Below are 127,477 nucleotides of genomic sequence, written 5' to 3'. Positions count from 1 at the left end.
GGGATACTTGTTTGGGGGTAATCCCCAACCACCTACCGACGATCCGACCTTCACCAAATAGCGTACAGGGAATGCTACTGTGAAGGGTTGGCTCATTAACTCTATGGAACCCAATTTGATTGGGTATTTTCTTTGACTAGCGACGACAAAGGAAGTGTAGGACGCAGTTGCTCGCACATATTATGACTATTCCGATATATCTCAAGTTTATGATCTTAGCTGCAAGGCCTCTCGCATTAGGCAAGACGAACAACCGGTGGAGACATACTATAGTGATCTTCAATCTTTGTGGCAAGAGATTGATTATCGTCGACCCAAGCCGATGAAGTACGGTACTGATATTGAAATTTATAATAAAATTGTTCAAACGGATCGTGTGTACACTTTTCTTGCAAGATTGGATGAGATGTTTGATAAAATTCGTAGTGATATCCTACGAACTGAGCCTTTTCCTTCCGTCGAACAAACCTTTGCCTATGTTCGCTGGGAAGGAATGCAACATACTGTTATGAATATTAGAGGATAGCTACCATGTGGGACAACCACGGTGGCTCGACCTGCAGCACGAGCCACTACTCTACCTTGTCCCCACACCCCCAAGAAGCCACATGCATTGAGCCCAGGACTGCAACCCCAGGCTATTACCCCGAGCCCAACACAATGCTTACCATGGGTCACCGCCCTCCTTGTCCTAAACCACATGTCCCGGCTTGTGGTTGTACTTACTATGGTAGTGAGAAGCATGGCCGCGATAATTGCTTCCAGTTGCATGGTTATCTTAACTGGTAGGAACCATTAAAGCTTCATAAACAACGGGAACGAGACGTGCAAGCCAAGCTTGGGCAAGCCAATCTCACCACCTCCGTGTCCCAACTATCTTCAATATCTCAGGATGATCCTCCTCTTATTTCGAGTTCTTCCGACATGTCTCTAGAGTCCTCAGGTAACTGTGGTTATGCTTTTAATATGAATAGTGATGATACTCCACCCGGATGGATCATTGACTCCAGTGCCACAAACCATATGACTTATGATCCCACTTATTTAGCTTGTGATACCGTTTCATTTTGACGTAATATTACTAATGCTAATGGAGTCACCTCACCGATAACTGGCGATGACACCATGCTCCTCACGCTTACTCTCTTTTTGCCTCATACATTACTTGTACCTTCACTAAAGCATAAATTGATGTCTCATCACCAAGCAACTGAACAATTGAACTGTTGTGTGCTAATGTATCCAAAGTTTTATCTTATACAAGATATTCTCACGAATAAGATAATTAGTCGTGGTACTAAGATGGGGTATCTATATTTTGTGGATGATGTCAGTACAGGGCGGGTCAATCTCATCCAATGAGACATTGATCACAAGTGGCGTCAAATATGGTTAGGGCATCACCGTTTGGGTCATCCATCGTTCAGTTTTTTGCAACATATGTTTCCAGATTTATTTGTTGGTTGTTTGGTTTCAGACTTTAAATGTGACACTTGCATACTTACCAAAAGTCACCGTGTTTCTTATCCGCAAAATTCTAATAAAAGTGTTATTCATTTTGGTCTCATTCATTCGGATGTTTGGGGATCATCTCTAATTACTACTTCATCTGGTATTTAGTGGTGTGTAACTTTCATAGATGATTTCACACATACGACATGGTTATATATTTTTAAGCATAAAATTGATGTATTTTTTACTTTTAAGACCTTCCACACCATGGTTCAGACATAGTTTTCTATTAAAATCTGGATTTTGAGTTTTGATAATGGTAGTGAATATGTTAATAATGATTTTTCACATTATTTAACTAATCACAGAATTCTTCACGAAACTACATATCTTCATACTCCTCAACAGAATAGGGTGGCTGAGCGTAAAAATCGTCATCTCTTAGAAATAGCTCGCTCACTCTTGATTGGGGCACATGTTCCTCACTCCTATTGGGATGTTGCTCTTCAGATTGCCACTTATCTTATCAACCGCCTGCCATCCAAAGTCCTGGATTTTCTTACCCCCTTACAAGTTCTTGTTACATTTGTGCATCTACCATCGGTTTTGGTACTCCCACCTCGAGTTTACGGATGTGTTTCATTTGTTCATCTTCATAAAAATTAATAGACGAAACTTGACCCGTGTCCTCTCCATTGTATTTTTATGGGGTACGGACTTCATCAGAAAGGGTACCATTGCTACCATTATTCTTCACATCGAATGTATGTTACTATGGATGTTACTTTTTTATGAGTCCGAGATGTAATACCCTTCGGCTTTTTCCAATCCTCCTCCTCAGGGGGAGACACGACATGACAAGAAGGTTTGGACCATGGATGCTACTATTGATCTTCCACTATCATTAGCCGAACCTATAATGGTTGCGCTACCAGGCCAGCCAACAGCAACTATAGTGCTGCCCACAGAACCAACAGCAGGCACGGCAGTGTCGTTCTTACCCACGATAATAGTGCTGCCATTTGTCAATTTTGAGACTTCTACTGATACTCATCCCTCCTCATTTCCAAATATAGTACCACCAGATGACCATACTCCTGAGAATATTCCTGAGGTAAGCTTTACTATCATTGTTGATATATATGTTGTTCCAAACCATCAATTACATTTTAGGCACAATCGAGGAAAGCCACCCAATCGATATTCACCGGAAACAACGAAAGGCTTTAAATGTCTCATTGCCAACTATGTGTCATCACAAAAATTATCAGAACCCGATAAAGCTTTTGTACAATAATTATCCAATGATGGCACACTAAGTTCATTGAAGGAAGCTTTATTTGACAATCGATAGACCAAGGCAATGAAGGAAGAAATGGCTGCACTTCAGAAAAATCAAACATGGGATTTAGTTCCACTACCCTGAGGAAAGAAAAGAGTTGGATGTCGATGGGTGTACACCATAAAGTACAAAGCTGATGGGTCCGTTGAACGATACAAAGCACGATTGGTGGCCAAGGGATACACTCAGATGATTTGCCCTAGTAGCAAAGATTAATACGGTAATCTTAAAGAAGAAATGTATATGGATATTCCACCTAGTTATGCATCGGTTTTACAACTCGAAGTAGTGTGCAAGTTGAATAAAGCGTTGTATGTGTTAAAACAATCACCTCGAGCATGGTTTGGTAGGTTTCAGACATCTATGATTAAATATGGGTTCAGGCAGAGCAATTTCGATCATACACTTTTCTTGAAACTTCGAATGGGGAAATTGATGACACTTATTATTTATGTGGATGATATGATTGTTACGGCTAATGACAAAGAGGAAATCTCAAGGCTAAAAGATTGCCTAACAACCGAGTTCAAGATGAAAGACAGTAAGTGTTGTTAGTCAGTTTATGCATTCTCCGAGTAATACACATATGGGTGCCGTTGAATGCATGTTATGATACCTAAAGTCCTCCCCGGGTAGAGGCATCATGTTTTCCAAGAATGATCATTGCCGGATATAAGGTTACACCGATACAGATTGGGCAGGAAACATTACTGATCAACGGTCCACATATGGTTACTTTACATTTGTGGGAGGAAATTTAGTGACTTGGCGGAGTAAGAAACAGAAAGTGGTTGCTTTATCAAGTGAAGAGGCGGAATATAAGGGTATGGCACAAGGAGTATTGAACTATTATGGCTTTGGATGTTACTTGCTGAGCTCAAGTATCCTTCAAATTCAGCCTCAGATTTGTTTTGTGATAATAAAGCAGCTAATGATATCTCACACAACCCAATCCAACATGATCGCACGAAACATGTGGAAGTTGACAAACACTTCATTAAGGAGAAGTTGGATGGGAATATTATTCAATTCCCGTTCGTAAAGTCAGAGGATCAATTAGTGGATATCTTAACTAAAATTGTTGCAAGTCAAGCACTCTACAACTCTCTTGTCAAGTTGGGCATGAACGACATGTATGCACCAACTTGAGTGGGAGTGTTGGAGAGTTGACCTATTGTAATTAGTTTAGTTACCTATTTGGGTCCTTGTAATCAGATTGTAATTAGGAAAGATGTTATTTGATTTTTCTTTCCTTGTAAATCAATCTTGTACATTATATATTTTCCTCATTGGTAAGAAGAATGATATCAGAAAATTAAACCCCAAAATAAGCCCTAATTAGCAAATTCTACGTGGTTTTGGTTGAACCAACCAGCGTGATATCTGACATATTTGAATTTGTTAATTTATAGAACCAACCTTAATATAAAAAAAAAAAAAAAAGGGACATGATTAATAGTTAATTTATATTCATAGTTTAGCAACATATATATAAGCAAATTATGGTTACAATTAAAATCTTCAGAGCAGTACAATTAACCTGAGGTTTTTAAAGATCATGCTAGCTAGGGTTTGCGTTTAGTAGCTTACTTGTCTTAACAATAAAGTAAAAAATCTTTGGATTACAATTAAGTCTATATTTATTCATATTTAATATTTTGATTTGTTGTTGGTCATATATATGCAATCAAGGAATTAACATATACATATGCGCTATCGTTCATGCAGAAACAAAAAGATAAAAAAACCTTATGTTCTAATCACAGGCTCACAGCCAGTGGCGAAGCCAGGAATTGACGGGGGGAGGGGCGAAGTTAAAAGAGTGCAAGGTTCAAAACGATAGCAATAACCAAATCATTTTCTATAATAATGTCTTCCATAATTTATCAATACAAACAAATTACAATTGTTGCCGACGAGGTTTCATATCATGAAAACGTCTCATAATAGGCTCATTATCAATAAAAGTAAATACATCTCTCTCAATATAACAAGCATGCTATCACTCAACCATTGATCTCTCATTTTGTTACGCAATGGTGTTTTCACAATCTTCATAGGATTCATATTTATACGCAAAAATCAATAATCAATAACTATATTAGTGTGTTACTCTATGATTCTATATTAATAAACTAAAATTTCGTATTAATTAAACAATTAGGGTTAGGGATAATATAAATTAGAAAGTTAAAAAATTTACCCAAAATTGAGAGAGAAGTGAAAAACCAACCAATAGGTTAGCTGCTAGAGGCTGGCGGCTGGCTGGCTTGGCTTGAAGGAGAAATAAGGGACAATGGAACGGGACGGAAGGCACTAAAACTGAAACTATTGCTGGGATTTTGGGGGGGGGGGGACGGTTGTTCTGATTGGTTTTTAAAAAGGAGTTTTGTTTTAAAAAAGTGTTGGCTGCTTTAAAGGCACGGGACAATGTTCCCTTTAAGTTTTTTTTTTATTTTTTAACCTATCAAATGAAACGGCGCGTTTTAGTAAGGAGCTTGTTTTTTTTTTAAATGAAACGATGTCGTTTCATTTAAGGGATTTGAAAACAAAAACATAAGCTGCTGCACAGCAGCAGAAACTCAAACAGAAACCCAGATAGGAACTGATATGCAGTGTAGGTGTAGCCATTAATTCCGACAAGACCAGAGGGGCGGAACCACCCTCCTGGGCTTAATTTCTGGCGAGGGGAGGGGCGGACGCCCCTCCCAGTCCCTCTGTAGCTTCGCCACTGCTCACAGCCACATATATATATCCGTTGTGTACAATATCTATGGACGGAATGAAGGACGCACAAGCCAAGTAAGACTGCCCCTTTTATTTCTTTTTATGGAAATGCTAACGTACCCATAAAGCAATCATTATTTACACTCTGTTTATATATATACATGTGTGTGTGTGTGTGTGTGTGTGTGTGTGGCATTCACCTACGCGTAGGCTATAAGATTGTATACATTGATCGAAGACAACCAGTTAATCATTGGAGGTTGAAACAGATCAGACACCTACGCGTAGGCTATAAGATTGTATACATTGATCGAAAACAACCAGTTAATCATTGGAGGTTGAAACAGATCAGATTATCTGAGAAGAGAATGCTCGAAAGATATATGTATTCTTCTCAATGAGAGGTATTTATATGTATACAAGCCTAACGTAAATAGAAAGAAAAAATTAATTACACAGGATTACGTGTGATTACATGGGATTGATATCAATCAAGGATCCTACCTAAAACACAAAGTCAACACTCCCCTCAAGTTATGTCACATATGCCCCAACTTGTGTAAGAAACCTGAAAACTTATGACTCGAAAAAGCCTTTGTGAGAATATCTGCCAACTGATCTTCCGTTCTGATTGTCAGTAACTCGATTATTTTTCCTTCCGATTTTTCTTTGATGAAGAATTGATCAACTTCAACATGCTTTATTCTATCATGTTGTACTGGATTATGTGTAATATCACGGGCAGCTTTATTATCACAAAATAATTTCATGGGAGGATCATGATTTATACCCAAATCACTTAACAAAAGCTTAAGCCACAAAAATTCATAAATCCCCAATGCCATACCTCTATATTCAGCTTTTGCACTAGAATGAGCAACCACATTCTGTTTTTTACTCCTCCACGTAACCAAGTTACCCCCTATGAATGTAAAGTAACCTAATGTTGAGTGCCTATCGCCAACCAAACCTGTCCAATCTGCATCAATATAACCTTCAACTCTAAGATGGTTATTCCTTTTAAACAAAATTCCTTAGGTAGGACTTTCCTTCAAATATCGCAAAATCCTCATTATTGCATTCATATGTTGCTATTCAGGGTCATGCATATATTGACTTACTACACTCAAGGCATAAGCAAGGTCTGGTCTTGTGTGTGCCGAATACATTAAATGACCTACTAACTTTTGGTATCTCCCTTTGTCAATTGGTACTTGATTAGGATCAACACTGAGTTTTAATCCTTCCTCTAATGGTGTAGCTACTGGCTGATAAGCTGACATGCCTGTTTCGTGCAGTAAATCAATAATATACTACCTCTAAGACAAGAAAATTCAAGAACTGCTTCTTGATACCTATATCCGTGGAAAATATTTCAAGTATCCAAGGTCCTTCATCTCAAATTCTGTAGACAGGTAACTTTGCAAGGCCACACGCTCTTCCGGATCATTCCCTATCACCACCATATCATTTACGTACACAATTAGTGCAGTAAGCTTCCCATTTTGTCTTTTCAAGAATAGAGTATGATCAGAATTACTTTGTCTGTAACCAAATGCTTTCATAGATTTTGTGAATCTTATAAACCATGTTCAAGGGGACTGCTTCAAACCATACAAGGATTTCTTCAATATGCACACCTTTCTCTTGTATTTATCTAAAGCATTACATTCTGGCAGAAGATCCATATAAATCTCTTTTGTCAAATCTCCATGCAAGAATGTGTTCTTCACATCGAATTGTTGTAACGGCTAATTAAGGTTTGCCGCCAACGACAACAAAACACGGACTGTGTTGATCTTGGCTATTGGGGCAAATGTATTTGTATAGTCGATTCCATACTTTTGAGTGTACCCTTTCACTACTAGTCTTGCCTTGAAGCGGTCCACCATCCCATCAACTTTGTACTTCACAGTGTAGACCCATTTACATCCCACATGTTTCTTGCCAGCTGGCAAGTCTGTGATCTCCCAAGTAGCATTCTTCTTCAAAGACTTCAATTCTTCATTCATTACAGTTTGCCAACGTGGTTCAGTTAAAGCCTCTTACACATTGTTAAGAATAGATACAATAGATAATTGATGCACAAATGACTTATTTGATTCTGACATGTGACCGGTAGACACATAATTGCTTAATAGATACAACACATTAGACTCGAGGTTGGGTTTATTAACTGGATATCTATTTTTGCACTTAAGGTCAGCTTCGTAAGTAATTTTAGGAATACCTCGATTAACACGATCAGGAAGACGACGTTGTGGTGCATCCGAGATCGAAGATGATTGATTATGGTTATTGGGGCTCAAGGGTGGTGAGACTGATTGTGAAATGGTTGGCGACACTAAGTTGTATGGCGGTGCTGATAGTGAGTTGTCTGGTGTTCGCTTATCTCTTTCAAGGTTTTCAACATTGTTTTCTTGCAAATGATCACCACTTGTCTCCAAGATATTACCACTTAACTCCAAGTCATTCACAACATTATTTTCTTGTGAATGATCACCACTTCTCTCCAAGATATCACCACTTAAAGATCACCACTTCTCTCCAAAATATCACCACTTAAATGCATATCATTCACAATATCTGTATTCGGAATAATATAATCAAGAGTTTGAACTTTTATCTGATTCTCCTCCTGAAGTGAAGACTCTGGATTAGTAAAGTACATATCATTCTCATGAAATGCAACATTCATAGTGACAAACAATTTTTTTGTCGGAGGGTGATAACATCGATATCCTTTTTTATTTGAAGCATACCCTGCAAACACACATCATAAGGCTCGAGGTTTGAGCTTGCTCCTCTACTATTTGTGGATATAAACGAATGCCACACAGCCAAACAAGTGAGGTGGAAGATTGGGGACTACAGGGGCATCAATATGCGAGGACAGAGCTTGAAATGGTGTTTGAAAGTTAACTGATTGAGATGGAACACGATTAATGAGATATGCTGCTGAGGTGAGAGTTTTTCCCTAATAAGATAAGGAAAGACGCGCCTCAAGTAAGGAAGCACGAACAACCTTCAGAAGCTGACGATTCTTGCGTTCTGCAACTCTATTTTGTTATGAAGTAGACAAACATGCAGTTTGATGAGCAATACCATGATGATCAAGAAAGGCACGAAGTTCAGAGTTCACATACTCACCGTCATTTTCACTCCTAAGAACCTATATTTGTGACTTATACTGTACTTGCACCATTTTGTGAAATCGCTGAAACAAAGAAGGAACTTCATTTTTGGACTTCATCAAACAAACCCAAGTCATACGTATGCAATCATCAATAAAGTAATAAACCAATGAGCACCACCAAATATAGCAGTTTTAAAGGGTCCCAAACATCAAAATGGATTACCATAAACAGAGCTAAACTTTTATTCAAACTCGATGGAAACGAAGTATGATGACTTTTAGCCAGTTCACAGACACCACATTTAAAGTTAGAAACATCATGCTTAACAAATAGGCTAGGAAACAACCTTTGTAAATACCTGAAAGAAGCATGTCCAAGGTGGCGAAGCCACAACCAAACCCCCGAATCTTTATTCCTCTCCTCACGAGACCCTTCCATAACAAGAGCTTGAGTCAAAATCCGGGTACTGTTAAATGCCAACTCTAAGTAGTAGAGCTTTCCCTTTTTAATACCATAACCAATCGTCTTGCGAGTCCGAATGTCTTTAAAGACACAAAAGGAAGGCCAAAAAATCACAAGACAATGATGGGCGAACAAATTATAATCAAGGGTAGGGACAACAAGTACAGTATCAAGATTAAGGGTATCAGAAAGGGAGACAGTGCCTTCCCCAATAATAAGGGCAACATTACTATTGGCAACACTTACAAAAGTTTTGGTGGACGGTTTTAAGGTCTGTATCTGTCTAGAATCACAAGTCATATGTTCAGTAGCACCAAAATCAATTATCCATGCATTATTCGTAGCAGATGCAAAAACCTGTAAATCTTTACCATCGTTACCCATATCAGTAAGCAAAGCAGACAATTTCTCGGCCATAAGTTCATAATTGACCTTAGCTCCGACAATCGAGGTCATAACGTGAGTGCGTGAGTGATGAAGCCTAAACTCCAAGCAAACTGAGCTAAGCAAATAATCAGTATAGGCCTAACAAAGTAGCCCAACGACAAAACAAAAAGGCCAAGTGAAAAACAAAGCTGATTGTTTTTTTTTTCCTTTTTTTCCTTTTTTCCCTTTTTCTTCTTTTTTTTTTTTTTTTTTCCTTTTTACATTTTTATAAAACAAAACACAATTAAAAAAGAGATAGTAACTTTGAAGCAGCAACAGGGGCTGGTCTGGATTGCTAATTGCAGGGTGATATCACATCCTAAACTCGACTTTGCCGTAGCACGATATTGTCCATTCTAAACTTACCATTACCTCACGGTTTTATTTCTGGGAACTCCAACGAGAACTTTCCAGTCGGCCACCCAGCATAGGATTGCTCTCGTCCGAACTTGCTTAACTTCGGAGTTCCGATGGAATCCGAAATCAGTAAATTCCCAAAATGCCTCGTGCTATAGGGAATGGAGCATGTACATATAAGGCACATCACCCCCTCTCCGTTAGTCAATGTGGGATGTTATAGGTGAGCTGAGACGAGTTCGCAGATTTGGCTCTCCGGCGTGATGCAGACGACTCAGAGATGCGGGTATGGTTTGATCAGGTGTGGCCGTTTGCAGTGGTAGGTTAGCAGTCGAGGTGATTCGAGATCCTGGTCTGCTATGAGATCATGTAATTTGGTATTCAGCCTGCAAGTCAGGCAGCCAGAGTGAATGGAGATCGGGGTTCGCAAGAAACGGAATGGAGCGAACAAAACGAGACGAACATAATGGAATGGGTTTAGCCCAGCAACTATGGGGTCGCTTGCTGGTCGGACGACGCGCAACACAATTTGTGGCGCGATTAGCGGTCGGACAACGCGCTGCACAACTAACGGCACGGCTAGTAATTCTAGTGCTGGGTTATGCACACAGCAAAGCGATTTTTCTAATTTTTTTTCTAAACCTGGCTCAGATGCCAAAAAGAGAATGCTTGAAAAATATATGTAATTCTTCTCAACGATAGACATTTATATGTATACAACCCTAACGTAAATAGAAAGGAAAAACTAATTACATAGGATTACGTGTGATTACATGTGATTACATGGGATTGATATCAATCAAGGATCCTACCTAAAATACAAAGTCAACAATCTAGACTATGGAGTAGGAATATATTCCAATTCCATGACAGCAACATTCATCATATATACTTCTGCAGCAAGGTGCTGCAAATGCAGTATGTTTTTGCATGTCAATGTCACATCGAAGTATATGTACGAAGTACAGTTCCAAATGTTTTGTATGACAGAAGAAACATACAGTTTTGGGCAACAGAATTAAGAGGAATAAGATGCAATTGCAAGATGAGAAACCCTAATTTCTCTTGTATATCAGCTAGTAGCTAGGCGCAAATTCTTTTGGTTTTTGTCATCTCGTGCGCGCGCGCATATATATATATATATATACATATACATATATATATATAGGAATTGCTTAAGGGGAGGGATCCTCATTTTTTCAAAAAAATGGGGACACGCTCCCCACCGTTGGATTTGAATTAAATGAAATCATGTGGTTGAGATTCTATGGTCTGTGTTTTAATCTCAACCACACAATTTCATTAAAGTCAATCTAACGGTGGGAAGCGTGTCCCCATTTTTTTTGAAAAAATGGGGATCCCTCCCCTTAAGCTCCATGTATATATATATATATATATATTCAGTTTAATAATTAGATTCCATTTATATTAATCAATAATATATTGTAGGAGATGACTACCTGCTTTCCTTCGTTTACAAAATAACAAGTAATGCTAGGTAGATTAAATTTATAAATTAAATTTACAACTAAATGATGTATCACCAATAAGAAATAAGCACGTTAATTAATATTTAAGTAATAATTCAATCATTAACTTTCATATCATTTAATTTACAAAATTTAATCTCTCTAGCATTACATCTAAAATGTTCATGCAATTGCAAAGCTGTCTGTCTCCATTTAGTGAGTAGTAACAAGTAGAATTTTGAAGTATAGTCCTTTTCAGAAGCAAGCACACAACCGTTTGACTTACCATTTGAAATTTTTGAAGAAGACATGGTGATGAGAACATCCTTGTAGCATTCTCCACCCGATGGGACTCATCATGAACTACCTCTGTTCCAAAATATGTAGCATCACTGCTACTTCACTTTTCAAAAGCACTCCCATCAGCTCCTTTTTCCTTTGATTGATGAACCTAGAAACTATTGACGAAGAGTACGTATAAACACTAACTATTATATTTTGCACTCAGTCTCTAATTTGTCGAAGGATTCTATCTGGAATTAAGTCTCATAAGTGATGGGAACATCACAGCACCTCCTTGAATTTGGGTCTCAACCAGAGCCAATTAAGCAAAACTTGGATCTCATGGATTATAGAATAAGCTAACCCTAGATTAGATAATTAAGATGGTTCTTGTTATGGTCCAACTTCAAGACAATATGACATCAACCGTCTCTAATTGGGCCTCTTCTGTATTAAGGTGGACACTGCGCTGCCTCAGATCAGTATGACCTTTTTGAGAGAAGTAATTGCCCATCTTGTCATGTAATAGATTAGTTGGGCCTAACCACATTACAACTTCACAACAAATGAAGGCTGAACTTTGATATGAAATAAGATGAGAACCTTACCGTATCCATTTTAGGGGAATACTTTTTGTAGAAACATTTGTTCAAAAGCACTTCTAGTCGAAGAACATCAAAAGTTTTATTCGAGTACCTCCTACAATTCAAAAGTACTTTCAAACAGTCGAGTCAAACTAAACATAACATTAAAGTAATTGGTTGTATAGATGATAAATCAAATAAATGAGAGATTCATCATCATCTCTTATTGAGCTCAAATTCAACGCGTCTTAAAACCTAAAGTTAGTAGGGAGGATTCCACCCCAACAGCCAAGTAGAAGAAGAAAGAAACACTTCCCATACAAGCCATTTAATGTACAGTGAGAAGATTCAAGTTAAATTCAAAACCAACCATGTTTAGTTAATCATCACATAATTAGGAATAGTAACATGGACATGTGCGTATGTGATAGTCAATGTGTTAATGAGATAAATTATATACACTAGAATTTGATTTGTTTATAGGTACTTCATGTGCATTAAACAAATAAAAGAGACACTTTCCGACATGTAGAAAACCAAGGCCTAGTTGGTGTCAAGGAAAACGAATATGAGTTAAAAATTAAAATTATTTTATATGTGTACGCATTTAAAAATTAACAAAATGAAATATGATTTATATTGAGCAATTTTATTTTTAATTCTACCGAAGTATTTTATTATGAAACTCTCATAAAATGAGAAAATTCATCATAATGTTGGATCATAATATATAAATAATGGATCCAACACAAACTTTTCTCAAGTCGAGTATATTAGTTTCACAAGGATGTTTCCAAAAAAGGACTTCGTGTGGGGTTGAGACTTGAGAGTTTAAATAATTTACCTACAAAAAGGACTTCCTCTGGAATTTGCAATTAAGATATGTTTATGCTACCTAACTAATTGCTTCCAAATATATGGATTTTTAATGTTGGATCACAATCTATAAAATGTCATCCATTGCGTCATTTGGAGGCATAGTGCCAAAGAAATCCACATTTTTACAATAAGTTCTAGAACCTCAATTATTACAAACTTCTGATGTCCATAGTTTTACAATAAGTTAGAACCTCAAATATTAAAAACTTCTGAAATCCATATTTTTACATTAAGTTCTAGAACCTCAGATATTAAAATTTTCTGAATTTTTTTTTAAAACTCTTCATCACCTCATGTTTTCAGCAAAATTTTTGTGGCAGCATCATAGAATCTTGTGTCAAAAATATGAAGTGACAAAGAGTTCATAGAGAGTCTCACTTTAAGAGAGTCTCCTTAACATTTTTCTTTCGAATATAAAGGATTATAATCGTAGTCTTATACTCACTTATTAAATATGAAAATACAAAGAAAAATGCTCAAGAGATCCTCGCAAAAGTGAGACTCTCCATAGACTCTCAAAAATGAGACCCTTCTTAGACTCTCTGCCACTTCATCCTTTTGACACAATCCACGTACCAACATTATCAAATATTGTACAAAAAATATGAGGTGGCGAATAGCACTTTAAGAGAGTTTTCTTATCATTTCTCAAACACAAATTGCATACTCATTTCCATGAAAATAAAACTTATTTTTGCTCACCACCCTATTTATTACCACATAATGAGTTTAAACTTGAGATTTGTGTCCATAAACTATACAAATTTCAAAATTTAAACTCATATAACGGTAATAAATAGGCTGATGAACATCACTACCATGTGAGGGTGGTGAACAAAAATATTCTCTTATTTCCGCAATGTGCGTAGGAACAAGGACAAAAATACATGTAATATCTCATATTTCAAAGTTTCATTCAAAACTTATAGGTTTCTAATTATATTTGTTTTACTGCAGAGATGGCGAATACAAGAAGGTGGAGATCGAATCGGATGCCTAGTCGCTAATCCGAATGATCAATTGGGAGATTGATGTCGATGCTACTATGAAAGGTTTTCTCTTTGATACTGAATCGTTGGCTACGCAAATAGGAGAAGTAAAGTTTGGGTTTGTGCGCGGGGTGGCAAATTGGCAATGTTGCTGCCCACGTAGTTGCCTCGTTTGTTACCTTGTATGGTGGTTCATTCATTTGGAACGAGATTGGTCCGAAATTTTTCTTTAATATTCTTGTCGTAGATGTAAACATTGCAATTAGATTATAATTGTCCATCTTTTCAAAGAAAAAAAAATTATATTTTCTATCGACAGTTAATTTTATTGAATTACTTGTCAATATAACTACTATCAATGTCTTCATACTTTTATCAGAACTTAAGAATAACGACATTGAATTATCTGTCGATATAACTACTATCAATATCTTCTATATTCTACCATTACTCAATGTTGATGTATGATCATGCTCATATATTATCCATATATAAAATGATTGTACAACTTGCAGAGATACAAAGTCGTTGAAGGCGCACTAATCTCTATACAATGTCAACAATGAGATTTGGCAGGGTCCACCGATCATATATCATACAAATTTAAATACAAAGATTAGGGCTTGGAACCCCACCACCACAAACACAGAAAGAGTTGGCCATCAACATCACTGTCGGTCAAAACTCCCATGCTCCAAAGGCCCCACACAAAAACATGTCATTCCGTACGTCATTGCCTAATAGCTCGTTTGGAAATGTACTACTTTTGTTCCTCAGTTGAAGTTACGAACATTTTTTAGTCAGACATACTTTTAATTGTCAAATAATCGCTCTAAGAGACAGACCCAAACAAACCTTAACTATTTTGCCCGACAATCTCAATGGACTTAAAGCTTGCGGACCCGAGATCCTTATACGGGCCGGGGGAAACACCGCCATCTTGACCCATGAACCTCTTCCCTGCTCCTCCTCTCTTCCTCCTCCAAGCCCTAAACCTCCAAACCCCCACCACCCCAATAAATATCAAAAGTGCCACACAAACCACCCCAATCCCAACTCCCACACCCACATTTATTTTCTTCCTTCCTGCACCCTCCCGCACCTTAAAATAACCCATCTTACTCTCATCCCCAACGCCCACCAAACTCTGGATCGGGTAATCAATCAAGTAACAAAACCCGGACCCGTTGTTGTACACCGCGCCCCAACAGCTACAGTTGCTTTCACAGGTTCGTTCGCATTCCCCATAAGACGACATCGTTTTATACCCCATCAACTCCTTGTACGGCAGCTCCACGCCGCTCCTCCTTAAAACCCAGAAGCTATTAATTTCCCCCCATCCGGAACCGCAGAAGTCGCCGCTCTGAACCGGAAAACACTCGCCGGACCGGAACTCCGTCTGGTTATCCAAACACGAACACGAACTGTTCCCGGCCTCGCACAAACCGAACGAACCGCATGGACTGGGAAGCTCGCACGTGGTGTCAATCGCCTGGAAATCCAAAGCCCAGTTCGAACCGCCCCAGTAATACGCCTTGAGGTTTCCGTCCGGTTCCAAACGGACTTTACGGAGGCCGTTGATTAGCCTCGGATAGGTCATGAACGGTTGGATGTCGACCGGAGCTGGGTTCCCGGTTTGGTACATTCCAATGAACCCGTCCGGCTCTACTCGGGCGTAAATGGGTCCTTTTCCTTCGACGACTTGGGCCTTGACTTCCATGGCTTTGTGTTTCCAGTACATTTGGTCTGCGTTTGAACCTGGTTTGAACTTCGCGTACAGACCCATGAAATCGTTGCCCAATTGCATCGAATATAGGCCGTTGGATGAGACAAGCTTCATGGTCGATGTGAAATTCTGGTTCTCGACGAGGGTATTTGTGGGAACGTCAAAACTCTGCCATAGAACGTTGTCCTGAGGTGTTTGGATTTGGACGTTGGAGGTGTCGAGGATTGCAACCCGATCGCCGGTTTCGGTGTGAGTTGACCAGAATACTCTCGACTGGGAATCTAAGAGGACGAGGCTGCCGTTGAAGAGGAGGGTGGTGCGGTCGGACCAGCGGGCGAGTTGGGTCGGGTTGGCGAGCCAAAACGGGTCGGAGGAAGGCACGTGGAGGAGAGCCAGAGCTAGTTGGGTTTTGTTGACTCGGAGGAAACCCAGTGAGAAGTTGCCGGTTGGGTCCGTGAGCAGAGGTTGGAAGGTTTGGATTGAAGGGTCCGGAGCGGCTTTGAAGCCTCTGGGAAGCTCCGCTTGGGCGGCGGCGACGTAAGGTGGCGATGTGACGTAGAGTAATACAGTGAGTGTTATTAGAAGAAGCTGAGCTGAGCTCAGACGAGTCACTGATTTGGTAAACGTTTCCATAGTGGAAATGAATATCAGAGAGAGAGAGGGAGAGGGAGAGAGAGAGTGATGACTACAGAACAAAAGCAGCCATGGGAGGGAAACAAAAGGGCAGCCGCAGCTCATATCTAACAATATTCTTCAGCAGCAGCTCATATATAACAATGTTCTAAGAATTAACAATTTTTTAATGAATTGTTAAAAGAGGTAGTGGTAGCTAAGGGATCAGGATCCTCTCCTGAGCTAAGGATGAGGATTCTGACCAATGAGCGTGGGTCGTTGGATGACAATCTAACGGTTATAATTATTATAACTTTAAAGGGATCTCTTTATTTGTAATAGTTGGATTGTCATCCAACGACCCACATTCATTGATCAGAATCCTCATCCTTAGCTCAGGAAAGGATCCTGATCCGTAGCTAAGGAGGTTTACAAAAAGCAACATGTGGATTACTACTGAAAGCAAATAAATACTTACAAAATAAGTGCTTCCATATTTGACCGTTTGCAACTTGCAAATATTGTTTGGAATTGCAAATCTTCAACGCAAATTCTGCTTTGGTTCTTAAAGTTTGTTTGTTTAAAATGGATGAGCAGCAGGGGGAGACAGAGACTTGTAGATTTAATTCAGGACATTTAATATCGTAGTATTTCATTTTTTTATTACAAGTAGTATTCTACATCAAGCGAGGGAGAAAGTTTATGTTAACGCATAGATCCATTAAAATTTAAAATAATGTATAGTTGTTTAGACTTAATGGATGGGCTTTGAGTTAGCCCACAAAAAGATGAGAAGACTAAGATCGAGCTACAAGCCAGCCCAGGAAATCTGGCATACAAAAGCGCTATCCTAACAACAAAAGACGACCGCTTCTGGTCCTAGGTCGTCTATGAAGAAGAAAAGACAAGCGCAGAACCTAAAGCTTTTTCTGACTGCTCAGGCCAATGACAGACCTGACAAATTTCTAGCAATGAGCTCTAAGGACAAGTCTGTTCAGACGTCAACTCCTAACCACGCATTAGCCATCAACTAGAAAAGAAGTCTTTGAAGTGACATAAATGGTGGCAAGCCTAGCGCTTGGGTAAGGTACTTTCCAACCACTCATGGACGAGCGTTGCGTTTGAGACGCGTCGACCCGGGAAATCATGCAAGTAGACCTGTCTAAATGTCACTTCCTCCCCCATGTCGAACGAACAATGGAAAAGTAGCTTATAAACCGCGCTTACGTATTCAACCCATTTATTGGTAGGACAATGAGAGAACTAAAGGCCCATGACTTTTAGAGCTTACTAAGGACTTATATAAAAGGGCCGAGTACCCTTTTAAAGGAGATCAAATTCAGAAGAGTAGAATGCATTACATTGTATTGAGAACTATTATAATCCACATCAAATATACTACAATGGACGTAATCCATTTTTAAAGGTGAACCGCTTAAATTCCGTCTTCCATAATCTAGTTTTATATCTCGAACCCACCAAGGGTTGATTGTACTAGTCTTGTGTTGACCTCCAAATTTTAAATTTGACAATTTGAACTCAAAAAACAGTAGATTGAAGAGAAAAACCTTGGTCATCAAGCCCTTCCACCACTTCACTTCTAGTATTTCTTTATATATACCTTAATAGTGGGCAACAATTAGAATGTTAATAATTAGTCAACTATTTTGGTGTTAATTAGTGAAAACGACATATTGTTTTTTCCATGTTTGGTTCTTCGCTATTCCGATACAACTGTTTTATGACTTGGGTGCGTGTTGGAGATAACCATTCCAAAATAGGAGAAAGTTGGCATTTACAAGAAAATCGTTGAGATTCTAGAAATGTTTGTTGAGGTTGGCTACTTGCTATCGGCAGCACTTTGAATAAGCTATACATATGCATATGAAGGCAGCCTAATATATATATATGCCATCCTCATCCAATGCCAACATCACTAAATTAAAATCAAACCAAAGATCGAACTTATTCAAGTGAGATCTATCTACAAAATTTAGTCAACCACCTTTTACATTTATTCCATTTCAACGTTTTCATATTTCATGTACGAAATGCTAGGTCACATAACAAGCTGAATGACAAGTTCTATCAAGTATAAGCTTTCGGATCAATCATGTCAAGAATTGGATTCTTTTCCATTATAACCAAAAAGGATACACATATAAATGTGTGTATTTTAGGTTCTTGAATGTTTCTCCATTTTTTACAAATGGTGGTGTTAGTGAGTTTAATTGTTAGTTGTTTTGGGGGATGGAGATCAATGGAGATTGAACTTGCACCATGGGGCATAAACATAATTGATTTCCGCCACTATAATAAAGCGTCATTTGCTTAGGTTTTTTAATGTTCAATGTCAAAAAAAATTCATGTTATATTTTAGAATTTTCAGTCTTTTTTTATTTTTTAGAAACATAGCGCTTGTGGGTTAAATTGTTAAAGGTTAAAGAAGAGGGAAATGTGTGGGGAACAAACCCGCACTAAGGTGCGTAAACATTATTATTTTTTGCCACTACTTTAATCGTTAGATCTAAATCATTATATCTTTGACCAAATTTAACGATTAAAACCTCTAAACTAAAACTATAGAATGCTCTGAAGTATACCAGAAAATCTATTTCCTTCATAAGATGTCAATGAATTTGATCCATCTAATAAAGGTGCGCATCTAGAAGATATCTTCGTCGGGTGGGCGCTGGGTTGACATTTACAAAAGCGCAATGAATCAAGGGTTGACTTATATGCAAAAAGAAGTGGGTAAACTTCAATCTCGATCCAATACTATCAACATTACCATTAATAGCCAGTTGCTTGTTGTTTGACCTAAACATGCAGAATACATATTGATTCAACCGACAAAAAGATACCCTAGCATGCATATCTCTCCAATTCAAGATATGCCTGGATCATTCTCTCTCTATTCCAGTATTTCGATCACTCGTTCGACATTTTACCCTACGAATATTTACGCCATTTTCCTCCTCTCTCTACTCTGATCTGCATTTCTTTCTTAAGATCTTGACCTTTACACGTCTCAGCCGTTTCTCAAAGAATCAAAGCCTTGCTTTTCTAGAGAGCTTGCTAGCTAGAACTTGACTTTTGCCCATATATGATATATCTATTAGTTATCTCTGTCCCCCTCATCACACAGACACGGATGGAGGTAGTGGCCTCACGTTTTCGCTATTTAAATGAGTTTTTGTGGAAATAATATTTAAATGATACTTAAAGAATAATTGGTTCAGATTATGAAAAATATTATGATGTGGATTCAAACGAGTGATTAATGTCTTATCAATTTATTCATTGATTAGCGCTCGAGAGGTGTTGTACTGTATATATATATATATATATATATATATATATATATATATATATATATATATATATATATATATATGTACACAGAGAGCTTAAGGGGAGGGATCCCCATTTTTTGAAAAAAATGGGGATTAGGTGTGGGGCCCACTTCACATCAAATTTCAACGATCCGAACCGTCTATTTTGTTAGTCTCGATTCATAGATCATCCTTGCAAAAATTCAATTCAATCATAAACCATTTGCCTATTTAATTATCAATATCAAATTTCATATTTTCTTATATAACAAAGTATTCGTTCATTTCCTTGAACCCAATTAGATGTCTTAAACATTTCCAATTTAGCTAATATTTTGCAAGGATGATCTATGAATCGAGAATAACAAAATAGACGGTTCGGATCGTTGAAATTAGATGTGAAGTGGGCCCCACACCTAATCCCCATTTTTTTCAAAAAATGGGGATCCCTCCCCTTAAGCTCTCTGTATATGTACATATAGGCAATCGTATATATGTATATCTCTGTATATAAACATATGAACAAATTAGGTCAAAGATGAAAACGTACAAAGATAGAAGGTCAAATCGGATAAATGATTCATGTGGTCATAAGGTATTCAGAAGATAATTCATGTGCTAAAAAAACTTGAATTTAAACCCATGTGGTGTACTCCGTTAGCAAATTTAGTCCAAAAGTAATTTGTCTGTTAATTATATGTTAATACATGGGTAAAATTGTACTTTGACATTTTTACTGGGACTGGGGTTTAACTACTATCTGAATTTTCAATTTTTGATCGGTTAGAATTCTATTAGAGTTGGCAGGCAACATGAATGGATTCTTGCTGTGTGGCTTTGAAAAACACCCATTTGAGAAGACCAAGTGGTTTCTGCAATGGTGGTTCTGGGTTTTGGGGGGAGAGGGTTAGAGGGAGTTTCAATAACATGCTTTGGGCTAATTAGTTGAGAACTGACAAGAGGAAGGTGATACCAGGAGCTGTCCTTGTTGTTCTTACCTCAAAAGATGTCGAGGCTGTCGTAAGTTAATCATTTCTTACGTTTGATTGCCCATTTGATAATTTTTTAGATGAATAAGTAATTTGTATGATCACTGCCATTTGTGTATGTTAATATTTGTTATTTTTTGTTAACTTTATATGTATGATGAATTATGAAAAATGTTTTCTTAATCATGGGTTCGGTCTCAGACTCTGCAAATGCCATCGTTACCTAGGCGGAGAGTAGACCCGAAAAATGTAGCTTCGATTATATTAAGACGAGGAAGAAGAAGGTGCACATGTTAAAGTACAATTTTACCCATATATTAACAGATAGTTAACGAAAAAATCACTTTTGGACTAAATTTGCTAACAAAGTACACCACAGGGGTTTAAATCCGAGTTTTTTTTAGTACATGGATTATCTTCCGAATACCTTATGATCATAGGATTATTTACCCAATTTGGCCAAAATATAATAAAGTATTTACTTGTGTCGATTGGAGAAAACGAATATTATATTGGAAAAACCAATTAAGATTTTATTCTGCATGTCTCAGATTTTTTTTTGGTAAGAAGAAGACAAGAACATTGATAATTTAGAGTTTCAAACATATATATCATTGGCCTAATAGATCATGATGTTTAGAAGTTTCTGTGAAGCAGCTGTATGTAGAGGTGGGCAAACGGGTACAGGAACCGCAGGTCGGGGCGGGTAATAGAGGTTCGGGGCGGGTACGGGCAGATTCCTAATTTTGTAAAACAGAAACGGGGCGGGGCCGGGCGGGGCGGGTCGTCGACATTTTCAGTTCGGGCCGGTTCCAAAAGTATAGAGAAACGGGTACCTGGACCGGCCCGTTTGTAATTAGAATGGACGGACGAGATTGAAGATCATCTCTCTGCCCAATCTTAACCGTTCGTTTTAGGTTTCCTCCTTTCGAATTCGACTCTGTCTCTGTCACTCTAATCTCTCACTCGAGTCTCTCACTCTCTCTCGCCGTCCGTCTGTGAATCGTCCCCTCCCCTCCACCACCCCGACATCACGACGGTCCTGGCAACCACCACGACAGCCCAGCAACTTCGACGGCATCCCAGACTTACAGAACCCAGTCACCCCACTGCACCACCCATCTTCTCGATTTGTCACCTCTCTCAATCAACCTCTGTGTATATAATTGATCTGTATTTCGAGTTCTTTGGTTTATTTCGGGTTTTAAATTCCTAAATATTATGTGGGTCGAGTTTGATTTAGTTGTTTTTCTGCATTTCGAGTTCTCTGATTCTGAATCACTTGTTGTGTTTTTAGGTCAATTTTATGTGATTAGTGCCAACATTTTTTAAGGATCTGAATCTGGTACTCAGTCTCCGTCTCACAGGTAAAAACTAAAAACCAAACCCCCATTTTCTTCTCTGCTTTATCAAATTTTGTTTTAAAATCAATTGAATCTTGGCATTACTTCATATGTTTTTTAAGCATTACCTCATCTTGCCCTTTGGGTGTGAGATAGGATGCGTGAGTCTATCTATGTAGTAAGTGACCAATCTGCAACATTCATAAATTACACTATGTTATACTAGACATTGGCAGGGTTTCCTTTGTCCCTGGTTATTTGTAGGAAGGTGCTTTCCATAATCATAACATGCATTTACTCTAAGGTTGCAGGAAGGTCCTTATATTATTCATGAGCACTAGTCACGACTCTTCTTTATGGTTTTACCCTAAGGTTGCTTGACAGTGATGCTTTTATTTCCTTGGATGAATAACAGCGAAGGCTTCTTCGTATAGTGCATTTGTTAATTGCTAGCCAATTCATCAAATAGCAAATTATTTATAGTTCATTTTAGTTTCCCTCCAGATTGTATGGCTTGAACTTGAAAAATTGCTATGTTTTTTTAGAAGCTTACAATTTACTGTGTTATCTTGCGTAAGATTTACAACCAGAATGTTGTAAAGTGTCTCTGTCAAGTTGGTATTAGTGTAAAACTACCTCAGATGCTGAATATTATGCTTCATTGATAAGGGAATATTACACCGTTAAACGATCTGCACACAGGGCCTTCAGGCTTGGTTTAATATAGAAGCCTGGCCTTGAGCATCATCTGCATTCTTCATAATCTCTTAATTATGTGTATATTAACTATAATAATAATAATAAGCTTAATACTTATTAGCACCCTAGCCATGTCCCCATCTTCTAGGATACCCTCCTTCATCCAACTTCTGGATCATTCATGTTATATACATATAGGATACCCGTGCTGTTTTCTCACCTCAAGCAACTCAGGATTTAATTTATTGCAGAAATCTGTTTATAGTTGCTGGATGTGTTGCATGAGTTCATTGCATAGGTGTTGACCCAACTACCATTGCAACAAATTTTGTTAGCATCCTTTTGTTTCTGTCATGCATAGCATCTTGCTTAGGCTTTTATCTTTATTCTACTGAGTAGAATCTTGCATAGCATTTCATTTTCGTAGCTGACAGTGACCACTCTCTGGAATAGCATTTCAATGATTCAATTTCAATGAGGATAATATGATGTTGGACGTTAAAACTGTCATGTTTATATTCTATTTTTGTGTACAGATTCAATGAGGATTGTTGTTGGAACTTGGGCGTTGGATGTGGTTTTGGATGTTAATTTGAAATTTATTGCGGATGTCATGTTTATGTTGTTTTGGATTATTTGATTCTTGGAATTTGGATGTCTTGGACTTTCGAATATTTTGTATGTTGATTTGATTTTTAGATGTTGGACAATGTAATATTGTTATTTTGGATGTATTGTTAATTTATGAACTTGGATGTTGGACTTTGTATTTAGATTGGATGTGAATAATGGTGAATTTGTACAAAATCTGCATAAATGCAGTATGTGACTCTGTGCAGTTGCAATCTGTGCAAATCTGTGTAGTGCAGTTTGCAATCTGTACAAATTTGATTATTATTATTTTTTTCAAAAAAAAAGGGGACTCGTGGACCCGGCCCGAACCGGCTCGTTTCAACCGGGCCGGGTAAGGTCTGGTTCCTATATTAGAAAATGCAATCCCCGGCCCGGCCCGTGCCCAACCCTAGCTGTATGTATATTATCCAATGTATCTCGACCAAGGTATAAAATATCGATGATATCGGAAATATCGGTAGTTCAAAAACACGGAAATATCGGGATATTATTGATATCGATAAAAATTGAATAAAAACCACGGAAATCGTAAGAAAAACTTGGAAATTTTTATTGAAACTTTGCAGGATGTTTATTTAGTCAATTATATATTAGTTTATCACAAAAAATTGGAAGTAAATGCATTGCATGATGGATTTAACTGATTTAAGTTGATTATATAGCGAGCTGGCAAACATTGTGAGTGTAGAAAATATGTAATAATTAATGAAAGAAGTTTAAACACACCATAATCATTTATATATAATGAATTAGTACAATATTTTACATTTTATACATTACATGGTAAGATACATGAATTAGGACATAGTTGCCCATATGTATTGGATTAATAAACTAATTTTAATTTTTGTTGTTAACGCAAGAAGCAAGTTAAGGAAGCAGACAGATAAATAAAAAAGAGATTGGGAATATTCGTCAAACGAGACACACAAACCTAAAGGCGCATTCATTTCATAAAATTGTCATCTTCCAAAACGCACGAAAACAGGTCCCCCACTCCCCACCCTCCTCCTCCCTCCGCGTTACCCACCCCCTTCTCTCCACACACCCCCACAGCTCATACAATTTGGGCTCTGGGTTTTCCGATTACCCACCAAATCTTCCCAAAATTACTTTAAAACCTCCGATTGTAAGCGATCGATAGGAAGATTCGGACTGGTGGGTTGTAATCGTTCGATGAAGAGAGCATCATCGGGGGACTATTCGATGGCGGTGGCGAGTTCGGCGGATGTGAAGATGAAGAGGATTAAGATGGAAGAAGAGGAGGAGATGGTGGTTGACTGCGTTGACCAGGATGAGCTGAAAGGGGCAGGGTTTTCGAATCTGGACGACAATCTGATCTTCGAGGTGTTCAAGCACGTGGACTCACGGATGTTGGGGATGGCATCGTGCGTGAGCAAGCAGTGGCACACGACGGTGGAGGACGAGCAGCTCTAGGAGCTGATATGCACCAGGCACTGGGCCAACATTGGCTGCGGCAACCAGCAACTGAGATCTGTGGTCCTCGCGCTCGGCGGATTCCGGCGGCTCAACTCCCTCTCCATCTGGCCGTTCAATAAGCCCTCATCCGCCTCTTCCAGCTCTACTCCTTCTTTTTCCTCATCGGGCGCGTCCTTCTCGCGATAATATCTCAATATTATCGGTAATATCGTGATATTATCAATAATATCGCGATATTTGGTCTATATTTGGTCTATATTTCAGTGGATACGTGTGAAAATATCGGTGTATCACAAAAATGATATTATCGGTGAAATATCGCTGATAATATCAAAATTTCAGACATTGATCTCGGCAAGGCCAACAGCTGCTGCACTGAATGTATATGCAACTTTTTTTTTTCTTTTTTTTTTGTTGAAGTAAACGATAGTGTATTTCATTCATCTCAATGGGAACAGTACATCAAAGGGTTTCACAAAAGGGGAGCAATCCACAACTAATATATCAATGAAAATACTATGGGGATGCTCCACCCATTCAACACACTAATTGATTGAGAGGTCGGGACGAGCTAGTCTATGTGTCGTGCCATTGGTTTGACGACGAATGTGGGTGATAGGAACTTCAGTGACTTCCAGAGCCATCGACTTGATGTCTTCGATTAGTTGTCCAAGAGGTGACAGGTCAACCGAAGGCTGCCGTAAAGCTTCGACAATCTGAAGTGAATCTAACTCATAAAGGATATTGGAGAAACCCCTTTCGAAAGCCCAAATCAAGCCAATTCTCACCGCCATAGCTTTGGATTGAAGGGGGGAATAAACCTCAAGGAAGCTTCCACACTTAGCAGCCAAGAAGCCTCATGTTTCATTCCTCACAATTAAGTCGTAGCCCCCTGAACATTTCTCTTGGTTCCAAGAGGCATCAATGTTAAGTTTAAGACGTTCTGAAGAGGAGCAACACCATTTTGTCGGAGTTTGCATGGGAAGGCTAAAGGTCAGTTTTTCATTGGCCAATACAAATGCTAGCCACCACTGAGTTGCTCGGGTCACAATGACGTCCGAAGGATCACAATTGGAATTCCAGAGCTTCTCATTTCTAGCTCCCCATATCGCCCATCATATCATCATAAAGGATTCGAACGGGCCAGGTTTGAGCAGCTCCGCAATGTTCATGACCTAAGAGATGAAGGATGAAGGGGAGGAGTTTCGAAGCAGACAGCCAAAGTGGGACGATAACCAAGCACATTTAGCAAAGGGGCATTCCTTCAGCAAGTGAAATATTGTTTCCTCGGGGTGGTTGCACATCACGCATGGCAAATCAGTCGTGATATGGCGCTTGGACAGATTCACTTTGGTGGGGATGATGTCGTTACAGAGGCGCCACATGCAAATTCTAACCTTATGAAGGACATTTGCATGCCAGATCTTGGACCAAAAATCTCTCGAGCTAGGTGATAGGCACTCCTTACCGAAAATCTATCATCATTCTCATAGTGCCATGTTAGCAAATCAGTGGAAGTGCAGATACTCAGAGGAATGGTCCGGATGGCATTGGTTTCTGACTCAGAGAACAGGGAAGAAACCAGATCGAGTTTCCACGAATTAGAAGTGGGATCAATCAGGTCACTTACCAATCGAATAGACGAATTAACCGGCTTGGGAGTGAAAATTCGAAATCGACCTGGCAATGGGATCCATGGAACCTCCCAAATTTTTAATGAGGTACCGCTGCCCACTTGCCACCTGGATCCCAGGGATAGAATGTTCCGAGCTGCACAAATACTCTTCCAGAAGTATAAGGCATCAGTCGTCACCTCAACCTCAAGAAAGGTGTCGTTGAGAAAATACTTGGCCTTAAGAACCCTCGACACCAGCGAGTTGGGATTTGCGAGAATTCTCCATCCTTGTTTGGCTAGAAGGCTGAGGTTGAAAGCATACAAGTTCTGCAATCCCAAGCCATCGTCAAATTTCGAGATGCAAAGCTTTTCCCAAGAAAGCCAGTGAGTTCTTTTCCCTCCCTCAATATCATTCCACTAGAAGGAAGCAATTAGTTTGTTTAAGTCATCGCAGTAGTACTTAGGCAGAATATAGCAGTTCATAGTGTATAGAGGGATGGCAAGAGCAACAGACTTGATGAGAAGTTTTTTACCAATAGCAATTAGAATTTTTCCTTTCCAGCTTTGGAGTTTCTTCCAAAGTCGTTCTTTAATGTATGCAAAGCACTAACTTTTATTCCTTCCAACAAATGTCGACATACCCAGGTACTTAGAGTGCCGGTCGACCACCTGAACGCCCAACAAGGCAGTCATCTTGCATTGCATAGAGCTTTTGATATTGCGACTGAAGCTAACCTCACTCTTCTGAAGATTGACTTTTTAGCTCGAAGCACGTTCATAGGACGAGAGGATCTCATTAATCTGATGGCATTCTGACTCAGTGGCCCTGCAAAATAGCAGGCTATCATCTGCGAACAGTAAGTGGTTCACACTTGGGACGCTGGAACTAATCGTAACCCCCTGAATTTTTCCTTCCGCCTCCCTTTTGGAAATAAGGCCAGATAGACCTTCCACACACAGCAAGAATGGGTTGGGAGAGATGGGGTCCTCCTGTCGAATTCCACGGGAGGGGTGGAGATAGCCTCTTGGGATCCCGTTGACAATAAAGGAGAACGAGACTGAGCACACTAATTCCATCACCAGGTTGGTCCATTTCAGTGAAAAACCCATGCGAGTTCAGATACACCGAAGGTAATCCCACTCAATCATGTCGTAAGCCTTGCTAATGTCCAACTTTAGGGATAAAAAACCCTTATTTCCCCGACGGCGCTTAGTGAGAGAGTGGGAGATCTCCGAAGCCAGCAGAGAATTACCCGATATCGATCTGCCTGGAACGAATGCGCTCTGAGCAGGTGATATGATCACTTGCTCATCTGATCACTGCTTGTCCAGATAAAGATAGGTATGGTTGTCCGGAGTTAATAATATAGAATTGACGAGTTGGAGGTCAATATATGAACAGTCAGAACATGATCGGGATGAGCTTCAGTCGATCGAGCTCAGTTAGATTAAATAGTTATATGAAATGATCACACTGTAACGTGATATTATTAATCTATTTGTTGTAATAATAGTGTGTATAGTAATGCATCATTCATAATTCACGGACTTGTTGATGTAATATTTAAGGGGCTGCTTTCTTAAGCAGCAAGCAATATAATCTATGAAAAATATACAATACAATTCGTTTCGACTATTTTTTATGTCTGTTCGATTCTATATCTACATTTTCTTATTGTAGAAGGTGTATTTTTTTATCTCTACGCCACTGCAAATATTTCACAGAACCCGTGAATGTTGCCGTTTATGCATAAATACATATAGCCAGCATGGTCACGGTTTCACTGTGTTCTTTCAATTCTGTGTCTCATTCGGACTCGATCGATCGGTATTTTATTATTAATGAGAGAAGAGTCACCAATTGGTATATGAAGCTAATCCTTTATCAAACTACCTGCTTAGTCAAAGCCTGGAAATTTAACATGATAAATTAGGAGTGGAAAGTTTATTAAGCCACCAAATAGATACGATGCTAATTGCTTAAAAGACCAGAAAGTTTGTAGACAATACCCAGGCACCTAGTTGACTACCAAATGACGGATTGAGATCCTATTCGGATCTCACACTAAACTCCTGAGTAACGGGATTGAGCAATTCGGGCTGTTTAGGTCTATTCCACAGACAAAATTTCTCTCCAACGCTTTGATATCTCTCTCTTTCAATGGTCCGAATTGCTTGATTAGGAGGCTCCGGAGTGTCTGATCAATCACAATCTCCAAATAAATTAGTGACTTAATTTCAAAAATTAATTAAACTCCTTGCTTGTAAAGAATCATTTCTCCTTAATCCAAAGCCAAGAACTGTACCCAACTTTAGACAAATAAAAGCCCAAGATGAAATATAATTGGATTAAAGAACAGAAAACTACAAGATGATCGAGAGTTCCCTAGCTCCTTTCTTTTCTTTTCAATTTCCTACCCACACAAACTGCAAATTGTACTGGGCCTTTTATATTTAAAATCCGTAATGCGTTGGGCCCAAAACAGTTACAAACTTTTTTGTAAAAAAACAAAATAGGAAATGTTGAGAGTGGGATTTGAACCCACGCCCTTTCGGACCAGAACCTTAATCTGGCGCCTTAGACCAACTCGGCCATCTCAACTTTGTTGTTAAACGTCAAAAACAATACCAAAATAAACGCCAATTATCTCTTAGGCAAATCATCCTAATAAAAATGGTGGATGTATTTTATTTACAATACCAAAATTTTATTCGCGATTTTTTTTTCGAAAATCTGGAAATAAATGTTTTTCTTCAAACTCTAGTGTTGTACGTAGACATCATCCAAATATCAAAGCATTTGTTTTGAAGTTAAATCTCAATATAATCTCTCTTTGTACCAATTCGATGTATGGTAATTGGTATATGTAGCTTTCACTGACCTTAAAGAAAAAAAGGAGATTAGACGTGGGTGTTATCATATTAATTACAGTAACTGAGTTCAAATCCCACATTTTAGAAATCACCTGGGAAAATAAAAAATTATCTCCTCATAATGAAATTACGAAAATGAGATTCACTTCAAATTTCACTTCCCACATTATAGCTAATGTCTTAACCTTCAAGCAAATGGTTGATTGCTTTTACAAATATGATCTTCATCCTAAACTCATTACGTTTTAAGTTCAAAATCTTCTTCTTTCTTATTTTAATATAATTTAGATTAATAATACGACAAAAGATAAAATAAAAAAAATAAAAAACTTGGCCATCAATTCAAAAACAGTATACATGTCGGGCTAGGGCATCTTTCTTGTTTTTGTGTCAAATTGTAGGGCATGGTCTAGCATATACATTTCCCAATTTGATAAGGACCTGGCTTCTCTATCCTTCCACTTCTCATACATTTTCATCTTTTTTTTATTTTGTGCGGTCACGGTTAAGCCACGTTAATATTTTATATTAATTTTTTTATAGAGATAATAAGATTAAAAAATAATAATAATATAAAATATTGACGTGACTTAATCGTAACCACACAAATAGAAGGGAATGAGAGTATATGAAGTGGGAGGGCAGAGATGCCAGGTACATTTGATAAAGGCTCACCACCAATCATCTTAAAAGTGGATCTGATGATGACAAGGATATGACACCGACCATATCTTCAATCATCGTGGGAAGTTGTTGGATTCATATCATCGGACCAGATCCTTTCCACTATAGTCAGATGATTTTCAATGTTTTCAATTTTTTGTGATAAAATTTTCAAATCATTATATGACATTCATAGTTTACCTAATTTGTCAATTGAATCCCTTTCGTAGCAAGGAGATCCCTCTTAGTAAAAGGGAGAGAAGCATATCTAGGTAGCTAGTCAAAAAGTTAATTTGTCTAAACTAATTAGAACGAGACTGAGAGGCTGATTGAAAGTGAAATTTAAAAATAGGACAACTTAGGAACTGATCAAAGAATCCAGTCCCCCCAATAATTTGTTGAAATTTTGTTAACTTAAATAATTTATAAGTGCAAAAGGTTTAGAAAAGTGATCATATTTTAACAGATTATTGCCTAGATTTTTGAATTATGTCACGCTGAAGACAAAGTGATAAAGATATATACAGATTAACAGTTCCAGCATTAATTTTTGTTCTTTAGTTTTGATCTCACAATTTAAATTTGAGGTATTCATTAATTTACCCCCTGAACTTGTAAAGATTGGCCAATTTTTCCCCTTAACTCTCATAATTAGCCAATTTCCCCCTCAACTCTCATAATTAGTCAATTTACACCATACTGTCAATTTTTCAATTTGAACCCTACTGTCATTTTCCGTTAAGTAGGTTTCCCTACACCTTACCAGAGGTAGACGAGGCCGAGGGAGGAGGCAACAGGGTGTGGGCAGCTGTAATCAACAAAAGCAGCATATCCAATGGACTGGGCTACAAACAACGGAGGAGGGAGGTGTTGGCGGCAGTCACGGGCTCGGCTTGGAGAAAAAGGAAGAAGAAGAGAATGTTCGAAGAAAAGGAAGAAGATAGAAGGTGTAGGGAAAATGACTTTTTTGCCCTTTAAAGGTAGTCATGCAGATACTTATTTAACGGAAGAATAGATGGAAAATTTAAAAAATTAGGATTTTTATCACAAATAGTTCCTGAAATTGACACATCCCATCAAGATAGTTCCTGAAATTGAAAATCAATCAATGTAATTCCAGAAATTGAATGCTGTAAATCAATGTGATCATTCTATCACAATTCTGTCAAAAATTCATTTAAGTGTTGATGTGTCAAGTAATTAGGTTCCACAAGTTTAATTAAATATTATTATATAAATTAAAAATATTTAAATAATAAAAAATAATTTTTATTTCTATATAATTATAAACTTAAAAAAAAACAAAACAAAAGAAGATGACTGTTTATCTTCTTCCCCACCCCATCCGAGCAACACCCAGCCCCTACCCCATCTCTCCGTTATCGTATCCAACATCGGCTTCCACAAACGACGCGACGATCTCTGAGAGCCATAATCCACCATCATACCCAAATTCTCCTACTCCACAAACCTCCTCGGACTCCTCACTGGACTCCTCCCTGGCGACGACGAAGAGCTCCACATAGGGCTTGGGCAAAACTGGCCGCTCATGCTTGAAGAATAAGCCGCAGGAGACTGAGGGGCAGACGGAGACTGCTTCCTGCAGCTCTTTGCTGCTGCAGAAGTGAGCTTTCTGGCTATGGAAGCCAGGAGAAATATCACTCCGCAATGCAGAGTAGGGGAGGAGGAAGTAGACTACTGTTTTAATTTAGTTGTATGCTGCAGATGGGGTGGGGGTGGGGGGTGGGTGTTGCTCGGAGGGGGTGAGGAGAATAAACAGTAACCTTCTTTTTTTTTTTTTTAAGTTCATAATTATATAGAAATAAAAAATTATTTTTATTATTTAAATATTTTTAATTTATATAATAATATTTAATTAGATTTATAGGATCCAATTACTTGACACATCAATACTTAACAGAATTTTTTACGGAATGACTACATTGATTTGTGACATTCAATTTCAGGGACCACATTGATCGATTTTCAATTTCAATAAATATTTGTGATAAAAACCCAAAAAATTAACAATTGAGTGTAAATTGATTAATTATGAGAGTTGAGGGGGGAAATTGACCAAAATTAAAGTTGAAGGGGAAGATTGACTAATTATGAGAGTTGAAAGGAGAAATTGATCAAAATTAACATTGAGGAAGAAAATTGGCCAATCTTTACAAGTTTAGAGGGTAAATTGATGAATTCCTCTTTAAATTTTTGTAAACATCTTGAGATGCGGACTGGTCAATAATCTATATAATATGTGAATAGGTATTGAGACCAACTCACATGTCTGGGTATACCGACATGTGGCTAGTAGCGGGTCCTAAAAATACTATTGGAAAGTCAGTAAGAATAGTGCACGTAGGGTAAATTTTTTTGACCGAATAACATGCAAATTGATATTTTATTTTTTGGACCGAATAACATGCAAATTGGTATTTCATCAAGTTTTAGTAGACATGAGGTTAATTGCCAAGCCATATTGCATGCATGTGAATAAAGGCCAACAACTTCCTAGCGAGCATATCGACTGATGTTAATAATTTTTTAGCAAGCATCATGACAGATGTCTGCATATGTTGAGTGAGCCTATTGACATATATATGCCATAACAACACATACAAAGGCACGAGGCTAACAACTACCCTATCTAATGCCCACAGAGGCAATTCGTTGAGCGGTTATCAAGGACATGCATGTGGACAAAATTTCTCTCTCTCAGGTTTCTTCGCTCAGATATCCAGATGCAGGTAAACGGCGGGACTGGAGACGCAGGGTAGGAGGTAGAGGAGGGTTTCAGGGAAATTTTCAACTTTACGATGTGTTATGAACCCATCAACATTTAACCAAATCTCAAATTGAACTTTGGTATGAGAGGCAGGAGAAGGGCTTCACTGAAATTATATTAATTTTCAGTTTCACAGACTATTGTAATTAGTTTATCTCTCTAGTAATAAAAGTCACCATCTTCAATCTCTCTGTATTTGGATCTGAACAATTAAAGTTTGGATTTTTATATACAAAAGTGGTTAAATTCCACTGTATCTTCACAAGTACGTGTGACTAAGTAAAATATCTGACTCGAAGAGAAATAGAAGTGTGAGAGATGAAGGGAGGCTTGTCAAGGTTTTTAACATTTTCTCTCCATGTCAGCTTTTTCTTATAGCTCTTATGGATAGAAAATGAAAGGAAAGGGTATGAATCATGATATTTAAACAGATGAATGAAGGGCATCATTTACAATGAGACACAAGGAAACGCAAAGATTGCTCGAGTTATGATGAAACATAAAGATTTAACGCGCCGGAGTGAAAAACGAAGAAATTTAATTAAAAATTGCAAACATTATATAGACTCTATCAATTTAAAAAATAATGAGAAAAAACACTCAGTTTGACTCATCTACAAGGAATGTGTTATAAATATATCCTCAAATATTAGAAAGGACACTTAATCACGTACGTGTTTGGAGTTTGTAGAAATTGGGACAAAGTTCATAAGTTGGGTAGCAAATTGTCAAATGGAAAAAAGCTGCGTAGGGCTGCAGGTCAAGGAAGGCAGTCCAGAAGTTGACTTGGTTGACGATTTTTGTCTTTGTGGGAGAAATATGCTATCTCTTTCTTTCTGTGCATCTAAAGAGAAAGCAGAAGCATCAGCAATGACCATAACAATGACAAACACGTAGTAAACAACGAAATGCTTTCTCACACACTATGCCACATTGTGGTTTGATGCTTAGTACCTGTAATGTCTATTTTATATTTGTTTTGTTCAGTTGTATGAATATTAAAATGTTACTGTCTTTAATTCTACATCATATTGTACGCATGTCAACAAATGTCAACAAATGTCAACAAATGTCAACAAATGTCAACAACTTTCGAGCGAGCATATTGACTAATGTCAATAGTTTTTGAGCGAGCATCGTGACAGATGCCTACATATGCTGAGTAAGCCTATTGACATATGTCCATAGCAACACATACAAAAGGCATGAGGCTAGCAGCTACCCTACCCCAGGCTCCGAGAGGTAATTCGTTGAGCAGTTAGAGGACAACTTTCAAGGACATGTGGACAAAAATTTACACTTGTCTTTATCTCCCTCTCTCTGGTTTCCTCCTTCAGATATCCGGATGCAGGTAAAACCGTAAAGGGCGGGGCTGGAGACGCAGGTAGGAGATAGAGGAGGGGTTCCTGGAAATTTTCAATTTCCCGATATGAGATCAACCCATCAACATTTAACCAAATCTCAAATGGAACTTTGGTATGAGAGGCAGGAGGAGGGCTTCACTGAAATTTTATTAATTTTCAGTTTCGCAGACTAAAGTAATTAGTTTCTCTCTCTAATTGTTACTACATTTAATAAAAGTCACCATCTTCAATCTTTGTGTATTTGAATCTGAACAATTAAAGTTTGGATTTTTATATACAAAGTTGTGAAATTCCATTGGATTTCCACAAGCACATGTGACTCTGTAAAAAATCTGACTCGAAGATAAATATAAGTGTGAGAGATATGAAGGGAGGCTTGTCAATGTTGTAACATTTCTCTCCATGTTAGCTTTCTCTTATAGCTCTTGTAGACAGAAAAATGAAAGTAAAAAAACTGCTCTGCAACGAGACACAAGGAAACGCAAAGATTTGACGAATGACGAGTTATGAAGAAACAATGAGATGTAATGCGTCAGGGTGAAACGTAGAGATTTAACTGGAGACATTGTGAACATCATAAATTCTATCAATTTCTAAAATATGATGAACGTCTTATAATTAAGGAGTTGAATATGTCCTCCAATGTTAGAAAGGATAGTAAATCACGTACGTGTTTGGAGAGTTTGTAGAAATTTGGGACAAAGTTAATAAGTTAGGTTGCAAATTTTCAAATGGAAAACAGCTTGTCGGGCATGCGTACATGTCAGGGACGGCAGTCCAAAAGTTGACTTGGTTGACGATTTTTGTCTTTGTGGAAAGCCATGCGGTTCTCTTTCTTTCTGTGCATCTAAAGAGAAAGCACAGAAGCATCAGCAATGACCACAACAATGACGAACACGTAGTAAACACGAAATTCTTTATCTCACACACTATCCCACACTGTGGTTTACCTGTACTGTGTATATTATATTTGTTTTGTTCAGGCGGTATAAATCTGAAAATGTTACTGCTTTCGGTTTTAAGCTAAATCTTCCGTTAGTTCTATATACTCCAAGTTTTCTATTTGGTTCAACAATTATCTTTTATAAGTACTTTATATATAAAAAACGAAAAAACACTTACATAAAACAGGTGTATATAATCTCATTACAAATGCGAATTTAAAAAGTACGTAATACAATATCTGAAAGAAAAAAAATCAAGAGAACTAATGAAATTTACTTTTGAAATTATAGAAATCATGAATTAGTAAAGTGGGATTTAGAGGACAGAAGAAAAGGGATATCAACTCATCACGGATTGTAATATGCGAGCCATATATTTTTTTTGTTTTGTACACGTTAGTAAACTCATTCTTGATTGAAGTAATATTTTAGAAAACACATGAGAAGTGAAGAATCAGAATAATTTCGTACCGTTCCAAATAAATAAACTTGTCAAAAATTAATTAGAAAAAAAATAGTTAATCACATTCTCAATCCCTCTCTTCCATATTTCTTATATCTTGTGTTCATAATTTCCTTGTTCCAAGCGAGTCCGGCATTAATTACGATTATTATAACTTACCCTTTCTCTAGTTTCCTTGCATTTGTCTTTTTAAAGAAACCAATTGACGATGAAGCCACGACAATCTACTCTTTCAAGACTCGAAAAAATTTACGGAAGTATTTGAACATTTGAACATAAGCCTCCCGTATGAAGAAGAATTACCATAACATGAAAATTCCTAAATTTTATTTCTTGTCATAAACAAACAAAGGGAAGAAAGTGGGTAGACCCCACAAACTGTACTGCTTGTAACTGCTTGCTTGGTCTTCCATGTGACTGAAACCCTTGCTTAGTTTTATTCATCTTATTTATACACTGCTTTGCTTCTCCTTCCCTTTTTTCTCAGAACACACACACTCACCACCCAAAAGCCAAAAGCCAAATAGAGAAGAGAAACCATGAAGCAGATGAAGAATAACCAAAACTTTATCATATTTTCTCTCTTTGTTTTTCTTCTTCTCTCCAACTCATCATCTGCACGTGCTCGTCTTCTGCAACAAAACAAAGCTTCACTAACTGGAGCCGATGATCTTGTAAATGTAAGATAATAAATAAATATATATATAATATATATATCCCTCCCTCCCCCGTTTTAATTTATCTATGATTTTTATGCGTTTTCGTTAGTTAATTATTATATTTTGATGTTCATCTTTGATTAATTGTTTGTTGGGTTCGTGGTAATTTTCTTTTTAATTTTCCACAGTTGATGGGAGCAGAAGAATGTGATGAAAATGATGAAGAGTGTCTGCAGAGAAGGATGATTGCTGAAGCTCACTTGGATTATATTTACACCCAAAACCATAAGCCATAGACTTTAGATTTTCGCATAAAAGTTGTGTAAGAAATAAGATGGATTTTCGCATAAAAGTTGTGTATAAGAAATAATTGTTTATTTTTTTTGTGTAAGAAAATATGGGCTGGATGTACTTTTAAAATGACTGAAAGTGTTTTTAGAGAAAATTGTTTTAGGTTCCAAAAGCACTTCACTTGAAGTGCTTTCTGCAAGAAACATCAGTTATCTGCTTCTTCCAGGAAGCATTTTAAGTGTTTTTTCATGATTCACGTGCATTTTTACTAAATATTGGTTCTAAAAATATTTTCACCAAAAGCACTTTCAGTTATTGTAAAAGCACATCCAAACAAGCTTTATAGTATCAATGTTGCCATTTACTATTTCTTCCTTCATTATTGTAATAATTTTTGCGTCAATAAGTGATTTCTGTGCTCTATTTTTTTCATATACACTTTTTTTATATATATATTTTAAGCATAGAAGATGAAAACAGAAGTACGAAAATGTTAACGAAAGATCATAATTCGAAGTAGAAACCATTTTGGGAGCAAAATCCTGGCCATTGAAATTTTTTTATAATTAATTTAGGAACATATTCTCATAAAAAGGAGGAATTCATGAAGTTAAATAATTGAGCAAAGAATAATACTGAATTATTGAGAGAGAGAGAGAGAATCATTCAAAGTATGATGAGGGATGTTAGAAAGTGCATGTGGAATAAGAAAAACGTTTTCATCATTCATGCATGTGGTGGCACTTGTAGGCTCCACACACGAGCCATGTCACCACCGTAACAAAATTTCTTGCAGAACTAGTCGGCATGAAAGAGATTGATGTACGAAACATAACGTGATACATGACGCTAACTTCTTATGCGGTGATATCTACACCCGTTTTTACTTTTTATAGTTATTATAATTTTTTATCGTCAGATCAAATAAATTAAAGATTATTAAAGGTTAAAAATTAACAAAAAGTACTTGGATAATACCACCCTAACTTGTTTTCTAACACCCAAGACCATTTGTGATCAAAACTCCTTGGGTATCACCAAGAACATAACCCTTTACAATTAAGCCTCGTTTGTTTGTTGTCTAGGATTGATCAAAACTACTTGGGTATGGACATGAACCTAACCCTTTTACGGGTGCAATTATGCCTTGTTTGCTGTCTAGAATTGAATTGTAAAGGATCACTTTATATTCAAGGTATTCTTGAGATAAGAGAATAATAATTTTTTATTTTGAGAGAAATTAGAACGGGATTAGACATGAAAAAAAATCCAATCCCTTCTAATCAACCAACTTTGAGGAGCATTGGAATAGATAAACTTTTTTAACGAATATTCCATCTTCTACCTTCAAGTTAGATACAATTTTTTTCATTACTTCTTTCGAGATATCTTCAATATAGTAGTTTATCCATTCCAATTCAACCCAAGACGAGTCAAAAGCAAACACAACACAAAAGCCAAAAAAATGGCACACTAAATTATATGATGAAAAGATGCTATCCTACAAAGTTTGGGAAGGTAAAGTAACATTTATCCATTATCTTTCCACAAACATCGAAAGTAGACAGTATTCAACTCCAAATGCTATAAACTACACCCACAAAAAAAGGGTAAAAATTGAAAACATAAATTTTAAAAACATTGCTCCACTAATGGTACCATGATACAGAGGCATCCCTCAAGGGCCACAAACACATGCCGATTGTGAAGCTGGAATGGTTTCGTTCGGAGAATCGGAAGTGTTTTCGTTGTTGCACTAAGACCGGACGACGACTATGGTATCAAGCGCAAATCGCTTCACAGAAGTCAAAAACAAGAACAAATATAGCAAAACATCAAGCACATAAGAGAAATCATTGAGATGGAAACTATGGAAACTATCTGGCAAAGGGATGCATTTCTTTTCCTCGAAAACTTTGAATTAAACAAGAAGAAAATTGTAGAGGAGGAGCTAGTTGAAAGCTCTCACCACTATTTTGTGGCGCACGAAAAATAGGCATCGAAGATTCACATCTAAAAAACACATTAATCTAAAACCTGGAATTCCCTCAAAAGTTCAGAATGCATGGAGTTTTGTCTCTTCAGCTTCGAACGCTAAATTTCCGGTTCCTGCCAAAAAGTAAGAGGTAACATCTTAACATCTAAAATCGATAGTTTATGGTAGAAGACTAATAAAAGAAGGCCCAAAACATTGACAACTATTTTGCCCATACTTAACAAACAAGAGCTTACCAATTTAACATGGCCCGGCAATCCCAAATCAGAGAGTGAACTTTCCACCGTACAATTTACATGCACAATGGGACCTTTCAAAACACTCTCCTCTGTGGTTTCCATCTCACCGGCCCCAGATGGAATACTCATGTACGAAGCTCCTTTGAACATCCATTCATCCCTTTCTTGACAATAAAAATCTTCAAAAATATCGCCACATATAACACATGCACATTGGCTTTCGTCTGCGGGAACCATGGGCTCATCAATGTCAATCGTCTCATTAGGCTCGTCTATTGAATTGTTGGCCTCAGGTACCAAAGGGGGTCCTGCTTTTCCAGCAACCCAGCTGGTTAAATTTGGATACCACTTCCTTGATGCCATGGCTGATCCATTGGCTTCGGGATTTTTCGAAGCATGCCATTCCAAGTGTCTCTCAAGCCGTTCTCTAAGTTTGAGCTTAAGGCCACATATGCTACACTTATGTGGAAGGTCATTAAAAAGTTCCTCAATCACGGCTGGATGGAATTCTCGGATTTTATCTGGCTTAAACTCAACGCCAATGAGGTTTCTTATTTCTGTCTTGGTAATTTGAGGTAAGGCAGCAGATGTTTTAGCTACAGGTTCTGGGAGAGATGCATCATCAGTTCGAGATGAAACAGGAAGACTTGCTGAAACTGAAACTGGAGACACTGACACTAAACTTGTGGCAGGTCCACCAAGGCTCTTGTTTTGCAGTTCAGTTGGCTTTTGGGATGGCACAGGAGTGAGCGACTCTGACTTTGATGCAGATATCAAACCCTTTGCAACTAAGGAGCTTAAAAGGCTAGAAATTGGATCCGAGGAATTATTCACCACAGTTGAAGAACTTGCTGACACACTGCCCTCGAGAGATGAAGGAGGTTGGCTATGTGGAAGTGGCAGATGGCCTACCTTCTTCTGTGATACATTTGAGGAAGCTGGTGAGTTATCACCAGAAAGGTGACCTGATGTAAATGCTGAGGCAACCTTGGACCCTGGGACTGCAACCTGAGTAGGGGGAGGTCCACTTGGAAAGGGAGATTGAACACCTGGCTGTGATGGAATATGTCCCATGTCCCGAATATTCAAATTTGGTAGGCCACCAGTAATTGATTTGTCAGATAAAATTCCAGTCTTCATAACGGCAGCCAACAAACTACTAGTGCTCAACTGTCCTGAGGTTTCTGCAGCAATGACATTTGAATGATCTGGTATAGAATCTCCAACAGTTGACGGAGTTGAAAAAGTGGAGACCGGTAGCACAGGGGGCTTCTTAGTGTGACCGAAAGATTCAGACTCTATACTGTCCGGTTGTTGTCGAGAGGCATATTTGTGCCTTGATTGGATGGCAGGAATTGACAAAGATAAATCTTGAGGCTGTGATTTTGCTTTGCTACCCAGTCGAGCATTGGGAGTTGGGATTGGCAAAGGGTCCTCAGTAAGGTCTTGCTCAGCTAAACTTTGCAAATGATGACGAGGGTGTTGTACTGTTGATGTAGGTGAGGGAGAATACTGGTGCATCAGTGACTGCCCAGATGGTGATGCAGCTCTCACAGACTGAAGTTGCTGCTGTTTCCCTAAAGCTCCAGTGGGCCCTGATGCTGCACTAAACCCGAGACTTGACGCTCCAATGCGAGAAGATGCTACTTGTGCTCTACTTCCCATCCTGGCCACAGAATAATCTCCACTTGTTGATAGCCCACTTAAACTTGAAGCATAACGATCTGAGTGAACCGAACTAATGACAGGAGTACCAGAAGGGGTCAGCCTGTCAACACCGATAGAGTCCTGCAATGTCCAAGGTGATGACATCAGGTGACCAAGAGCAGATAGGTCCTTCTGTTCAGTAAGGTCAGCAGAGGTATCCAGATCAGCTGTTGATGCATAATCATTTACACTTTTTGGTTTACGAAAATGACCTCCAAACCCCTGAGAATATGAGCAATTTCAAATAATAAGATTTTCTTCTTTTTTTTCAAAAAAAAATTATCCTTAAATGTAAGAGGCAGTTTGTGCATTCTAGAGGTTAAGATAAGTGTGAAAGTAAAAGCATTGTATTGATCCCAACAGGGATCTGCCCAGTAACAATCTAAAAAAAACTGAAGCACAAAAAAACTTGTCCTTGTATCTGCCTCCACACTTCGTGGCTGAGAAATTAACATGTGAACCGGTAGGTAATCAACCTTCAGGTCCCAATTTTTCAATCAGTACAAGCAATTGGAGCTTACCAATCTCTCTGAATCATCAGAGGCCCAGTGATCTTTTCTTGAGTTACTAGAAATATCTGACGGGCCATGATCTGTTAATCTTGAGTTCATATCATCCCACATGAACTCCTCTTCCTCAGAATTCTTCCAGCTACTAGAAAGCCCACCACCGTTTCTAGTTGCAATGCCTGGTGCTGCCTTTAAGCGAGGATCAGCATTAGCAGATTTAGGTGCCGAGTAATTTGCAAGTCCATGCCTGATATTAACACCATTTCTTTGGGTGGGTAGTGTTTCTGTAATCTTCCCACCAATTCTTCCAATTCCTGGGTTTGAATTCCTGGGAAGATCAGAACCATATTCATATTCTCCATATTCAGCACCAATGTTCTTCTCATGAACACGCTCGCTTAGTGCATCTGCATTGGACTGCTGCAAATTCTGCAAATGTTACCTATCATGAGCTGTGAAAAAAAAGGACAATAATGCGCACATAATATCAAATTTTACTTAACATTCATGCATTTTAACAGCAGGATCATCATCAATTGAGTTTGCCATAGCCCTAGAAAAGTCACTAGCCATTCCTTTTGCCTTCATACCAAAAACCAGCATAAACGAAATATGTAAAAGCACTAATCTTTTCATAAGGAGCATGTGGGTAAATCAAGGTTGTACGAAGAAAACGACTCAAGGAAAGAAAATATATATTCTCACGTAGTCGACAGCCGGCACTGCTCAGTTACGTCGAATCCTTATGAAAATGAATCAAGTCATCTGGTAAAGGATCAAGATACTTCTGGAAAATATAACATAACTCCAAACTATAAGAGCAATATTCTATGAATAAACTCCCTGAATAGATAAAAAGAGCAACATAGAAGTTTTACAACCTACTATAAGAGTTCTAGTTTCCAGTGTTAAAAAAGCTCATCAGAGTATAGTTTTCTGATGATATTATTTATTTGTGATTAACTTTTAACAATCCACCACTAAATCGTGGAACATCAATAGTTGGTGGTCAAAAGTCAAAACTCAAGAGATGTGAATCCACATCCGTAATTGACTTCAGAACTCCACTTACCCTAGTTGGCTGCTGAAGACGTTGCCTTTCCAAATATTTGGGATTCACATGAATGCTATGTGCTTGTCGCTGTGACTGCGAATCTGGTCTTGATGTTGCTGCTCCAGAGGATGAACCATTTGCCGTAGAAGAAAATCCAAGTTCTTTCTCAATCATCTGAAGTGTCTGAGCAGGAAACACTCCTTTCCATGTTCCAAAAAGATGCCGCATACTTTGATGTATAGGAGGTTCAACCTGCCTATATGCCTTGCAGAACACCTATAAGTTCAAGAGAAAGGCAAAGAATTGGCAAAGTAACTAACAAAGAATCAAGTCTACCGTGAGTTGTGACAAATACGGGTAGCAAGGACGTAGTGTGCAAACAAACATCTTTTCTATTTGAAAGATACCAGGTAATGGGTTAGCGGTGAAGATCAGGAACAATACATGTTAAAAGAAAAAAAGAAAAAAAACATGCTTTCCATCAACTAGACAAAGCATGCTGAGAATCAAGAAAGAAATCTAACCTCAGGGAGTCTGACAGCAAAATATTTGATATAATCCCTTCCGATATTCTTTACAATACTGTCCAAAAGATAAAGTGATGGTAACTTCTGCTCGCTAGGAACCTGCAAATTACTTTCTAGAATTAGATATTATACACTAGATGCAGCCAGTATTGTTTAAACAAATAAGCAATTAATAAACCAATGGCCTAGAACCGATGTTTCCCAAGAGAGTGTGGAAGGGGAAGGAGAATTTGTGTCAGTTTAGACTCTTCAAACACATTTATAAGATATCAAAAGCTACATAAACTGCACGTATAATCACTTCTAAACTATCCCATTGGGGGGCAAAACTTAGACTCATAGGAGAAAATACAGTAACTAGAATAATGCGAGTGATATTTATTCATTTATTTTTACGGTCGTATTTTATGACTTGTTTTCTCGTGTGTCCTCTAAAAACTTGGCTCTCTCACTCTAGTTTCTGTCTCACAAGGATTTGAGTCATTTCCTTATGGGAACAGTGAAAACTAACAAGACATCTTTCACTCTGCCACTCCTAGATAATATAACATCTATAGAAACATCTCCAGGCACCTAATAATCAGAAGATACGCTCAGCTAGAAATGGAATGTGTGCTATCAGAAGCCTAAAGGAGAGCAATTCCAGACTAAGTGCAATAACAGACTGAACATCTAAATCTATTTGACGTATATAAGTGTATATAAATGTACCATACATCGTATATTTTGGAGGTTATCACACTGATAAATCAAATATGCCCTCCATCTTTCAAATGTAAGGATGTCAATGAAATTGGCACCACCACTTTAGTGCTCTAACAAAACCTGAGGTTTGTATGTATTCTCTGTTTTGTCAATCTGACAGTCTTTAATTACCACCAGAAGATCAGTGTAGCAAGATAATTACCACTGAGTAAAACCATATGAGATCATGCACCTGCAGAGTCAGCTATCGAAGTCTTGCAGGGCATTACCATCAGGTCTAAAAACTCCCCAAAACTCTATCTGAATAAGGTTCTTACATACAACCACAACATGTAATGCTGATTTTCTAAACATAGCGGGATCTGTTAGGCTATGAAAGTGGTTTTCCTCCCCTTTCAAATGCTGCAGCGTTGTTGTAACAAGAATAAAACAGCTATATGCAGAGATTTTCTGTGAAACCAATAGGCCATAGCCATAAGGATGTGATTTATTCATTTGGTTTTGAAACCTGCTACAGCTCATTCCACAAAACCCATTTAATCACAGAATGTCAAAACTATTCTCATGTAGCTACATACAGCCTCATTTGCGTGCAATGGATTAAACAAATTCGCACAGGCAACCAGAAAATGATGAAGTGGAACTTGTCAAACCTGGGGGAATGTCAGGAAAACATACTGATTACACGTACAAAGCCTGACCAATGTTAACTGCAGCCAAACCCTCAACTCAATATCATACGGGAAAAATAAGAATGAAATTGGATGTTCATTACTTCGATAGGCTCACTGGCGAATACAAACATTCCCATTCAGTCAAAACTAGACCACCACACATATCACAAACCTTTATTATTTGCATCAAGAAAGTAAACAAATATTTAACTGGGGGCAAGCTTTCGGAACAAAACTTTTTCACTAAAGTATCAGCATAACATAAAACATGCGAGCGAGCACTAACACATTTTAGTTCTCCTTTTGCACCTCCATCCCTTTCTTTTTCATTGTACAGTCGAATTCAAACAACCGGTGCCATAACCAAAAATATAAAACACAAATACAGCTATATACACAGTGTAAAGCTGAGTTTCACCTCAATAATGTGGCTGCATACAGTTGCCGCCACCGCCTTTGCTGCGTGGACGTTCTCGCCGGCAATTATCGTCAGATTGGTAATAATTGGCTTTGAATTGAAGGTGAGCTCCGCCAACGCCGTCTTGTACTGGCTCACAAGCTCCTGATGCTGCAGTGGCTGCGGCACATAGCCCCCACCCCCGCGATTCGGGTCATCGCTCCCGGTGTCTCTATCACTCACTCTGAATCTTGACAGCACTGGATTAGCTCCCCCACCAGGTCTCTGCCCAAAAGCTCGTCCATTCGGGTTTTCGGCCAATCGGGGTTTCTTCAAGCCTGGTTCATTCGATCCGCTAAACGGCCTACGCGAGCTCTCCATTTCCATCAGATTCTCAGAAATCAAAACCCTAAACCTAAATCCCTAATCTTCGATTACAAGTCAGCCATCTATAAAAAAAAATAAAAAAAATCAATCCAAAATTGTATACTACCAACAGCGAAAGGCCTAGTTATCGACACGATAATCACGAAAATCAAAAATCCCTAAGTACATGGATAATTATCAACATAAACCCTGATTCTTATTACAGGTATACAAATTAAATTGAAATAAAATAAAAGCAAAAACAAAATCGAAAAATTGGAGCGGAAATTGGAGGGTTATTGGTGGAATAAGAAGATTGGGGAATTGGGAATTAGGATTAGATCAAGAACTAGGCGATGGGGAGGAAAAGTGTACGCATCTGTGTGTGAGGAAGATATATTATATAGCGGGGAAGGTCATTTAAAGACAATTAAAAAATTAAAAATTAAAATAAAAGGAAAATGAGCTTTCATGAATCCAGAAATGAAAGAAGGGTTATTTTCTTTTTCTTTTTTTTATAGTTAAAATACGAAAGGTTATTTTGAATCTTCTTTTCAAACAAAAATTCCGGATCTCTCCCATCAAACCCACCAATTAATTAATTTGGAATATTGAAATTTGATAACGGTTAAAATTATTATAATTTTTAAAATGATTCCTTATTCATAACTGTTGGATCAAATTTTAAATATCCGAATTATTTAATTGATGGGTTTTGGTTGAAGAGATCTGGAGGGATCACTTCCCCAAAAGTTGGACCTCATAATAAGATAAAGTTAACTATCACACATGTAAGTACAAACATGTTTTTAAAAAATACTTACATTTTTTTGTACATATCTCAATGATTTGTTAAATTGGGATTTGGATCCTCTCCTGAGCTAATGGAGAGGATCTTTCTGACCCATAATCGTGGACCGTTAGATTTTTATCCAACGGTTATAATTATTATAACTTTAAAGAGACCTCCTGTTTGTAGTCGTTGGATAAAAATCCAACGGCCCAAGATGATGGGTCAGGAGGATCCTCTCCATTAGCTCATGAGAGGATCCAGTCCGTTAAATTGCACGGTTTTTAATACTCCAAGTACATATTTTTCACGTCTAATACATGTTATTTATACATATTTTCAATAATGCACATAAAATTTGTATATTATATACATATTTTTAGAATACTATTGAAAAATAAAAATTATAATATTAAAATTTTTAAAATGCCAAATTTTTCAAACTTTCTTTCTAGGGTAAATTGTAGTTATGGTCCATTAACTTTAACTCAATTGAAGTAATGGTCATTCAATTAAAAATTCATTATCATTGATCCTTCAACTCATCAAAACGTGCAGCTATGGTCCCTCAATTAAAAATTCATTACATTTGGTCCCTCAACTTTAATTCAACTGGAGAAATTGTCTCTTAACTTAACTTAATTGTAGCAATGGTCCTTCCAACATAACTCATTTTGACAAAAAATGTTACATAGTTGACAAAAAAGACCATAATTACACACTTTGATGAATTGATGGACCCTAATTATAAATGGTTATTCCAACATGACTTATTTTGACAAAATTTTGAAGAAACTGATGAAAATGACTATAGCTACACATTTTGATAAGTTGAGGGACCAATGGTAATGGATTTTTAGTTGATGGATCATTGCTCCAATTTGATTACAGTTCATGAACCATTGCTACAATTTACTCTTCTTTCTAATGTCGAATAATATGCACACGTATTTTTCACGTATTTTTTGTATTTTACCAACTATGATATTCAAATGAAAGTTTAAAGGATTGTGAGCAAGTTATAAATTTATTGAAATTCATGGATTTTGTAAGGACTTTATTTTGAATTTTACGGGGGTGTATTCAATTGAGAATTTGAGAGATTTTAATGGATTTATAAATCGATAGATTTTTATGGAATTTAATTGATTTGTAGAGATTCCATATAAAATTTTGATTCAATTCCCTCGAAATCTCATGGGGAGATGTGAGATTTGTTGATGCTTAAAATACACTACAAAATCTCTCCAATTCCATCTAATTCCTCAACTTTCTCAAATTCTTTAAAATCAATTTCTAATTGAATATACCTGAAATATTATAAACTTCTTTAAAATCCGGATTTCTAAGGGGGTGTGTTCAATTGAGAATTTGAGAGACTTTAGTGGATTTATAAATCCATGAATTTTTATGGAGTTTAATTGATTTGTAGAGATTTCGGGAGTGTATTCAATTGAGATTTTGAGGGATTTTAATTCTTTTAATGAATCCAGGGGTATTCAATCGGGATTTTAAGTGATTCTCTGAAATTCAATGTGTATTCAATCAAGATTTTAAGATAGTTTATTAAAATCCTTATAAATCTGGGTGTATTCAATTAGAATTTTAAAGAAGTTTATAACATTTCAGGTGTATTCAATTAGAATTAGAATTTAAAGAATTTAGAAAAGTTGAGGGATTAGAGGGAATTTGAGAGATTTTGTAGTATATTTTAAGTATCCACAAATGTCACAGCCCGTTCCAAAATATTACATTCGTGGCTGTGAATGGACGAAATTGCCCTTAAGAAATACTAAGTATGTGAAGCTCAAGTTGATAATTATCTAGGTTCCTAAGTTTTGAAAATAAAATGGAATTTAATAAGGATGGAACTTAGATTTTTAGGTTAAAAATTTTGTGGTTTAGAGTTGGGGATTGGAAAAGGACCACGTGGGATCCCCATTCCTTATTTCCCTCCCCATTTCCCGTATACTGTCCTTCATACTCTCTCTCTCTTCCTCAGACCTCACTCTCTCTCTCTCACCCTCTCGAACACACGGGCAACCATCAAAACCACCTAAAACTATTACCAACGCCGGATTTAAAACCACCATTGCACTCCTGAGGACTCCACGATCACGTAGGTACCAGTTTAAGGTAAGTTTCACTTCGAAAACCCTAGTTTCTAAAGTTGCCGTGAATGTGTACTGTTCATGAGCTTTGAATTGGTTGATTTTTAGGACAATCCAAGCTCATAGTGAGCTTAGTGAGGTCCCAAGGAAGCTCGGAGTGCTTCGTTGGAAGGATTTGGACGTCGGGATCACGAGGGTTAAGTTTGGCCGGTTTTGCTTGGATTTTTCCGGTGAGATTTAGTTGTTTTTGAAGCTTAAAAGTAGTATATTGTGATTCTACATGTTGAGGGCTTTAAATTGATATATTATACGAAGAAAATGGTTGAGAAACGAAGGAGAACGAAGCATTTGAAAATTCCCCAGTTTTCCGGCCACCGGAAAAACCAGTCCGGCGAACCCGCGAGGAAGAAGGTGCGCGTGGGCGCGCGTGGACCCGTGCCTTCCTTGGCGCGTGGGGGCGCGTGCTACAGTAAAAAATTATTTTAAAAATATGTCGACGTCCGTGACGTCGAGTAGATCACTGTGGTATATTCATATACCCAAGTTGAGCACCGTATGAGAAAGTTATTAAGGATTGTTGGTTAGGTGTTCGAATAACGTTTTATAGTTTTCGCATTAGGTGAAAATGTGAATTGATGATCCGACCGTTGGATCGTTACCAAACTTTAATACGTTGCAATACGTAATGTTTGAGGATTATTGGAACTTACGGATTGGGAATCCGAGTTACGGATCTTCCGGAATTGGAGTTGTAAGTTCATAAAATAAAATGTTAACCGTCACTTAGTTTTGGAAATTGACGGAGATCCGACCGTTGGATGGTAATGAAATTTTAGGATGTTATCCTAGAGATATATTGTGGACCTCTGGAAGTTATGGATTTAAAATCTGAGTGGTGGATCTTCCGGATTGAACTACATAGTGACGTATTTTATATAAGTTATATATTCTATCGATATGAATTCTGAGGTTGGAATTGATTATTGTTTTAGGCGCCGATCGTCATGACGCCTTGGCGTATTGTGCTAGGGAGTTGTAGGGCGAACTCCAGGTGAGTGGGCAGTTTTGTTTTCCGTATATATATATACTTGACGTTTTCCCAGAAATTGAAATTGAAGGAAAGTATGCTTTAAATGCAATGTATAAAATTATATGAAAAGTATATTGAAATGTGAATTGAGATGCCATGCATAAAAGTATATGAAAAGTATATAGAAATGTGAATCGAATTGCCATGCATGAAATGATATGAAAAGTATGAAATTGAGATATGATGCATATGAATGAATGGTGCGGCGGACGCACAGGTGAGTATCAGGTGAGTATTTAAATACTGATATGATGATGTTAATGTATATTGAGCTCAAATCCTGCACCATGGTTTAGTGCTTATAGTATTCACCGCATCGCACGCTCGTCTTGGATCCAAGTAGATGCTAGTCGTACAGTCCACGCGGAGTGGGTACGACAGGCCAGTCGCGAGAGTGTTAGTGAGATTCCGACTGGTGGGTGACCTTAGATTATGTGCACAGATGATTGATGAGAAAGCACTAGAGCGTAACTTGTGTGCAGAAGGCCGAACAGGTCACGCGGAGTGACTCCGGCAGAGTGTGAGAGTGATAGATTTTGAGCTCTAGGTTCAACCGGGCTAATAGAGGGCCTCCGGTTGATTACTTTATTGCACCTGATATGATTTATGTTGATGCATTCATACCTTATTACTGTTGAGATGATGTGGCATGGCATAATTAATATGAGAAATGTTGAGATGATTTGGCATGGCATAATTATGATGAAAATGTTGAGTTAATGACTTGAAGTCTTGAGAATATATATGTATATTTATATTTTACATTTCTGGGAAAGTATACGGGTTTTACGGAGAGGGGTTACAACGTTTTGAGAAATGTTTGGATTTGGAAAAGAATGGTTTTACTGACCCACTCAATTTTGGTTTTGCGCCCCTCCAGGTTCAGGAATCACAAAGGTGTGGTGACTACGAGGAATTTGACGGTGTTCTGACAGATTGGACAAAATTAGGACTCACCTTCGGGTGTATCAACTTATAAATTGTATCTTAAAGCTTCCGTACTGTGCAAATGGTTACGTCACTCTCACGTGACGGCCAGCATGCCCTCCTTCGGGACGGGGTGTGTCAGTTGGTATCAGAGCATGGTTGCAATCTTGGACATCTTGAGAAGTTCTAGTGAATTCTGTCAGAACTACACCGCCTCGTAGCAAGCCACGTAGTTAGAGGAACTTAGTCTCCCTGATTTAGCGGTTTAGGGGGAAACTATTACTATGGTGATTCAGTCTATTGTCTAAAGGGACATTTTAAGATGGGTAATGAGTTGAACTTGAATCACCTTATGAAATGATGAACCTGAGAGAGCGAAGTAACGGTTTAACCATTTGGAAAAGATGTTTCAGATTATGCAAGTCAAAGGAAATTTCCTTCTGACAGGGGGTCGAGACGACTACCTGGTTTTAGGTATGAATTTGTATCCTGGTGGAAACAGGAGTATGATGTGTTGTCACCGGAGGAACAGCCGATTTAAAATTGTTTAAGGACTTGTTTAAGGAAAAGTTTATCCCTCCGGCATTTATCGATGGTAGTAAACAAGAGTTTACAAATATGAGACAAGGAAGGTGATGATCGAGGGATATTATAGAAAGTTTTCAGACTTGCCTCGTTCCATCCAGATATGGTTGTTAATTTGGTGGAGGTGTTATGTTGTTTTAAGCTGGGTGGCAAAAAGGGAAGTGGTATTTTGGGTGACCACTATCCATTATACTTCTTACCAGGAATATACGAGATGCTGTTGAGTCTTGAGGACTCTGAGAACATGATCAACGAGAATAAAGAAGAATAAGAAATGAATGGGAATTAAAAGAAGACGATAAAGTTAATGATTCGTCTTATCAAGGATATAGAAAGATTCAGAGCTTCGAAAGAAGTGAAGCTAGAGTTAATTCTTCCAGCTGAGGTTTTAATGTCGCTGGTCAGAGTAAAAGTGATGGATATACTGGTAATCCCAGATATTTGAGACAAGGTGTCTCAAGTAAAGGAAATGTACTTTGTGCAGCAGGTACAAAATTAACACTTTGGGAAGTGTGAAATTAATGAATGTGTTTATGTGAACAGAGGGGACACAGAATTGTGAATCGTCCCTAGAATCAGTTGTACCCAACAGTTTTCTATGACATCGTAGTGTCGATTCAGCAAGTTTATGAACTTAGTAGTTGGTCGGATTGACCGTGAGCACAGAGAGATTTGATGAGTTATATGTTCAGCCGTACAGACCATGAGAAATGGATTCGACTGACACATGAGAAATTGGTGAGTTATAGGTTCGGCCGTACCGACCACGCGGAGTGGATCCGGCCGACGTATTATTGAGATAAGAGTTGAATCAGCCGTATTGATCATTCTAGTTGACTTCGGCTGATATATTTCTTATTATGTATGTTATATCTTTGAGAGTGGTTGCCTACTTATCGAGACAACGATGATTTATCAGTATTGCGGGCTGCAGACCGTAATATTAATAACTCATTCGTGGATTCGTTAAGCAAGCAAACCGGTAGGTTATTTTATGTTAGTGTTGTACTTATTTAGAATGTTCAGTAATAATAAGTATGTATTGGGTCAGTTAATTTTATTCCATTAGATTGATTGTTTATAGTTGTGACTAGATGGAATGTTATGGGAAACCAGTCACTTTCCATCGATCTGGATGATCAGAGGTTACCTTAATGAGTGGGCATGCAAAGTGAAGTGAGTTCAGCCATTATTTATGCTGTGAAAGCAAAGAGATTGTTTTGAAAGGCTGCCCAAAAATACTTAGTTCATGTGGTACTAAAGGATGTTGCTCGGAGAAGTGTGAAAAAATGAAAAAGGGGTTAGACTTTTCTTGATGTCTTCCTTGAAAGTATACCTGGATTGCCTTCAGGCAGAGATATGAGGTTCGCTATTGAATTGTTGCCAGATATAAATTTATATTGGAGATTGGTTCAGGATGAGTTAAGGGAATTGGAAATTCAGTTGAAAGAATTGGTTGATAAAAGTTTTATTCAACCTAGTACAACGCTTTGGGGGAACCCCAGTTCGTTGGTGAGGAAGAAAATGGATTTTTAAGGCTATCCATTGATTATAGACAATGGAGTCGGGTAACGATTGAGAACCGTTATCCATGGTGATGTACTGATGTTTATTTAACCAGCTCAGAAGTAAATTGCGAAGATTCAAAGATTGAATTGAGATCTGGTTACTACCAATTGAATATTTTAAGTGACGTTGATCATAAGATGGTTTTCTGGACTTGTTATAGTCTTTATGAAGTTTGGTGATGCTATATGGATACTCATGCTGTTTTATGAGTTGATGGATGAAGTATTCCAATAATGCCTTGATAGATTGATATCATTTGTCATTGACGATATTCTGGTATACTCTAAGCCAGAGCAGAGCATGTAAATGTATTAAGTCGATGAAGCAAAGATTGAGAGAACGTTGGTTGTATGCTAAGTTTAGCAAAGGCTAAAGTTAAATGAATCAAGTGGCATTCTGAGAATTGTTATATATTCTTAAGGTATTCAAGTGAATCCTTAAAAGATAGCAGAAATTGAGAATTTGGAACAACCACGAGTCGTAATTGAGATTTGGAATTTCTTAACTTACCAGGCTATCTTGGATGGTTGTGAAAGATTTTTCAGTCATTGTTTTGTCATTGACGAGACTGTTGAGAAAAAGAGTTATGTATAAGTGGGAAGGAAATTGTGAGTAAGGGATTCAACAACTAAAGTATTTCCTCACTCATACACGTATTTTAGTAATCCTAGAAGATAGTGGTAATCATAAATTTTTAGTGATGTTTCTTGAATGGTATTGGAGGCATGTTGATACAAATGTTAGGGTGATGGCATATGTTTCATGACAAATGGAATCTCATGAGATGAAGTACCCTACTTGTGATTTAAGATTGGCGATTACCATCCTTGTTGTGAAGTTATGGAGACCTTAAATGTTGATAAGAATGCAAGATTTTACGAATCCAAAAGTCTTCAATATCCATTACTTGGAAGGATTTTGATATGAGGCAGCGAAAGTGAATTGTATTGCTTAATGAACATGATTGTACGATCAGGGTGATCGTAGAATTGTTCTAGCTGAAGCACTTGGTGAGAAGACTACAGTAAGATTAATGTCAGGCACGCTTGCCAAGATTATCTTCTCGTGGATTGAAAATCAATTAAAGTAAAGTTAAGAATGAAAGATCGAGAAGAAGTTATACTTGTTAATTTTCAAGTTAGGCCTGTTTGGTAAGGTCGTACTCGAAACTTAAATGTTTGACGAGGAATTTAAGAATTAACCAAGGCAAGGAAAGAAAAGAAAAAGAATGAGTACATGATTCGTGAATCAAATGGTATGTGGATACAAGAAAGTAAGAAGTATGTACCGAATGCTGAGGATTTGAAGCAAGCAAATATTGGACGAAGTTCACTGTTCAACTTCTGCAATATTCCAAAAGTAATGAGATTTATCATACCATTTGACAGTTTTATTTGGTCAGCAGATTGAGGCAGAAAGAGATAAACCTTTGGATTGAGATAATTATTTTCTGTTTCGCAGTGGAAATGGAAAGATATTACTTTGGATTATGTGTACAAGCTTCCTTGTACACAAGATGGTTATGATCGAATTTGAAGTGATAGTTGGTCAATGTACCAAGTTAGTACAATTACTCCAGTGCTGAGTAATAACTTTTTCCCAGACAGGGCAACGGTACTTAATGTATTTTGTGTTCGATGCGTTGTCGCTAGGTGGCAGAGTCGTCACATGAGATTCTAGTGCAACTATTGAGAATTAAATTGGATTCGACTTGATAAAGAACCAAGGATGACTTTGGATTGGAAAAAAGAAGGTCCTGAGAATTAAGACAGAGTAAGTGGTAAAAGCTTTGTGAAGGAAATCATTCAGTAGAAAATTATGTGGGAGAAAGAGAATCGGATGAGAGAGATTTACCCGAAGCTATTGTTGGAGTATGGTTGATTTAGTTGGTTGCTGGAATTTCGGGGACGAAATTCTATAAGGAGGGGAGATTGTCACAGCCCGTTCCAAAATATTACATTCGTGGTTGTGAATGGACGAAATTGCCCTTAAGAAATACTAAGTATGTGAAGCTCAAGTTGATAATTATCTAGGTTCCTAAGTTTTGAAAATAAAATGGAATTTAATAAGGATGGAACTTAGATTTTTAGGTTAAAAATTTTGTGGTTTAGAGTTGGGGATTGGAAAAGGACCACGTGGGATCCCCATTCCTTATTTCCCTCCCCATTTCCCGTATACTGTCCTTCATACTCTCTCTCTCTTCCTCAGACCTCACTCTCTCTCTCTCACCCTCTCGAACACACGGGCAACCATCAAAACCACCTAAAACTATTACCAACGCCGGATTTAAAACCACCATTGCACTCCTGAGGACTCCACGATCACGTAGGTACCAGTTTAAGGTAAGTTTCACTTCGAAAACCCTAGTTTCTAAAGTTGCCGTGAATGTGTACTGTTCATGAGCTTTGAATTGGTTGATTTTTAGGACAATCCAAGCTCATAGTGAGCTTAGTGAGGTCCCAAGGAAGCTCGGAGTGCTTCGTTGGAAGGATTTGGACGTCGGGATCACGAGGGTTAAGTTTGGCCGGTTTTGCTTGGATTTTTCCGGTGAGATTTAGTTGTTTTTGAAGCTTAAAAGTAGTATATTGTGATTCTACATGTTGAGGGCTTTAAATTGATATATTATACGAAGAAAATGGTTGAGAAACGAAGGAGAACGAAGCATTTGAAAATTCCCCAGTTTTCCGGCCACCGGAAAAACCAGTCCGGCGAACCCGCGAGGAAGAAGGTGCGCGTGGGCGCGCGTGGACCCGTGCCTTCCTTGGCGCGTGGGGGCGCGTGCTACAGTAAAAAATTATTTTAAAAATATGTCGACGTCCGTGACGTCGAGTAGATCACTGTGGTATATTCATATACCCAAGTTGAGCACCGTATGAGAAAGTTATTAAGGATTGTTGGTTAGGTGTTCGAATAACGTTTTATAGTTTTCGCATTAGGTGAAAATGTGAATTGATGATCCGACCGTTGGATCGTTACCAAACTTTAATACGTTGCAATACGTAATGTTTGAGGATTATTGGAACTTACGGATTGGGAATCCGAGTTACGGATCTTCCGGAATTGGAGTTGTAAGTTCATAAAATAAAATGTTAACCGTCACTTAGTTTTGGAAATTGACGGAGATCCGACCGTTGGATGGTAATGAAATTTTAGGATGTTATCCTAGAGATATATTGTGGACCTCTGGAAGTTATGGATTTAAAATCTGAGTGGTGGATCTTCCGGATTGAACTACATAGTGACGTATTTTATATAAGTTATATATTCTATCGATATGAATTCTGAGGTTGGAATTGATTATTGTTTTAGGCGCCGATCGTCATGACGCCTTGGCGTATTGTGCTAGGGAGTTGTAGGGCGAACTCCAGGTGAGTGGGCAGTTTTGTTTTCCGTATATATATATACTTGACGTTTTCCCAGAAATTGAAATTGAAGGAAAGTATGCTTTAAATGCAATGTATAAAATTATATGAAAAGTATATTGAAATGTGAATTGAGATGCCATGCATAAAAGTATATGAAAAGTATATAGAAATGTGAATCGAATTGCCATGCATGAAATGATATGAAAAGTATGAAATTGAGATATGATGCATATGAATGAATGGTGCGGCGGACGCACAGGTGAGTATCAGGTGAGTATTTAAATACTGATATGATGATGTTAATGTATATTGAGCTCAAATCCTGCACCATGGTTTAGTGCTTATAGTATTCACCGCATCGCACGCTCGTCTTGGATCCAAGTAGATGCTAGTCGTACAGTCCACGCGGAGTGGGTACGACAGGCCAGTCGCGAGAGTGTTAGTGAGATTCCGACTGGTGGGTGACCTTAGATTATGTGCACAGATGATTGATGAGAAAGCACTAGAGCGTAACTTGTGTGCAGAAGGCCGAACAGGTCACGCGGAGTGACTCCGGCAGAGTGTGAGAGTGATAGATTTTGAGCTCTAGGTTCAACCGGGCTAATAGAGGGCCTCCGGTTGATTACTTTATTGCACCTGATATGATTTATGTTGATGCATTCATACCTTATTACTGTTGAGATGATGTGGCATGGCATAATTAATATGAGAAATGTTGAGATGATTTGGCATGGCATAATTATGATGAAAATGTTGAGTTAATGACTTGAAGTCTTGAGAATATATATGTATATTTATATTTTACATTTCTGGGAAAGTATACGGGTTTTACGGAGAGGGGTTACAACGTTTTGAGAAATGTTTGGATTTGGAAAAGAATGGTTTTACTGACCCACTCAATTTTGGTTTTGCGCCCCTCCAGGTTCAGGAATCACAAAGGTGTGGTGACTACGAGGAATTTGACGGTGTTCTGACAGATTGGACAAAATTAGGACTCACCTTCGGGTGTATCAACTTATAAATTGTATCTTAAAGCTTCCGTACTGTGCAAATGGTTACGTCACTCTCACGTGACGGCCAGCATGCCCTCCTTCGGGACGGGGTGTGTCAGTTGGTATCAGAGCATGGTTGCAATCTTGGACATCTTGAGAAGTTCTAGTGAATTCTGTCAGAACTACACCGCCTCGTAGCAAGCCACGTAGTTAGAGGAACTTAGTCTCCCTGATTTAGCGGTTTAGGGGGAAACTATTACTATGGTGATTCAGTCTATTGTCTAAAGGGACATTTTAAGATGGGTAATGAGTTGAACTTGAATCACCTTATGAAATGATGAACCTGAGAGAGCGAAGTAACGGTTTAACCATTTGGAAAAGATGTTTCAGATTATGCAAGTCAAAGGAAATTTCCTTCTGACAGGGGGTCGAGACGACTACCTGGTTTTAGGTATGAATTTGTATCCTGGTGGAAACAGGAGTATGATGTGTTGTCACCGGAGGAACAGCCGATTTAAAATTGTTTAAGGACTTGTTTAAGGAAAAGTTTATCCCTCCGGCATTTATCGATGGTAGTAAACAAGAGTTTACAAATATGAGACAAGGAAGGTGATGATCGAGGGATATTATAGAAAGTTTTCAGACTTGCCTCGTTCCATCCAGATATGGTTGTTAATTTGGTGGAGGTGTTATGTTGTTTTAAGCTGGGTGGCAAAAAGGGAAGTGGTATTTTGGGTGACCACTATCCATTATACTTCTTACCAGGAATATACGAGATGCTGTTGAGTCTTGAGGACTCTGAGAACATGATCAACGAGAATAAAGAAGAATAAGAAATGAATGGGAATTAAAAGAAGACGATAAAGTTAATGATTCGTCTTATCAAGGATATAGAAAGATTCAGAGTTTCGAAAGAAGTGAAGCTAGAGTTAATTCTTCCAGCTGAGGTTTTAATGTCGCTGGTCAGAGTAAAAGTGATGGATATACTGGTAATCCCAGATATTTGAGACAAGGTGTCTCAAGTAAAGGAAATGTACTTTGTGCAGCAGGTACAAAATTAACACTTTGGGAAGTGTGAAATTAATGAATGTGTTTATGTGAACAGAGGGGACACAGAATTGTGAATCGTCCCTAGAATCAGTTGTACCCAACAGTTTTCTATGACATCGTAGTGTCGATTCAGCAAGTTTATGAACTTAGTAGTTGGTCGGATTGACCGTGAGCACAGAGAGATTTGATGAGTTATATGTTCAGCCGTACAGACCATGAGAAATGGATTCGACTGACACATGAGAAATTGGTGAGTTATAGGTTCGGCCGTACCGACCACGCGGAGTGGATCCGGCCGACGTATTATTGAGATAAGAGTTGAATCAGCCGTATTGATCATTCTAGTTGACTTCGGCTGATATATTTCTTATTATGTATGTTATATCTTTGAGAGTGGTTGCCTACTTATCGAGACAACGATGATTTATCAGTATCGCGGGCTGCAGACCGTAATATTAATAACTCATTCGTGGATTCGTTAAGCAAGCAAACCGGTAGGTTATTTTATGTTAGTGTTGTACTTATTTAGAATGTTCAGTAATAATAAGTATGTATTGGGTCAGTTAATTTTATTCCATTAGATTGATTGTTTATAGTTGTGACTAGATGGAATGTTATGGGAAACCAGTCACTTTCCATCGATCTGGATGATCAGAGGTTACCTTAATGAGTGGGCATGCAAAGTGAAGTGAGTTCAGCCATTATTTATGCTGTGAAAGCAAAGAGATTGTTTTGAAAGGCTGCCCAAAAATACTTAGTTCATGTGGTACTAAAGGATGTTGCTCGGAGAAGTGTGAAAAAATGAAAAAGGGGTTAGACTTTTCTTGATGTCTTCCTTGAAAGTATACCTGGATTGCCTTCAGGCAGAGATATGAGGTTCGCTATTGAATTGTTGCCAGATATAAATTTATATTGGAGATTGGTTCAGGATGAGTTAAGGGAATTGGAAATTCAGTTGAAAGAATTGGTTGATAAAAGTTTTATTCAACCTAGTACAACGCTTTGGGGGAACCCCAGTTCGTTGGTGAGGAAGAAAATGGATTTTTAAGGCTATCCATTGATTATAGACAATGGAGTCGGGTAACGATTGAGAACCGTTATCCATGGTGATGTACTGATGTTTATTTAACCAGCTCAGAAGTAAATTGCGAAGATTCAAAGATTGAATTGAGATCTGGTTACTACCAATTGAATATTTTAAGTGACGTTGATCATAAGATGGTTTTCTGGACTTGTTATAGTCTTTATGAAGTTTGGTGATGCTATATGGATACTCATGCTGTTTTATGAGTTGATGGATGAAGTATTCCAATAATGCCTTGATAGATTGATATCATTTGTCATTGACGATATTCTGGTATACTCTAAGCCAGAGCAGAGCATGTAAATGTATTAAGTCGATGAAGCAAAGATTGAGAGAACGTTGGTTGTATGCTAAGTTTAGCAAAGGCTAAAGTTAAATGAATCAAGTGGCATTCTGAGAATTGTTATATATTCTTAAGGTATTCAAGTGAATCCTTAAAAGATAGCAGAAATTGAGAATTTGGAACAACCACGAGTCGTAATTGAGATTTGGAATTTCTTAACTTACCAGGCTATCTTGGATGGTTGTGAAAGATTTTTCAGTCATTGTTTTGTCATTGACGAGACTGTTGAGAAAAAGAGTTATGTATAAGTGGGAAGGAAATTGTGAGTAAGGGATTCAACAACTAAAGTATTTCCTCACTCATACACGTATTTTAGTAATCCTAGAAGATAGTGGTAATCATAAATTTTTAGTGATGTTTCTTGAATGGTATTGGAGGCATGTTGATACAAATGTTAGGGTGATGGCATATGTTTCATGACAAATGGAATCTCATGAGATGAAGTACCCTACTTGTGATTTAAGATTGGCGATTACCATCCTTGTTGTGAAGTTATGGAGACCTTAAATGTTGATAAGAATGCAAGATTTTACGAATCCAAAAGTCTTCAATATCCATTACTTGGAAGGATTTTGATATGAGGCAGCGAAAGTGAATTGTATTGCTTAATGAACATGATTGTACGATCAGGGTGATCGTAGAATTGTTCTAGCTGAAGCACTTGGTGAGAAGACTACAGTAAGATTAATGTCAGGCACGCTTGCCAAGATTATCTTCTCGTGGATTGAAAATCAATTAAAGTAAAGTTAAGAATGAAAGATCGAGAAGAAGTTATACTTGTTAATTTTCAAGTTAGGCCTGTTTGGTAAGGTCGTACTCGAAACTTAAATGTTTGACGAGGAATTTAAGAATTAACCAAGGCAAGGAAAGAAAAGAAAAAGAATGAGTACATGATTCGTGAATCAAATGGTATGTGGATACAAGAAAGTAAGAAGTATGTACCGAATGCTGAGGATTTGAAGCAAGCAAATATTGGACGAAGTTCACTGTTCAACTTCTGCAATATTCCAAAAGTAATGAGATTTATCATACCATTTGACAGTTTTATTTGGTCAGCAGATTGAGGCAGAAAGAGATAAACCTTTGGATTGAGATAATTATTTTCTGTTTCGCAGTGGAAATGGAAAGATATTACTTTGGATTATGTGTACAAGCTTCCTTGTACACAAGATGGTTATGATCGAATTTGAAGTGATAGTTGGTCAATGTACCAAGTTAGTACAATTACTCCAGTGCTGAGTAATAACTTTTTCCCAGACAGGGCAACGGTACTTAATGTATTTTGTGTTCGATGCGTTGTCGCTAGGTGGCAGAGTCGTCACATGAGATTCTAGTGCAACTATTGAGAATTAAATTGGATTCGACTTGATAAAGAACCAAGGATGACTTTGGATTGGAAAAAAGAAGGTCCTGAGAATTAAGACAGAGTAAGTGGTAAAAGCTTTGTGAAGGAAATCATTCAGTAGAAAATTATGTGGGAGAAAGAGAATCGGATGAGAGAGATTTACCCGAAGCTATTGTTGGAGTATGGTTGATTTAGTTGGTTGCTGGAATTTCGGGGACGAAATTCTATAAGGAGGGGAGATTGTCACAGCCCGTTCCAAAATATTACATTCGTGGTTGTGAATGGACGAAATTGCCCTTAAGAAATACTAAGTATGTGAAGCTCAAGTTGATAATTATCTAGGTTCCTAAGTTTTGAAAATAAAATGGAATTTAATAAGGATGGAACTTAGATTTTTAGGTTAAAAATTTTGTGGTTTAGAGTTGGGGATTGGAAAAGGACCACGTGGGATCCCCATTCCTTATTTCCCTCCCCATTTCCCGTATACTGTCCTTCATACTCTCTCTCTCTTCCTCAGACCTCACTCTCTCTCTCTCACCCTCTCGAACACACGGGCAACCATCAAAACCACCTAAAACTATTACCAACGCCGGATTTAAAACCACCATTGCACTCCTGAGGACTCCACGATCACGTAGGTACCAGTTTAAGGTAAGTTTCACTTCGAAAACCCTAGTTTCTAAAGTTGCCGTGAATGTGTACTGTTCATGAGCTTTGAATTGGTTGATTTTTAGGACAATCCAAGCTCATAGTGAGCTTAGTGAGGTCCCAAGGAAGCTCGGAGTGCTTCGTTGGAAGGATTTGGACGTCGGGATCACGAGGGTTAAGTTTGGCCGGTTTTGCTTGGATTTTTCCGGTGAGATTTAGTTGTTTTTGAAGCTTAAAAGTAGTATATTGTGATTCTACATGTTGAGGGCTTTAAATTGATATATTATACGAAGAAAATGGTTGAGAAACGAAGGAGAACGAAGCATTTGAAAATTCCCCAGTTTTCCGGCCACCGGAAAAACCAGTCCGGCGAACCCGCGAGGAAGAAGGTGCGCGTGGGCGCGCGTGGACCCGTGCCTTCCTTGGCGCGTGGGGGCGCGTGCTACAGTAAAAAATTATTTTAAAAATATGTCGACGTCCGTGACGTCGAGTAGATCACTGTGGTATATTCATATACCCAAGTTGAGCACCGTATGAGAAAGTTATTAAGGATTGTTGGTTAGGTGTTCGAATAACGTTTTATAGTTTTCGCATTAGGTGAAAATGTGAATTGATGATCCGACCGTTGGATCGTTACCAAACTTTAATACGTTGCAATACGTAATGTTTGAGGATTATTGGAACTTACGGATTGGGAATCCGAGTTACGGATCTTCCGGAATTGGAGTTGTAAGTTCATAAAATAAAATGTTAACCGTCACTTAGTTTTGGAAATTGACGGAGATCCGACCGTTGGATGGTAATGAAATTTTAGGATGTTATCCTAGAGATATATTGTGGACCTCTGGAAGTTATGGATTTAAAATCTGAGTGGTGGATCTTCCGGATTGAACTACATAGTGACGTATTTTATATAAGTTATATATTCTATCGATATGAATTCTGAGGTTGGAATTGATTATTGTTTTAGGCGCCGATCGTCATGACGCCTTGGCGTATTGTGCTAGGGAGTTGTAGGGCGAACTCCAGGTGAGTGGGCAGTTTTGTTTTCCGTATATATATATACTTGACGTTTTCCCAGAAATTGAAATTGAAGGAAAGTATGCTTTAAATGCAATGTATAAAATTATATGAAAAGTATATTGAAATGTGAATTGAGATGCCATGCATAAAAGTATATGAAAAGTATATAGAAATGTGAATCGAATTGCCATGCATGAAATGATATGAAAAGTATGAAATTGAGATATGATGCATATGAATGAATGGTGCGGCGGACGCACAGGTGAGTATCAGGTGAGTATTTAAATACTGATATGATGATGTTAATGTATATTGAGCTCAAATCCTGCACCATGGTTTAGTGCTTATAGTATTCACCGCATCGCACGCTCGTCTTGGATCCAAGTAGATGCTAGTCGTACAGTCCACGCGGAGTGGGTACGACAGGCCAGTCGCGAGAGTGTTAGTGAGATTCCGACTGGTGGGTGACCTTAGATTATGTGCACAGATGATTGATGAGAAAGCACTAGAGCGTAACTTGTGTGCAGAAGGCCGAACAGGTCACGCGGAGTGACTCCGGCAGAGTGTGAGAGTGATAGATTTTGAGCTCTAGGTTCAACCGGGCTAATAGAGGGCCTCCGGTTGATTACTTTATTGCACCTGATATGATTTATGTTGATGCATTCATACCTTATTACTGTTGAGATGATGTGGCATGGCATAATTAATATGAGAAATGTTGAGATGATTTGGCATGGCATAATTATGATGAAAATGTTGAGTTAATGACTTGAAGTCTTGAGAATATATATGTATATTTATATTTTACATTTCTGGGAAAGTATACGGGTTTTACGGAGAGGGGTTACAACGTTTTGAGAAATGTTTGGATTTGGAAAAGAATGGTTTTACTGACCCACTCAATTTTGGTTTTGCGCCCCTCCAGGTTCAGGAATCACAAAGGTGTGGTGACTACGAGGAATTTGACGGTGTTCTGACAGATTGGACAAAATTAGGACTCACCTTCGGGTGTATCAACTTATAAATTGTATCTTAAAGCTTCCGTACTGTGCAAATGGTTACGTCACTCTCACGTGACGGCCAGCATGCCCTCCTTCGGGACGGGGTGTGTCAGTTGGTATCAGAGCATGGTTGCAATCTTGGACATCTTGAGAAGTTCTAGTGAATTCTGTCAGAACTACACCGCCTCGTAGCAAGCCACGTAGTTAGAGGAACTTAGTCTCCCTGATTTAGCGGTTTAGGGGGAAACTATTACTATGGTGATTCAGTCTATTGTCTAAAGGGACATTTTAAGATGGGTAATGAGTTGAACTTGAATCACCTTATGAAATGATGAACCTGAGAGAGCGAAGTAACGGTTTAACCATTTGGAAAAGATGTTTCAGATTATGCAAGTCAAAGGAAATTTCCTTCTGACAGGGGGTCGAGACGACTACCTGGTTTTAGGTATGAATTTGTATCCTGGTGGAAACAGGAGTATGATGTGTTGTCACCGGAGGAACAGCCGATTTAAAATTGTTTAAGGACTTGTTTAAGGAAAAGTTTATCCCTCCGGCATTTATCGATGGTAGTAAACAAGAGTTTACAAATATGAGACAAGGAAGGTGATGATCGAGGGATATTATAGAAAGTTTTCAGACTTGCCTCGTTCCATCCAGATATGGTTGTTAATTTGGTGGAGGTGTTATGTTGTTTTAAGCTGGGTGGCAAAAAGGGAAGTGGTATTTTGGGTGACCACTATCCATTATACTTCTTACCAGGAATATACGAGATGCTGTTGAGTCTTGAGGACTCTGAGAACATGATCAACGAGAATAAAGAAGAATAAGAAATGAATGGGAATTAAAAGAAGACGATAAAGTTAATGATTCGTCTTATCAAGGATATAGAAAGATTCAGAGTTTCGAAAGAAGTGAAGCTAGAGTTAATTCTTCCAGCTGAGGTTTTAATGTCGCTGGTCAGAGTAAAAGTGATGGATATACTGGTAATCCCAGATATTTGAGACAAGGTGTCTCAAGTAAAGGAAATGTACTTTGTGCAGCAGGTACAAAATTAACACTTTGGGAAGTGTGAAATTAATGAATGTGTTTATGTGAACAGAGGGGACACAGAATTGTGAATCGTCCCTAGAATCAGTTGTACCCAACAGTTTTCTATGACATCGTAGTGTCGATTCAGCAAGTTTATGAACTTAGTAGTTGGTCGGATTGACCGTGAGCACAGAGAGATTTGATGAGTTATATGTTCAGCCGTACAGACCATGAGAAATGGATTCGACTGACACATGAGAAATTGGTGAGTTATAGGTTCGGCCGTACCGACCACGCGGAGTGGATCCGGCCGACGTATTATTGAGATAAGAGTTGAATCAGCCGTATTGATCATTCTAGTTGACTTCGGCTGATATATTTCTTATTATGTATGTTATATCTTTGAGAGTGGTTGCCTACTTATCGAGACAACGATGATTTATCAGTATCGCGGGCTGCAGACCGTAATATTAATAACTCATTCGTGGATTCGTTAAGCAAGCAAACCGGTAGGTTATTTTATGTTAGTGTTGTACTTATTTAGAATGTTCAGTAATAATAAGTATGTATTGGGTCAGTTAATTTTATTCCATTAGATTGATTGTTTATAGTTGTGACTAGATGGAATGTTATGGGAAACCAGTCACTTTCCATCGATCTGGATGATCAGAGGTTACCTTAATGAGTGGGCATGCAAAGTGAAGTGAGTTCAGCCATTATTTATGCTGTGAAAGCAAAGAGATTGTTTTGAAAGGCTGCCCAAAAATACTTAGTTCATGTGGTACTAAAGGATGTTGCTCGGAGAAGTGTGAAAAAATGAAAAAGGGGTTAGACTTTTCTTGATGTCTTCCTTGAAAGTATACCTGGATTGCCTTCAGGCAGAGATATGAGGTTCGCTATTGAATTGTTGCCAGATATAAATTTATATTGGAGATTGGTTCAGGATGAGTTAAGGGAATTGGAAATTCAGTTGAAAGAATTGGTTGATAAAAGTTTTATTCAACCTAGTACAACGCTTTGGGGGAACCCCAGTTCGTTGGTGAGGAAGAAAATGGATTTTTAAGGCTATCCATTGATTATAGACAATGGAGTCGGGTAACGATTGAGAACCGTTATCCATGGTGATGTACTGATGTTTATTTAACCAGCTCAGAAGTAAATTGCGAAGATTCAAAGATTGAATTGAGATCTGGTTACTACCAATTGAATATTTTAAGTGACGTTGATCATAAGATGGTTTTCTGGACTTGTTATAGTCTTTATGAAGTTTGGTGATGCTATATGGATACTCATGCTGTTTTATGAGTTGATGGATGAAGTATTCCAATAATGCCTTGATAGATTGATATCATTTGTCATTGACGATATTCTGGTATACTCTAAGCCAGAGCAGAGCATGTAAATGTATTAAGTCGATGAAGCAAAGATTGAGAGAACGTTGGTTGTATGCTAAGTTTAGCAAAGGCTAAAGTTAAATGAATCAAGTGGCATTCTGAGAATTGTTATATATTCTTAAGGTATTCAAGTGAATCCTTAAAAGATAGCAGAAATTGAGAATTTGGAACAACCACGAGTCGTAATTGAGATTTGGAATTTCTTAACTTACCAGGCTATCTTGGATGGTTGTGAAAGATTTTTCAGTCATTGTTTTGTCATTGACGAGACTGTTGAGAAAAAGAGTTATGTATAAGTGGGAAGGAAATTGTGAGTAAGGGATTCAACAACTAAAGTATTTCCTCACTCATACACGTATTTTAGTAATCCTAGAAGATAGTGGTAATCATAAATTTTTAGTGATGTTTCTTGAATGGTATTGGAGGCATGTTGATACAAATGTTAGGGTGATGGCATATGTTTCATGACAAATGGAATCTCATGAGATGAAGTACCCTACTTGTGATTTAAGATTGGCGATTACCATCCTTGTTGTGAAGTTATGGAGACCTTAAATGTTGATAAGAATGCAAGATTTTACGAATCCAAAAGTCTTCAATATCCATTACTTGGAAGGATTTTGATATGAGGCAGCGAAAGTGAATTGTATTGCTTAATGAACATGATTGTACGATCAGGGTGATCGTAGAATTGTTCTAGCTGAAGCACTTGGTGAGAAGACTACAGTAAGATTAATGTCAGGCACGCTTGCCAAGATTATCTTCTCGTGGATTGAAAATCAATTAAAGTAAAGTTAAGAATGAAAGATCGAGAAGAAGTTATACTTGTTAATTTTCAAGTTAGGCCTGTTTGGTAAGGTCGTACTCGAAACTTAAATGTTTGACGAGGAATTTAAGAATTAACCAAGGCAAGGAAAGAAAAGAAAAAGAATGAGTACATGATTCGTGAATCAAATGGTATGTGGATACAAGAAAGTAAGAAGTATGTACCGAATGCTGAGGATTTGAAGCAAGCAAATATTGGACGAAGTTCACTGTTCAACTTCTGCAATATTCCAAAAGTAATGAGGTTTATCATACCATTTGACAGTTTTATTTGGTCAGCAGATTGAGGCAGAAAGAGATAAACCTTTGGATTGAGATAATTATTTTCTGTTTCGCAGTGGAAATGGAAAGATATTACTTTGGATTATGTGTACAAGCTTCCTTGTACACAAGATGGTTATGATCGAATTTGAAGTGATAGTTGGTCAATGTACCAAGTTAGTACAATTACTCCAGTGCTGAGTAATAACTTTTTCCCAGACAGGGCAACGGTACTTAATGTATTTTGTGTTCGATGCGTTGTCGCTAGGTGGCAGAGTCGTCACATGAGATTCTAGTGCAACTATTGAGAATTAAATTGGATTCGACTTGATAAGGAACCAAGGATGACTTTGGATTGGAAAAAAGAAGGTCCTGAGAATTAAGACAGAGTAAGTGGTAAAAGCTTTGTGAAGGAAATCATTCAGTAGAAAATTATGTGGGAGAAAGAGAATCGGATGAGAGAGATTTACCCGAAGCTATTGTTGGAGTATGGTTGATTTAGTTGGTTGCTGGAATTTCGGGGACGAAATTCTATAAGGAGGGGAGATTGTCACAGCCCGTTCCAAAATATTACATTCGTGGCTGTGAATGGACGAAATTGCCCTTAAGAAATACTAAGTATGTGAAGCTCAAGTTGATAATTATCTAGGTTCCTAAGTTTTGAAAATAAAATGGAATTTAATAAGGATGGAACTTAGATTTTTAGGTTAAAAATTTTGTGGTTTAGAGTTGGGGATTGGAAAAGGACCACGTGGGATCCCCATTCCTTATTTCCCTCCCCATTTCCCGTATACTGTCCTTCATACTCTCTCTCTCTTCCTCAGACCTCACTCTCTCTCTCTCACCCTCTCGAACACACGGGCAACCATCAAAACCACCTAAAACTATTACCAACGCCGGATTTAAAACCACCATTGCACTCCTGAGGACTCCACGATCACGTAGGTACCAGTTTAAGGTAAGTTTCACTTCGAAAACCCTAGTTTCTAAAGTTGCCGTGAATGTGTACTGTTCATGAGCTTTGAATTGGTTGATTTTTAGGACAATCCAAGCTCATAGTGAGCTTAGTGAGGTCCCAAGGAAGCTCGGAGTGCTTCGTTGGAAGGATTTGGACGTCGGGATCACGAGGGTTAAGTTTGGCCGGTTTTGCTTGGATTTTTCCGGTGAGATTTAGTTGTTTTTGAAGCTTAAAAGTAGTATATTGTGATTCTACATGTTGAGGGCTTTAAATTGATATATTATACGAAGAAAATGGTTGAGAAACGAAGGAGAACGAAGCATTTGAAAATTCCCCAGTTTTCCGGCCACCGGAAAAACCAGTCCGGCGAACCCGCGAGGAAGAAGGTGCGCGTGGGCGCGCGTGGACCCGTGCCTTCCTTGGCGCGTGGGGGCGCGTGCTACAGTAAAAAATTATTTTAAAAATATGTCGACGTCCGTGACGTCGAGTAGATCACTGTGGTATATTCATATACCCAAGTTGAGCACCGTATGAGAAAGTTATTAAGGATTGTTGGTTAGGTGTTCGAATAACGTTTTATAGTTTTCGCATTAGGTGAAAATGTGAATTGATGATCCGACCGTTGGATCGTTACCAAACTTTAATACGTTGCAATACGTAATGTTTGAGGATTATTGGAACTTACGGATTGGGAATCCGAGTTACGGATCTTCCGGAATTGGAGTTGTAAGTTCATAAAATAAAATGTTAACCGTCACTTAGTTTTGGAAATTGACGGAGATCCGACCGTTGGATGGTAATGAAATTTTAGGATGTTATCCTAGAGATATATTGTGGACCTCTGGAAGTTATGGATTTAAAATCTGAGTGGTGGATCTTCCGGATTGAACTACATAGTGACGTATTTTATATAAGTTATATATTCTATCGATATGAATTCTGAGGTTGGAATTGATTATTGTTTTAGGCGCCGATCGTCATGACGCCTTGGCGTATTGTGCTAGGGAGTTGTAGGGCGAACTCCAGGTGAGTGGGCAGTTTTGTTTTCCGTATATATATATACTTGACGTTTTCCCAGAAATTGAAATTGAAGGAAAGTATGCTTTAAATGCAATGTATAAAATTATATGAAAAGTATATTGAAATGTGAATTGAGATGCCATGCATAAAAGTATATGAAAAGTATATAGAAATGTGAATCGAATTGCCATGCATGAAATGATATGAAAAGTATGAAATTGAGATATGATGCATATGAATGAATGGTGCGGCGGACGCACAGGTGAGTATCAGGTGAGTATTTAAATACTGATATGATGATGTTAATGTATATTGAGCTCAAATCCTGCACCATGGTTTAGTGCTTATAGTATTCACCGCATCGCACGCTCGTCTTGGATCCAAGTAGATGCTAGTCGTACAGTCCACGCGGAGTGGGTACGACAGGCCAGTCGCGAGAGTGTTAGTGAGATTCCGACTGGTGGGTGACCTTAGATTATGTGCACAGATGATTGATGAGAAAGCACTAGAGCGTAACTTGTGTGCAGAAGGCCGAACAGGTCACGCGGAGTGACTCCGGCAGAGTGTGAGAGTGATAGATTTTGAGCTCTAGGTTCAACCGGGCTAATAGAGGGCCTCCGGTTGATTACTTTATTGCACCTGATATGATTTATGTTGATGCATTCATACCTTATTACTGTTGAGATGATGTGGCATGGCATAATTAATATGAGAAATGTTGAGATGATTTGGCATGGCATAATTATGATGAAAATGTTGAGTTAATGACTTGAAGTCTTGAGAATATATATGTATATTTATATTTTACATTTCTGGGAAAGTATACGGGTTTTACGGAGAGGGGTTACAACGTTTTGAGAAATGTTTGGATTTGGAAAAGAATGGTTTTACTGACCCACTCAATTTTGGTTTTGCGCCCCTCCAGGTTCAGGAATCACAAAGGTGTGGTGACTACGAGGAATTTGACGGTGTTCTGACAGATTGGACAAAATTAGGACTCACCTTCGGGTGTATCAACTTATAAATTGTATCTTAAAGCTTCCGTACTGTGCAAATGGTTACGTCACTCTCACGTGACGGCCAGCATGCCCTCCTTCGGGACGGGGTGTGTCAACAAATCTCACATCTTCCCATGAGATTTTGAGGGAATTGAATCAAAATTGTATGGAATATCTACAAATCAGTTAAACTCCATAAAAATTCATGGATTTATAAATCCATTAAAATCTCTCAAATTCCTAATTGAATACGGTTCATATAAAATTTTGATTCAATTCACTCGAAATCTTATGGGAATAGGTGAGATTTTTGGATGATTAAAATACACTACAAAATATCTTCATTTCCCTCTAATTCCTCAACTTTCTCCAATTATTTAAAATCAATTTCTAATTGAAAACACTTGGAATGTTATAAACTTCTTTAAAATCCTAATTGAAAACACCCGGATTTCTAAGGATTTTAATAAACTATCTTAAAATTCTAATTGAATACACCTTGAATTTCATAGAATTCCTTAAAATTTTTATTGAATACCCATAAATTCATTAAAAAAATTAAATCCCTCAAAATCCCAATTGAATACACCATCGTAAGTATTTTAATAAACTATTTTAAAATTCTAATTGAATACACCTTGAATTTCAGATAATCACTTAAAATCTTGATTGAATACCCCTAGATTTATTAAAAGAATTAAAATCCCTCAAAATCCCAATTGAATACACCCCTTAGTGTATTCTCATGGATTCTCATTAACTTTTTAATGGCTTATTTAATAGGCATTTCCACTAGTTTTAGGTTTTCAACATTCAAAATAATGAATCATGAACTTTTTAATGGCTTATTTAATGGCCATTTCAACTAGTTTTAAATTTCTAATATTCAAATAATGAATTTTTTAATGGCTGATTTAATATGCATTTCCACTAGTTTTAAATATTCAATAATCCAAATAATGATGGGTCATTATGTGTGACGTTGGTGGTGGTGGTGATGGTTATGATAAGGGGCAACAGTGGTGGAGACAACGGTGGTTTCAATGGCCGTGAAGGCATGGTGGCAATGGCGGTGGGGTATTAACAGATGTAAAAATTTTGGGGGAAACATTTAGGCAGCTTATAACCATATTATTTGGTAATCAAGGGTCACTCTCATGTGTAAGTATGTGTCACTTGTATAAGTGAAGAAATTATAGTGTAATGGGTTTTTTTTATATACTTGGTTACACTTAACATTTGCCACTAAGGTGAAATACGTCAAATTGTACATAATATCTTTAGTATAATTTCAATATTTTAAATGCTTGAGTTATATTGAAATAGAAAAGACAACACTTACTACCTATATGTTGGATGACAGAAAAATTGAATTTAGAACCTCAGGCTCATATGCAAAAAATAAATACTTTTAATCAACATAACGACAATTTCTTTATGTAACACCTACGAGGCTACAAAGGAAATTCTCGCCCTCACATTTTATTTTTTCATGAGTGAACGGTTGAGACTCAACAGAAACAGAAAGAGAAAAAAAAAGAGATTGGGCTTAAGCTGGGTTAGAAATGATGGGCCGAAGAAGGCAGAGTAAACCAGCTTATTTTCCGAGTCCATACGAGCCCACAAAACCCTAATGACATCATATCAGAGTCCACAGTCGTCACCGTCGTTTTGGAATAAAACCCTAGCTTCCCTTCCAAAGTCCTGCAACTGTATTTCTCAGAGGGTTTTACATTTTGCAGTCAACCATGTTGCCTGTGAAAACTGCCCAGAAAGGAAAGGCCACAAGAGAGCCAGAGGGTTCGCAGCCAACCTTGTTGCAAGTGAGAACTCCCAAGAGTGGAAAGGCCAGAAGAGAGCTAGAGAAACGTGCCCCCAAGATCGTAAGTTCCTCACATCTGTTTGTTTCTCGAGAAAATTTTTACTTTTCCCGTGTCCAAAAGCAAAAGTTTAGATTTTTTTCAACTTGGGTATTGGTTTTTTCGAATTTTGTATTGATTTTTCAATTGGGTTTTGTATGATTTTAAAGGTTGAGACGGGGAAGAAGACGTTGATTCTTCACGGTAGGAAGACGAGCAGTGTGATTAATTCTGTGTTATCGGACCTTTACCATTTGAAGAAGGACAGTGCTGTGAAATTCAGCCGCAGGAATGAAGATATTAGCCCTTTTGAAAGTGGGGGTGATACTTCCCTTGAGTTCTTCTCTCACAAAACCGATTGCAGTATTTTCGTCGTAAGTATAAAACTACCTCAGCATTTTGCTCCTTCAATAATTTGATTTCATGTGAGCTTGGTATAAATAAATAAATATATATCTGAGCTTGGTATAAATAAATAAATGGGAAAATTTGAAAGAGGTCCAATTTTTAGTGACTTTTGATTTTTGAAATAGGTCCAATTGACCCATATCAAAAGACCCCATAAATAAATATATATATATATATATATGTGTGCGCGCGCGCGCGCGCGCGTATTATGCAACTGTTTTCTGTTTGGGATTTGAAAGGTTATTTGGATTTTGATAGTGTTGCCGCATTTGCTTAGTTTTACAGGATTTATTGCTAGCATTGATGAACATTTTGGAAGATGTTTGGTTGTTTTCTGTTATTTCTTTGAGCTGCTCATTAGAACGAATGTGTTTCTGGTAGAAATCTTTGGTTTCAATTTGTTTATATTCTTTCAATGTTATGGAAATCTTTGATTTTTTCAATTTATGTTTCTATGATGAACCTGCCTCTTTGATCTTGTTGTGGCATGTGCAATGGATTTGGTAGGTGACAAACTATTTTAGTTATATGTTTGGACATTGCAGACGCAGAATTCGTAACACAGAATAACTAAAAGCAGCTCACAACCAATGAAAGTATTTGTATTTATTTCTACCTATCATCCTTCATTTTGGAATGCCAAGGATGCTCGTTTCCCGCTTGTTAGTCCCATTTTACCTTTTTAGTTTTGATGTGGACTTTATCTTGAACGCTTCAGCCTAAATCTTGAATTTTATATATTCCAACTACATCTACTCATTTTTCAAAATGTATGCATGATGATTGATGTTTATCCCATTTTCTGAACTGAGTTCTTGACTCGCCCTATTTAGAATGCTGAGCCCCTGTGTTGCCTAAATAAGATCAGGCACTGTATCTTATGCTTGTGTTTATTTCCCGATTTCTCAAATGTAATTTTGAAATTGTTAATTGCTCTTATGTTGCAGTTTGGCTCTCACTCAAAGAAGCGGCCTGACAATCTTGTCATAGGGAGAACTTATGATCACCATATATATGATCTTGTAGAGGTTGGGGTTGAAAACTATAAACCATTGGAATCGTTTACATATGACAAGAAACTAGCACCGCGGGTGGGGACGAAACCATTTGTTTGCTTTATTGGAGAAGGATTTGAAAGCGCAGGAGAGCTGCAACATTTGAAGGAAGTTTTGCTTGATCTGTTGCGAGGAGAGGTTTATCTCTGCTGCCATTTTGTTGCACGTTACTCGTTTTTTAATTTAGTGAGGAATATTAATATATACATAAAAATGATATGTGCAGGTTGTAGAGAAATTAAATCTTGCTGGTTTAGATCGTGTATATGTATGTACAGCTATATCTTCTAAGAAAGTGGTTCTTACTCAATGTGCACTGCGACTTAAAAAATCTGGCACAGTAGTTCCACGGATGGAGCTAGTTGAAGTTGGCCCCTCCATGGATTTAGTAGTTCGTCGGCATCGCCTTCCTAACGAAAGCCTAAGGAAAGAAGCAATGAGAGAAGGCAAAAATCAGCCTAAGAAGGTTGAAATACTAAATCTCCTTCTGATTTCTCTGGTTTCTTTTGCATGTAACATGTCTGTAACGCAATTCCTCTTATTACTTCCAGGACAAGAATATTAAACAGGACCTACTGCGGGGCAAGGTTGGGAAAATCAACATCCCAGATCAAAAGGTAAACGGCGAACATAGATTATTTCATATAGCGGTTGTTCTGTGGTCTAGAGGGCGGGCGTTAGCTTACATGACCTGAACCATTTCTTCTCTACTTGCGTCTTTTTCTACTGTACATTTTGTCCAGTACGCTGATGTTAAGCATGTCTAACTAATATTTCTGTATCGTTTTTGTTGACAAACTCTGTTTAGATTGGAGATACGGTGTATTATCACACAAAGGTTGGTGATACATTTGTGCCTAGCAAAACGAAGGGAGTTAAAAGGGAGCGACGCGAAGCTAGAATGAAACACGAGGGTAATGAGCGTACACCAAAGGTTCAAGACATGCTAGAGCCCAAGAAAGCAAAAAAACTTAAAAGGGAGCGCCATGATCCTACAACAACCAAGGATGCCGAGTGAGTCTCTTCAGGCAAACGGACTTTGCAGCGGGTTAAGTTGAGTTACTCTCTTGCTACTACCAGACTTTGGCTTTTCGGCCAGCTTGCAAGGATTAGAGTCAGCGGGTGTAGTGGATCTCCGCTGAGCTTGGGATTTTTGTTCTTCCCATATTTCACAGATCTAGCTTATATAATTAGTTGCATTCCCAGCATGAGTTATATCTGTTGTATTCCTTCTGCTTCCATAGCCTCTTCCGTCTCCGCGAGTTCAAATTAGTTACTGCGTCAGCAATTTGTTGCCTGAAAGGCTCTGTTATTCGACCTTCCAATGTCAAGATTGGCTCTATGTTATGTAATGTTTTCTCTTTCTTTAGTTATATTTCTGAAAGTTTGCCTGCCACATTTAACTAAATACGACTTAATTCAATTGTTCCAAGTAATAGCAGATACAATTCAGATCAACTTTTACCCTCTCTGATGCTAATGAAAACTAAATAAGAGCAAAAAATATACAACTTTTCTTAAATAGTCGAGTACTAGGGGTGCAATTCAGATGGGTTGGGTGGGTTGGGTGGTTTAGATGGTCAACCCACCTAATCCGAAATTCGTAATTCAAGTTTGGGTTGTCTTTGAGTTCATGTTGGTTTATCCGGGTTCGAGTATAAATTGGCTTCGGGCTTACAAGGGTTTGATTCAAATTTGCCTAACTTTATCGATTCTAATATTGTACTACATTATTAAAATATGCAAAGTTGAAATTAATTACAAGACAATACCAAAGTTTTAACCAAAAGAAACGTAAAAGCAACACTATTATTCATTGTTCAAACAAAAATCAAATTTCAAGTATAGCCCTCCCAATATAATATGAAGTGTGATAAGGTAATATTTGCCCGAGCAATTTAAGATAAAAATCGAGTTGAATTTGACATGGTCGGGCAAAGCACCAACCCGACCCGATACAATAAATGATAGGGTAAAAGTCGGGTTGGATTTGAGCAGGTTATTACTTCATTCTAACCAGCCCGATCAAGTTTAAAATCGGGTTGGGCATGGGCTGATTCGGGCGCTATCCAATTGTATGAAAAATTGATGGTCAAGATTGAACTACGCGGTTGTCCGGACTACCAAAGATGAACCCAAAAATATAAAGTACCTTATGGTGACAGTGGACCTCTGAATCTTTGATTTAGCCTAATCTTAACCCATTTCGCCGGCTTCAAATTTGAACGTTCGGTAATCTTCTTCTCCCTGTTTTTGAGAAGGCTGGCAGTTCTTCAAAGCAACTCTTCACTAATGTAATGCACCTCAATGCTTCTTCGGTGTTTGTATTCGTACACCAACTGGAGAAATCAAGTCTAAAAATTTGTAAACGTTAAAGGTTGGGAGACCAACGAGAAGAAGAATGATCTCAACAGATTGGCCTACTAATTTCTGTACCTGTTAAACTCAAACAGTTCACCTTTCTGGAATTTCAAGAGCTCAGAAGGGCAAAATCCAAGACCCCGTTTCCCGGTGGAAGCGAGCTACCTTTCCAGAGGATAAAGACCTGCAGTTTCATAGCTCTATTATTTGTTAGCAACAGAACTTTGAGATTAATGCAGCCTACAACTAGAAGGAATGCAACCTACAAAATAGGTGAGAAGAGAGTTGGGAAAAGAACAAATACCAGGGCGGAAATCGAAGATCTAAGGAATAAAAGCGGATGATTAAGAAAGAGTAAGACTTTGCTATCAAATTAATATATTCATTAATAAATCGTCCATATAATAGACCCCTGCAACTTAAAATGACTAGGATCCGAAAGGGCAGCAAATGCAGCCCTACGGATCAGTAGTTTTAGATGCACACTGGACACCTTGACTCTGAGGCTCATCAAATGCAGATTCATGGGCTGGCCACTTATTGATTCCCAACCCTCCTGCCTCTTGCAGAGGATCGATATCCCAGACATCTAACAATCCACCCGTCAATCCCACCTCTGGCACATCATAGTTGATTGGATTACCCCATAACTCATTCATAGAAGTTGACATACCGGCACTGACATCAAAATTCATGCTCCATATGTCTTCTTGTTTAATCATGCTCTCCATCCCTGGAGAAAACAGTTCTGGAAAAGTCCTGTCCTTCACCAAATCCTCCTCGAAAGAGACATAATGCTCGGGATTAGCCTCTTGTTGTGGGCTTAGAACACTCTTCCCTTTGAAAAAAGGATCTTCAGTTACCATGCTTGATGCCCCTTCGCCTTCTTGCTCTGGTGTTTCAAGAAATCCTTGTGTGATTGCTAATTCATCTAGTGCAGCGTCCACAAATTGGAATGCCGTGCTTTCAGCATCCAAACCCAGTTTTCCTGTCGTAACTTGTGAAGGATAATGAGGAGATTGTTCAAAAGGAACTGGATATGAATCCGGCGCTGTAGAGGATATGGTTTGGTTTCTCCAAGCAGGTTGGTACTTCACAATCTGGCCTTCCATATATGAATCTGACTTACTGAGTTCATGCTGCTGATGCTTAACAAATTTCCTCCTCACCCTTGAAGAGCCTATGTCTTTCTGTCCAGTCTTTTGTTGAAGTCGGGCCACGAATGCCGGGTTCTGAAGCATCTTGGTCAAGAAAGAAACCATCTGCTTCTGTCTCTGCTCCGCAGACTGAAGCCTTTGATTCACTACCTTCATATGGTCAACTGTGCCCCGCTGCTGCTGCTGCAATTCATCAACCTCCTGCATTAACATACTCCTCTCTTTCCGCAATGTCTCTATCTCACCTTCGACTCCAGACTTCCCTGCTTCCGCAGAAGGCCCAGTAAAGCTCCCAACTTGCAGAGACTGAGGTGACTTGCGCCTCTGGATCCTCTTCAACAAATGTCTTTTGCCCTTCTGAAAAGCTTCATTCGCAAACTCCCACTTATCTGTGTCAACCTTGCGAAAACCCTGAATGCAAGACCCAAAATAATTAAAAAAAATGAATGGGAAAGCGATAAACAGAAATAAAAAGATATATACAATCATTCAAGTAGCAATCTAATCATCACAGAAGACAATGTGAGGCCATCAACTTTCATGCATATGAAGAACTGAACCTTGCTTACAATCTGTAAATCACATAAAAAACATTAAGAGAAATTTTATTGGGGTAACATATACTTGTATAATAACAGATTTCGAAGGGAGTCCGAATTCTACCTGACGGACTCCCCTCTCCAGTACATACTCAGAGGGGAAGATGTTCTTCTCGTAGAAGCCTCCGATCCTAACTACTAAATCAATAAAAGAACAACCTCTACCATTTCCATTTAGATTCACTATTCTAAGCTTCATGATTAAAGACAATCCTAAAAAACATGTTATATTATCCAGAGAGAGGAGATGATTACATGCCCATTAAAGTAGAACCACATCATCATCATATCATCAACAACATCAATCATCATCAGCATCAACAACACCATAAACATCATCATCATCATCAAGAACAACAAAAGCAGCAATTCATTTCTTCTGTCACTTCACCTGCGTAAACTATTGGAAACCGGAAAACAAATCGCCAAGCTTTTCATCGAAGAAACCTTTTGCTCACAAAATAATCCTTTTATTACTTCATTTTGGTCAATTACATATGAATCTCCACACATACAACAAATTGGGAGTTAAGAATCCAACACCAGCTCCTACAGAATCTTACATTGCGAGCTTAATACAAATACTAATCGCCTCGGCTACATCTATACAGAATTAACCTCATCAAACTCAATTCAGACAACAAACAACAAATCTAAAACACAGAAAGAAAAACAAATTAAAGAATTAAAGGACAAGAAAAAAAAATTACATACAGATCACAGCAGCTAATACAGGCTGTGTTACTGCAAAATACCCACATAAGTATTAAGCTGCCGCACAAAACTTGAGAAATTGTTGTGCTTGAAGTTCCTCGGTAAGATGAATCTGGAAAACTCCAATGGGTCCCACACCACGAAGCTGCGGCCGCCGGAGCCCCACGATATGATCGAATCCAGCGAGGGTTCCTCGACCAAATCGAAAGTCTTGGACAGAAACGGAGGCACCGGAGTGTCCTGCAGACATTCCAGTGGCTGCGGCGGAACAACCACGTCCTCCGCACCACCGCCGCCCATAGACGACGTTGGAATTGAAACTTTTTCAGTGAAGTCAAAAGCACCCAATGGGTTTACAGAAGAGAAGGCTTCGAATTCCATTACAGGAGAAGTGAACGAAGGAATCGGCTGAGAACCCAGTAACGGTGCCGACACTTGGGGTCGAAATTCCGACAACCCAATTGATTCTGGGTCGAATTCAGCTGAAGTGGGTGGAGACTTTGGGTGGCTTTCGTCTTTTGGGCTCATAGAACGCAATTCTCACTCTTTGTTAATGGCGGTGAACTGGGTAAGACAGAGAGAGAGAGAGGGGAAAGGGAAGGTGGGTGTGGTGGGTGGAAAAATGGCTGTTTGGGGAGCTTGGGAGTGGGTATATAAGGGGTTCGAATAGTTACGCCGACTAGGTGTTCGATAAAAATCCAGAAAGATCGGTCAAAGGCGGTGGAGGTTTTTCTACCGTACCAGTCGCCTTCTTGGTCATCCCAGCTCCGATCCATGTGGGGCTCCCTGAAATTTGAGAGCGTTTCAGCACCGACCTAGTGAGAGGGAGAGGGAGGGAGTTTCCAGGGAGCGACGCTTGTTTTGAAAAACAGTTATGGTGGTTGTATTTTGAAAGGGGCCCACTGGGCTGGAGATATTTTTGTCTCTTGATATTCCATCTGGACCCCGTGCGATTTTGAAAGTGATATGGTGGATCGCCGTGCAACACTTGGGGATGAAGGTAGCGGGGAGGACCAATCAGGACACGCCCTTTGGTCAGGTGTTAGATTTGGGGACGCGGGTTCGACGCGGGATTAGCGTGTCTATGTCCTACTGGCCGAATTAAGAAGTGGATACTCATTATCTTCGTCACCTAATGTTGGGCGAGAAAACAAATAATTAATAGGTTTGTTTTTGGTCAAAAAGGTCTTTGAAGCAAATAGACTAATATTTGAGTTTGTCCATTATCAATCATTTTGATCATTTCATAAAAAAATCTTTATTAAATAAGGCTAAAATGACAAAAATACTCTAATTTTTGTCAAATCATTTAGTGTCACATCCCGGCCCGATCCCTCACCACATCCCGGGCTCGATTTCGCCGTAACACGATATTGTTCGCTTTGGGTCCCAACCACGCCCTCATGGTTTTGTTTCTGGGAACTCACTCGAAAACTTCCCAGTGGGTCACCCATCCTAAGATTGCTCTTGCGCGAACTCGCTTAACTTCAGAGTTCCCAAAAAGCCTCGTGCTAGGTAGAGATCAAAATATACATATAAGGCTTACATGATCAACTCCCCTAGGGATGTGGGATGTTACATTTAGCCCATTGTTTATTAAACTGAGGGTATTTTTGTCATTTTGGTCCTTATTTAATATAATTTTTCATGAAAGTACTAAAATAATTGATAGTTGACAAACTCAGGGACTACTTCTATTGATTTCAAATCTCAGAGACCAAAGTGATGAGTTATGTCAATCTCAGCTACCATTTTGGTTAAAAAGTCTAAATAATAATAAAATATTTGTAGCTTGATTGGTTATGCATGCTAATCAAGTACTTGACTAATTAATGGGTGTAAATTACTTAATTGAATGATCATCTTTGCAAAGATCATTTTGGCTACTTAACGATAAGTAGGAACAATGATTACGATAAACCGTGCATATTTTAAATTACTTTGTAAATATCATCTTTGCAAAAAAAAAAAAATTAAAACTATGATCGTTTAGTCAATCAATTGTAGCAAATAGATAGACGATTTTGAGGTTTTTACCCTATTCGTTCATCTGTTTTTATACAGCTCGATGACTAAGCGACCTTTTTCTTAATTGATTTTTTGCAAAAATAATCTTTGTATTATTATATGAACGTTTCTTATCATAAACATGAAATCCAATGAATCGGACATCGGAGAGTTTTGAGTATGAACTCTAAAAGGATTAAATAGAGAACTTTTTTCTTTATATCCAATCAATATCATAGTGATATGACTGATGCGTTCTGTGTCCGAAACTTCTCTATTTTCTAATTAGTGTAATAGTTTCGCTACTTAATCCTACGGTTTGTAGTATTCTTTTTCACTTATAAGTGAGAGGTCTTAGGTTCAATTCTCGTCATATGCGAATTGTTATGTCTAGTCCATTGTGAGGCTCCTAGTCCTCCACTTCTTTAGTTAGATAATATAGTCTGTTCAAAGAAAAATGATTGTAATAGTTTCAAAGTAACACTTAATAAAACTAATAATTAAAAAAAAAATCTAATTCAATCTTTTATGCCAGATCTTGCCCAAAAGCGAAAAAAGGGAAGGAAAACGACTTTTTGTTTGCTAATCACATGTATGCCATTGCCCACTTGGACACAGTTGTCACATGAATGCCAACTTAGACACAGTTGTCACATGAATGCCGACTTAGGCTGGAATTTACAAACTGGTGACAATTAAATACGTAATGCTTACAATATCATTTACAAGACGAAAGAGGGTCCAAAATCTTAATATTATAATCATTTTTCGAATTTTATAATATTACTTTGGCCAGGTACATCGAATATGTCATACAATTCAACGAGAAATTTTTAGTTGTGATGAGAATACGGATAGTACACTACGTGTTTTTATGTAAGTGATGAAAATTTTTAATTTTTAAGTTATTAACCTTTTAACATACATATCTCACTATTTATATAGGAACACATGGTGTACCATCTCGTGTAACGGTCACACTAAAAACAGAAAGCAAAGCTTGAATATAATAAACACTCTACATTTATTAGAAAATGGTAATGGGATTCGATTTGCAAACTTTTAAGGTTGCGTTAAGACCATCTTCAACTTTGGGTTAAAACATGATTCTTTTAATCCAAAAAATTTATAAAGAAAAAATAGTCTTTTTGCTTTAACCTTTTTGGACTAAATTTTTAGCCCGAGTGTTGGAGTGAAATTTCCTACTGGAAGAAATACCTCCACATAGTTGTTGACCGCAATCCTCACGTTCGTCGAATCCTTCGTTAGAGATGTCCCCGAGCAGTCTTTCTCCGTAGGTTGCCTGGGCGGGGCACCTGCAAAAGATACTCCAACGCTCAAGTCGATTGATTTTCTTTTCTCTGGTTTCTCTCGGGTTTTGATTGCGTACCTTGTTCTTTGGCTCCTTTCCATATTTATAAAATTGCATGCTTGGGGAACAAGTACCACGACCTATCTTCCTCCCCCACTCCCTTAGTGGTCATTCGTAATATGACTGCATGTTTCGGGAACAAGCACCACGACATGTTTTCCTCTCTCACTTCCTTAGTGGTCCTCCGTAGTGGAGGCAGCTATCTAGACACGCGCGTCTGTATATTCCTTGTGGGCTTTCCTCATAGTTTATCTTGCACAACACCATCCCTTTGGGGATTGGTATTGGCCCATGAGTCGAAACCTGATTTTATCCTCCCTCAATGCCCCCCTTTTCCCTTTTTTTTACTTATGTAAAATAGGGCAAAACTAAGTTTTTTGATCACATGAGGCCTTGAAACTATACTCTTTAAGCCAAGCTAAAACTTTAAGCACTTCTTGCTAAGGCCAGATTTGTGGAAGTTACTTTTTCTAAGGCTAAATTTACTGAGGGTAAATTTACCAAAGCCCTCATTTTGTTCGCCTAACTTACAGATGCTCTACTAGCTTTCTTCGCCCTGTCTTATCTTTGCATAATTTACGAGCGTCAATAGACATCTCCATAAAATTTACGAACATGAACTGCCGCACAATTTACTGACACCTAAACCATAATATATGAAAGTCGACTGTCGCATAACTTGCGAAAGCCAACAGACTCCTTCGCATACTTTACGAACATCAACTGACATCTTCGCATAATTTACGAATAAGGGCTGATGCGTGGTTTACGAAAGTGGACTAACACCTTCATATGATCTACAAAAGTGGATTTATGAATGAAAACTGACACCTAAACACCTTCCCACAAAAGTGGACTGATACCTTCGTATGATTTACGAACGAGGGCTGACACCTAAACACCTTCCCACGAAAGTGGACTGACACCTTCGTATGATTTACGAACGAGCGCTAATATATGGTCTACCAAAGTGGATTTACGAAAGTTGACTGACATTTATACATACATACATACATACATACATATATATATTTTTATTTATTACATAGTTCTTCCTCCCACTTTTGCTATGAGATTATCTGCCATCTTTAGAAGTTGTGAAGTTTTGCCTTTCTTCTTCGAACTCGAAGTTTTGGAAGTTTTGGATGACTTTGATTGCTTTCCTTTTAGGGATGATGGTGGACTAATGTCTGATAAAGACTGGGTATTTTCTGGGATTTCTAGCAATGCCTGAGTTGATGTTGTTGGTGGAGAAACCATTTGAACAGGTGCAATTGGAAATTTTGATGAGACTAATCTGATAACTTTCTCGTAGTCGAATTTGTCCCACCACTTGACCCACCGGGCTATGTAAATTTCACCTGTTTCATATTCATAATTCCATTTAAAAATCCAATGGACTTTGTATTTTGCCATAAATAACGAAAGAAAAGTGATTATGTCGTCAAAACGGCTTCGATCAAATTGTTTATGGAAACCAGCTAAAAGATGTTGCATGAGAGTTAGGTAATAAACTGACTGTAGGGCCATGAGTTGACCACCAATTTGGAAATCAAGCTGGAAAATTTAACCTAAAACTTTTATCAAAAAGATGAACCAAGAGTGACTAAAGTCAGTAGATTGATGAAGGAATATGTTAGTCTATGCTTGGATTTAATAAAAATAATTATATCTGTTGTTGGGAATGAGTTCATGAATGGTACGAAGTTGTTTGGTATGATAAAGGCGGATTCCTCATTCTTGTTCAGTAAGAAATTTTCCAATTTGGAAGGAATGGCAAATGAGTTTATGTTGATGGGTAGTGCTGTAGATAGGTTTGATAGAAATACTTGCTGACTCACGGAGAATTGCTTGATAATATTGGAGGGTTTTGAAAGATTCGAATGGAATATAATGAAAGTTTGGGGGTAATATTGTGTTGGCTATTTTTTCTGGAGGTTGTTTCTTGTTTATATGGTGATGAATGCTGAAAAGGTATTCCAAAGGATTTTTCTTGACATAGGGAGATCTTTTAGCAAAGTTAGGTGTATTTGGAGTTGAAGGCGATGATATGGATGAATATGGGTCATAAAGACTGGCTAATGCTGTTTGGTAGTTTGGTCAGAATTGGCCAATGATTGATCCTAAAGGAGATCCTAAGGGAACAAATCTGTTGGTAATGGCTAAGGCCGAAGATGAGGAATCGGGAATAGATTCCTTTTTTTACTGGTGGTGGAGGTGGAAGAGTGGCTTGAAGCCTTCTTTGACTATTGTTCTTTGACATTCTTCCCTTGCAGAAATTCTCTTGTTAAAAAATCTGGAATGCAATTATGGATGCCTTTAATGTATTCTATTTCAAACTAAAAAATGCTTAATATGGCTTGCCATCGTGCAAAAATATGTTTGGGTGCAATATTTTGAACATCTTTTTGTAAAACATGTTTTGCAGATTTGCAATTGACTCTGACAAAAAACTTTTGATTTAATAAATCATCTTGAAATTTACTAATATATAATACAATAGATAATATCTCTTTCTTAATAGTATCATAATTAGTTTGTGCCAGATTCCAAACTCCTGAATGGAAACGAACAATTTGTTTAGGAGATTCAGAAGAAGTTTTTTGCTTGAGGATACCTCCATAACCTACATCAGATGCATCAGTTTCAACTATTTTAAAAGAGTTGGGAGTTGGGAGTTGGAATGCCAAGACAAGGCAACGTCTTAACATGAGTTTTGATCTGATTAACAATGGAAGTATGAATGGTAGACCATGCTGGTGGATTATCTTTGAGATGATCAAATAATGGTTTACACTGCTGATGGAGATGAGGATAAAATTCTGAAACATAATTTAATGATCCAAGGAATCTTTGAAGTTGAGTTTTATCAGTAATCTGATCTGGAAATTTATCTGCAAATTGAATGACTCGATCTATTGGTTGGATGGTAGACTGATGAATGTTATATCCTAAAAATCTAACATTAGTCTGAAATAGTTTAATCTTAGAAGCTGATACAACTAATCCATTGGACTTAATAATTCTAGCAAACAAATGCAAATGTTTCCAATGTTCGTCTATTGACTTTGAATATATAAGCACATCATCAATATAAACAACCGAAAAATGGCTATATTGATTAAAAATCTCATTTATAATATTTTGAAATTCACTTGGTGCATTCTTTAAGCCAAAAGGCATTACATTCCATTCATAATGTCCAAAAGGAGTTACAAAAGTTGTTTTGTATTTATCATTTTCATGAATTTGAATTTGCCAAAAGCCTGATTTCATATCAAATTTTGAAAAAAATAACTGCTTGAGAAAGTCTCTTTATCAAATCTCTTTTGTTAGGAAATGGATACTGAATCCATTCCAAAACTTCATTTAAAGGTTTATAGTTAATAACTAATATGAGAGTTCCTCTTTCTAATTCTGTTTTTTTCTGAACATAAAATGCAGGGTATGATCATGGTGATTTACTTTTACGGATAATTCCTTTATTAAGAAGTTCTTAGATTTCCCTTTTACAGAATTCCATAACTTCTTGACTCATTTGGATGGGTCTAGCCTTAGTAGGTATTTTAGATTCATTAAACTTCTTTATGTAAGGAAGTTTGACAATATGTTGTTTACGGTGCCAAAAAGCATTGAGAATATCAGAACAGACTTCATTAATAAGTTTCTTCTGAAAATTATCATTAGTTTCTAACAAAGATTTATTTGTTAGTTGTTCTTTAATTCGTTTGTGATTAATTTCTTCTTTTAAGAAATTAATATGTTGTGACTTATTAGTGATAATACTAACAGTTTTTTAAATATTATTTTTTTGTAAATGTCTTAGTTTTTTTAGATATGTTTCCAGGAAGAATTCAAACGTAATTTTCTGTCCTAAGACTCTGGTAGTAATCCTATTGTGATGCACATTAAAATGATATATGAGTGCTAGAAAAGGAAGACCTAATATGACTGGATCAGAAATATTTTTTATTAAAACAAATGGTGTTTTAAAACAAATATTATTTTGGCAAACATGCGTTTTTGGTATCTCATAATTTAATTGCATTGGTGACTGGTTTGCAGAACTAAGTATTTCTGTGGACTTATGAAAATACTTGGTAGGTATTAACCCTTTTTTTAATACAATTCAAGTATGCACCCGAATCAATCAGAGCAATAGTTTCTAAATGAAAATCTTCGATTATGATTTTAATTTTAGAATACCATTTCTGGATTCTTATCTTATCTAAAAGACTTAAGACTAGATTCTCAGTGTATTGAGAACCTGAATCTGAACTAGCAAGTTCTTCTTCATGAGGGTTTACTAACAAATGTGTTTGGACTTTACTAAGTTGCGTTCGGACTTCTAGATTTTCGGACTTTAGAAGCCTAATTTCGTCTTTGATTTTGTTAATATCCTGTTGGAGATCTTTGATCGTGATTTCTTTCTTAGTCTTATTAAACATTTCCAAGGTTATGCTAAGAGAGATTTTGGAGTATAGTGGATTTGGCTAGTGCCTGATTCATCTGAAGAAACTAATTTCTTTAGTTTTTTGCGATAAAAAGATTTAAGTTCTGGGTCATCGACTTTACTTATTAGTTCAAGTAGAAAGTCTTCTTGTTCTTCCTGTTTATTAAGGACCAAGATCTTGTTATTGCAACAAGAATCTACACATCCTACCTTGATATTGGGAGATGAGATATTGCTCGATGAATTGTTACCAGAAGAGGATAATTCCAAATCATCTTCTGTTTGACTATGGTCTGTGTCTTTAATTCCAAAACTTGGATTAACTGAAGCTTCTCTTCCTCAGCAATCTTTAACTGGTTGATGGTTTTCTTAACTCTACGTTTATTGGCATAATGATCAAATTTGCCATACTTGTAGCATTTGCCCTTCTGGGTTTGGTCTTTTGATGGAAATTTCTTGGGAGATTTCTTCTTCCATTTTGGATGTCTAGGTTTTTCATAGAATTCATTTCTTTGAAAATCCTTATTTTTATATTTGTTGTATTTAAAATGTCTTTTGGAGTATTTGGTTGGATACCTGTTGTAGGCATCCGACCTTTTCTTTTTGTTGAAATGAGCAATAGGAGGTAATCCGTATTGTTCACAGAACGTTCCTAACTCATACTTAGCGATGAATTTATCTTTATTAACTTGTTTTGAAATTTTCATATCTATACACATTTTCAATCATTCCTTCTGGATAATATTTATTATATTTCCATAAGTAAGAGTATGATATGGTATGATACCATCTTCGCTTACTAAAACATTTCTGATTTTATGTGCAAAAAGATTTGGTAATCCATTTATAAATTTTTCTTTCAAAAAAGGTTGATTATTGTCTTCTCTGAGCATGATTCTAGAAATGAATACATCTTTGTACCATCTAAAGTCGCTTAGAGTTGGACATCTCAGATTGCTGAGTTGATCATAGATCCTAGAGGTAATATTACTAGGTGTTCCTATGAAATGTTCTATGATAGTAAAAAGAAGTGTGTTAATTGCGTCAGGGACGCCTTGTCCAATGTGTTCATAAAAAATTGGTAATCCATCTTCATCCTTTTTAACAACATTTAGAATTTCATTTCTGGATTGTTTAGTGAGATGTTTTTCCCACCAAGAATGAAGCATTCCGATAAATTCAGTGACCAAAAGGTCGACAATTTGGGGTTAACTGAGATTATGATTGGTAATATAACTATTAGCAACCATAGACATAAGTTGGAGCTTATTAAGAAGCTCTTGTTTTGACAAACCATCTATATTTCATTCATAGAGTTTATCAGAAGAGACTGAGAATTGGTTTTGAATGTTTCTTTCTTCAAATTGAATATCAGGAGGAGTTGGTCTGAGATACCAGTTTTTGGTAAGAGATGTAGGATTGATGCGTCTGTTATTAATTCTTTTAAGTTCAAGATTTTGAAAAGCTTGTTCAACTTTTCGAATAGAATCTAAACCAGTTTCTGATCCAGATGATATAAGAGATGATTATGATTGGGATTCATCAGGATGATTTATGGTTTGGACTGTTTTTTCTTTCTTTAATTCTAGTAATAATTGATCAATCTTTTGGCTTGTGGAAGTTGAGGATGATTTTAAGGCTACTACCTTTGAAGAAGTTTCTAGGAAATTTACCAAAGGTTTTTCCCTGATTTTGGAAGTTGTTTGAGAAAGATTTTCAATCTTTGTCTCAATTTTATCTAATTGTTTACCAATTGTATGTAGACTTTGATTAGTAAAATTGTTTTGTTCAATGATGGGTTTGGTTCCTGCATCTTCTTTCGGAATTTTAAAAGGAGTTGCTGGAATCTGCTTATTAGCAGTTGTAATGAGAATAGTTTTTTGTGGGGGATGACTAGAAGAGACAATAGTTTTGTCTTCTTTAAGCCAATTTTCTTTGGTTATTACCTCAAGTTGTTTTATCAGACTCGTAATACTTTTCAACATAGTCGAAGAAAAATACTTCAAATCTATGGGTTTCCATAAAGGTATTCCATTTTTTATAATTTTTTTATTTTTCTTCTTGAGTGTATTTATTTCGGAAAATATTCCTTTCTTGGAATATTCTCTTCGGCTACAATATCAGCATTGAGCCTTTTGCTATTCTTTTTAAATGGTTTATTTAGGACTAAAAGTTGATGATGAACATGACTTGCTTCTAAGTCAGATTCAGTAGGAGTAGGAGAAGTTTGTCCTCCTCTATCTTGGGTTTGGGGTTGGTAGACCGGATGAGTAACCTGAGAGGTTGTTTCTACTTATTTTAACTTAATATTAATCAAATCATTGATTAGTTCTTGTGAGTAACAGATGAACTAGTGTCTATTGCTTTTAATTTCCTATTGGCTAATGAATTAATTAACTCTTGATCTTGATATATCCTATCAGTTGGTATGGATCCAGAAAAAGAATTCCTGCTAAGAGCAAATGATCTATGTGAGTGAACCGACTTACATGACCTTCTGGTTGGACGATCAAAATTAATTTTGAGAGTCTCGTCAAATTATTGGTCTATGTTGTCTAAATTAACTAGACTGTTTTGGATAGCTACTGGCTTACTTTCATTAATCAAACACCAATCTGAAGGTAGACTGATACCTGACCACCTAATGGTTCTAGGGACCTTAATGTTTGTATTTTCTTGGTTGGTTTGAATTAAAAGTGAATGATCTCTCGTACTTTTGGTTAAAGCCTGAAAGTTCATGTTTGTGCCAGTGACTTTGTAATAAACTCGGTAAATTAATGTCAAGGGTTGTTTTCATTCAAGGACTTGATATCCTGAAGTTTTGATGTTCAGAGTGAGTGCTTTCAGCATGTGTAGGTCTGAAAGACTTATGGTGAGATATGGAAAACAATCAAAATGGATAGGTCCATTATAGAGACTTGACTTTATCATGCCAAGTATGCTATCACTAAAGTTAGTGAATCTAGCATCCCGGAGACATAATAAAATAGAGGTATTAAGACCTTTTCGTGTTAAGGGTTTTACGGCTATTTGAACTAAGCCAATATGAATATAGTTATGACTATCTTTCCTATGAGATTTAATCTGTTTAGATGAAAACAATTGACAAGTCTCATGTTCTTTACTAAGAGCATAAGCTTTTTCAACTGTCTTGACATGATGCTCACTTCTAAATGAGGATATTGACCATTTCTTTTTGTAAATATTTTTACTTAAGACCTTAGGGATATTCCAATCTCCAAAGTCTATACTTTCATCAGTTTGAAAATCAAGTTTCTGTTCTTCATTAATAATGTTCTGGAATAACACCTAAACTGGATCTAGAGCTAGTGCTGGCCATTGAATTAGATATAAATAATCTACTCATAGAGTTCACAAATCAAGCAATCAAAATACATAAAACTTATACTGATTCACCTTCCTCTTGCGCTAGCTAAACCCCTTCCCTGTTCATGCGATCCGCTCATGCCTCTTCTGGGTTTTATTGTTTGGAACACGCCTTACTGTTTGGTTGGGGAGTTGAACAAACGTCTATGAGGACCGACAGATAAGAAAGATTGTAAAATGAAAGCTCAAAAATGAACTTAACTTGTAAATTACGTAGATGCTAATGCAATTACCACTCACTTAACTTGTAACTTAACTTGTAAATTGCGTACCTTGTTCTTTGGCTCCTTTCCATATTTATAGGATTGCATGCTTAGGGAACAAGTACCACGACCTATCTTCCTCCCCCACTCCCTTAGTGGTCCTTTGTAATATGATTGTGTGTTTTGAGAACAAGTACCACTACATGTATTCCTCTCCCACTTCCTCAGTGGTCCTCCGTAGTGGAGGTAGTTATCTAGACACGTGCGTCTGTATATTCCTTGTGGGCTTTCCTCATAGTTTATCTTGCACAACACCATCCCTTTGGGTGATTGGTATTAGCCCATGAGTCGAAACCAAATTTGATCCTCCCACACTGAGATTATTAAAAAAATGAAGTTAGAATAATATTTTTCTTAAACTAACTTAAAAAAAATTATGAACATTTGTACTTAAAAATATTTAGATTGCAATAAATATTAAAAAAAAATCACTAAACTGATACCATAAAACTCGTGGAATACTATGAAAGAATATGAAGATTTTATTTTAATTACTTTAGCTAATGAATTTAAATTTGAACCGTTAGATCTTTTTCTTTTAATGTTGGATTTGATGATATTAGATCTTAACTATTGAATTCATTGAATTTATAAATATTAAACAAACAAAAAACACATATTTGATGGACGGCCCACTAACCCAGGAAAAATCTTGACCTAAATTGGCCTCAGACCATCTCTAACCCTTAGCCTAAAACTTAAAATTCTTAGCTCAAAAACGGTTTTTCTGCTCCAACCTTTATGACCTAAAATTTTAGCCCAATATTATTAAAGAATGAATTTAGGTTAATTTTTTTAATTAACTTAAAAAAAATGTAGACTATCCTAATTAATTTTATGAATATTTTAACCTAAAAATATTTAGATTCCAATAAATATTGAAAAATCACTAAACCAACACCATGAAATTCATAAAACACTATAGAAGAATATGAAATACATGATAGAAATGTATATTAGATCTTATTTTAGCCATTGTATTTAAATTTGGACCGTTAGATCTTTTTTTTTTATCATTAAATTTAATCGTATTAGATCAGCTGTTGGATTCAATGAATTTATAAATATAAAACTGAAAAAAAAACAGAAGAAATTTGAGTGGGGCTACAGAAAGAGCCATTGGATCTAACTAATCCATGCCATAGGTGAAGAAAAAGCCGTTGGGCTTAATGACGAGGCCGACAACACCCTCGTGGGTGGGACCTCTGGGCTTTAAAGCTTCAACGCATTTGAGACGTGAGGGGCATTAAGCCCCGAGTGTTTTCCTTTTTGCTAGCGCGTCCATGTGCAGACGTGAGTCAGCCCACTAACCCAAACTCAAATCTTGGCCGGAATCTGGCATTTTTTAGGTTTTTAGGTTCTAACTCCAAATTAGAGCTAGGGTTGGAATGGAAAAGAAAAGAAAAGAAAAGAAAAGAAAACACCACCAATTAGGTCTTAAAGCAGAACGAAAAAAGGTGGAAAATTGTCGAAGACGAATTAGATCGCTAAAAGATTTGTGCATTTAGCTCTTTCTAATTTCGTTTTCTTCAATTTCACTAGGGTAGCAACAACCGAAAACCTGCTGCTACTTGAGTGACTAGCTTTCACGTTTTTGTACAACGTCATTAAAGTGCCAAACAAAGCATGCTAGGAAAGATGTAATCGATTCTAGTAACGCTCTTTTATGTACAAAATTATGAAACAGAAATTATACAACTTCCCCATGACGGCGAGAAGAGGCGGCAATGCAGACACTGTTGGCACTCATAGTTTCCTTCATTTGGTTAAAGAATCCAAATGCTGAATCGGCGATAAGAACAGAAATGTACAATGGCTCTGCAACCAGTTGATACAGAACAAGCATCGGAAATTATGCATACGAGTTCATTGGACCGGAAACTGACCAAGCAAACTAAAACCAAGAATACATATTGAGGTAATGGCCATACCCGAGAATACGAACAGCACATATGCCCGCCACACATCGGTTCTCTAAAGAATGGTGTATTATGTGCATGAATAAGACTCGTTCCCGTTCAGGTGAGTAATGGCATATTTGCATGACTAGGTTGAGTCACAGGATCTTTTATCAATGGCGTCAAAGATTCCATGATACTAGCAAATGAAGGTCGTTTCCAGGGTTCGCTGCAGCATGAATTTGTTATTAGGGAAAACCGGGAAATTTTTATACGAAAGTCAGTTTAATTTATTGAATTAGAGTCTCAAACTCACTTGGCCCAGCAAGCCTCAATTATAGCCGCCACACGTGGATTCACATCATGCGGAATGTCCAGCCTTTTGTTATAAACCACAACAGCTGAGACAACCTACGGAACATAGAACAGAAAGGCTATGTGTCATCAGGTCTAAAAGATATTCCGCATTTCCCTTTTCTATTCTACAAGAGCATAATCATCGTAACACAAACCTGCAGTGGATTTAAATTACCCCACGGCCGTTGCAATGTTGCGAGTTCCCACAATATTACACCAAAACTGTAAACATCTGACTTCTCATTTGATGGTTCATTACGCATGACTTCTGGTGCCATCCATTCAGCCTAAAGAAAATAGAGGGGAATTTTCAACCACCTTATAATTGTAACTTCCAGGTTGCTTGTCTAGTTAAAAAACACTTACAGTCCCAGCAGCTGATTTTGGGGAAAGGAAGGTGCTTGCCTTTGAACGGGAAAGACCAAAATCGCAAACCTAAACCACAAAACAGGCAAGCAAAATGGTGTAAACGATGCAGTAAGTAAACAAATGTTGGCGCACTTAGTCATGTTCATTTTCAAATACATAACTTATAGTCGAGCACGAGCCACTGAAAATTAAACTCCTGTGAGCCTAGAGAAATCATGTAGCAGTTTGATCATTCACCAAGCTCAGTAACCAGTTAAATGAAAATCAATGGTCCATTACAAGCGCTCAAAGCATAAGCAAACTAAATGCTGTAGGAGATCCTTACCTTCACTGTATAATGTTTGTCTACCAACAGATTTGGAGATTTTAAATCATGATGAACGATGGGAGGTTTGTGTCTATGAAGATAATTCATTCCCTTTGCCTGTGAAAATTTTCAGATCATGTACAAGCACACAGTGAATAGAAACTAAAATATAAAAACTGAAAAGGAAGAATAAGATGCTACAGAAGAATAAGAAGTCTTCATATACACACCACATCATGAGCCATTTTCAAGCGGCTGTTCTCATCCAATGCCTCCCTAGCGCCAGGTTTCTGCAAAAGCGTAAACAAGCTACCTCTGCAATTAAGAGGCAACAATTCAGATCATTAAACCATTTGAAAAAAAAAAAAAAAATCTCTTAACATGGTATAAATGTCTAATACGTATGAAAGTTCCTATTGTAGAGATGGCAGTGTGGGGAGGGGTACAAAAAGAGGACATCACAAAACCTTGATAAATATTCCGTGACTATGGACAAGTTTGGCGGCTTGGTAACTGCACCCATAAAGAGAACAATGTTTGGATGCCGCAGGTCCTTCATTATAGTAACCTATCAGACAAAAGAAGGTGAAGCTCATCTCAAATTCAAGACAAAGAAAGTACACTGGAACCAATTATGTACTTAAATTCAATGCGTCCAAACATTCTACCATCATGTACCTCACTCAAAAATTCTTTAAAGTGTTCTTCATGTAAATCTTGCTCCATAAGAATCTTTACAGCAACATCCTTAAATGTGCAACTTTTTATCAGTATTATGAATAAATGGCTATACAAGAAGTTATGAGGGCAGAGTGTAAACAGATTAGGTGCTTACAGAGCCATGCCAATCAGCACGTTGAACAGTTCCAAAAGAACCTGCAAATGCACAATGCCATTTTTTACAGCCTCAAACTAACTACTATGAACTGCATTAAGTACATGAAGGGCATATGAGCTCTTCATGTTCATGATATTACATAAGCTTTCAGGTTTGTAACATAAATGGAAGGAAACTGGAAGGTAAGATACCTGCACCAATTTTCTCTTTTATTACGAGATCACTCCATGGGATGTCCAAATTCCCTACATTGAGTGCGAGCTCTTTACTTGGTTTACTAGGAACCAGTCGAACACCCTCAACAAACCTTGAGTCTGTAATTGTATCCACCTTTGGGCCATCTCTATGCCCTACAGGCGGCATACGCGTTAGAGGGATTGGAACATTTACCATGGGTGGTGTGTGCACAATATTCTGAGAACGATTAAACAATTGGGGATTTCTATCATCACCACTTGTCTCAGGAATTTCTGCGTGTGCAGAGGTGTAGCCACTGAAACTTGAAAAAAGGTTTTTTCCCTCTGTACTCTTCCTATCAAATTGTTTAGGATACATATTGTCCTCATCAACAGCACTTCCTGTGATGATAGAAAGCACCATGGGTGAATTAGAATCGTCATGACAGATGAATGCCAATTTACAGGACAAAATATAGACAAGACCACAACATAGTTATCACTTAGAATTATAGGTACAGGTTTAACAGATAATGAAAATCCAAAAGAGCTGATGATGAATACTAATTTACAGTTCAATGTAAACATAACCATAACATAGTTATTGCTAGATTCTATATGCCAAGGGTGAATAGATGAGGAAATTTGGAGTTGTATTAATAGATAACTGCCGTTTTATACGATCCCAATGTAAATATAACTGGCATACCCATTACTTGAACCATGTGCAAAGGCATAACAGAAAATAAAGCTCACTTATTTGCAACTAGATCATCAACATTCAATTTTCCATTCTAAAAATTTCAAAACCATCTGCAGTTATCTGACATTAATATGCATCTATCTTAACCCCAAAGAATCAATAAAGAAGGAGTTAAATGAGGTCAAACTAAATGAAGCATCAGCACACCATATAATTGTTTTGATGTCCTACTTTCAGGCAGAGGGTATCATAGAAAGTTCTTGTATGTAGCATAAGACACCTCCAAGTTATTGTTACTAGGGAAGGCACGCTTGCATTAATCTCAGGCAACTAAAATTTAGAATAAAAAAGATTATTTATTGTGGAAGAGCCTGTACAGTAGATTTATTAAATGTATGTGTCAAAGCATGCATGGAAATGTGTGTATGCATGTCCATAGAGACAGTCACAACTGTGTCTGCATATTTTATTACAGGTTCTGCAATTGTAATCATAATATAAGTAATGCATCAAACCACATTCTAAGTTTTCTTTTAGGATTTTCTGGATCAAAGTATCTGCAATTCTGCACCATACTGTACCTGCATCCTATAATTATGTCTATACCTAATTGTGTTTATTCAAGAACAGATTGTCATAAAACAAATCAGCAATTGATCACATATGACACCATTTCTCTGTATATATGTCTATATGATCAGCATTTCAGTTTTTTTTTTTTTTTTTTTTTTTTTTTTTTGTAAATATATATATCATTGCTTTGACAATCAAACAATTACCTGAAGAAGCTTCATCAAAAACAAGATTAAGCGATTGACAGTCCGAGAAATACTGATTAGCCAGTAACCTGAAATCAATGGTAGGTTCAACTGGTTTTAGTCTTGGAAAGTGCAGCGGTGAAGAAATTGAGATGGATGATGGGCCATTGAGCAAGGAATCAGGCTCGCACAAGTAACCTGGATTTGCAATCAAATCGACTAAATACTCCCTGAAGTGAAACAAATACACCATATCAGATGTCTCCACCAGTTTCATAACAAGGAAATGAAATTTGGGACACTCTTGATTCTCCAAATAGAGAAATATTCTCTCCAACTCTAATTTGACCATGCTCGTTTTCCTATATAACTTTTTAACACAAAGGAGGAAGGCAGTGCAAAGCAGGCTCAAGGGCTTGTTCAGGAAGGTGGCAATGGCTGATGAACGACAGAAAACTAAAGGTATAGACAAAGAAATTCAAACAGATACAAATATGATGAATAACTTTTTACCAAAGCGTAACTTGAATAATTTTTGCAGTTATGCACCAGGCAGCTCTAAAAGTAAACAGCGTTACCAATTCGAACTATTGATAAACACACAACAACAACAACAACACAAAAGTTAAAAAATAATAGCATACCTGTCCCTCTCAAACCGAACAAGACAAGAGGAGGCATTATCCCTTGTACAACATTTACAGCCTTTGGCAATTCGACAAGGTAAACCAATTGTATCAGCCAGAACCTTCAAAGATAGACACGGAGCTTGTTAGTAGTATCATAATGTAATCAAATGAATAAAGAATAATATTAACTTATGAATCAGAAGAAATATAATTAACAGATAAAGATTGCCATTAGTATATAGGAACTGGTATTAACACTCCAAAAATCTCAATTTGCACCCATCACAAGTGTATTTTTCTTTCTAAATATAGAAAATTTGGGGTGCCAAATGAGAGGTTTGGAGTGTCAATAACAATTCCCTTAGTATATAAGTCAAGGGTTAAATTCTCTCTGTCCTTATCAAACTAAGCCTTCACACCAACAAAAAATAAAAATATTTATTATCAAATAAAAGAGAACAATTCCCTCTTTTCATGAAAAAAAAAATAGCTCTAACGTACAAATTATCAAGTTAAATAGACTTCTTCCAAGGTAAGTAAATATATCAAATCATACAGGATCCTTACTTTGAATAATAAAGCACGATGTCTACATAGGCCAACAGAAAGGCTGCCTATTGGAACAACTACAGATCCGCAATCTTTCAGATCATCACTGCTCTCCCTCCATATGGACAATATTTCATCCTCTCCTACAGAAGCTGAACCCCTTGTGATAGCAACAAAATTCAGTTACATATGAATGGCAGACATAGATGTCCTAGAAAGATGTGGACAGAAGATACAGAAGACTTACCCCATGCGACTGCATACAAGCTTTGCCATCTGATCTACAATCTCTTTCATAGTTATGCAGGTACGAGAAATGGTTAAAACCCTATTTTGGAGCTCCTTTAGACTGGGATCACTACGTCGATCAATTAAAACCACTTCAATACTTGAACCAATGCCAGGATCAACAGACCTTAATGAATCAATTGATGGTATACGACCATTTTCTTTCAGATCAGTGCACACAGTCCATACATACTGATCTATTCCATGAATTAGGTAAAATCCATCAGGCACTTTGTCAAAGTACGACAGGCAGCCATTCACCTGTTGCACATCATATCAATACGATAGGATCAATTCATCTATCACCACAAAACATAAACCATTTGTAAGAACATAGTTGTTCAAAATCATTTCTAAACTCCAATATCTTTCTGAGAAATTTTGGGTTGGAAGAAAGAAATGGAATAAATAATCTCTTTTTAGATATCAGACATGTAACGTTGTTAGGTTGTAAATTTGACAAATAACATGATTTCACTTGATCCAGTCTGGCAACATAGCATACCATACTGTCTTACATGAGAAAACTACTCCCTGCATACCTATATACATGTATAATTATAAGTGTATTACCGTTATAGCTATTACATAAACCTAACTTCCAATACAAACGATTGTACTATGTGATTCTTGATTCATTGGCAACTTCAACAGGAACTTATCAAAATCCCAGTTATCGTAAGGTTAGACCCAAAAATGCATCATATTACTGATTATCTTCTCTTTCATAACATTTTTGTGAATCTGGTAGATCAGTTTTACTTTTAACGATGTTATCTAGATCCACTCAAAAACGGAGCTGCAATCTGACATAGGATCAAACAGTATGTCAGTATATACAACACCCTTTTTCAAGAAATAGAATGCATAATATAATGTCAGAATTGCCCCATTTTTGGTTAACATGAGGTCATGCATTGTTCAGTGATCAATTGCTCGCTCAACCAATACGCTAGATTGTAAATGGAATCTGGTTCAATCAGAAATATTGTTTTCTTGTTTGATGTGGAGCGTGTGGAAGAATGAAATAATAGGATATTTGAGATAAAGGTTAGTTTTTCAATAGGATTCAGATAGGATTGGGGCCAAATATGGAGTGCGAAAATTCAAACCCGGTATTCAAACCCGATTTTCTTGTTTGATGTAGAGCAATAATGAGATAATGCAGCTTGTGAATTCAAATTCCATGAAGAAATGCATAATGTCTTCACAAAAATATTCAGAAATCACTCCAGCCATTCCGTTGATAACTAACCAGTCTACAACATATTTCACACACTAAACAAATAACTCAGCGCTAGTGAACGTATAGACCGACTCAATTAACAAAGCAAGGCAGCAAACCATGCAACTAATGAAACATGGCGTCAAAAGCAGAATAAACCTTACCCAAAACCGATGCGAAATGGCGTCAACGGAGCCCCATGTCCTAGACATTGATTCATCGAGCAGTGGATCCAAGAAGTTAGGATCATCGGCGCATGTGGCCTCCGATGAGAGCCGAAGAGCCAAAGCCAGCTGCAGCTGATAACTCTCCTCAGTCTGCTGAGCCCAGCTCTTCCAAGAAGATGAGCCGCCGCCACCGCTGGTGATCGCAACAGCTCCATGCACACCCTTCATTCGAAATTCACCCCCTACACCACTAACCTTGAACACATCGTCCGGCACGTACCCGAACCCACTCGACTGCCTCTGCAACCAGGCCGACGAGTACGGGTTCCCGGCACGAATCGCTTGCTGATTCGCCCGGTAATCGGCTCCGGTTACCCAATCGAGCCCGCTGTCGCATTTCCCCTTGTTCTTGCTCTCCGTCTCGTAAAACGCCGCCGTCTGGTCGTCGGGGACTTGGCTCAGAAGCTTGTAGTTGGATCTCCTACGGGGCATTTCCATCGAGATTTGGGACAAATCGGTTCGTCAGAAAACCCTAGAAATTCTTAAACCCGTCATCGTTCAAAAAAATTGAAAGTCTGAGGACTCGGAGGACTCTACAGAGAAGGTCTGAGTTTCTCTCTCTAGAAGCTTCCACAGTCGGAGAGAGAAAAAGCGAAAGCGCGACACTGAGGTTTCATTCGGTGGCGTCATCGTAATTAATATTATTCTTTTAATTTAATTTATATTTTATTTATTTAATTAAAATTGTTTTTTCCTTCACACGCTCTACTCGAAGAATTTTATTCTTTCCTTTTGTTTATGATTAACATTATGTTTGGATGAGGGGAATAAATTTACAATTTTGTTAAAAGTCAGAATTTATAAATTAACATGCACCAATTCCTTTATTTGGATTCATAAACATAGAAATTTAGAATTTTGGCGTGGAAAAAAAACTTAGAATTTGAGACCTCCAATTCCCCAGTTCAAATTCCATATAAATAGGTATCATTCCCCAATTTCTATGATTTAAAGTTTAAAAATAACAAATTCAGTATTCAATTCCATTGTTCTTTTAGATTAACCAAACAAGAAAATTTATAAATTCTTGAAAATCAAATCTTGTCATTTCAATTTTGGTCATTTTAAAATTTTTTAGTAATCTTAAATTTTTTCATCTAAACATAGTGTAAGACTTATTTAATTGGGTTTATGGGGATCATTAATTATAGGGTTATGACAGTTGGCCGTTGGGTAGTGAATCCAGTGATTTTATCAACTTTATTTAGTTTGAGGTACATGCATTATTTTAAAAAAAAATTAATTTGGGTTCAATTCTATGCGTGCATCTTGTTTCTTTTTATTTTTTTATTTTTGGAAACGGTTTCTTTTTATTTTGGCAGTTTCTTTTGCTATTATGGTTTTCTTTAATTGAATTTGCTTGGTATTTTTTAATGGAAAATGATTATCGTCGGATTCTTTTCCAGGAGAAGGGATTCCATGATCGTGATCGTGATCGTTCATCGTGCGATTAGTTTTCGTTAGGTACTATTTATATTTAATTTTAAATTTTAAATTTTGAAATGATTTCTGACCACACAAGGAATGATAAACGGTCACGATCACATGATCTCTAGGAAAAAGATCCGGCGATGATCCTTTTTCTTTCTTAATGATCTAATTAATTATAACTCGAAAAAAGGCGGTTGAAGTTCTCACCGCTCTGCATGTTTCAATCGAGCAACGACACTTGGAACCACACAATTTGTAGTGTCTAAACACTGAGTAGCTAGCCAAGTGCAGAGCGAATAGTGGTGTAATTCAGATTTCCAACAAATCAGGTCCAAACCACTGCGAGCTTCCCAAATCGAAAGACATGATAGTAAAGGCTTGGTTGCTAGAAACGACAACGACGTAGGTTGCTAGATACGACAACGACGTAGGTTGCTAGATACGACAATGACGTAGGTTTATGAGCCAATGTGGCCGCTTCTTCTTTAATCCTGAAATATTTGCATGATTTAATGTAATTATTTGCGTTCTTTCCCTTCTAAGCGTTCTTATTCTTTAGTATGATAATAACATTGTAAGTTTGTGTTACTAATCCAAATGTTATAATATATGTCTGTACGAGTGAATGGAGGTCATGTGACAAATGCTATACCCACACAGAGTATTAGTAACAACTAATAATATGTTCATTCACAAAGAATATAGGGGTGTGATATCCACACACCCCTTTTTACTTCTCACACACCTTTTTGATTTTCGGCCGTCGGATCGGATGAATTAAAGAATATCAACGGACATAAATTAACAAGAGGTGTGTGAGAAGTAAAAAGGGGTGTGTGGATAGCACACCCCAGAATATAATGAGAAAGAATGGGTATCATTCTTGTTCACGAGTTTACTGACAGCTCAAATAATGAAAAAATAAGCGAATCTCATAGGTTTTGGGTATGGCCTACCTGAAAAATGAACGATCTCATTAGAGCAGTTCCACCGTGGGCAATAGCACGATGGAATGGCTCTCAAACAGGGCCAGATAGGCCGAGGAAGGTGGTCCAGCGTGTGCTGGCGAGGGAGCCCGAGCAGGCCCGAGGGAGAAGCCCGACAGGAATCGCTCACCCGAGAGCCTGAGGGTTGTGTGACGTATGGCTGATGTGCGGCATCGGTGTATGCGCCGAGCTTGACATCTCCCCGTCTTCCTTCCCCTCATTTGACCTAGATCTACACACTCAAACCCTCAATTCAAACGAAAAACATCAACTATACAGAATCAATTTCAGAAAATTAAATTAAACTAAATTTTCCAATAAAACTGCCGTTTTAAAACCACCGCATATATGATCAAATTCGATCGGCATCAAATAAAACAAAAAAGAAATAAAAAAATAAAAAAAAGAAGAATTGTCGAATTGAACTCACTATTCAGGATTCATGGCTGGGACTTAGAACGAGTAGAAATTGGGGAGAAATTCTAGTCTCTATGAGCAGTTGCCGCTATGTGTGATATCTTCGCCGGAGAGACGTAGAGAGAAGGGAAGAGGAAGACAAAGATTGGGGAAGGAGAAACCGAAGAGGGAGGGAATGAAAGCAGAGAAGAGGAGAGATGATGATGGTGGAATGATGGGAAAAAAGGTCAAATGAGGGGAAAAGGGGAAAGAGAGATGGAAAGAAGAGGGAGAGAGACAAAGGAAGAACCGGTCAAATTAGGGGGAAAAGGGAAAGGTGATTGGGATGTTTGATGGATTGGGTGAGGAAAAAATATTAATATTTTATTACTAATTGTCAGGGCTATTCAATGTAGGGGTGGAGATGCAAAAGACAGTTACTGTTTATTAAGAGCAGTGACTGTTCATGAGGTGGATTAAATAGTAGATAGCCGTAGGGGGCCTAGACGCGGTGGAACTGCTCTTAACATAGAGTGTGGTTGTTACTTATTCCTCGTACACTATCACACCTATTCCTTCTCATCCACGTACCATGTAAGTAAACATACCCAAAGTCGTTGCTTTATAGGTACTCTTACGATCAATTGTATTCGTACACATGAATTCCGACATACAGGACTTGCATCTCATTAAAGGACCATATATTGCAGTATACAACTACGATTCAAACTGATCAGAAAAATTTTCTTCTGATATGTGGAGGGGAAACATATTTAGGGCCTAAGCAGAAAGTGATCACACCCTGAAACCAAGTAATCAATCCCAATTACAACTGCAGATTCGTTTCGCCTAGTTCCGCATACCTAAACACAGTACATGCACCTGCCTAATTCTAAGGTAGTACGGTGCAAATCAAATTTTGTCTGGTAAACGGTCTTTTACAAAACCGTCAATCACATCAATTTCAGCCATTGCACCATTCTTTGTACGAGGAAGGATGAGTTTAACTCCGAGTTCATCCCTAATCATCTTCAAATGTTTCTCTGTGAAAGGATTGTTCCACATCATGGCGTTCATGGCCGGTGCAACATATAAAGGCTTGTTGTGATCCCATGCATATACAACAGAGGAGAGTAGATTGTCACACAATCCCCGGGCAATCTGCAATAACACAGGAGACTATCAATTAAAATACAAATTTTAGACATGAAACCAGATTATATCAAAGAAACAAAGTTCATGTGAAAAACCAGTAACAAAGAATTCAAGATTGTTAAACATTTACCTTGGCTAGTGTGTTTGCTGACAATGGGGCAATAACCATTATATCAGCCCAATGGCGAAGCTCAACGGGACGCGCACTATCATATTCTGTGTTCCATCTGGACAATTCTTCTTCGTCGGTGTAGAGTATTACATCCTTGGGGAGTGATGCTCTATCGATGAAATGAAAAGATGCACTTGTGGCAATTGCTCTTACTTCTGACCATACAGAGAAACTACGGCAGAGGTGAGCAAACTTTATGGCAGCTACACTCCCGCTAGCAGCGAGTAGAATCCGTGGCTTCCTCAGAGCATTGTCTTGTAATGCATCCAATGCAGCAACCCTGTTGAATTTGTGAGTGTAAAAGAGTCTTACAGTGGAGTTGATTGTAGAAGGCTCAGCCATTTCACCACGGATAGGTGGGATGAGTAAAATTCCTAGGTTATCAATAGACATCACATGTAGCTCGGTGAAGGGATTGCTCCACATCAAGGTGTTCATGGCCGGCGCAACAAACAAAGGCTTTTTCCAGTCCCATGCATCTACAAGACAGGTGAGTAGATTGTCACACAATCTCTCAGCAATCTACAAAAATATGGGACGTTTATTTAAAATATAGAGATATTAGAAGGTAAAAAGTATAGATTTCATACATGAAATTAACCAGATAATATAGAACAAGGAAACAATTTTAAGTAATGATATTTCCAGATAATATGAAATATCACCTTGCCTAGTGTGTTTGCTGACAATGGAGCAATAACCATAATATCAGCCCATTTTTTAAGTTCGATGTGAAGCACGCTATCTCCAATTTTCCTCCAACTGGACCATTCATCCCCATCAGTGTAAATAATCACATCCTTTGGAAGCGATGCTCGATCAATGAAACACAAAGATGCTCTTGTGGCAACTGCTTTTACTTCCGCCCATTGAGAAAAAATCTGGCAGAGGCTGACAAACTTTAGGGCAGCTACACTTCCAGTAGCAGCAAGTAAAATCCGAGGCTTCCTCATAGCATCAATGCTTTGCACTGGCTCCTCTCTGCTACTGCGATTCCCAGGTTCATTGCCAGCCACCGCTTCAAAAGACGCCATCAAATTCTTCATCCTATATTCACACAAGATATCAAGACCTAAACTATTTAAGCTATTCTCATGTGCACAGCTAGGATTGATCCCAGAAAACCGAAGAAAAAAAAAAGGCATGAGAAAAATAAAACTAGACTCAAGAAGGCCACATCTTGTCATGCTCAATCCTTACGAACAATTTATCCCAGTCAAGCACATTGAGGGCCAATTCAAGCCAACTCTAAAAATTTAAAACTTTGATCGAAACACGACAACCTTCTAAATTTCTCCAAAACAAGAAACAATTCAATGGAAAAGAAAAAGGAAAACCGGGAAAATCTACCTATACCAAGGTCCAAGAACAACATGTTTACCCCGTGATTATTCGCAAACTTAGAGTGGAAAGTTATAGAACGGGTTGGTTCTACATCTATCTAAGTCCATATTCTTACCCAAAAAAACTCGAAAGTTGCAATCTTTAGAAAACCCATTAAACAATTCAATGAATAAACGCAAGAAAACTACTAAACTTGCTGATTTCTTCAATGGTTTGAAAAGACATGAAGAAATATAAACATTTTCTGGAGGATGAAAGAAAAATGTGTAAGCCTGTAAGGATATCTTGCAGAATTTCTAAAGCTTCCGAAAAACTGACCGTTCTTTCCGCCTGAGTGTGCCGCGAAGATGAAGGGGTGTTTCTTGCTGATCTTGAATGAAGCCTCTGCCTCTATCTTTTCTCTCAGCGACATTCTTTCAAACACCTTCGGTGCACTTATATAATCTCTCCCTTTCCTTCCCGCTCGATCCCAGCAACTAACTAACGACTAACTGACTTGCTGACGTGGCCTGTTTGAAGGCTAGTTCTGGTTCAGCTATGAAATCTATCACTGATTGCCGGACGACGTCGTATCGGGATCGGAGTATGGCGGGGTGGTGAGGGTATGATGGTATTTCACAGGAGAAATATGTGATTGAATAAGCCGTTGCGATCCGACTCTGAGCCTTTGAGGCTTCCATTTTGCAAAACTCAACTATCAAGATCAAGTTGTGGTCAGGCGTGACTAAGTGAGTCTTCTGAAAATGGTGGATAATTAGTTCTTTTAGGGTGCGTTTGTTGCACCGGATTATCTCGGACTGGACTAGTTTCAGGAACTAAGATGGACTGGCTTAGACTAGACTAAGCTGAACTGATTTAGTGAAGCGTTTGGTACAATGTGGGACTAAAAAGCAGGATAATTAATAACTATAATATTATATTATATAATACACATCTAATAATATTTTATTATTAATTCAATAATATTTTATTACTAAAGCAACCTTTTGCTTTTTTATTTCCAAAGCACACTCCACCTCTCTCTCTGGAGGGTTCTTCCCCTTTCGTCCCCATCAGTTCTTTTCTCTATCTTTTTTCCCGCAACACAACTTTCAGGTCTTTCTTCTTGTTCCTCGAATTAGAGAGAGCACTGCAAATTTGAAATCACATATCAAATTTCTACTATAATTTATGTTTTACAGCTTCAAATTTGATTTCGTTTTTTCCTACAAATTTCTGGAGAAGAGCACTGCAAACCAAGGTAATATATTTCTAGGTTTATCACAGAATTTGATATTTTCTATAATTCGAAATCCCATATCACAGATTTCTGGGTTTATCACAGATTTTGATTTCGTTTTTCCTACAAATTTCTGGATAAGAATAGCCTTTAATTGGGGTTAGATTCGTGGGACAAAGACTGAACCGAAATCTCCTACCCGATTTTTTATGCTCCTCTCGTCAGCAAAGCCATGTCAACTCCATTGTTCTCTCTTTTTATCTCTCTAATAGACGTTTCTAACTTTTCTGGGAGAGGAAATACGGTGAAGCTCAATTCTGGGAAGGGAAGGACGGCGAAGCAGGGAGGGGTGAAGCGAAGCACAGATTGGGCGAAGTAGGGACTAGTAGTCCGCTCCTTTTCGGGGGGTCTCGCTAAGGCCCCCTAGTGAGCGTTTTTGTCGAAGCGAGTGAGACTTAGTCTGATTAAACCTAATCCTTGTCGAGAACAAACATGGGACTGGACTAACTCTTAGTCCAGTCTAGTCCAGTACACTTTAATGAGGGCAAACAAACGCCCCCTTAAAGAATATATATATATGTGTGTGTATATATATATATACATATATATATAATAAAATATAAAAAATATAAAACTATCAATATCAAGGGTATGGGTGAGGGCAAATTTGTCCACATCCTTTAGGGTACATTTGTTGCATCAGACTGTCTCGAACTGGATTAGTTGCAGGGACTAAGTTGGACTGGCTTAGACTATACTAAGCTGGACTAGCTTAGTGAAGTATTTGTTGCAGTATCGGAATAGGAAGCCGGATTATAATATTATATTATTTAATCTATATCTGTTGATATTTTATTATTAATTTAATCTTATATCAATTATGTTGATGCACAAAATCAGCGAAGACTTTGGTACAACATAAAGTGTCAGGTTTTATGACCTTCGCTTGGTTGCTTCGGTCACTAGTGAGGATAAGTACGTAAATGAATAGAGACAGAGAAGCAAACACAGGATGTACGTGGTTCACCCAGATTGGCTACGTCCACGGAGTAGAGGAGTTCTTATTAGTAGTGAAGGGCTTACACAAGTACAAAGGATCAAGCTCTCAATTTAGTGAGTTCTTGTGAATGATTTCACACAAAATGGCATTAGGCAATATTGTGGGGGAATGACCCCTATTTATAGAAAAACTTGTAGCTTTGTCACATTGACATGTGTCATGTTATGATTGGTTCTTGATGTCGACACGTGCTGCGCTCTGATTGGCTTCTAATCTTGACACGTGTCGAGTAGTGATTGGCCTCCTGGTCGAAGGGGAACTCTTCTGGGTCCTTGACAGTATAGCGTTGGCCGGTGCTCGGTAGTTTCGGGATTGGTCAAGTATCGTACAAACAGTGATCCCCTAAGTTCCCGAGTGAGGGAAACTCCTCGGTTGGGGACTTGCAAGATCCAATCCCTTGAGTAATCACGAAACTTCTAAGTACCGAAGTGTGGTCTGATCTTCATCTGCCCTTCTCTGGAAGTACCTTTCCTCCATCCGGGAATGGTGTATTTAGCTGATGTTGACGCACAAGGTAATGTATCAATTTCACTTGAAGCTTAGTTGTAGTTTCGGGCTTAGTCAAGTGTGATACAAACCCAATAGTAGGAGTCCCCCAAGTCGCCGAGCTAGGAGATCTACCGAAAGAGGTGACAGACAAGGTAAGTAGTCAAACTTCCAAGTAAGCAACCCAGGATCAGAGGTTTGACTTCGGCTTCCGGTTGATTGTTCTCCTTCTCCTTGTCTCTCATTCAACTGCCAGGATAAGGAGAAGCAAATGGATAAGAGATGATATGAGATACTTTTGCTTTTGAAGAAGTAACTTTCCACAGGCTTATTCTTGAACTGTGCTGGAGGGTTTTCTGGTGCCCTTCAGAGTATAAGGCCGATTCAAAAATTTGAGGGTCAAAACAAGTCCATCAAATCTAGAGTACGTTCGACCTTGATGATATGGGATACTTTTGCTGTTGACGGAATAATGAATGTGGTATGGAAAGGTGTCGTGCTGTAGTGATCTGTTTCAGCTCACCGTTGAACCTTCTGCTTCAATCTTTTGCATGGCAGAAGTGGTGTGCAACCTTTGCATTTAAATGGTCCTTCAGAACATTCCTTCATAGTGACTCATCCACGCTTGGCAGCTCCAGTGTAAAGAGCCAATATCTGATCAACTGTCATGAGGTATTTGCCGGTGGAATTCGTGACCTTGACAGCAGTTGAGGATGAGTACTCGAGAGCAATGCTAAGTAAGCAACCAGGCAAAGGCTCCAGGCAGTCAGTTCCAAATTGGAGGTTTGATTTCAGGTTCCGACTGACTGCTCTCTTTCTCCTTGTCCTGCAGGTGTGGACAATGACAAAGACAAAGATAGGGAGAAAGCATGATATGGGATACTCTTGCTTTCGACCCTGATGATATGAGATACTCTTGTTCTTGGTGTGGCTTATTTGCTAAGGTATTATCGGGGGGAAATAAAGCTGAGTATTTCGAGAGTTTATGTTGAGGGTGCCTTTTCGAATGCGAGAAAGGGTTGAGCATTTTTGCAGGTTTGCCTGTCCGTTGAGGAGGGAGGTCAATGTATATAGGGATTTCCCAATAACAAGTAGTAATGCTATTCCTTTACCCTTCTTGGTCACAGCAATGTAGTGGGAGTTGCCAGCTTCACGTGTTTTAATTTTGTCAGAGCACTTTGAAAAAGTGGTATGTGGTATCTGGAAAGCTGATATTACGTGTGAAGATTACAGACAAGCTTTATCTAAGGAAATCTGGCTCTCGAAGTTCTGAGAGTTGTGCCTCTTCGGTTTTCGAACAAGCAATCCCGTCGAGGATCTGACTCTCGAGATTCGGAAAGCGGTGCTACTCCGGTTTTTGAGAAAGTAATTATGTTGGGAGTCTTTTCTCGAATGTGAGTAAAGGTTGGACGTTCTTGCCAACCTGTCTTGCCGCAAAACACGGAGGTCGACACACATAGGGACTTTCCAGTTGTCAAGCAGTGGTGCTGTTCCTTTACCCTTATGGGTAATAGTAGGGTAGCTGGAACTTCGAAATTCTCGTGCCTAAACTTTGTCAGAGATCTTTGACAAAGTTATATGTGGTACCCGAGGAGTTGATGGTGCATATGGAGAGCGGTGATTGAACAGTAAGATTCACGTGCTTTTTACTTCACCAGAAATCTTCGACAGATTGCCCGTAATTTCCGCAAAGCTGATTGTGCATGTGACAGGTGCTGACGAGGCTGAAAAAGCAGGTGCTTCTTCGATTTCTGAGATCGGCCCTCGTGGTCTCTGAGCAGCCCAGCTTTTGAGAAAGCAAACGCCTCTTCGATTTCTGAGATCGGCCCTCGTGGTCTCTGAGCAGCCCAGCTTTTGAGAAAGCAAACGCCTCTTTGATTTCTGAAGCTCCGTCGAGTGCAGATTTTTATAGAGGCTGGCATTAAGTTCCACAGCACACATGAATCTCTACCAGTAGAAGCTCATTTCTTGCACTTCTAAGATCTTGATTTGTCTGACCTCTTCCTTCTTCAACACATTTGAAAATGTCTGGACCCTCCGACCGTCGTTTTGACCTGAACCTTGGAGAAGAGACAACCACGCCTTCTCCAGACAACATATGGCGCCCATCCTTCATATCCCCTACTGGTCCTCTTACCGTTGGGGATTCTGTGATGAAGAATGATATGACCGCTGCAGTGGTGGCCAGGAACCTTCTCACTCCCAAAGATAACAGACTACTTTCCAAACGGTCTGATGAGTTGGCTGTTAAGGACTCTCTGGCTCTTAGTGTTCAGTGTGCAGGTTCTGTGTCTAATATGGCCCAACGCCTATTTGCTAGAACCCGCCAAGTTGAATCATTGGCTGCTGAAGTGATGAGTCTCAAACAGGAGATTAGAGGGCTCAAGCATGAGAATAAGCAGTTGCACCGGCTCGCCCATGACTATGCTACAAACATGAAGAGGAAGCTTGACCAGATGAAGGAATCTGATGGTAAGGTTTTACTTGATCATCAGCGGTTTGTGGGTTTGTTCCAAAGGCATTTATTGCCTTCGTCCTCTGGGGCTGTACCTGGTAATGAAGCTTCAAATGATGAACCTCCAATGCCTCCTCCTTCTGGGGTTTTGTCAAGTACTGAGGCTCCGGATAACCACCCTCCGGTGCTTTCTCTTTCTGGGGCTCTACCGACTGCTGAGACTTCCCATAAGCAACCTTTGTGAAGGCTCCCTTTTGTTTGTTTATTTTGACTCATGTATATGTACATATTTGTGGCTTATCGAAAATATTAATAAATAAGCTTTGCTTCATTTCAATATATTGTGTTAAATACACCAAAGCCTTCTTCATAAAGTTCTTTGAATTTTTGCTTTTGTTGAAACCTGTATTGTTGAAGCTTTGTGAGTGAAGCATGTAGTTTGAGGTAGTGTTCCCTTAATTTCCCGAGTGAGGAAAACTTCTCGGTTGGAGACTTGAAAAATCCAAGTCACTGAGTAGTCATGAACTTTTGAGTACCAAGGCGTAGTAGCATATGGTGGGAGTCCCCCAAGTCTCTAGTCGAGGGAGTTGACGAATGAGGTGTCTTGCTAATAGTCCATGTCGTAAGTACCAAAACTTCATTCTTTTGTTTTCTAAGTGGTAGCCCCGGACTTTTTCTTCATAGATTTTGTTGATGAAGGTTGCTAGGCCCGAATAAGTGGAATTGCAGAAGGTGTAACCGTTGGTGCATTAACATCATAATGGAAGCATCACAATGATGGAAGCATCACAATGATGAAAGCATCATAATGATGAAAACACCATAATGATGAAACATCATAATGATGAAAACACCATAATGATGAAACATCATAATGATGTTTCTTTGGTGGAATTGTTTTTCATTTCCCCTAACAACCGGAATTGTTTTTCAACATAACACCATCATCTGTAGGTCGAATCACAAAGTTGTCTTCATGAAAGTTGTTCGTTAATTCCTTAACTACAACATATCCAAATTGGAGAGCCATCGGAGCAGTACAACTCCAGAAATCCAGGTATGATGAGTGACTGTTTATCATTTGTCTGTCAACCCGTCAGATTTGTTGTGAGCTTGGAAACTCTATTTTCTCTTGCTCAGATCAGCATGCTTTCTTCATTGAAGTTGTTCCTCAGCTTGTGAACTACAACATATCCAAATTTGAGATCCCTCGGAGCTGTATAACTCAAGAAACTCAGGTATGATGAATGACTGGTTATTATTTTTCTGTCAACCCGTCAGATTTGTTGTGAGCTTAGAAACTCCATTTTCTCTTGTTCAGATCGGTATGCTTTCTTCATTGAAGTTGTTCCTCAGCTTGTGAACTACAACATATCCAAATTTGAGATCCCTCGGAGCTGTATAACTCAAGAAATTCAGGTATGATGAATGACTGGTTATTATTTTTCTGTCAACCCGTCAGATTTGTTGTGAGCTTCGAAACTCCATTTTCTCTTGTTCAGATCGGTATGCTTTCTTCATTGAAGTTGTTCCTCAGCTTGTGAACTACAACATATCCAAATTTGAGATCCCTCGGAGCTGTATAACTCAAGAAACTCAGGTATGATGAATGACTGGTTATTATTTTTCTGTCAACCCGTCAGATTTGTTGTGAGCTTCGAAACTCCATTTTCTCTTGTTCAGATCGGTATGCTTTCTTCATTGAAGTTGTTCCTCAGCTTGTGAACTACAACATATCCAAATTTGAGATCCCTCGGAGCTGTATAACTCAAGAAATTCAGGTATGATGAATGACTGGTTATTATTTGTCTGTCAACCCGTCAGATTTGTTGTGAGCTTCGAAACTCCATTTTCTCTTGTTCAGATCGGTATGCTTTCTTCATTGAAGTTGTTCCTCATCGACTCTTTCATAACATATCAAAAATTCAGGATGAACTAACGGTTAAATATTTCCAGATCTTCGAAACATCACAACAGCTTCGAAATCTGCAAGAAGCCGACTATCATGTTTGGAGCTTCAACACTTTAATTTCCGTCGCTCAAACAGAAATGGTTCCTTCTTGAAAGTTGTTCATATGCTCAAGAACTATAGGGTGTCCAAAATTCAGCTCCATTGGAGAAGAGCAGAGGTTGCAGAAATTTGATAGATGAAAGGAGGCGGAAGAGGGAGAGAGAGAAAAAGTCTCTTGGGTTGGATTTCTATTTTGGGGCAGATTCCAATTTTTGTAGCACCTTCATTATTGATGAATTGCTTGTACTTTTGTCCATTATGAAATTTGGGACTTTGGCTTGTTGTTGGATCTATTATAATATGTTTGGGAACATATATAAGTGAATAAATAAGAAGGAAAATTTTGGGCCCTTGTGGGTGTAAAACAAAAAATGTTTATGTTTACCCAAGTGTTTTTGTACAAGTTCAAGGGCATCTTGGGTTTTGTGAACAAAATTTGTTTATTTGGAGCAAGGTTTTGTGTTGAAGCTTTGTAGGTGAAGCTTTGGTGTTGAAGCTTTGTGGGTGAAGCTTTGGAGGTGAAGCTTTTCGGGTGAAGCTTGTTGGGTGAAGCTTTTTAGGTGAAGCTTTGTGGGTGAAGCTTTTTAGGTGAAGCTTTTCGGGTGAAGCTTTTTGGGTGAAGCTTTTTAGGTGAAGCTTTTCGGGTGAAGCTTTTTGGGTGAAGCTTTTTTAGGTGAAGCTTTGATGGTGAAGCTTTTTGGGTGAAGCTTTTTAGGTGAAGCTTTTTGGGTGAAGCTTTTTAGGTGAAGCTTTGATGGTGAAGTTGTTTTTTTTTTTTTTTTTTTTTTTTTTTTTTTTTTTGGCGCTTGACACGGTCTTCATTTGCTTGTTTTGTAGTGACTGTGGAAGACAGATTGCTTTCTGATTGAGAAGGGTTCCGGCATCGCTTGCTATGAATGTAAAAGAGTGAGGGCTGAGTTGGCTAAATTACCTCTTTATTGAATTCATTGCCAAATGGCCTTCATTACATAGGATGCCGAACGGCTATAGCTCAACACTTGTACATCGTGAGTCTATTTGTAGTAGTACTTCAAGTGATCAGCGTTCCATGGATGGCCAAGGGTCTTGCCATCGGAGCTTCTAAGTGTGTAAGAGCCAGGGCGACTGATGCCAATGACTTCATACGGTCCATCCCAGTTTGGACTAAGTGTGCCTTCACTCGGGACTCTGTCGCAGAGTAATCTTTTCTTTAAGACCCAGTCTCCTATTTTGAAAGAACGAGGCTTGACCCTAGAGTCATAATAGTTGGAGATGCGCTGCTTGTAGGCGACATTCCTCAAGTGAGCTTGGTTTCTGTGTTCCTCGACTAAATCCAAGTTGAGGGTGAGTTGTTTGTCATTTTCACTTTGAATGTAGTTCTGGACTCGGAATGTTGCTTGCTCGAGCTCAACAGGGACAACCGCCTCTGTGCCAAAGGCAAGTGAGAATGGAGTTTCTCCTGTTGAAGTCCGATATGAAGTGCGATATGACCAAAGAACTTGGGGTACAAATTCTGGCCAACAGCCTTTAGCTTTGTCCAAGCTGGTTTTCAAAGTGCGCTTGATTATTTTGTTGATGGCCTCAACTTGTCCATTAGACTGGGGATGAGCTGGAGAGGCAAAGCATAAGTTGATGTTAAACTTAGAGCAGAACAACCTGAACTTCTTGTTGTCAAACTGTCGCCCATTGTCAGTGACTATCGCATTGGGAATGCCGAATCTACAAAGGATGTTCTTCCACACGAAGTCTTCTATCTTTGCCTCAGTAATGGTTGCCAAGGGTTCTACTTCGGCCCACTTTGTGAAGTAGTCCACTGCAACGACTGCGTAACAGACTTTGCCCTTCCCTGCCGGCATTGGGCCGATCAAATCAAGTCCCCACTGGGCGAAGGGCCAAGGGCTGATCATAGGAGTAAGAGGCTCTGGAGGGGAATGAGGAATAGCCGCATATCGTTGACATTTGTCACATGAGCGGGATACTTTGATGGCATCCTGGTGGAGTGTTGGCCAGTAATATCCTTGGCGAAAAGTCTTGTGTGCTAGGGACCGAGATCAAGCATGATCTCCACAGACTCCCTCATGTATTTCCCGAAGGACGATTTCCGCCTCGGCAGGCGTAAGACACCTTAAGTATGGCAGGCTAAAACCTCGCTTATAGAGTTGATCATTGATGATCAGGTAGCGGGTAGACTTGTATCGAATTTGCTTAGCCTGGACTTTATCATTTGGGAGGGTGCCATGAGCAAGGAAATTATAGATCGGGGTGATCCAACTATCCCCCCGTTGTAAGTTGCATACTTCTGCGGCCATGGTGCTTGGTGTTGCCAACAGTTCGACATGAATTTTTCTTCCAATCTTGTCTTCCACAGCTGAGGCGAGGCGAGCCAGGGCGTCTGCATGACTGTTTGCCGCTCGAGGAACTTGGGTGATCTGGTAGTGGAAGTGCTTGAGCAAAAGTTGTGTTTGCGCAAGATATGCTGCCATGGAGCTGTCCTTAGCATCAAAGTTGTTGGTAACCTGGTTGACCACTAATTGGGAGTCACTGAAAATATCAATTTGTTTAACCCCGAGGTGTTTGGCCAAACGTAATCCTGCTAGAAGGGCTTCATACTCGGCCTCATTGTTTGATGCCTTGAATTTGAAACGAAGAGCATACTCCATTGCTACTTTGTCGGGCGTAGTCAAGACTAGTCCCGCTCCACAGCCCTGTTGGTTGGATGAGCCATCAACATACAGACTCCATGCTGAGGTCGTTGATTCTACTTTCTGAGCTTCCGATGGTAATGAAGCTACTGCTTCAGGTGTAGAAGCAATGTCAACAGGATATGTGAAGTCGGCGATGAAATCTGCTACTGCTTGGCCCTTCTCAGCTGGCTTTGGTTGGTAGGAGATGTCAAACTCACCCAACGCTATTGCCCATTTGATCATTCGCCCTGAAGTGTCAGGACTTTGGAGTATCTGTCGAAGAGGATAATTGGTAAGCACGATGATGGAGTGCGCTTGGAAGTAAGGGTGGAGTTTTCGAGCAGACATGACCAATGCCAGAGCCAATTTCTCAATGTTAGAGTACCGTGTCTCCGCATCTTGTAAGGCTTTGCTAGCGTAGTAGACAGGTCGCTCAATATTCCCATCCTTTCGAATGAGAACGGAACTTACGGCTGAAGCTGATACCGATAGGTAGATAATGAGAATGTCTCCTACCTCGGGCTTGGAGAGTAGAGGGGCTTTACTCATGTACTCCTTGAGGTTTTTGAATGCCTCGGCACATTCATCAGTCCATGTAATGTACTTCCTACTTCCCTTAAGTGCTTTAAAAAAGGGAGCACATTTGTCTGTGGCCTTAGAAATGAACCTGGTTAAGGCTGCCACCTTGCCAGTAAGGCTCTGGATGTCCTTTGAAGTTACCGGTTCCTTCATGTCGAGGATTGCTTTGATCTTCTCGGGATTAGCTTCAATGCCTCGTTGGCTAATCATGAAACCTAAGAATTTGCCAGAGCCTACGCCGAAGGCACATTTGTTGGGGTTTAACCTCATTCGATACCTCTTCAAAATAGTGAAAGTTTCAGATAGGTTGGTGATGTGTTGGTCAGCATGTTTGCTCTTGACTAACATATCATCAACGTAAACTTCCATGCTCTTCCCAATCTGCTCGGCGAACATTGAGTTGACTAGTCTCTGATAAGTCGCTCCTGCATTCTTTAGGCCGAAAGGCATGACTTTGTAGCAGTATAGTCCTCTGTCGGTAGTGAAGGCTGTGTGTTCTTGATCCGAAGGGTTCATGAGGATTTGGTTGTATCCTGAGTAAGCATCCATGAAGCTCAGGAGTTCACACCCGGCCGTAGAGTCTATAAGTCTGTCAATAAGAGGAAGAGGGAAGCTATCTTTCGGACACCCTTTGTTTAGGTCGGTGTAGTCAACACACATTCTCCACAAGACCTTTTGAAGCAAAAGACTTTCTTTGGTCGGATTTTTCTTAACAAGGACCACATTTGCTACCCATGTCGGGTAATTGACTTCGCGGACAAAGCCTATGCCTTTGAGTTTTTCAACTTCTGCTTTCATTGCCTCGTATCGTTCAGCGTCATAAGATCTTCGCTTCTGTCTCACCGGCTTGATCTTGGGGTCAATACTCAAACGATGACAGATGACATCGGGAGAGATGCCTGGCATGTCCTCGTATGACCAGGCGAAGACTTCAGTGTTCTCTTTCAAAAAAGATATCAATGCTAACCGAAGGGGTGGTGACAATGTGGTGCCAATCTTCACCATGCGATCTGGATAATCTCTTGAGATAGGTACCTTCTCCAACTCTTCAGCAGGTTGGGCTTGCTGGGTGAAAGAGTCATCTCGAGGATCATCGGGTTGATTGTTGCTATCAGGAAGATCCAAGTTCGCTTCATCTAGGCTGGTCTTTGTGACTTGGTCATGTACAGACAGGGTTTCCTTGGGTCCGGGCAAGTGTTGTTGCTTAACTGAAGTGTTGTAACATGATCGTGCACTAAGCTGATCTCCTCTGATGTAGCCGTTGCCATGGGGGGTTGGAAATTTCATCAACAGCATATGCGTGGATACCATAGCCTTGAGATCATTGATGCCTGTGCGCCCAAAGATGACATTGTATGCCGTTGGGCAGTCAACCACTAGGAAGTTAGTGGTAATGGTAGCCGTGTAAGGGCCTGTACCAATAGTAAAGGGTAAATGTATGCTCCCTAAGGGTTGCACGATATCACCGGAGAAGCTTATCAGAGGAGAAATCGAGCGATCGAGCAAGTGTTCAGCTACACTGAGTGCCCTGAAAGCTTCGGCAAACATGATATTGACCGAAGCCCCTGTGTCTACGAGGATTCGTCGAACATCAAAGTTGGCTATGTGAGCCTCCACGATCAATGGGTCGTTATGAGGGTAGATGATGCCTCTTTCTTCCTCAGGGTAGAAACATATCGGATCCCAGTTAGGCTTTTGATACTTCCCTCCCCTGATGTCTTCCACGTGAAACACTTGGTGACCAGGCCTCAGACTTCGTTCACTGTTTTTCATGGCCCTATTGGAAGATTCAGATATGGGTGTGCCGCCGCTTATGGAATATATGACATTCACCTGGCGTTGGTTACGGTTATCCCTTTGAGGGTGAAGAAGGAATTGATCAATTTTTCCTTCTCGTGCCAAAGCTTCAATACGATCACGGAGGATGATACATTTCTCGCTATCATGGCCGTTATGCTCATGGTAGCAACAAAACGTGCCCGCGTTATTCGGGGGCGTGTAATCTGGGTGCCTCGGCTTTGGCTTTGGTATCAGGTGAGCTATGCTGGGGTAAATGGCCGCGCATGTGGCATTCAAGGGCGTGTATGTCTCATACCTTGGGGTAGGGGGTATCTTGACGCGGGTTTGACCCACTGCATTGACTGCCTGGGGGCGAGCGTTATTGTGGCGATACCCTTGGTTATCGGGATAGTGTCCCTTACTCTTTTTACTGAAATGAGAGTGGTGAGGATGGAAATCCTTCCTCTTGCCTTGAAATTGATATGTCTGTTGATTCGGCGAAGCATTATGCAAGGCATGGGGAGGTGCCACTGCTGTTTGGAAAGTCGAGGTCTTCTCATTTAGGTGAGTCTGGCTTCCACCTCCCACTTGTTGATAAAGGATGGTTGTAGGGGGTTTCTCCTGATATGTCTTTGCCTCGGCGGAGGCATGGTTATAAGCCTGCGCCATCACCTCAGAGTAAGTCTTCCAAGTATTGGCATTGATCATGTATTTAAAGAAACAATCACGTAGGCCTGCCGTGAAGGCTTTGAGGGCAGTCTTGTCGTCTGCCTCGGCACACCGGGAGTATTCATGGCTGAAGCGACCAGCATACATACGTAATGACTCGTCTGGCTTCTGGCGGATAGTGTACAGGTCATCTGCAGAGTGCAAGCGATCGGTTTGGAAAATGTGTTGGGAAACAAATAGTTTCCTCAATTCCTCAAATGAGTCTACCGTCTCAGGTGTAAGACGACAATACCAATTTAGAGCTCCGCCAGAGAGGGTGGAGGGGAAGAGAAGACATCGCTCTTCGTCGGTATGCATCCGGTATGCCATGGTGGACTCAAAGAGGTTAAGGTGCTCAATCGGGTCCTCTTTTCCAGTATAAAGTTGCAAGCCAAGCTTTTGCTTTGTCTTTGCTTGAAGGGGGGTGTTGAGGATCCTCCTTGTAAGAGGGCCAGGCCTGGGTTGGTTCCAGTCAGGTATTTCAGCCTGACGTTCAGCCTTCAACTTGTTTACTTCCTCAATAAGTTGTAGGACAAGGGGGTCTTGAGCGGAGTTATGTGCCACTGGAGCTTTCTTTCGTAAATCTCCATCTCCTCTTGGAATTAGGAAGGTTTGATCAAGGGCATGTGATTTTTCCCTGGACTCGTTGTACTGGCTTCCAGGGTATGTCTGTCGGAACACCTCTGAGTCCCCTGTACCCTCATGTCTCTCTAGGACTTGTTGCCCCTTCCCCAAATTGGTGGCCGGCTCGGGCCGTGGCAGGGGACCGAGTCTCTCAGAAATCCTTGGGTCATTGATCTTTGAGCTTATATGGATGGAATTCTCTCGACGTTGCTTCAGGAAATCCCGACAATCGCGAAAGACGGCTTTCGATCCTTCTGCCCCTTCAGCAAAGAGGTGTCTCCCTCCACTTCTCATGGTTCGGGTCGAAGCAACTGGGTTAAGAGAAGCCTCATGTTGATTATCAAGTCGAGGGGTAATCTGTTCCCTATCAGGGATATCTATGTCGAATGCATGTGACCCTCCATGTTGGAGGGCACCCAGTTGATGGTTGACTTCCACGGGGGCAACAAGCTCGCGTGTCTGAGCTTGCCTAGCTTCGTGGAGTGTCTCGAAGAGCTTCTCATATTGCTCCTGGAGGACCTCATTCCTCATTGCTATCTTGTTGTTCTGAGCTTCCAACTCATCGACTTTAGCTTGAAGAAGAACTCGTTTTCCTTCCTTCTTTCGTTGTTTCGCACTATGTGCAATGGGGGTGTCATTCTGTGTGCTGTGGCTTCCTTCGCTTCCCATGCTGGAGAGGGATGCCTGATCAAAAGAAAGTGTACGAATGATAGAAACCAGCTTGACACAGCTGAAGAGAGTAGGAATAAGTGTCGTTTCCCACAGACGGCGCCAAATGTTGATGCACAAAATCAGCGAAGACTTTGGTACAACAGAAAGTGTCAGGTTTTATGACCTTCGCTTGGTTGCTTCGGTCACTAGTGAGGATAAGTACGTAAATGAATAGAGACAGAGAAGCAAACACAGGATGTACGTGGTTCACCCAGATTGGCTACGTCCACGGAGTAGAGGAGTTCTTATTAGTAGTGAAGGGCTTACACAAGTACAAAGGATCAAGCTCTCAATTTAGTGAGTTCTTGTGAATGATTTCACACAAAATGGCATTAGGCAATATTGTGGGGGAATGACCCCTATTTATAGAAAAACTTGTAGCTTTGTCACATTGACATGTGTCATGTTATGATTGGTTCTTGATGTCGACACGTGCTGCGCTCTGATTGGCTTCTAATCTTGACACGTGTCGAGTAGTGATTGGCCTCCTGGTCGAAGGGGAACTCTTCTGGGTCCTTGACAGTATAGCGTTGGCCGGTGCTCGGTAGTTTCGGGATTGGTCAAGTATCGTACAAACAAATTAATATTTATTATTTCTTTATCATTTTCCATTTTTCTAGAGTCATCTTCTTCACTAATCTTTATACATCTCAATTTTTTGTTTCTCATTGTTTACTCCACCAGTGTCGCCCTCCACTCTCCCCTTTTCCTCCTTTTCTACTCCGCCTCCTCCCTTTCTCCCGTTTCACCTTTGTACCACTATCCTCTCTCCCCTCTCTCCGTTTGTATTTATTTTGTTTCACCTAATATGAAACGCTTGATGCAGGAGCTGGAGTTGCAGGTAAGCAGAGAGATCTCAAATTGCGAAGATCGTTCTCGGATCTTAAGTTCTTCAGGCGAAGATCGATCTCTCTGTTTTATGGGCCTGATTCAAGTTCAATCGAAGAAAATGGAGAACCCATTTCTGCATATCGACCAAGTGTTCTTTCGTCAATTCGTCGGGAAATCAAGGTTGTGGGTTCGTCGGGAATTTGCAGATTTTGTTTCTTTTTTATCCAAAAAAAAAAAATTGCAGTTGATGAGTTTGGCGTCGGAGATGAAGTCGTGCCCGAAGTCTTTGCCGTCAAAATCGAGGTCGATGAGGTGAATCAAGCACAACGAAGCGAAGTTCCTAGCTTATCCTATGGTTTTTGGGGGGACTCATAAAGATCGGCTAGCGACGCCTCTAGTGAAAGCAAGTCCCAGTTAATCTTATTAACTCTAGTCCAGCAAGCCACCAAACACAAGATTACAATCCAATCCAATCCAGTGAAGGCTAAGAAGGGTAAACAAACACCCCCTTAAAGGACTAACATGAATTTATATTTATAGGAAGATGATCCTCTCCAGATTCACTTTGTAGAGATTTTAAGGATCTCTATATCCTAATCGTTCATCGTTCATTGTGCGATCAGTTTTCGTTAGGTACCATTTTTGTTTAATTTTAAGTAAAAAAAGTCAAATGATTTCTGACCGCATGATGAACGATGAATTATTAAGATGTGAGAATCCCCACAATTTGGATCCGGAAGGGATCCAAATCCATTATATACATAATTTTCGAAATAGCTTATTCGTTGTTTTGATCCGTCTGTTGACACATAATTGGCGAATCAGTATGTTCAATTCTTACTAGATGCACGTATTGTATTAACTTGTTCACTGCTTTGATTTGTCTATTAACACATAATTGACAAATTCGTAAGTTCAATTCTTATTGGATGCACGTCAATAAGACACTCAAATAAGGTTATCTCCAACTGAAGGAGGCCAGAGGGTTTTTTTAGCCATATAACCCTACAATAAATTAATATTTTAATGAACAATATCATACCATATTTCTTACAATCTCTAATCAATGGGCCAAAGGGCCATAGGCCAAATATAACCTTGTGACAAAAAACCATCTCCAACTGAGAGAGCCAAAAGGTCATAGGGTAAACATAATTTATTATTTTAATTTTATTAATATGGTTACTTAAATTAAACTACCTCAATAATCATCTTCTAATGTGACATGCTTCATTGAGCTAGACATAATTACTCTAAATATTTTTTAGTAATATCCAAAAAAAAATGGACCATTGATATATGGCTAATTTTGTACCTTTGGCTAAATAATCTTTAAATAAAAACGATTAATTAATACGAGGCAGCAGGTGCAATGTACACCACAAAAAAAAAAAGTAATTTATTGACTAATACTTGATTAAATAAGCTTCCCACTCTTAATCTGAATTGTCTTTTAGCAATTTTGTTTTTGTTTTTATTGGGTTCCACACAACAACTCGGACTAGCACTTGAACCTCCCACAACCACACTCGTCGTCGTCTGTTCTTGCCGAGGAGACTCGCTGAAATGGAAGCTTCCGTTGCTGCACAATCGCTCATAAGAGTTGCTGCCATTTCTGGGTCTCTTTGAAGTTCCAGCCAGAGTTATAGCCGGTGACCACAATGGCACTTTCCTGGGTGATGTTTCTCTGTATCTCACCTTATGATCCACAGAAATCAGTTGAGCTGGACCTTGATGTTGCTTATGTGTTGTGCATAACGAGAGGTTTTTCAGAGCTGCCGTTTAAATCTGTAAAATTGCCGTGTTTTGTTTTGCAATATACACTTTTGTTTATATCTGTAAAATCTGTACAAAAGGAACCTACAATAACAATCAAAAGCAGGTACACTTCGAAAGGGGTTCCCCAATGCGAGCAGATGAAGCAAGCTAGAGGGCGGGCTGGCTGGCTGGTTGATCTTGGCCAGCCCGTTGGCCTGTTTTGAGATTTTTGGCCGGACGGGGTCCATCCTTTGGCCTAACCCCTAGATTGGAGATAGTTTTCGTGTCAAAACGAGCTATTTTTAGCTTATAACCATTTGATCGAGTCAGTTGGAGATAACTTGACAAAAAATCATCTCTAACCGAGAGCAAAATGATCATAGGATCCAACATAATTTATTATTTAAATTTTAAAACCACAACTTATATTTAAAAACTACAACAACTTAAATTTAAAGTTCATAATCAACATCATCTTCATCATCCGTCATTGTATGAGTATAGTCGGAGATAAACAAATGCCGCCATGTCATAATTTTCCTCTTTTTCCTATCAAAATGGGCCTTACTCATTAGAGTGTAATCCGAAGTGTTCTTTTGCATATTCCTATCATCCATCTCTTCTTGTATTTGTTTGGCATATTTTTCATGCCTAAGTTCCTTTCTTTCGTGGCAAATGCATTTTGCTCCGCCATTAATCGCAATGAGGCCGCCACTTCCTGTTGAACAGCGTAATCATCATTTGCCTTACCCTTTTCCTTCAACCTTCGGGACTTATTTCGTCAAATAGCCCTAGATATAGAACCTTCACCCGAAGACGGATTTTCTACCCTTGTTTCTTGAATGGTAAGAGATTCATCTTGATCCCCATCTACAGCTGAGGATTGAGTTCCGAACAACATAGGACCTACTATATGTTGAGGTGGATCTTCAAATAACACCCATCCTTTACAAATTTCTCAACAACCGGAAAATTGAAAGGGTTTCGAGCTGCCATCCATATACAATTCATCCGCTTGGCGTACCTAGAAAATATAATTACAAAAAATAAAGGAAAATAATTTATGAAATTAAATGTAATATAATTAAATATTTAAAATAAATTGTGAAAACACTTACTTCATCGTAGTAATTGGCGTCGCTTTCATGTTTACTTGCGGCTGCTATCAGTGCTTGATACCATTTATTCAAACTTCGATGAAAATGTTTCTTACATCTTGAAAAACAACTCTCGTGGTTTCGGGTATTCGGTTGAATGGTGCATTCGTAGAACTCATAGTATTTTTTAGATACACGAGTCCAAATACATTCACTTGTTTGAGAAGTCCCCCTCACACTATCTTCCGAGACCCATCTATAAGCCCTGCAAAGAACTTCATCTTCTTTTCGAGTCCAAGCCCTACCTTTCATTGCAGATAAGGCCATTTGAAAATTATTGAAAATTTTGAAGGAAAGATTATTGGAAGAGGTAAGAAAATAGAATGAAGTGAGATAGTACGGAATTGTGAAAATTATGTGACAAATGATGTAGGAATGGCTTAGGTATTTATAGGAAAAAAAATGAGAATTTAAAAAAAAATTAAAAATTTTGGTCGGAAATAATTTTTTTTTTAAATATTCAAATCCAATGGTAACTGACGTCAGCTAGCCGTTGCTAGTTGGTGTCACGCTGATGTCAGCTAGCAGTTGTGTTTGAAAATGTGGTCTAGCCCGGGGCTAGCTGGCTGGCTAGGTTGGGTTAGCTGGTTGGCCCTTTGGCCATTTTTTGTCCCATGAGGTTTACGAACCCTTTGGCCCGGCCCTAAGTTGGAGACAATTTTCAAGCTATTTTCAGCCCTTTGGACCCTTCGGTTGGAGATGGCCTAACTCTTTCTTCCCAACTAAAGCTGGTAGATGTGGCCTCTTACACATCAAGCATTTGTCTTGGTATTTTATTATATTAATATTAAAATAACAACTTAAACATGAATATTTTAACAGAAATAGTGACCGATCAGGTTATAACAACATAAAAACAAATATATAATGCTAGAGAGATTAAATTTGCAAACAAAATTTAATAAGTTAAATGACATAAAAGATGATGATTAGACAATTACCTAAGCGTTGATAAACGTGCTTATTTCTATTGATGACACATTATTTAGTTTGCAAATTTTGTTTACAAATTTAATCTTCGTAGTATTACTCTTCTTTTTCAAGAGAGGTAAAGTCTATGCCCCTCTTTTTCTTGTATTTTTATTTTCAAGAAGGCTAAGATGTATGTCCCGCTTTTTTTCTTGTATTTTGTTTATCTTGTTCTATGAAAAGTAAAATTTATGTCTCTTCTAACTAAATGTAATTTCTTTTTATCATATCAACAAATTTATCTCGTTTGGTCAAAGTTAAAAAAAAAAATGATGGTTCCCCCAAAGCGGTATCGTTATCTCAATAGAAAAGAAAGTTGACAACAATAGGCCACCATCAGAAACAGCCACACCCACCATCAGAAATAGCCACACCCACCATCAGAAACAGCCACACCCACCAAAATTTACTACCTCATTGATTGACGTACAAATGAAGTTACAATTTATGTTTCAAAACTGAAATAGACTCAAATATGTTGTCTTTAAGCTGACTCGATTCCATTCTCGATGGTTTCACTTGCCTTACTGTAATTGATGCATCCAGTAAAAGGATATATGTGGATTTATGGTTAATGAGGGTGCAAGAAGTTGTTGTTCTATTATAAATTCATTTGGTTTAATATAAGGAGTAGTCAAATCTCTTATAAACTCATTGTAAGGTCCTTCTTTCATCAATATGGAACTTATTCTAACACGCTCATTTCAGTGTGGTGAATTTTCAAGTTTAACAAGTGAACAACACAATATGACGATTTGGAACACGTGTGACCGTTTGGCTTCAGACGTGGAACAACATGCTCTGATATCATAAAAAAAAAAATTGAGGTTTCACTATAAAACCAATTGGTAATATAGGGAGTAAGAATAATACTTGGCTACTCAAAGATGAATAGGAACTCCTACTCAAAATTCTTAGTGTTTTAATCACAAAGCTTTGTGCTTATGATAAAAACCGTTTATACTATGAATCACACTGTAAAGATCATCTTTGCAAAAAATAAATTAAAACTAAGATCGTTTAGTCAATTTGTTGTAACAAATACATAGACGGTTCATAATGCTTTTACCAATACCGTTCATTTGTTTTTAAATTGTTTGATGAACTAATGACCTTAGTTTTAATTGATTTTTCACAGAGACGATCTTTATATGGTGATTTATAATATGAACGGTTCTGATTATAAACACGAAGTTCTATAAATTGACAACGAATAATTTTGAGAAATTTTGAGTAGGAGTTACTACTTATTTTTAAGTAGTCAAATATTGTTCTTCAATAAGCCACTTTCATTTCAAGTCCTATTTTCTCATCTTCAAAAGATTTTAGGAAGGATTTTCTTTTTCAGAATTTTTGATTCATCATTTTCCTTTGATTTATTCAATTCAGATGTCAGAAACAAACAAGATATGCAAATGAAGTAAAATTGTGTGCAAAAATCTTTTCTTTTTAAAAAAAAAAAACATTATCCAATTGGTCCATAAATAAATAAATAAAATCTCATGTTAGTCTGCTTTCTAGTTTGCTGATAAACTGCAATTTCTCAATCCATAACTCAAAACATTTCTGAAATTTAACAAAATAAAATATTCTAAATATTTTTAGGAAAAATAAATAAAATAAGTAAACAATACCTCAACTTCTTCGACCTCCTGAAGCTCATTCTCCACCGTCTCTGCCGTCTTTGTCTCGCCTTGTGAAGCCAAAGGTCCGAACTTGACGAACTGGAAGGATGGCAAGTGAGAGAACCAAAGGGAGCTTAGAGTGAGATAAGGCGTGTTGCTGCTGGTGGTTTGACTTAGCCGAAAAGGTATTTTAGAGTTAGGCGAGGCAACGGAGGGTAACAATGTAATTGGCTATGATGGGATTATGAGTTATGACATTCTTTCTTTCTTCTTTTTATTTTTTTCCCGATGAATACTACATAAAACAGTTATTAGAAGATTGGCAGATTTTTCTCGTAAAAATTAAAATAATTTTCACGACCGGATCATTTTTATCAATTTTTATTATCAAGACTAAAGTGAGAGTTTTCCTAATCTCAAATACCACTTTAGCTCCCCTTAACTTATAACGATAAGATGTTTTTCACATAATTATCTTTACTTCTATTCTTTGATATTAGTCTTAGATTACACTAGATTATTAGATTGTGATGTCTAGATGACATTAAAATGATATTAGCCAATCATATTTTTCCCACATCAACATTAGTTATTAGGGTGTGATATCCACACACTCCTTTTTACTTCTCACATATCCCTTCTTAATTTATGTCATTTGATCTTCTTCAATTCATTCAATTCGAAAGTCGAAAATTAGTGGGTATGTAAGAAGTAAAAAGTGGTGCGTGGATAGCATACCCTTATTCATTTACTTAAGAAAACAAAATATAAGAAACAAAAATGGATAAGTAAAAAAAGCCACACCACAACAAGAATTCTTGAACTCCACCCACCGCAAGGGTGGATGTAAATTGGAACCACCTAGGACTAGTCGGAGGGTGGAAAACATGCATATAAAGGTCATTTGAAGACCCTTCGATTGTTTGGTACCCATATATCGATAGGCTGCATCAACATCACTCGACATATATTCTTGATAGCATTGATCATATTGCTTCAACATATATCGTAACTTGTTGACATATAGGCAACATGGTTTGGTTTTGTCAATAAGGCCACTAAGTGTTCGACAAAATGCCTCAGTTGAATAAAATGATTTTTTTTTAACGCACTATGTGCTTTGTTTCTTTAAAAAACGTGAACCTTTAATGTTGGGACACCTAAGTTTCAAATCTTGGATCCCCCATTGCCCACATGCCTCCCTCACGGTGAAGCAGAATTGACGAAATCAACTCATCTTCTCCCTTTACCCTTTATTCATCATGCCTCTTTTCTCCCTCTTTTTCTCTATCCTAGTCTCTAATTTACTCGTGACTGTGAGCCTTTATCGATCCGAATCCAGTAGGTTTCGGGCCATCATTTTACAACAGGGGTTTTCAGGTGGTGGTGAACCCGTTTTATATGAGTTTACTTAAAATAGAATTTATCAACCCAATTGTCCATCATATTATCACACGTATTGTAATCTTGTGTTCCTTTCGATAAACATAAAAATTAGTTTTAAAAATTACTTGCAAGTATTCTTAGTCAGTCTGTCTTATTTTATTTTTTTCATAGAAAAGCATTCTCATCACTCTTTTCATTTTCTTTTGTTAGGGATCTATATTTTCTTAGGTATACGCAATAAAACAAATCCATTTTATTGAAAGAAAAATAAAGCCGATAGTAAAAGCAATACATTACTCATTGTTCACACAAAACAAGGAAATTGTGGAATCAAAAGCAACAAAAGAAATCACCAAAGGTTACAACATAGCATCCAAACAAATTATAAATGCTCAACAACACTGGCAACTAGCTCTTAGTCTAGTTGCATTTTATTTCCCGACATTTGAAAGATATTTATAGTTTGAATCTCCAATGACTTCGGGAAGCACACTTTTTATTTTTTAAGTAATTATAGAGAAAGATTAGACGATATTTACCTCTCAGAAATAGTCTAAATGCTAAAAAACGCTATTAAAATGATGAAAATATTCCTGCCACATTTGATGCATTATTTTGGGCAGTTTTTGAAGTTTTTTGTTTAAGGGGCATTTTTGTCCACTCATTTTTTGTGAAGCTTGTGACCCCAAAAGTAGTTGTTGGCTTTATATATAAACATTCTAATCAACATCAACATTGATGTTTGTCCTTCATCCTCCCCTCCTTCTGTTACGCTTTGTGACTTTTCTCGCATGTGTGATTGTGGAGGCTATAATTGTTAGTGGATTGGTTTTGCACAATGCTCTCAGTCTATCTTTTGGTTTGGGTGTTTTTTTTTTTCCAATTTGGGGCGATATGTTTCTTTGCGGAGGTAGCAGCGGTGGTGACTGGTGTTTTGCTGCTAGAGATTAGGGCTTTATTATTGTTTTTCTTTTGTTGCTTGTGAGCCTAAATTTGTGTAGACATCCCTTTGTGTCTTGGATTGTAGCTCTACTTTTTGGGCATGTCTTCTATTTTATGTATTGCTTTGTTTGTGTAGGGTTCTGTGTTTTGTTTAGGCTTAGGTCTATTCAGCAAATTGTATTTCCCCTTTCATTAATGAAGTTTTATTTTTGACAAAAAAAAAAAAAACTTCAATGTTTGTTTCCAACTTAATCATTAGTGCAATTTAGTATTTTTTCAGTTTACAAAAGGTTCGATACACTTAGCAGCAAAACCAATTAACGTAAACTGTATTTAATTAAAAATGATGTGAAACTTTACACTCTTCAACATATTATGTCCTTAAATTAGTGATGAAGTTATTGTCATAGAAGAAAAGGAAAACTAATGAAAAGGGCTTGAAAACTTTGAGTTTTAATAATAAGGACAAAATAAAGGGTAAAGTGAATAGTATCAGGATTGATTTTTTAGTGTAAAAATGTGGTTTTTCGTTAAAATGAACAGTACCGGATGCTTTTCGTTAAAATTCCCTAACTAAGAAATTCTATCTTAAAAATCTAGTAAAAAATCGTGACCCACCAACCGTCTAGGTCCTACTTGGCCACAATGGAAGGGTCAGGTTTTAGTCATTTAGCTCAATCATAGGTACTTGAGAATTTCACATTTAATTTATGTTTTTATAGCTTAATGATTATTGAGATTGGCATATCTCCTCACTTTGGCCTTTAAGATTTAAAATCGATAGAACTGACCCCTGAGTTTGTTCACTATCAATTATTTTGGTCATTCCATGAAATGTCTCTGTTAAATAAGAATAAAATAAAATTACTCTCAATTTTTGTCAAATCATTTTAGCCCGTTGTTTACCAGAATTTAGAACAGATCTAAAAATAGCTTACTTTGACTCGTAGTTTAGACAAACACAGTTCAACATGCCCAACCACAATATTCGTTCCTAGCTACTACAACTTCCGTTGGTAAAAGTTCATCATGTTGCATACTTTTCAAGATTCATTTTTTACCAAAGGAAATGCTCTTAACGCACTTAACAAATCATGATGAGATGCGATTTTCACACTTATGTTTACTTATGAACTTTGAATTAAATAAAAATTACTTGAAAGCATTCTTAGTCAGTCTGTCTTATTTTATTTTTTTTCATAGAAAAGCATTCTCAGCATTCTTTTCATTTTTTTTTTGTTAGGGGTCTATATTTTCTTAGGTATACACAACAAAACAAATCCATTTTATTGAAAGAAAAATAAAGTCGATAATAAAAGCAATACATTACTCACTGTTCACACAAAACAAGGAAACTGTGGAATCAAAAGCAACAAAAGAAATCACCAAAGGTTACAACATAGCATCCAAACAAATTCTAAATGCTCAACAACACTCGCAGCTAGCTCTTAGTCTAGTTGCATTTTATTTCCCGTCATTTGAAAGATATTTATAGTTTGAATCTCCAATGACTTCGGGAAGCACACTTTTTATTTTTTAAGTAATTATAGAGAAAGATAAGACGAGATTTACCTCTCAGAAATGGTCAATTGCAGAGAAGCATATGCAAGCAGGTCCTGGTTGGTTTCAATCATGACCATATCTTCTTTTTTCAGTGTTATGCATGCATCGATGCCAATACCATCACTTGCATCCAACAATAACATTTTGTTTTTGAAATCTTCATTCCAAGGGATGCGTATGCATGATGCCTTTCCCCATCCAAAATTGGCCGAGCCGAAGGGAAACCTGCACAAACTGGTGCACATATAGTTGTCCACATCATCCTTTTGAAGGAGCTCACTATACTCCTTCAGGAATTGAACTACTTCCTCCCCTCTAATTTCATTGGCATATTTTACCTTAAATTCCTCAAGGCTTTTCCTCATTTTTGCAACCAAGGTTT

The 127,477-nt window shown here is 38.1% G+C and overlaps 8 protein-coding genes, 9 long non-coding RNA genes and 1 other non-coding gene across 34 annotated transcripts in view; 8 read left to right on the top strand and 10 right to left on the bottom strand.

The window, feature by feature from the left end:
• Positions 1-6,876: 6,876 nt before the first annotated feature.
• Positions 6,877-9,576, bottom strand: LOC139191517 (uncharacterized). The gene is made up of 4 exons (XM_070812402.1): positions 9,017-9,576; positions 7,752-8,047; positions 7,376-7,565; positions 6,877-7,066 (listed from the first exon to the last, which is right to left on the bottom strand). Exons 1-4 carry the CDS (start codon positions 9,574-9,576, stop codon positions 6,877-6,879), a joined length of 1,236 nt encoding a protein of 411 aa, XP_070668503.1.
• Positions 9,577-14,563: 4,987 nt separating this feature from the next.
• Positions 14,564-16,668, bottom strand: LOC103424233 (PAN domain-containing protein At5g03700). Its single transcript, XM_008362321.4, has one exon. The coding sequence runs from the start codon at positions 16,568-16,570 to the stop codon at positions 14,963-14,965; it is 1,608 nt and encodes a 535-aa protein (XP_008360543.3). The 5' UTR covers positions 16,571-16,668; the 3' UTR covers positions 14,564-14,962.
• A 4,804-nt stretch (positions 16,669-21,472) lies between these two features.
• On the top strand, positions 21,473-23,617 carry LOC139191379 (uncharacterized). Its single transcript, XR_011575412.1, has 3 exons — positions 21,473-21,926; positions 22,066-22,135; positions 23,347-23,617. It is a non-coding gene; the product is annotated as an uncharacterized lncRNA (long non-coding RNA).
• Positions 23,618-25,292: 1,675 nt separating this feature from the next.
• On the top strand, positions 25,293-28,134 carry LOC139191602 (uncharacterized). The gene is made up of 2 exons (XR_011575692.1): positions 25,293-26,882; positions 27,144-28,134. It is a non-coding gene; the product is annotated as an uncharacterized lncRNA (long non-coding RNA).
• An 885-nt stretch (positions 28,135-29,019) lies between these two features.
• TRNAL-AAG (transfer RNA leucine (anticodon AAG)) lies at positions 29,020-29,100 on the bottom strand. The gene has a single exon. It is a non-coding gene; the product is annotated as a tRNA-Leu (tRNA).
• Positions 29,101-38,053: 8,953 nt separating this feature from the next.
• Positions 38,054-45,153, bottom strand: LOC103453934 (polyadenylation and cleavage factor homolog 4-like). 3 transcript variants are annotated; one of them, XM_008393527.4, is made up of 6 exons: positions 44,374-45,153; positions 42,574-42,675; positions 42,068-42,325; positions 41,008-41,424; positions 38,777-40,708; positions 38,054-38,653 (listed from the first exon to the last, which is right to left on the bottom strand). In XM_008393527.4, the coding sequence occupies exons 1-6, from the start codon at positions 44,737-44,739 to the stop codon at positions 38,639-38,641; spliced, it is 3,090 nt and encodes a 1,029-aa protein (XP_008391749.3). In that variant the 5' UTR covers positions 44,740-45,153; the 3' UTR covers positions 38,054-38,638. The 3 variants fall into 3 exon arrangements, with proteins under 3 accessions (XP_008391749.3, XP_008391751.3, XP_008391752.3); XM_008393529.4 differs by having other exon boundaries at positions 41,008-41,415; positions 44,374-45,110; XM_008393530.4 differs by having other exon boundaries at positions 41,008-41,412; positions 44,374-45,105.
• A 2,352-nt stretch (positions 45,154-47,505) lies between these two features.
• On the top strand, positions 47,506-49,768 carry LOC139191612 (uncharacterized). The gene is made up of 4 exons (XR_011575716.1): positions 47,506-47,644; positions 47,728-47,849; positions 48,612-48,670; positions 49,590-49,768. It is a non-coding gene; the product is annotated as an uncharacterized lncRNA (long non-coding RNA).
• Positions 49,769-53,993: 4,225 nt separating this feature from the next.
• On the top strand, positions 53,994-56,254 carry LOC139191610 (uncharacterized). The gene is made up of 4 exons (XR_011575714.1): positions 53,994-54,132; positions 54,216-54,337; positions 55,100-55,158; positions 56,078-56,254. It is a non-coding gene; the product is annotated as an uncharacterized lncRNA (long non-coding RNA).
• Positions 56,255-60,481: 4,227 nt separating this feature from the next.
• On the top strand, positions 60,482-62,742 carry LOC139191609 (uncharacterized). Its single transcript, XR_011575713.1, has 4 exons — positions 60,482-60,620; positions 60,704-60,825; positions 61,588-61,646; positions 62,566-62,742. It is a non-coding gene; the product is annotated as an uncharacterized lncRNA (long non-coding RNA).
• Positions 62,743-66,969: 4,227 nt separating this feature from the next.
• Positions 66,970-69,242, top strand: LOC139191611 (uncharacterized). Its single transcript, XR_011575715.1, has 4 exons — positions 66,970-67,108; positions 67,192-67,313; positions 68,076-68,134; positions 69,054-69,242. It is a non-coding gene; the product is annotated as an uncharacterized lncRNA (long non-coding RNA).
• Positions 69,243-70,799: 1,557 nt separating this feature from the next.
• On the top strand, positions 70,800-73,832 carry LOC103453932 (ribosome production factor 2 homolog). Its single transcript, XM_008393525.4, has 6 exons — positions 70,800-71,009; positions 71,156-71,359; positions 72,341-72,586; positions 72,675-72,914; positions 73,000-73,065; positions 73,257-73,832. Exons 1-6 carry the CDS (start codon positions 70,875-70,877, stop codon positions 73,464-73,466), a joined length of 1,101 nt encoding a protein of 366 aa, XP_008391747.3. The 5' UTR covers positions 70,800-70,874; the 3' UTR covers positions 73,467-73,832.
• Positions 73,833-75,170: 1,338 nt separating this feature from the next.
• On the bottom strand, positions 75,171-78,117 carry LOC103453933 (heat stress transcription factor A-3-like). Its single transcript, XM_029092348.2, has 2 exons — positions 77,325-78,117; positions 75,171-76,377 (listed from the first exon to the last, which is right to left on the bottom strand). The coding sequence occupies exons 1-2, from the start codon at positions 77,805-77,807 to the stop codon at positions 75,268-75,270; spliced, it is 1,593 nt and encodes a 530-aa protein (XP_028948181.2). The 5' UTR covers positions 77,808-78,117; the 3' UTR covers positions 75,171-75,267.
• A 3,477-nt stretch (positions 78,118-81,594) lies between these two features.
• On the bottom strand, positions 81,595-89,075 carry LOC139191613 (uncharacterized). The gene is made up of 3 exons (XR_011575717.1): positions 88,771-89,075; positions 88,529-88,614; positions 81,595-82,019 (listed from the first exon to the last, which is right to left on the bottom strand). It is a non-coding gene; the product is annotated as an uncharacterized lncRNA (long non-coding RNA).
• A 1,248-nt stretch (positions 89,076-90,323) lies between these two features.
• On the bottom strand, positions 90,324-97,718 carry LOC103413483 (serine/threonine-protein kinase CTR1-like). 15 transcript variants are annotated; one of them, XR_011575712.1, is made up of 17 exons: positions 97,023-97,692; positions 95,593-95,894; positions 95,364-95,505; positions 94,812-94,915; positions 94,189-94,397; positions 92,983-93,108; positions 92,722-92,880; positions 92,528-92,568; positions 92,371-92,439; positions 92,160-92,260; positions 91,923-92,007; positions 91,711-91,809; positions 91,383-91,589; positions 91,172-91,303; positions 90,976-91,070; positions 90,693-90,888; positions 90,324-90,579 (listed from the first exon to the last, which is right to left on the bottom strand). XR_011575712.1 is itself a non-coding variant. In XM_070812555.1 (17 exons), exons 1-17 carry the CDS (start codon positions 97,521-97,523, stop codon positions 90,780-90,782), a joined length of 2,241 nt encoding a protein of 746 aa, XP_070668656.1. In that variant the 5' UTR covers positions 97,524-97,692; the 3' UTR covers positions 90,324-90,779. The 15 variants fall into 15 exon arrangements, 6 of the variants coding, with proteins under 6 accessions (XP_070668656.1, XP_028948302.2, XP_028948303.2 ...); XR_011575706.1 differs by having other exon boundaries at positions 91,383-91,451; XR_011575707.1 differs by having other exon boundaries at positions 91,383-91,451; positions 92,722-93,108; positions 94,189-94,256; positions 94,359-94,397.
• A 2,843-nt stretch (positions 97,719-100,561) lies between these two features.
• LOC103424226 (uncharacterized) lies at positions 100,562-103,265 on the bottom strand. The gene is made up of 4 exons (XM_008362316.4): positions 102,888-103,265; positions 101,891-102,272; positions 101,184-101,747; positions 100,562-101,059 (listed from the first exon to the last, which is right to left on the bottom strand). The coding sequence occupies exons 2-4, from the start codon at positions 102,269-102,271 to the stop codon at positions 100,811-100,813; spliced, it is 1,194 nt and encodes a 397-aa protein (XP_008360538.3). The 5' UTR covers position 102,272; positions 102,888-103,265; the 3' UTR covers positions 100,562-100,810.
• A 5,074-nt stretch (positions 103,266-108,339) lies between these two features.
• On the top strand, positions 108,340-110,115 carry LOC139191497 (uncharacterized). Its single transcript, XR_011575575.1, has 6 exons — positions 108,340-108,846; positions 108,930-109,027; positions 109,111-109,208; positions 109,292-109,389; positions 109,473-109,570; positions 109,746-110,115. It is a non-coding gene; the product is annotated as an uncharacterized lncRNA (long non-coding RNA).
• A 9,718-nt stretch (positions 110,116-119,833) lies between these two features.
• LOC103414856 (uncharacterized) lies at positions 119,834-123,421 on the bottom strand. The gene is made up of 3 exons (XR_526119.3): positions 123,214-123,421; positions 120,572-120,855; positions 119,834-120,477 (listed from the first exon to the last, which is right to left on the bottom strand). It is a non-coding gene; the product is annotated as an uncharacterized lncRNA (long non-coding RNA).
• A 3,417-nt stretch (positions 123,422-126,838) lies between these two features.
• LOC114821135 (epi-neemfruitin B synthase L1AT-like) overlaps positions 126,839-127,477 on the bottom strand; it is a 1,874-nt gene continuing 1,235 nt past the window's right edge. The window contains exon 1 of the mRNA XM_029093044.2: positions 126,839-127,477. This exon is cut by the window's right edge and continues 1,235 nt beyond it. The gene's annotated coding sequence lies outside the window, so the exon portion shown is untranslated.

This window comes from Malus domestica, chromosome 14, assembly GCF_042453785.1.
Source record: "Malus domestica chromosome 14, GDT2T_hap1".
NCBI classification, from domain to species: domain Eukaryota; kingdom Viridiplantae; phylum Streptophyta; class Magnoliopsida; order Rosales; family Rosaceae; genus Malus; species Malus domestica.
This window is presented reverse-complemented; position numbering and strand designations above follow the sequence as displayed.

What these genes read in the sequence shown, in the direction of transcription:
- LOC103424226 (XM_008362316.4), bottom strand. Translation starts at nt 102,271, where the DNA reads ATGAAGAATTTGATGGCGTCTTTTGAAGCGGTGGCTGGCAATGAACCT. An exon ending in CAGCAAACACACTAGGCAAG is followed by an intron (nt 101,748 to 101,890) that starts GTGATATTTCAT and finishes ATATTTTTGTAG; the next exon opens with ATTGCTGAGAGATTGTGTGA. An exon ending in CAGCAAACACACTAGCCAAG is followed by an intron (nt 101,060 to 101,183) that starts GTAAATGTTTAA and finishes GTGTTATTGCAG; the next exon opens with ATTGCCCGGGGATTGTGTGA.
- LOC103413483 (XM_029092468.2), bottom strand. Translation starts at nt 97,523, where the DNA reads ATGGAAATGCCCCGTAGGAGATCCAACTACAAGCTTCTGAGCCAAGTC. An exon ending in CCATTTCGCATCGGTTTTGG is followed by an intron (nt 95,895 to 97,022) that starts GTAAGGTTTATT and finishes GATGTGCAACAG; the next exon opens with GTGAATGGCTGCCTGTCGTA. An exon ending in AAAAGAGAAAATTGGTGCAG is followed by an intron (nt 92,569 to 92,721) that starts GTATCTTACCTT and finishes GTGCATTTGCAG; the next exon opens with GTTCTTTTGGAACTGTTCAA.
- LOC103453934 (XM_008393527.4), bottom strand. Translation starts at nt 44,739, where the DNA reads ATGGAAATGGAGAGCTCGCGTAGGCCGTTTAGCGGATCGAATGAACCA. An exon ending in TTGCTGTCAGACTCCCTGAG is followed by an intron (nt 42,326 to 42,573) that starts GTTAGATTTCTT and finishes TTGAACTTATAG; the next exon opens with GTGTTCTGCAAGGCATATAG. An exon ending in GTCTTCAGCAGCCAACTAGG is followed by an intron (nt 41,425 to 42,067) that starts GTAAGTGGAGTT and finishes TAACATTTGCAG; the next exon opens with AATTTGCAGCAGTCCAATGC.
- LOC139191517 (XM_070812402.1), bottom strand. Translation starts at nt 9,576, where the DNA reads ATGACCTCGATTGTCGGAGCTAAGGTCAATTATGAACTTATGGCCGAG. An exon ending in CTTGGACATGCTTCTTTCAG is followed by an intron (nt 8,048 to 9,016) that starts GTATTTACAAAG and finishes GTGATCTTTAAG; the next exon opens with TGGTGATATCTTGGAGAGAA. An exon ending in TCCTGATCGTGTTAATCGAG is followed by an intron (nt 7,566 to 7,751) that starts GTATTCCTAAAA and finishes ACAATGTGTAAG; the next exon opens with AGGCTTTAACTGAACCACGT.
- LOC103424233 (XM_008362321.4), bottom strand. Translation starts at nt 16,570, where the DNA reads ATGAGCTGCGGCTGCCCTTTTGTTTCCCTCCCATGGCTGCTTTTGTTC.
- LOC103453932 (XM_008393525.4), top strand. Translation starts at nt 70,875, where the DNA reads ATGTTGCCTGTGAAAACTGCCCAGAAAGGAAAGGCCACAAGAGAGCCA. An exon ending in TTGATCTGTTGCGAGGAGAG is followed by an intron (nt 72,587 to 72,674) that starts GTTTATCTCTGC and finishes TGATATGTGCAG; the next exon opens with GTTGTAGAGAAATTAAATCT. An exon ending in TCAACATCCCAGATCAAAAG is followed by an intron (nt 73,066 to 73,256) that starts GTAAACGGCGAA and finishes AACTCTGTTTAG; the next exon opens with ATTGGAGATACGGTGTATTA.
- LOC103453933 (XM_029092348.2), bottom strand. Translation starts at nt 77,807, where the DNA reads ATGAGCCCAAAAGACGAAAGCCACCCAAAGTCTCCACCCACTTCAGCT. An exon ending in TGCGGCAGCTTAATACTTAT is followed by an intron (nt 76,378 to 77,324) that starts GTGGGTATTTTG and finishes TCTTGCATTCAG; the next exon opens with GGTTTTCGCAAGGTTGACAC.